Genomic DNA, 132,241 nt, shown 5'->3' with positions numbered 1-132,241 from the left:
GATGAGTCAGGAGTTAAGTGCCCACCAAAGTTCTCAACTTGTCGCTATAACAGTGATGGTAGCGTTGGATCTGACTAAAACGTTTGATACGGTCAGCCATTCTAAGCTGTTCGAGAATGTCGAGAATACTCCCTCCGGCCTTGCTTGAAACGTTGGGTCAACAACTATAAGTGTGGTCACCAGTCATACATGGAATACACAAACAAGGAGTCCAAACCGCAATATTTGCTTGGCAAACCCATCCAAACCTTCACCTAATGGATAAGTACTCCGCCCAGGCATGTCAGGAAAGATCTTCATGATGTCGATAGGGGAGTCCAAAGATACAAAACGGAACTGCTAGATCAACAAGCTTATCAGGCAGGTATGAGAAATATACATTCTGATGCAGTCGCCGACGCTATAAGAGTCTACCGTGTGAATACTGCCTTGAAGATCCATCCGTTGCAGACGAAGAACAACAGCTGCGTAGACAAGCGAGAGTTGTTTTGGCGCAACTGTGATCTGGTTGGTGTAGACGCTTCATTTACTATACCAGAATTGATGGCACAATGCATAACACCTGCCCTGAATATAACACCAGTCCGCATTATACGCAACACCTTTTCAACTGACTAGCAAACCAAAGCACCTAAATTCACCATCACTATGGACCAATCCTATACAGGTGGTGTCTTTTCTGATCTTGGAGTTGGGGGTAGAGCAGAATCAATAAAATAAAGACATACACATATGTACATATAGAAGCTGCTACAACAGCAACTGTTCCTATCCAGTCACAATGTGCCCGAAGTCTGTAAAATGGACAGGGTGCCAGCAAAGGTGAATCGTACAAACCGATTTTGCTTTTGTCGCCCGTCGCTAAGACTACTTGAGGCTTCTAATGACAGCATGGATTCCGTTAACAGTACAGCTCTACAACAGCGAGGACTCAACTAGAACCAGCCGTGCTCCATTACAGTGTCCGATAGAACAGTGTATATTGCGCTCGACTTAAGATCCTTGAATACTGTCCAGCACTCCACGCTGTTCAAGGACATCGTGCAGACTTCCCTCGGATGCCAGTGTGTACCAGTAGTAAGTAGAAATCACGAACAAGAAATCGAAGCCCCGTTGGGTAAAAGAGGGACTCCGCAAGGCGGGGTGAGAACTCCGGAAATGTTTAAGTAGAAACCTTTCCTGTATTCCACCCCCTCTAGAGGGCATTAAGAACGTTACGTATGCGAATGATCTTGGCATCTGGTACCTTCCCTGATGTCATTTGTGAAAGTCTTAAATCGTATTTGATCGATCTTAACACATTTTTCCGCGAGAGGAATATTCCAATAATCCCCATTAAGTCTACGGCCACCCTGTTCACCACATAAACTGGACGATGGTGACAGAATCCCGACCACTAACTACCCCAAGATTGTAGCGGTAACAATCGACTGTATGTTCACGTCGTCCGCGCATCCCACACGTTCTACGAAGACTGAGATGTAGGAACAAGGTATTGATGCCCTTAGTGGGCAGCACTTGAGGTACAGGCCAAGAAACCTTATTGACCACGTGATATGTGGTTCTGTGGTAGGCTATGTGGCGCCAGTGTTGTCCGTGTTCCTGTCAGAACGCCACCATGAGAACTGCAACAGGGTGAATCCACATGTCATTTGCGAACCATCTGCATAAAGAGGCAAAGATTATTCCAGTGCGGCAGCACAGTACCATAAAAGTCATCCGGGCATGTAAATAAGCATATCAAGCTGGATTTAATAGCATTCACACCGATGCAGTCGCAGATGTCATAAACAACGATCGTGTGAATGGGGTCTTCGGAGTACATCCCCCATATATCGCAGCTGTAGAACGTCGGTTGTCGCCACAAACCAGAATAGTTTTGGCCTAACTATTGCCCAGTATGCCGTACAGGCCAACACGTCACACTGCCCATTTTCAACTGCCCTACCAAACCTATTCAACTATTTATGTAGCTTTGTGCTTACAACCCATCAAAGAATCCAAATTTCAAGACCTGCAGATAGAGCCTTAGTCATATTAAGAGGTAGTTTATACTATCTTTCAATGTCATAGGAGCTGAAATGTTCCATTGTTATACAGTCGCTAATGTGTGCAATATTGGGGATGTACAAAAATGCAGTGAAATTGCGTCTCCACATTGCCTGCGTGGGTAGATACATATGTATGTAATGTTTTAATTTCGTATCATATGACAATGATAGATAGAGTAAACTACGTCTAAGAAGGAATACCAACATACAAACAACAGCCATAACCGATACGGATAAATATATGTATGTATGTACATCTCAAACACATCAAGGAATGCGTCATCTGCTTGCGCTAGTGTCCATGTTTCGGGTCAATGGGTGGTGTACCAAATTGATTTGGAAAAGTCCGATCTAAATAATCCCTATCAGAATTGACTTGTTTTAGGTTATCGGAACTATCCTACATACAACTCAATAGTTTCCACAAAGGTTGGAAACGTTTATAATTTATGACATTTTGTAATTAGTTGACATTTTAGAACATTTTATCGCTTGCGATGACTATGGTGAAGAGGAAGGATGTGCTTCAATTATTTGCTATGTCGCTATAAAAGTGTTTTACTGTATCTTCACAGCACGCACACATACCTTAATGGCGCTGACTTCATATCTTGTCTGAAATACAGTCTTGCAGATAATCTGAAGCTTTACATTAAACATTTTACAACAATGTATCACATTACAATGCACATTAAGTAATTTTTCTTCAATTGATTAACAATTTACAATTAAATAAGCTATATAAAATTTCAAGCTGCGAAGAGATTTGAACGACATTTAATTCAAGGATAAAATGTGATTATGTAAAATTTCTATAAACTTTATTTATTTTTTTCTTTTTTAACTCCATAAATATATTATACTAGAAATGTAGGTTTTTGTTGCCAACAGGTCTCTTCTCTCTATTTTCAGCCAATAAAATGCCAATTCGCATTAATCACCACGAACAATCAATACCTACTTGGACAAAAATGTGTTATATTTTACAACAATGAATGATCCGCTAGTAAGTACTTTGCAACGTTCTTAAACTCTTTTAACTATGTTACATCTTTCGATGATAGTCATGGCCAACAATATTATGCCATTTGCGGAATCGCCCAGTAGTCATACTTGTTTTTGTGTCTTTTGTATTCAGGAAATAATTGCCCGCAGACCATGTCTGCACGGGACAAAAACAGAAAATGAGTCCAGTTTAATACATTGTTTCTTAAAATTTGCATTGTTGAAAGTAAACAAGAAGTAAATGCCACTAGAAACGATAGTTCTTGCCTACACGCAACATAAAGAGTTACCATGCTAACGAAATTTGCTTTATTAGGAAATAAAGTGGCAATCTGCAAGAGACTATTATTTTTAAAATTTGGAACAATTTATCCATTATAAATTTCATAAATAGTAAACTGTTGCAGGTTCTGGAACAGAGCACGTATATTATAGCTAGCTATCAGGATGCAGATAAGGCGAATTCAGACTTTGTCTTCTGCAGGCATATTTTCTATTGCCAGAAAAGATGAGACGATCCTCATCGTTAGATTCCTCATAAAAGACACTGCAATATGTGAAATTTGCTGCGCGATCGAATACAAATTGGAATAGACACTCGCCAGAAATAATTGATTGATTCCCAAAAAACAATTGATTGATTTGCATATCGTTAAAGTTTTTTCCACTTGATCTAAAACCGTAAATTTTATGGCGATCGGTTAACTTAACACTTGCTCCCTGGTCGATATTTATTTCCATAGTAATTTATATAGGACAAAGGTGAATTTTCACTTCCGAATTTACTGTCCAATCCATGAAAAAATTACCAGTTCACTGTTGTGGTTAAAGAACGAATCGTACAAAAAGATTTTTTTATATAGCTACTATATTGTTACGGAATTAGGATTTAACTTAATGCCGTGTAGACTTTGTTTTATTCACCGATGCGATTTGTACCAAATAAAACAGGCTTCGTTTTAGATTTCGATTATACAATGCTTTATTGACGTTATTCATTCACTTCAGTTATTCGCGCAAAACTTTATTTCTCTACTAGCACACAGCAAACTCTAGAAACTAGTAAGCACAGAGCTTTACTCTATTTAGGTTACTTATTTACTTTTTCGATTATACTGTCGGTTATAGTTCGCGATATGATTTATAACTAACACCCCCACACGCTACACACACTCGTATTTATACCCGCTTGCGTATGCATAAACTGTTCCAGCACCCTTCATCTTCGAGGTTCTCCAATGTTCATACGAGATCCAGATGTACAGACACACATACTCGTATACAAACAGGCGACTTATTGTAAACAACGAATCAATGCGCCAGCGGTAATAAATGCGAAGAGTAACAATGATGTCACAATGTAGAAGCCTAAAGGTGAGAACACAGTCAACTCTTAGCTTAATTTTCCTGCTTAGCTTATTTCATCACTAGGCCACTTTTTTTTTTTTTTTTTTTTTGTTATCCCACTTCGAAACGTAAAATTCATGGGCGCTATAAACATAATTATTTCAATATATCAAATAAAATTCAATTTTTAATATGAATTGTTCGTACATAATTAGTACCCAACATAAAAATTACAGCCAAATTCTATTTTTCAGATGAACACGTGTTTATATCAAATTGAATGTCGAAACGAAATGTCAAAAATTAAGCCAGGCGAAGAAAGTTGAACAAAAGTTCAACAATTTTCAACTTTGTGGCCTGAAGCCTCGCTTCGTTGTGGTCTGTCCTATTGAAAAGAGTACAATTTCCTTTTGCGCTTCGAAGCGAGGCGGAAAAAATAAGCAACAAAAATCCATAGTGTTCTCACCTTAAGTGAGTAGCAAAATTAATGAGAGAGAGAGTACAAAAACAATTTAGCTAATAACAAGTAAAAAAGCGTTAAGTTCGGCCGGGCCGAACTTTTCATACCCTCCACCATAAAATATTCTGAACTAAAATGGAATAATTACTTTTCATTCCTGTCCCCAACATTAAGTGGGTACGTTAAAATGTCTGATAATGTACATAAAATGTTTCATTCGGTAGGCCCTTTTTTTATGGTGCCTATATCTAACTATGTATGTTGACAATTTTTGGTGGGCTAGAAATTGGGAGGTACCGTTATATAGGGGTTATAATAAAACATGGACCTATGTTAACAGTTTTTGATGGGAGATTTAAATGTCAAATAACTCCTAATTCGGTTAAAAATTGTAGCTAGAATCCTCAAAATACCGAAAATCGGTACATAACGTGTGGGCTATACGAAAATATGAACTTAAATGAACAATTTTTGTTGGCTTTTAAATTTCAAATTACGGTCTGTAAATGTAACTAAAAACGTCAAAATGCCATAAATCGGGGGACCGTTATTTGGGGGCTATACCAAAACGTGGACCTATGTCCACAAGTTTTGTTATATAAGTTTATTGATATTTAAGAACCCTAAATGTCAAATTATAGCTACATCGGTCTGAAAATGTAGCTAAAAACGTCAAAATACCGTAAATCGGGGGTACCGTTATATGGGGGCTATACCAAAACGTGGACCGATATAGCCCATCATCGAACTTGACCTGCCTTCAAACAAATTTCAAACAATTTTGGTGGAGAGGTGTGGTGACCACTAAGAACTTCAAATGTCAAATGTTCAAATTACAGCTAATTCGGTTAAAACTTGTAGGTAAAAATCTCAAAATACCGAAAATCAGGAGGTACCGTTATATGGGGCTATACCAAAACATGTACCTATGTTCATAATTATTTCGAATATAAATTTTTGGGTCACTAAGAGCCCTAAATATCAAATTATAGCTAATTCGGTCTAGAAATGCGACTTAAATCGTCAAAATACCTGAAATCGGGCGGTAACGTTATATAGGGGCTATTCCAAAACATTGATCTATGTCTACTAGTTTTGTTATATAAGTTTATTGACACTTAATAACCCTAAATGTCACATTATAGATAAATCGGTCTGAAAATGTAGCCTAAAACGGCAAAATACCTTAAATCGGGGGGTGCCGTTATATGGGGGCTATACCAAAACGTAGACCTATGTCCACAACTTTTGTTATATAAGTTTATTGACACTTAAGAACCCTAAATGTCAAATTATAGCTAAATCGGTCTGAAAATGTAGCTAAAAACGGCAAAATACCGTAAATCGGAGGGTACCGGTATATGGGGCTATACCAAAACGTGGACCTATGTCCACAACTTTTGTTATATAAGTTTATTGACACTTAAGAACCCTAAATGTCAAATTAGAGCAAAATCGGTCTGAAAATGTGGCTAAAAACGTCAAAATACCGTAAATCGGGGGGTACCGTTATATGGGGGCTATACCAAAACGTGGACCTATGTCAACAAGTTTTGTTATATAAGTTTATTGACACTTAAGAACCCTAAATGCCAAATTATAGCTAAATCGGTCTGAAAATGTAGCTAAAAACGTCAAAATACCGTAAATCGGGGGTACCGTTATATGGGGGCTATACCAAAACGTTGGCCGATATAGCCCATCATCGAACTTGACCTGCCTGCAAACAAAAGACGCATTTTCCCAAAATTTCAGCGTCCTATATCCATTTTTGTGGATGCTAGAGTGATTACCACAGACGGACGGACGGACGGACGGACGAACGGACGTGCACAGATCGACCCTGATCAAGAATATATATACTTTATAGGGTCGCAAATGAGTATTTCAATGCGTTACAAACGGAAAAACAAACTTAATATACCCTCCATACTATGGTGGAGGGTATAAAAAAGTGTAAATTAAGACTAAACAATAATTTCATGATTGTTGTAATAGTTGTTGTTGCAAATCTGATACGAATAAACTAAATGCTTAATAAAAAAATTACATTAAAAATCAAATTCTCAAAGTAAAAGAAATTCATCTGAATTAACTTAAACCAATCAGTTACATTCGTAACAATATGTATCTTTACCCGATTTTAGGTCGTTTGGGCTATTCAAAAATCCGAGCCCCTTTTACACATTTTTGTAGCCAGGAACATTGTATTGCTCGTAAGCCTGGCGTAATTTATATAGTTTGTTTTGTAGCCTGGAACATTGTATTGCTCGTAAGCCTGGCGTAGTGTATATAGTTTGTTTAGCTAACTAAAAATGTAGAGTGTGATGAAATTGAGCATAATTCACTTTAACAGTTCTAAAAACAGAATATATATATGTTTTCTGCTTATATGTTGACTTTAGTAGTCGTAGAATAACTAATTATTTGCTGCGACATGTTGATGATAAAATGATGGGTTAGCAGGTTGGTTTATAAGTAGTTGTGGCTACCTAAAACTACAACACATACCCGGTACTTAGTAATGGACGTTTTTGCTGGGTAAAACCCAATTGATGGAAATGTGGTCTAAACAAGCAGTTCCAACCGATTATAACTCTACATTGGAAAGTCAATGTAAAATGAGATTTAGCTTAGAGACCATAATAAAGTTTTTCCACTTATGGCTAAGTAATAGAAAAAATCGCAACACTATGCGAAATGAAAATACTTAGTTGATTTATGCATGTATAAACTGGAAATATGACCACGAAAATATTTCAATAAAAAAGTGGAAGCACATCTCAGCAAATTACAAATCGACTACTTTTTTAACAAGGACATGCATGTCACCAGAAATCAGTATTTTTGCCAAAAATTGAGTAATAAGTAGTTTCACTTTGGCTACTTCAAGTCGTAATTACTTATGTAACTACTTTTAGTGGCAAAAAAAAATAGCTACTGATTCCTGGTGACATGCGATTTTTGCACCTTTTTTGGTGCGAACAAGTAATAAAGTATCAGTCGGATATGCCAACAGAGATGTAACCTGAGTCTGCATGTATTGAAACGTTCACCAATGCACAGATCGAATACAGGCTACATAACCGAAATCATTATACTCTCAGCGTTTATGCACTTTCATACGGTCAAAATGTGACTCATCGAAATAATGATTTTAAACCCCAAGTATGTTAGGATGAAATCCATTTCAGACAATTCGGAGTTGATTTAGCCATGTCCGCCAGTCTGTCTGGCTGGAGAATCCATTACTCTCGAACGGATCAACCGATTCGGTACAAAATTTGGACTTCGTAATATTTTGCCCAAACTTAATTTAAGTTGGAAGACCATATCGTTCCGCTTCTTCAGTAACGCCCCCCAAAAAAGTTCAAAACTTTTCGCTAAAATGGTGCAGTTTAAGACCTGCTCTCGAATCGCTTTGATTCTTTGTGCAACAATTTATATTCGCTGCCCTCATTACGAAATACAAGTTTTTTTTAGGGGCAAGTCCATATTTTTTATACCCTCCACCATAATATGGAGGTTTTTATTAAATTTATCATTTCGTTTGTAACACATCAAAATATTCATCGGAGACCCTATAAAGTATGTATAATCTTGATCAGGGAAAAATTCTAAGTCGATATAACCATGTCAGTCTGTCTGTCCGTCCGTCCGTCTTTTGAAACCAAGATAAGGCTCGCACTTTTTAAGATAGATCTTTGTTATTTGGTATAGACGTTTTCATTACTCCTAGGATGTTCGGTATTGCAAATGGGCTATATCGGTCCACGATATAAGGCCCCATAGAACGGAACCACCCGATTTTCGGTATTTTTAAGGTTTTAGCTTCATTATCACATCGCAATGGCTGAAATTTCGTACTTAGTCTGCGTTGGGGCTATACAACCTTCCCCTAGAATTTTGTCGGTATAGGTCCACTCCTTCATATAGCCCCCATAGAACGGTACCTTTGGATTTCATCAATATTCCACCGAGATTGTTAAAATTTGGTATTTAGTCTTCATTTGCGGTATAAAACTTTCCATATGAAATTTGTCGATATAGGTCCACGCCTTCATATAGCCCCCATAGAACCATACCTACCGATTTTCGGTATTTTTAAGGCTGTGGCCTCAATATTCATCCGAAATAACTGAAGTTTGCTACTTAGTCTTCGTTGGGGGTATAAAACGTTCCCCCAGAATTTTGTCGATATAGGTCCACGCATTCATATAGCCCCCATAGAACGGTACCTTCCCATTTTTCGATATTTTGAAGATTGTGGCCACAATAATCCGCCGAAATGGCTAAAATTTGGTATTTAGTCTTCGTTGGGGGTATAAAACTTTCCATATGAAATTTATTTAGAACGGTACAACCCAATTTTCGATATTTTGAAGGTTTGGCCTCAATATTTCACCGAAATTTAGTATTTAGTCTTTGTAGGGGGTACAAAACTTTCCATCTTAAATTTTTAGGTATAGGTCCACGCCTTCAAATTACCCTTATAGAACGGTACATCACGATTTTTGGTATTTTAAAGGTCTGTGGCCACAACCCTCAAAATACCGAAAATCAGTCACCGAAATGGCTGAAATTTGGTATTTAGTCTACGTTGGAGGTAAAAACTTTTTCGACTGAAATTCGTCGAGATAGGTCCACATTTCGATATAGCCCCCATAGTACCTTCCGATTTTCGTAATTCTGAGGGCTGTGTCGTCAATATCCCAGAAAAATGACTGAAGTTTGTTATTTAGTCTTCCATGGGGTTATAAAATATTCCAGAAGAGAATTATCAGTATAGGTCCACGTCTTCCTATATCTCCCATAGAAGCGTACCTCTTGATTTTTGGTATTTTTAAGATTTTAGCCACATTATATTATCGAAATATCGGAAGTTTGGTACTTAACTAAAGACTTTCCGCCAGAACGGCACCTCACGAATTTCGGTATTTTTAAATTGCTGAAATTTGGTATTTAGTCTTCTTCATAAACGAAAGGAAACGAATTGTTCCATTTTATTTCAATACAACTTGTTATACAAGTTCGGTCCGGCCCAACTTAACGCCGTTCGTACTTGTTTTTTTTTTTAGAAAATGATCCGAAAGCTCTAAAGAGGCCTACGGCACAATGTTTAGTGGCTGGAGCGCACGATAACTCTCAAACGAATTTACCGATTACCGATATGGGACCTACTTTTTATTGCCGAGTCCGAACGGCGTGTCTTACGACACCACCTGTAGAGAAGTTTTTCATGGCTTAAATACTCAGGAAATGTCGCCAGCATTACTGAGGAGGAATTTTGCCACCGTTGAAAATTTGATATTGCTTGGCCTGTGATTCGAACCGCAGAACTTCTGAGTGTAAGGCGGACGTGCTAACCATTGCACCACAGTGCCCCCCCCCCCCCCCCCCATGTTTTGTTGAAAACAACAATATTTTCAAAAAATTATTTAATGTTGCAAAATGACCTTTTGCCTGTTGTTGGTGCTGAAGCTTTTTTATCGTATCACTTTATAATTAAGATTTTATGTAATCTTAGGTAAAAACTCATCAAATTATCATACAAAAAAGACATAACCCTACCCTCCATATTATGGAGGTTATAAAAAAAGTTGGAAACAATCGAAGAAACTCATCGACAGAGATTGTGGATAGGTATCAGATTTTTTGTATCGCCCCTCTTCTCAACCTAACCTAACGAGTTTGTAGAATTTTATGGCCTTTCTCAGGAATTATGACTTTTTCGAAATATATGGTCCTCAAGAAAAGTTTTATCGAACTATCAAAAATAAACTAACCTAGAGCTTGAAGAATTACTCATTTAAAATAGTAAAACAAAAATTAAACAAAATAAACTATAAATATATGTATATTTATCTACGAGCAGGTCTCAGCTTGTACTTAAGCCAACATTTGTGAAAGGTCTTATTGCACTCTACTCCTGTAAGAACTCCATTGGCAAAAGTTGAAGAATCAGGCCACAAGTTATACATTGGTTATACTAGCGGTTGCATTGCCCATATCAACCTTTGGTGACTGCCACTTCTGAATAAGATCCTACTAACTATGAAGTTTGCAAAGGTCTAAAGTCAAGAACCTAGTGAGTTTTCCTGTTTGGACATGTGATGGGTAGACTTAATTGACGGTAACTTCACAAACGATTTTACGCCCTTCTCTTTCAGTTTTGACTCACCTACAGTAATTATTCCAAGCAGACACATTTGGACTGGACGTTTTGGCAATATATTCAGATGGATACAAGATGGAGGAAGGCCCTATCACCGGTGTCTACTGCGAAAATCCACTAATTATATACTCATAGAAGTTTGACGATAGCGTTTTTCAAGCGGAAATTCTTACTATCAGAAAAGCTGCAAGGTTTATTAGAAGTCTCGGAGCTGGCCTCACAGCTAAAGGCTCTCAATTCATGGACAAGCTAGGTTTCAGGACATGCTAATATAATGGGAAACGAAATAGCAGATGAACTAGCCCGGGATCTAACCAGAAATGGAGCGACGCAAATGGCATATGAAACCTGTACGTAGGATATCCAAAGCAATCTGGTCTGGGATATACCAACTTCGAACCAGTTCCCTTTTCTCACCCGATAAGTTGGAGATGAAGACCACTGTGGGACTAATTATGAATCATTCTCTACTTTTTTAACTTCAAGATATGATGATAGTGGCGTCGACTACTGTATATTAAATGGCCTGGAAAACACACCTACATAACAACTTTCATTTTTCCTTATTCTTCTTCTTTTTCAGTATTGCCAAAGAACAATATTCTTCAATTTCATACGCTTAAAGTCTTCTCATCATCATCATTATCTTCAAATCAGAGGAACAAAGGTCTCCTTGCGAAGTGGTAGCTATGCTATGCTATTCGCATTGTTATCCTTTATTTCTTTATTTGTAGGAACCAATTCTTCTAAACATTGGAAAAGACTATGGCGGTGCTCATGAAGAGAAACAAAATGAACACCAATGTCCAAATAAAAAACCAAGAAAACGGACATTTTACCAACCTATATTAACACTATAAAATTTGTGTATCATATCCAATAGTAACTTTTTTAACCAACAGGTGGATCTACATTAAATGGAGAAGCATGTTCTCTCTAAAATCAGTGGAGTACAGTAATACGATTTTATTCCTTTCAAACTTTATTTATTTTTATTACAAAAATGTTGGATGGAAATGGATAAAAAGATTCCTAAGAACCTATACTCACTTCAAACATTAAATCCTTTGATATTAAATGCAATCACATACAACAACCACCACAATCCCTTCAATCTGTGACTTTACAGAAAAATACTCAAAATTCCCACAAGGAGGATCTATCAACAATTATTTATTACAAATCTAAAACTGAGTTGCGACCATTTATGTTCTCAGTTCCCATTGGACATGATTCGTGTGAATGAATAAAAACGCTGCCTTCTACCTGACCGACCAGTGCAATCTATCCATCCATTATCATTTAAGGAGCTGCTATTGCTGGTGCTGCTAGGACTTTGAGATATGAGAAATATCTTCATTTCCTTTATGACAGGTGTATTTAATTTCTTTTATCCCCTCTCTCTCCCTCTCGTCTAATCTTTCAACTACCAACAAATCAGAGGAAGTTTGTATCATATTTATTGTCCTGTATAAACGTAATTTTGTCCTGTCTATTGTGGCGCTGAGCCCACAAAGCCATTAAAATTCTCATGTGAGTTGAATAAAAAAAGAAGACGAACATTTTTTGATATTGTTCAAATAATAAAATAAATACACACATATCCATTTTTCAACATAACCTGGCCAACTGAAAATCTATCGGAGGACAGGTGTAGTGGTTGGTTGTAAGCATCTTTTTGTGTGTTTTTGTGTAATCTTAAGTAATTCCAGTCGTGTTGGCAATACAGCTCTACACTCTCTCACATAATTATTGCCTAAAAATTACAGCTGATCATGCCAAGCATACGGAACGGAACCGAGGCGATAGTGTTTGCTTTCAACAACAACCAAGTGTTGTGGTGGTGTTGTTGGCCAGCTATTGACAGCATTCATTACCGGCATCATGATGATCATGACGACATGGCGATGGGAAAGAATTGTTTTTGTTGTATTTGCCTCATTTTAGTAGAGTTATTCTGTGGAACGAACAGGTTACACATATCCATTTGTAGGAATGTGTGCACATTTGATGGTCTGTGACGAACGGATAGATGGACGGACGAACGGACGATGTAATACAGACATGCCCTCACTTAACATTGTTGAAATGAATATTCATTTACCAACCAACGAACGAGGGTGGATTGTGAATGCTCACAGATGGTGAAGGTGCTGTTGGATAGAAATAAAATGTGTTAATTAGTAATAGAAAAAATTAACTCCATAATCTTAGAATGAATCTAATTATTGATAGCGTGGAAAGGGTTCTTTTGGCATTTAAGATTCAGGTTTTTTGTTTCTTTTATATATATTCCTCGTAAATCTTGTACAGTGTGGGGGCAAAAAATAGTTACAAATTATTTCCTTCCCGTGCTACGAAATAGAAATTGTGGAAAGGCTATGTGGGACTAGTTCTGCGAAAACAAAGAACATGAATACACGACTATTGACGGGAATGTGCGTTACACAATGATCTTTGGAAAATGTCTGTTATATGCAATCATGACCAAAGGCTTTGGATGATCTAGCGTTCCTTGTGGCACTTGCAACAGCATTTATTGTAACGTGTGGTGTTTCCTTTTCGACAGGAAGAGTACGCTTCTCTTCGCTCTGACACTTCCAGGGTGTTTGAAAAAATTTCGATTGAAATAACTTGCACACCTTTTCGAATCAGTAAATTTTCCTTCTTGTCAGGGTTCGACAGCGTTGCCTTAATCGTTCCCCTAAAAACACTTATTCCGGATCCATTGTTGGAACTCTTGAGATGATCTAGACATAGTTTATTACGCTCTGCTGGGAAATGTATTCTCAGTTCGAATATTCGACCAGTAAGAATATAGCGAGCGGATGCAGCAGTGTTGTCCCGGACCATCCTTACTGCTACCCGAAAATGAGAAGGGCAGTTCTCTTTAGAGAAGAGGTGACTGGTAAACTCTCTAAAACTAAGACAATAGCTTTCCCATGTTTAATGAAATTAAGGCGTTCAGAAGTGGTGAAGTAGGGCGGTATGCTGATGGAGACAATTTGAGGAGATGGTCTGGCCCAAGAGAAACGACGGGTTGCCGTCATTGGTCGGACTAGGTGACACGATGGTTATATCTGCCGAACTAACTAATTGACCGTGAAAAACGTAGAGCTATCAATCTGCTCAGGCTATACTCATCTGTTCATTACTGATGAGTTTATTTTTAAATAATATTAGTTTTTGTTGATTTCTTCGACCTTTCTATCTATATATATAAAATTGAAATTTGTTTGTCTGTCTGTTTGTTTGTTTGTTTGTGCCTTATAGACTCGAAAACCGCTGAACAGATCTTACTGAAATGTTTAGGGTACATTGCTACATGGCCTGGAATGAAAATAGGCTATATCATTTTTTGAAATTTCGCGTTGATCTGGAGATATAGCATCAAAACCGGAGGTACCTCAAAAAAATTAAGATTTTGTATGCAAATATCTTTGGAACTATTACAGATACAATCTCCAAAATTTGTATGCGTGACGGAATTTGATGTAGAAATAAATTTACTAAATTATATTCAAATCGGTTCAGATTTGGGTATAGCTCCCACATACATATATTTTCGGCCGATTTCCTTATTTTATGTACCAAACATGGTATTTATGTCCAATTTCGATGAAATTTGGAATGTATGACAGAACTTGGTTTGGAAGTAAACGTGCCAAATTATATCAAAATCGGTTCAGATTTGGATATAGCTCCCATACACATATATTTTCGGCCGACTTCCTTATTTTATGCACCAAACACGCTATATATGTCCAATTTCGCTGAAATTTTGAATTTCTCACGAAATTTGTTCTAGAAATAAATATGCCAGATTACATTGAGATTGGTTCAGTTTTGGATATAGCTCCCATACACATATATTTTCCGCCGATTTCCTTATTTTATGCACCAAACACGCTATATATGTCCAATTTCGCTGAAATTTGGAGGGTCTGACGGAATTTGTTCTAGAAATAAATGTGCTACATTATATAGAGATCGGTTCAGATTTCAATATAGCTCCCATATATAATTTCGGCCGATTTTCCGCATTTGATGCACCAAAAACGCTATATATGTCCAATTTGGCTGAAATTTGGAATGTGTAACGGAATTTGATCTAGCCATAAATGTGCCGAATTATATCGAAAACGGTTCAGATTTGGATATAGCTCCAATACATATTTTCCCCCGATTTCCCATATTTTATGCACCAAACACGCTGTATATGTTCAATTTCGCTGAAATTTGGAGGGTCTGATGGAATTTGTTCCAGAAATAAATGTGCTAACTTATATAGAGATCGGTTCAGATTTGAATATAGCTCCCATATATATTTTCGGCCGATTTCCTGTATTTTATGCACCAAGCACGCTATATATGTCCAATGTCGCTGAAATTTGGAATGTGTTACAGAACTAGGTCTAGAAATAAATGTGGCGAATTATATCGAAATCGGTTCAGATTTGGATATAGCTCCTGTATATATTTTCAGCCGATTTCCTGTATTTTATGAACCAAACTCGCTATTTATGTCCAATTTCGGTGAAATTTGGAATGCGTAACGGGATTTGGTCTAGACATAAATGTGCCAAATCATATCGAAATCGGTTCAGATTTGGATATTGCTCCTATCTATATTTTAGGCCGATTTTCTGTATTTGATGCTCTAAACACGCTATATGTGTCCAATGTCGCTGAAATTTGGGATGTCTGACGAAATTTGTTCCAAATATAAATGTGCCAAATTATATCGAGACCGGTTCAGATTTGGACACACTACATATGTCCAATTTCACTGAAATTTGGAAAGCGTGACGCAATTCGTTCTAGAAATAAATGGGACAAATTATACCGAAATCGGTTCAGATTAGAATATAGCTCCCATATATATTTTCGGCTGATTTTCTGTATTTTATGCACAAAATGTGAATATGAATCCCGTCTAAATATAAATTTGACAAATTATGTATATCGAGAGCGGTTCATATAGGAATATAGCTACCCATATATATTTTAGGTCGATTTCATGTCTTTGTTACGTATGTTCAATTTCAATGAAATTTTGAAGACTTAGCAGTCAGTAAAAGTCATCATTATTTACAGAAGTACTTATAGTTGGGAAGGAATTGACCAAGGCTGTTAAGTATCATATCTTTGAGAGACTTCTTAAGATTTATGTTTTATTATGTTAGATATATCATAATAAAACATAAATCTTAAGATCATTAGGAATACTTATAGGCGGAAAGGCTTTCGAAGGAGTGTTTCCTCCTGAAACTTAAAAAAATACCATAGTAGCTCCATAACAACCTTGAATAGGTATATAACTCCTTCATATCTCCTATATTTATTCGTTAAAATATTAAAAACGTTAATATAATTATGGCATTCCATTATATTTTATCGTAGTCGGGGCAGCAAAGCGCGCCGGGTTCAGCTAGTTGGCAATAAAAATTTTATTTTAAATAATATTTAAAATGGGAAGTTTTTGCGGGTTCTGAAACTACAATGTATAAAAATCAACAAAACAAAAAAAAATCGACGGAGAAATCTTTAGGGCAAAACCTATAACTTTGCGTGTTACATGTGCGTTAAAAAAAAAACAAAAACAAAATACATGTATTTCAATCTGACCTTAAATAAAATAAATCGAGGTGGAAAGTCATAGTTTTAGGGTTTTTAGATTTTCAGGAATTCGCTTGAAAATGGCAAGTCCTCTCTAAATAGGATTAGAAAAAATGTTGCAGCTACAAGATTGGCCTGTATGATATTTTCTGAAGTTGTGACATTTTTGAGATATAGAAATTCAGGTCATATTTGTAGGGTTTCTTTCACGGTTTCACGGTTTTACTTGAAAACGACAAGTCTTATTTTACAAAGCCGAATGACCTTTGCGGGAATAGCGAATTCAGACATGGTTTGGTATACCTATGAATGAATCAGGATTTCGAAGGCTGCTTTATAATCAACAAAAAGGATGGAATATGTCCATCTGCACCTCTTCGATCTCTTTTCCGCATTGGTATGGTCCAATTATTTCATTGGCCATAGGCTTAAGTCGTTCACACAACAACCCAGACACTATGCAATAGGGAAAAGACGTGAACAGCTAGTCTGATAAGCCTTCGGTTTCTGCTGCCTTATTATTCTTCAGCCGGTTTCTCCTTGTTCTTATTTCATCATTGGATCTGTGGTATCTTCGTCGCCTTCGCTAGTATTGGATGCCAACAGTTTGAAAAAAAGGTCTTTCCATATTCTGAACACACTATCTGTATCTGCATCCAGATTACCTTACTCGTCTCTTCTGGCGGATGCGCCTCTAACAAAGCCATCAGTTTGATGTTTAAGCCTTTGGTAGAATTTTCGGGATTCATTCTGGCTTCTGTACATGTCGACTTTTTTTCAGAATGCCGCTTTTCCATTTCTCTGCTGCGGAAAAGAAGTTTCTCCCATTTTCTTTTCGCCCGATACCTTTCTCGTTGATACTGATTGTAGAGTAACCCTATATGCCAGATTCCTCTCTTCGGCACCAGCGAAACACTCCTGGTCTTTCCATGTACATGTACATGCCGATTTTTTCAGAATCCCGCTATTCCATTTCTCTGCTGCGGAAAAGAAGTTTCTCCAATTTTCTTTTTACCCGATACCTCTCTCGTTGATACTGATTGTAGAGTAACCCCATATGCCACATTCCTCTCTTCGGCACCAGTGAAACACTCCTGGTCTTTCCGGAACTAGGAGTGCTTTCATTAAGCGACTGGGTCAGTTGTAGCTTACTGATGTCCAACTTCCGTGTTGTGTCTGTTCGTATATTATTTGCTGCAACAAGGTAGTGATCCGAATCGATGTTTGCTGCTCGGACCGATCGTACATCCAACACGCTCGATAAATGTCTTTGTTCTATACAGTTTGGTTTCTTGCAATTTGATGAATTTCGAGCTGATTAAATCTGGTATTGTTACCTACCATGTTTTTCCGCAACGAAGCCTATCAGCCTCACTCCTTTATTAGACTTTTCACTGTGGAGACTGACTGTTGGGCCATAGATTTTCTTATTTTCAAATTTGGCATTAAAATCGCTTAGAATAATTTTAATTTCATGGACAGGACAACGGTAATATGTTTCTTACAAGCGATCATAAAATATACCTTTGGTATGTTCGGTCTGCAGCAGCCAAACTATTGGTATTTGAACCAACTAACCTATTGCAAAAATCTTCCACATAATGTGCCACAATATCCAATTTGATATTTAGACCCTCCACCTGAAATTTCCCAGTATTGTTCCATGTTTTTATATAGCCTCCATAGATAGGTCCCTCAATATTTTGAAAGTTTTATCAACATTATTCAACGCGAATAACTGAAATTTGGTATTTAGTCTTCGCAGAAGTTACAAAACTTTCCTCCCGAAATTTATCGGTATAAGTCAACGTTTTATACAGCCTCCATAGAACGGTGTTCCCAATGTTCGTTACCTATTCAAATCCGGAATATCCAGGTTTAGGTCTAGTCGGTATTGCCCAATTCTATGTATTTCGCCCAATTCGGAAAATTGTAAATATTGATCCATGTTTTGGAAGGAACAAAAATGTCGCCCCATATGAAGGAAGTAGTACACAGTGGAACATTTTTAAAGTAATCTTGTACAAACAATTTCAACTGAGGATTTTTAGAATGTACAGACCCAAACTACAAAAACCCTACTTGGGTTTTGTTGTGTCAGATCCAGCATGGATTTTATAGGCCCATCTAAATAAATATGTAAATCTAAATCATTGGTGGGCAAATTGCGAGAGACTCATGTATTTTTTACACTTTTGTGTATGAGGCCGAGCATTTCTGCCCAACAGTGATCTAAATTCTGAATATTGGCATCTTTTGACAGTATGTTAGTAAGGTTGTATGCACGCATGCTGCAAAACAAAAACAAATCAAAACATTTGATCTTGTTTGTGTGCTCTTTCGTTGCTTCGGATCGCGTGTGTGTGAATTGCCGAAAAACTTCGTAACTTCAACAATACCAAAGAACGGCATTGATCTAAACATGGTTAAATATTGACTTTTTAAAGCAGGTCGGGGATGATATATCTCTGAAACCTATGCGAATTTTCTTCCGATCTCTGAAGTAAATTTGTAAATAAGGGAAGGATAAAATATTTGGAGAAATAATGAATGCGAAAAACTACATTAACAAATTTTATAATATATCTTAAAATTGCATATTTTGTATACATTTCGCATCATATCTCCGAAACTGTTACATTTTTATTAATATTTTCTTTTGGAAAAATATTCGTTGGATTGTAAAATGCCTCTATCACGTTGTTTTTAGTATATTTTCTTAACGACAATTTAATAAATATGTCAAATATCCCAAATGCAAGAATAAACTCTTCGTGTGAACAGTACTTTTTGTAAAAGATATAATACAAAATACCGCTGAAATCAATCAATTTTAAATACGTCCCATTTTCAACTTGTTGTTTTTAAATTTGAAAACAACAAATATGAGTTTAAGCTCGACTTACCTACAAATAGTAAGTAAAACACACTCTAGAGATAAAGAAATAAATTTCGTTCGTCTTTTTAAAGAAACTAAATTAGAAGTCTCTAAATTAAAAAAGAAATTCAATCCCCTTTTTAACAATTTGGAAAAAATAGAAAAAATGTTAAATAGTTTTGATTACTCGGTTGATTCTCCGAAAAGGAAAAAATCGTCAGCCAGTAATACCATTTCCACCTCTGAAAATCTGATTGCTTTAAATTCCCCGATTGCTACTTCAGCTCCTCCTATTACTCCAATTGCCCAGTCATCTGAAAACTCATCAGTAGCTAGCACTCTTCCTGAGTCTTCTTCATCCTTGGCTCTTATTCCTACCAATAAAACAAATACCATTATTCCGGTCATCAATAAACCTATAACCAATTTACCTACTCCAGCTGAGAGTCCTTCACCTTCGGTTCTGCAAAGTAATCCACCTATACCTTCTGTTGTTATCCATGAGCCTTCAGCTCCAGAACCTCCATCGTTACCCTTAGATCAACTAATTGTAGTTGCGCCGCGGAAAACTGTTTTTGTATCCCGACTACATCCTAATACTTCAACTGATCATATTCGTAATTATGTCAAATCTAGAATTAATATTTCAAATGATAATGATTTAAAGGTATTTAAATTTAATCCGCCTCAACCAAGAGATATCTCATCTTTAAGGATCGTGGTTCCAAATGATTTATTCCTTACCATAGTTGATAGCGAGTTTTGGCCCGAGGGACTTACAGTGAAAGAATTCATCTACAAGGAAAGACCTACTCCGATAAATCCGGCAACTCCGATATTTCGACAACTATCAAAATAGTTATGTGCATTCTCTGTAATGTGGAGACACATGACAGTGGGAGTAGTTAATTTGGCTTACATATGCGACTACCAGAGTTGTTAGGTGTTTCGGTTGAATTCGCATTTAAACGAATTCATTAGTCACACTTGTTCTTGAGCTCGAGTCGTCATAGAATTGGGGAAGGGTTCTTTTTTCAATTCGAAGAACTAAGAGAACTGATGGGTCCAAGTGGCGTTGGACAAAACTAGTCTTCTCTGCCATCCCCTTAATAATCACTTTAAACTTGTTGTTTTTAAATTTGAAAACAACAAATATGAGATTTACCCCCATTATTATGAGTATGATTTTGTTATATTTTGGATTTACCGAACGGATATATTGCGTTCCGGTTAACATAAAGTTAAAAGTGATGATTGGATTTGAAGGAGGAGCTTCTTTGAATTAACTTTCAATGTAAATATTATATTTTTAATGCCTCCAAATTGGTTTATTTTGCGTTTTCAAATCCATCAGATAGTAAAAGAACACATATAATAATGGCCCTAAGCATGACTTACCTACAAATAGTAAATAATTATTATTAATAAGTCACTAACTTAATTAAATTGTATATAAATAATTATACTTCGCTATTATTTTTAACACTACTGTTTGTTTAACTAGTCAACACGCTCGGGAATTTTCAATTTCAATAAAACATTGTCACTTGCGTGTATAAATTCGCAGATGGGAAGTTTGTTATGCTTGATGGATGGATGGTCACTTCTGTTTTTGTTTTGTTTTCAATTTACGAAGCAATTCTCGTTTGTTACGTTCGTTTTTTCTGTTTTGCGAAAACAAAATAAACCGCTATGCCCTTGTTTGATGGTATGGCAGTGCGTAACATAGCGCAAGCACACACTAACAACAAACAAGTTCTTATCACTCTTACTCTCTTTTGCACCCAATGCAAAGAAGCTCTCTGCCATATTTTTAATGCGATAACTGTGAATTTCAAAATAAAATAAAAAACAAAAACTCTTGCAATTCTCTCAAAACACACACACTCTCTCTAATACACACAAAAACAAGTTAACCAGTTTATTGGCAAAACAGCTGCTTCATTCGATTGCCTAATCGAAAAGAAAACTACAACCGACTTAGCGGTCTAATCGCATTACGCCAAATCAAAAAAGTTAGTTTCATTCAGTCATAAAAATCACTCTAGAACTGCGACGAAAGGTAGGCGGTAACGTTGTAACCAATCGATTAAAATTTAACGATCAATAAACAGAACCATAATGATGTTCGGCAACAACCTGTAAGATCACCGCCGTCCATCAGCAGCGACAGTAAATAAATATTGACTCTCCCAGCTGTTAAACAAAAAAAGTGATGCGGCGCCAAACACCATGCAACACAACACAACTTCTGCTTCAAACCTTTTATTGGACTTGGGAGATGCCAGATTATTGGCTGTGATTTTACCAGTTAGAAGCGACTATAGAATAAATTAAACGAAAAAAGTGGGAGTGGAGTAAATAGTCTTAACCCCACGATAACCTAGACTAAGAAATTGTTTTGAACATACAATGGTTTTTCTACACGAAATCAAATCTTGAATTTTAGAAAATCGATTCTACAAATTTAGTAATAAACACAATAGTTTTGAACCTTATTCATTTAAAACAATTTGGAATTGATTTAGCCAGGTTTATCCGTCTGTCGGTCTATCTGGTTCTCTGGTTTGGTTCAAGGTTTGCACCCCGTAGTGTTTTGTCTAAACTAAGGTCATATTAGAATATTTTCTCGACAAAAATCAAATTTCGAATATGGACTATATTTACTCAAAGAGTTTCGCATCTCAAAAAATTCAGTTTCGAGAAAAACGCGTTTTAAGTTGCCGATTGAAATTTGACTTCCCAAATTAAAAAGATTATTACACAAAAAATTTAATTACTACACTCAGAAAAATATATATATGCTACAAATATGCTTGGATATATATGTATTAACAAAATCAACACCAATCAGGGACTCAAACTAGTAGTAGACAGAAACTTTGATATTAACACCAATACCACGTCAACAAAAAACTATTGGGATATGTGTTCTGCTAACGGTCTTCAGTGTTTTATTACGGGGAAAACAAGAGAAGATGAACGAAGTGGTAGTAAAACATGCATTGACCACTTGTTCATTACCTCATTGAATCTTCACTAGTCGCAACAACTATTTCCGACCATTACACACTATTTGGATGCATCATAACCAATACCTCAGGAGAAAATACCAGCGACCAAACGATGAAAGTAACAAAGGTTAACAATAAAAAAGTCGATAGCTTTATAAGAAGTTCTGATTGGAATAATATCCTTCAGGAAACCAATGATACAAACGAGTTATTCAACAAAATATACACAACTTTTTGTGAAATACATGATAAATCATCCGAAACGAAAATTAAGAAGAAAAACAGAAATGGACATCCCTAGTTGACAGATGAATAATTATGAAGTGATAAATTATATAAAAAATATCGCAAAAGCAAAACCTCGGCTAATGAGAAAATTTACAAAAGTTTTAATAACCAATTAAATAAAAATATTATATTTGCCAAAAAATTCATATTCTTATCGGCAATTCATAAAAAAAAGAAATAATATGAGAGAAACTTGGAAAACGATGAATCAAATAATTGGAAAGAAAAATTCCAGCATAGACGAAACCATAAAAATAACTTTGTGGACAAAAACACTAAACAAACAATTTAAAATTATTATTGAGAAAATATTATTAAATGTGAAAAGACTACAATGCCACATAAACAAAATAATATTTTACAGTCAATATTTCTCGAAAATACAAATGTGATTGAAGTAAAAAATATACTAGTCAATCAAAACACCAAAAAAAGCCCAGGTTGCGATGGCATACGACCAATTGATTTCCAAATAACGCCGAGATCTTCGCACCACTGCTCACAGACCTGATAAACAAAGGCTTGGTCGTATCTATTATCCCTGATATGATCAAAACGTCAATTATACGTCCTATATATAAGAGCGGAACCAAATCACTTTATGAAAACTATAGACCAATATCCATACTTCCAATTGCTGAAAAGTTTGTAGAAGAAATAGTCACAAGAAGGTTAAATAATTTCTTATCTTATTTATTCTTATTTCTTAAAGTACAGCATCCTCAATAAAAATCAGTATGGCTTCCAAAAAGGAAAGAGTATTAATCAACTTTAGGGACACTTCAAAAATGAAATTAACAATAACTTGTCTCAACAAAAACATTGCCTGGCAATGTTCATTGAATAGCAATAGCATAGCCTTTCATACATTGTCCCATGAAAAACTACTATGCATTCTAGAAAGAAATGGAATTAGGGGACCTGGACTAAAGTGGTTTGAAAACTATTTAACAGGTCGTAACTTTAAAGTTAAAATTTATAGCTCCACAAGCAATAAATACACATCAGAATATGGAGTACCGCAAGGATCCAATCTTGGGCCCATTCTGTTTATAATCTATACGGATAACATGGTTAAATCCTTAAATGAAAGCATATCTTTCACGTATGCTGATGATACGGCGCTAATAGTATCCGATAAATGTATAAGATCGGCGGAAGCTACAATGCAAGCAGAAATGAAAATGAAGAAGTAATTCCTTAAAATATCCTAAACTAATACAGCTGAGCTGAAAAAGTAGAACACAGAAAGAATCAAAATTAAATGAATAACATAATTTGTATATACCATAAGTACATTTACAAGTTATTCCTGCAGACAAGCCTAAAGCTTCGCGGGACCCAACAAATGTAACTATTATATATTCAATAAAGATCAAATATTATTCAAAAAAAATTATTTATTACATTATGTAATAATTTTATTCCAGTTACCGACTACAACTAAAGAGGAGCGTTCAACAATGTTTCTATTTTTATAACCAATAGTTATACCCTACACCACTATGTGGAAAGGGTATTATATGTGTTTTTCCGAAAATTCGTGTAACAACTCGAAATATTCGTCGTAGACCCCACATATGTTATGTTATCGTGTATATCAACTCATGTATGTATTGCAGGTTTTGTGAAGATGAGGAAGATATATATATATTATGTTGCTGCCCAAGGCTTATGTCTAGAAGATTGCATATCACTGGTGAACACTCGATACAAACTGTAACAGCCTCCTGCAAAGCAAGCCGACAAGCCTGCTCTTCCTCGCCAAAGGCCTGGGATGCAGAGGTGCCAAGTTGGTGGTTTTCCCGCTACTTGTGGTAATTTTTGACGTACAAAAACTACTGTGTAAGCAGGAATGTCAACTGTTTTAAGGTAAAAATCGCTACAGACCTATGGTGCGTATGTGGCTGTAGCGATCTTTAACTCTGAACAGTTGGCATCCCTGCTGGGATGGCCTGACAAGGCAAATACCCACTCTACGTAAACTTACATACCTTAATAATTCTAATTTAGTTTCTAACATTTATATACATTTACCCGTTTGTCCACTACGACTACCTTTTCCCAAAATTTTTCTCTTTCAGCACACTATCGGGTCTCCGAGTGGAACGGCGGCCTATTATGACAGTCGCACGCCCTTTAATCTAATCTATGTTATGTATGACTTGACCCGCTAAATAATATCAGATCATCATCCAAAATTGTAGGCATCTTCTTCGACCTAAAGTCTTGACTCGTGCAAAATTTCGTGATTATTGAGTTATAATTGCGACCTCTAGCGTGTTTTTTATTACACTACACACAAATAATTGGATATATAAGGCTGTAACTCTGTTATCTTATCATGTACACCAACACAATTGGCATCAATAGAAATGTTTAAAGTTTATTTTCCAAGTATAGCTTTCTTACCCGGAATATGTCTTCCAAGAATAAAGATATAAGCTGTATATTAAAAATTTTCCCAATTTTCACACAAAAGTTGTGGTCCATTTAACCCTCTAAATATTATCTGATCATCATCTCAAATTGCAAGCTTCTTCTTCGTCATATACCCTTACTTTGTTTAAAATTTCGCGTTGATCGGGCTATTATTGCAACCTACAGGGCCCGTAGAAAATAGAATAAATATTATGTTTTTGGTCCATTTCACCCGCTAAATATTTCTCGATCATCACCAATAAGAATAGGGATCTATTCTGGTCTGAACCCGACCTCCATACAAAATTTCGATCGGTCCATAATTGCGGCCTGTAGTTTGATTGCAATTTATAATGGACAGACGGACGGACGGACACACATCTCAAAATCCCTTTATCTCGTCGAGATATTAAGATTGGTATACCACATTGGGGGTCTCCGACGAATATTTCGCGGTGTTACATGAATTTTTACCAAAACAAACTTATAATACCCTTTCCACATAGTGGTGTAGGGTGTATAAAAATGTCTGTTTTTTCCCAGATAGCATTTAGAAGACTGTTTTTTCAAAAATCACATTGAGGAGTCTTTTTAGAGTCCTTTTGGTGATCAAAAATTGATTAAGTCGCTTGTGTGATCAGAAAGGGACTCGAAAGTGACTCCCTGTAATGATTAAAAAGAGTTCAATTTAAAATACAACAACAAATGTGTAGCAATCACAAATAAATCATTGAGGTGTTTAAAATGTGACAATTTTTTGTTATTTATTGTCACATTTTGATCATCTGGATGATTGAAAAGGGTCATACAGGTGTTTGAAAAGTGATTATAATTATGTATATTCTGATCATATTTTGAACAGTTAGGTTATTAAAAACTGATTATTGTTTTATTTTTGTTTGGTTGTAAATAATTCTCATATACACTTTCTACAAAACTTTGATATAAATGTAATGTATAATATTAAGAGTATAGACAAACACAACACATGTTCAGGTTTTGCTAAGTGAAATGAAGAAGCATTATACTCACCGCGCAACATCTCATCTATGAACATTGTAGTTTCAGAATGCGCAAAAACTTCCCATGTGTAAGCACCTTTCATTTAAATTTAGTTCAGGCCCACCGTGATTGGGGACTGTTGCTTTGCCGACAGAGATATACCCTCAGCTTGTATGAACTGAAACACCCTTTTTCCTAAAAAATTATGTATTTAAGGTTTTTCAGAATTTTAGACATATAGGATTTGAACGTATTCCGACAAAAATATGGATCTGCATTAAAGCTCAAAATTTGAGGAGGAGGTATCTAAAAGAATCGACCGAATCATTCCTTTTATTTCAGTTGGTCACCGAATAACTTAGAGCTTTTGAACCATTGTAAACAGCACCACAAGGAGTACCTTCGAAAAAATTAGCACAGGATCCTCGAACATATGTACATTAAACCGCATAAAAAACAAAAATTTTAAATTTGTGTGAGGAAGCTACCCTAATGAGCGGACCTACATTGTCCATTTTCGAACATAAACTAAGTATGGATAAAATATTACGAGATCCAAAATTTAGTCCAAATCGGTTGCTCCGTTTATGAGATATCGCGCGTACCATGTCAGCGTATATTTTGAACTTTAGTGGGGACGGATGGATGGTACTTATTCGAACTTTGTATAAGATTTGCAGAACTTTTACGATATGCAAAGTTTGGAACAATCCAGTATGAGCTCGAAATTAGTCGTGTGTTTTTACAGCTTTCGGGCTATTTTGTCAGGAAGTATGGACTTGCTCCTTAAAAAACATGTACCGTCGTAATGGAGTGGAACGCTATTGCCCATCTTTGAACTTAAACTAAGTCTGGACAATATATTACGAAGACCAAATTCTGGACCGAAGCGGTTCCAGAGCTATCGTGTGTTCCGGCCTGATGGACGGACATTGCTAAATCGAATCCAAATTGCGTGAAACGGATTTCGTCGAAACATACTTGGTGTCCAAACCCATTATTTCGATGTGGCACATTATGATCGTATGGGAGTGTATACTCCCTCGTTAGCCTAAAGGCTGACGGTACACAAATAATATTGAATTATATTCCAAAACCTATAGTTATACAATTTGTTACAAATGTGGCAACACTGAATAAAAACTTAGTTGGGGCTTGTTTAATCAATCGGGGTCTGTTGGTCGGTAGGTTGCTACTGCTTTGATTTGTTTTATTTACTTTTTACATTATTCGCCTTACATTGGCACATTCATTCATTCAACCAAGCCCAGCTAACAGCCAGCCAGCCCAGCCAACTATCCATTCGATTGATCAAACGAACTCCACCATCGGCCGGCGATCAACGCCACTGGCGCAGCAGCAGCAGAAATAATAGCAGAAGAACACACTCTCATTGGATTTGAAGACATTCGTTGTTGTCGTCGCTATTTTGATCTCACAGTGTGTGTTTGATCGTTGATCGCTGAGCTCGTGTGCGCGCTCGCCTTGTAGCCAGTCAGCTAGTTGACGAAAAGCGGATACGGATACAATTTGTACGTGGTGGCGGTGTTATTTGCCAAAACGGTTAAAACTAACGAAAAATTCATTCAAATAATCCATTTAAATGAAAAGCGGCGTTCAAAACGCAACTCCTAACGCGAATAAATAATTCCTGCAATTATTCTCATGGCACAGAAGTTCTCAAGTCGTCAAGTCTGGTGCATTGTATTTTGTGTGTCGAGAGTTTGTGATTTATTGATAATTCTTTAAGAATTACATACAAATATTTGTTTATTTATTTGTTTAACAAATAACAACATAAGAAGAAAATCAACAACAAAAAATTGAATAAAAGCAAGCAGGAATTATAAAGAAAATAATAGAGTAATTAAAAAATATTTATTTGCAAAAAGTGTCCACTGTGTTAAATTGTATTCCAAATCCCAAAACCACAAAACAAAAATAAAAAGAAATTAAAATCAAATTGGATTAGTGCAATCAATAATTTCCTTAGCTACAGTGCTGCTCAAAACATATGCAACTCAGATGCCTATATCACTTTTAACCTATTTTTGGGGTCATTTTGTGTTTTGAAATATATTTATTTTTGCAATTGGATTCTTTATTGACCCTACTTTCAAGATTTAAAAATGAATATTCAGTTTTTAAAACTTACCTTAAAGAAATGTGGGAAATATCGGAGGATCACGTGTTTTGGCCTGCTCAAAACATATGCAACTCCGTGGTTCGAATATCTATTACCTAATTTTTTATGAGTTTTTTGCATTGATTGTTATAAGAAGATTTTTAGTAAGAAAAAGGGGACCAAAAGCTTTCATGAGGGATACATTTTATAACGCCTATGTTTAATTTTGACAGACAAGTATTCCAAAAACAAGACATTTCAAATATTTTAAGAAAAACAAAAGTTATTGTCCGAAATTTGTATCAAAGATATGGAAAAATGTTTATTTCTCAAAACTGTGGTTCAAACGCAGTCCAAAAGTAAACATAAGGACAGTGTGATATTTAAAATTAAGCTGTATACCGCGTAAAAATTACTAAAATCGTCATAAGATGGGAAGGAGGTGAATGTACAACTATATCTACTGCATGGGATAGTCAAATAATGATGCGAATTATTAAGCGGTATTCTCAGAGGTCACCAACAGATGTTAAATAAAGGCTTTACATCGATAAATCTATATAAAACTCTCCGATACATGCCATAGATACCGGTGTACCAATATTGACAAATTTTAGGAAAACAGTAATTTCCAGGAAAATTTCAGTTTTTCATATATATTTTGCAAAAATTGTTTGGAATCGGTTTTAGAGTTGTAAAAACGAGTACTTTTCGTCGACTTAAATTAATATTTGAGTTATATGACTTGAAAAAATTTACTTGATCACCAGGACGAATGATAATCCAATTTGTCCCCCTATACAAAAAAGTTGACCCAAAACGAATATGGTGTTTTATATTGACCTGGAGATATTTTTATGGACAGAGATGACACTGGAGGTATGAGGTCGAGATATTTATTAGATTTAAAAACTAACCGGACATATAATATGTCGAAATCGCACCACGTACATACCACAGATGCCGTATAATAGGGTGTTTTGGCATAATACCTCCACTAAACGTACATATAACCACGTAAAACTTGTAATTTTTGCACATATTTTTTGTGTTCTTATCGTTTGCGTTCAGATTAAGTAATCTAAAATCATATAAAGGGTTTCGGGGCCCTAAAATAGACTCTGGACTGTTGAAAATCGAATAAAATCTAGGAATTTTACAATTATCCTTAGCGACAGGATTTCAAAGGATATATTAATTTATTTAGTATACTGGATACCTTTATGATGTGTCCTGATAATAAATAAAAGGTTTAACTCACAATATATTATCAAAACAAAAATAATATCTTCAGATTTTGAATCAAGTTTTCTCAGTTGCAAATGTTTTGAGCAGGACAAAATGTGAGTCCGAGCTTTGTTTTGTATATTTTGTATAAAATAAGTACAATTATGGTTACTTATTTTTTAAATCTTTAAAAAGCGGTCAATAAACAATCAACCCACAAAAATATTTTCATTTTAAATCCATAAATTACCTCAGAACTATATAAAAAATGAAGTAGTCATTCCAGTTGCAAATGTTTTGAGCAGCACTGTACATTATAAAAAGAGGAAACAAAAATAAAGTAGCAACAGTCAGTTTTTTGTGATTTCAACATTAAATGTTATATTTTGGATTAAAATTTTAAATTATTTTGCTGTTTTTTTTATAGATTTGACAAAAAAGGTAATGATTCATAAATCAAATTATAAAAAGTGGTGTTGGAAAATTGTTTTTAATTTTATGTTTTTTTTTTCTTCTTAATCAATGCAAATTAAAAATGCAAAATCAAATGTTTATTTTTACGCATTTTGTTATGTTTCTTAAGCTGGTTTTAGTTATTAAGTGAATATTATTAAATTTAAAAATTCAAGCTTAGAAAAATAAATTGACAGTGCCGACCAGCTGATACTCTATACACAAAAATTAGAATAATTAGAAGAAACATGTTAATAATGTAGTATTACTTTAAGAAGTTACCCTCAGTAATGTTGGCGACATTTCCTGAGTATTTCAGACATGTAAAACTTTTCTACAAGTAGGACACGCCGTTCGGACTCGGCGATAAACTATAGGCCCCGTATCATTGAGCTAATATGTAACGGAGTGCACTCATTGATATGAGAGAAGTCTCCCTTTTCCCGCCTGGGATGTTTGTGGAACAATTAAATTTTAAGAAGTTTGACAAAAATGTAAATAATGATGAGTGTTGCCAACACCTGCAAAACTTTTATTTTTATTCAAAATGGTTTAAATTAACTCATCAAAACAATTTTCGAAGTTAAATTTTCCATGGTTAGGCGCCAATATTAGAATATTTCCAATAAGGACAACAATCATTTATAATAGTTAGTCGTGGAATATTCAAGTGATTTCCGTACCAAAAGTACAATGAAGTATGATATGTTTGAATTAAATAATTATTTAATTATTAAATGCTTTTCTCTTTAAATTTTATCCCTGAAGATTGTTGACGAGGTCAACTGAAATATTGGAATAAAAATAAAAATTCAAAACTAAAATCAAAACAAATTTTTTTACTATCCTGATTCTTTATTGAGTTGACATCAGTTATGTAGTTTCTGTTTGCCAGGCAGAACTTGAGGTTTATTTCTTGGTGCTGCCACTGCTTCGGATGATGATTGTATATTCATTCCTGAGAATGTAATTGATCGACAAACTTCATCAAAACAAAACCACCAAATGCCACGGTAGGACCTCCCGTGAGGTGATTTCCCAGGAATTCTGCAAATAAAAGATGAATGTCTCTTAAATGATTTCCTTTATATTTCTGACTTGATGTTGGCTTATATTCCTCGACTTGGAAATGTGCTTGATGCCATCCATATGGCTGGCATCATTTTTTTTTTTTTTTGTTCTTAAAGATGCCGCCCACCAAAGTGTCATTTTAACACAATTTGTTTGAAACAAAAAGCAGTTCCACTGAATTTTTGGTCAATAAAAACAAAACACTTGTTTGATTGGGATAAAGAAGAGAGACTAAGAAAAATGACACCTAATACCCAAAAAATTACACTATACAACACTGAAAATGCAAATAACTTCTAGTATGCATTTTTTGAAAGTGCATATTTAGACTACAAAAACCCTAGTAGGGTTTTGTCCTGTCAGACCCAGTTCGGATTTTATGGCCTCATCTAAGCCGGGCTAAATCTACACTTTTTTGCATTAATCAGGCCTTTATCTCAGAAACGAATAGGAATTTGGCCTTGCTGTCTTCGGCAATATTGTAGCCCTAAACTAGTAGAACTTATCTTTTGAACAGACCATATAAGAAAAACTCCACCTAGGTCATCAAAATATATAAAATATAGACAATTTTACATAATTGCTGAAAATCTGGTCAGTATCGGCTAAACTATTGGGAGTTGAACAAAGTAACCTTTTGCAAAAATCTTCTAAATAAAGTTCTCAACAATTCTTTAGAACAATCTGAAACTCTAAAATGCTTACTTCATGTTGTTTCGGCGGTATTTTGCATCATATCTTTTACAACACGTATTTCAAACACAGTTCACACCAACAGTTTAGCACCGCGTTTCGAATTTCATTACATTATTGACATTTTTATTAAATCGTCGTTGAAATATGTACTGAAAACAACGGCATAGAGGCATTTTACAACAATGACATGTTCTGAGGAGTTGTGTATTATATTCCAGGGAATATATATAAAGAAAATATTCAGAAAAATTTAACGGTTTTGGAGATACGGTGCGAAATGTATAAAAATTGTGGAATTTTTGCATATATTTTGAAATTTGAGGCAATAAATGTTGTTTTTCGAGTTCGTTATTTCTCCAAATATTTTATTCTTGTCCTTATCTACAAATTTGCTTCAGGGGTCAGAAGAAGGATTTAAATAACTTGAATTTGTTTGTTAAACCAATAACTTTGAGGCGAATTACTCACCCGAAAAATTCAGTTTAGTTACTTGATTCCAATATATGCAATTTACCATTACTTCACATAAACAAGTAGGAAAAGCGGTAAGTTCGGTCGAACTTTTTATACCCTCCACCACAAATTTCAGCCATTTCGGTGGATTAATGTGGCCACAACCTTCAAAATACCGAAAATCGGAAGGTTCTGTTCTATGGGGGCTATATGATGGCGTGGACCTATACCTACGAATTTCTGGGGGAAAGTTTTATACCCCAAACGAAGACTAAATACCAACTTTCAGCCACCTCGGTGTGATAATGAGGCCAAAACCTTCAAAATACCGAAAATCGGGAGATATCGTCCTATTGGGGCTATATCAAAACGTGGACCTATATAAACATTTTATGGTAGAAATGTTTCTTAGCCTCTGGAAATGCAAAATACAAGGTTACAACCGATTCTGTTGCCAAATGGGACTAATACATTCAAAATATATTAAAATGACGCCTACTTTATATGGGGGTAATACCAAAACGTGGACCTATATATACCAAGTTTGGTAGGAATGTTTTTGGCCTCTGGAGACACAAAATACCAAATTACAACCAATTCGGTGGTACAATAAGACAAATATCTTAAAAATTCCTTAAAACGACGACGCGTCACGCTTTCAATACCAAAAGTCCTACGTACATATAATAGATTTTCCCACAATTTCATCTACCTACGTCAATCCGTTCGGACGCTAGAGTGATTTCCACAGACGGACGGACATGGCTATATCGATGTAGAATTGCACGCTGATCAAGAATATATATAGTTTGTGGGGTCTACAATGATTATTTCGAGTAGTTACAAACGTAGTGACAAACTTAATATACCCCCATCCTATGGTGGAAGGTATAAAAATATTTGTTTCACAGTATTCCATATTTTTGAATAATAATCTCGAAACACGCCTCAGTAGGCATTTCTTTAGAAAGTGGTGTCGTACCATGTTCGCCATCTCATGTTCGAATATGTAATACATGGGTCAATTGTATTTGTCTTATTTTATCCAAAACATAAAAATCCACAAAATTGCGCAAAACAATGACGTCATTGGCTGAATGAGGGAAGACGGGAGAACGATACGATGTTATTAGATTTCAATCATTTCATTCTAAAGATCCAAAGCACTTATAACGAATAAAAAATTTTACTTTTAACGAGTAAAAGAAACAAAAAACACAGTTGTAGGGAGTTAAAATGATGATCCATTAATAAAAATTGCAATGTTTAAAACGAAAACCAATTTTTTCTCAACACCTTTAATGGCTTAAGAAATAACAGAATACAATGGCAAGTACCATACTTATAAAGGAACACTAAGAAGTATGAAAACAAGTAAGAAAGTATCAGTCAGCCGTGCCGACAGAGACATACCCTCAGCCTCGGACCTAATGAAAAGAAACAACCACAATACGTCTATAGGGATTTTTTGAGTTTTTGGATCAATTTCTCAGGAAGTTGCATTTGCCCAAAAAATGTGCCGTCTTAACCAGGGCTGCATACAAAAATTTAAAACAGGCAGAGGTGCCCGATGTAGTCGATATTTGGCAGGCTTCTTGGGCCACTATATCAGGAAATATGGACTTACCGTCGTAACTGGCCCGCTGAAAGAATTTTTTTTGAAACAAACTTCAAAACAATCCGAGACTAGCTGTTAAACTGCACCAAATTTTATGTGGGAAGTTCTCGAAGGACTAGACCGATAATTTCACATTCCAACCTGATACATGTCTAGATGAAATAATACGATGTGGAAAGTTTGGACCAATCAGAATCTCCCTGCGAGAGTAATCCGTCGTAAGGGGGGTCGCAAGGACTATCTGCTGAAACAAATTTCAAAACGATCCAAGACGAGCTCTTTACCTTCACTTTTTCTAATTTCGTGTGGGAGGTAACCGAAAGAGTGGACCGATGTAGCCCATATCCGAACCTGATCTGTATCTGTAAGGAATAATACGTTGTGCAAAGTTTGGACTGAATCGATTGATTTCTTCGAGAGTTATCGTTCACACCAATTTTATAGAAAAATTTTGAACTTTTGTGGGGGAGATACCCGAAGGAGTGGACCGATATAGGCCATCTTTGAATTTTATCTACGTTTGGACAAAATATTGCGAGAAACAAATTATTGGCCAAATCGGTTGATTCATTTGAGATTTATCGTGCGCTCCAGCCAGCCAGATATACAGACAGATGGACGGGACATGGCTAAATCGTCTTGAAATTGTTTGAAATCATTATTTCGAATCACATTTGCATCGTATCAAAGTTTATCTACCCGTAACCAGTATTCGTTTTGTCTACCAATTCACATAGGCTAAGGTTCAAGTGATTTTTGAGAAATCGTCACATTACATTTCGTCTTTATTACATTGCACTGTGGTTCCGCCCGTAGACAAAAACCAAAAATGTTATGGCGACATGCTTGATTGCGATTGAAATAAATATTCTCTAAACACATTAAATTTTTAATATTCAGTATTATTTTTGCCAATTTACAGCGGTAATAAGTCAAGTTAATTCGAAGAAGTTGAGATTTGTATGTGGTGCTTTAAAAACGAAAAATATATCCGCAAAGCATTCGTAGCTTATGAGTGAGATTATAAAAAATTGAAGAGGTGAATGTTCAATTTCCAAAATGAAACTTATAGTTGATGGCATTGACAATATTTTTACGAAAAAACAAATTAATAATTCTTTTTCTAACTTCCTTAAAAATAAATTATTTGTAAATGACTTTTTGTCCTATTTTTAATATCATTACTATAAATTTATGTTGAGTTCTACTAATGTAGGCCACGTAAGGGCAAGTCCATATTTTTTAAAATGCGGGGCCAAATCGGTTGGAGAATTTGGCTAAAATCGTCAAAATACCGAATATCGGGAGGTACGTTTATATGAGAGCTATACCTAAATGTGGACCTATATTGAACATTTTTTGCAAGAAAGTATGTTGTCCTCTCAGAACTCAAAATGCAAAATTTCAGCCAAATCGGTTGGAAAATTAGGCGAAAATCGTCAAAATACCGAATATCGGGAAGTACGTTTATATGAGAGCTATACCTAAATGTGGACCTATATTGAACATTTTTTGCAAGGAAATATGTTATCCCCTCAGAACTCAAAATGCAAAATTTCAGCCAATTCGGTTGGAAAATTTGGCTAAAATCGTCAAAATATAAAAAAAGTCGGGCGGTACCTTTATATGGGGGCTACACCCAAATGTCGACCTACATCCATTAAATTTTTTTTTTATTTTGGGCTCGTTATAAAACTATGTTTAAAATTCCGAAGCGGTAGCTCGATTAGAACTATTTTTGGCACTCCTTTCCATACGAATGGGACCACTGCGCATTGCGGTAAATGATTTCAAAATATAAATTAGCCCACCCCCTTTCTTATAAACAAAAAATCTGATCTGACTTGGTACATAAGAGAGAATCTAGAATGAGGACCCTATTAAATTTTTAAATTAAACCTGTTACAGGCCATGTTCAGTCATTCGGTGAATTAAATGTGCACACAATCATATAATAGTTCAATATTTTATGAAACCCACTCTGAAACTTCAAAATGATAAATTACAGGAAATGAGTCATATGCGATATATCTACATCATACATCATATGTGATATATCTACATTAGGCCGGCCCAATGTTGATCTATTTGATCTAATATCCTTATATATAGAATTTTATAATGATCGGTTGACGTTAACCAGTGTCCCATGACCGACCTGCATCTCCATAGTACTTTTACGGGACCAAAGGCGAATTTCAGGAAATCGCTCTACAGGCCACAATTATTGTATCTAAAAAACGAATTTTACAAAAATTTATGAAAATCGGGCAAATTTTGAAATTGCTCCAATATAATGTAGCTAATATTATTATTAGAGCTGATTTTCACACTGAGAGCTGATTTTTAGCCGCAACAAGGAACTGGTAAAATTTTTCATCGATTAGAGAATAATTGTGGCTTGTAGAGAAATTTCTTGAAAAGTCCCGTACTAAGTACTATGGAAATAAAGATCGCTCATGTGGCACGGGTTAACGTTAACAAATCGCCATAAAATTTCATACAGGTATAAGGTTTTTAGTTTTTGGAAAAAATAGGGGGGTAGGTCTTTATGTCGTTTTGTCATGTTTTGGGCCGCCCTAATCTACATACATATGTCTGAACCAATTAGACGTTTAAGTGTCCTAATGCTGTAATGTGTACGATGTGTAGCCTACATCCCCCTGCCAACATCAATGCAATGTAGAGTCGAGATTTTAAATGTTATATTTAAATAAAATTGGTATCGAGATTTCTACCAGCAAGTCAGTTTTTAGATCCCTACAAAAAGCCACATCATCTTTTCCTTCAAAACCTTCAAAATACATAAAATCTGGAGGTACATTTTTATTGGAAATACACAAAAACATGGGCATATGTATATGATAATTTTCTTCGTGCTGTTTTTCTAACCATATCCATAAATACAAAGTTACAGGCCTTTAAATTAGGCTTATACCTTAAAATTACCGAAAATCGGACTATTTGATACCGAAGAATAAAAACCAACATTCACCCATATCGGTGGGATATTGACGCCACAAACTTCAAAATACCGAAAATCCGGTATTCCGTTCTATGCGGGTTATATGAAGGCATGGGCCTATACCGACAAATTTCAGGTGGAAAATTTTATACCCCAAACGAGGACTACGCACCAAATTTCAACCATTTTGGTAGGTTATTGCGACAATAACCTTCAAAAGTCCGAAAATCGGGAGGTACCGTTCTATAGGGGCTATACGAAGGCATGGACATATACCGACCAATTTCAGTTGGAGTGTGTTTATTGAGGCCACAAACAATAAAATACCGAAAATAGGGAGGTACCGTTCTAAGGGGGGCTATATCAACACGTGGACCTATATAGCCCATTTTCAATACCAAATATCCGAGGAGTAATAGAAACTTCTATACCAAACTACAAGTTCTATTGTAAAAATTACGAGCTGTATCTTGATTTAAACAGAATTTTATGCTGATCAAGAATATATATATATATTTTATAGGGCCTCCGATGAATATTTCGATGTGTTACAAACGGAATGACAAATTTAATAATATGGAGGGTATATTATTGTGGAGGGTATAATTATATCACTAGCCACGGGCACGCAGTACGTAAGTTACACAACATTTTCAGGACTTCAGAATATCAGGCCTTATGCAGGTAATAGGCAAAATTCGTCATAGCCCACAACATCAGCAAATCGTATATACCAAGATAAAGGAAATAATCTAAACATTCAAACTTTTTCTTCTTCTATTTGGCTTTCTTTAGCATTTACTATCAATGTCACATTATTTATAACTTATTAGATTTACATCAGCTTTAATGAATAAATGCTAAAATTAAAAATCAATTTCGTCGTATAATCAAAATAACATAAAAAAATTTTCACAACGAACTTGCTTCCTTACAAAATTTACTACGTAATCAAAATTTACATTCATTTCAAGATTTCTATTCAAGTTCAAGTTTATGAACTAAAAAAAAAACCAACAAAACTACAATTAGTTTGAGGGTTCTAAGAATTTAGTTTTCTTTGTTTAAATATTGTCAATTTTAGATTACAATTAAAGGTCGTACGTAGTAGTAAAACCAAAAACAAAATGCACACAAATAATATTCAATAACAAAGAAATGAACAGCTGATAGAGATGTAATGCGGCGTAAATTTTTTTGGTTGTTCATTGATCAATGAAATATTGTGAAATTTTTGTTATCAGATTTTTTTGCCAATTTTGCACTTTTTGTGTTATCAAAAATTTTGCAAATTGTTTTGTTTTTGTTAAGATTTCTACAGGGAAAAATTCTTGTTGTTATTGTTTTGGTGTGGTTATTGTTTTATTAGCTTTGTACATACAATTAAAACACAAGGTCACCTTATCATATTTTGCTAATGATAAGTTGTGGGAAAGAATTATAAAGTAAAATTAATACATCAAACATTGTTTGATCACAAAAAGTGTATGGATACGGTATAAAAGGAAACTTTCGCCTCTAGGGTACCTACGCCTTCGCCGATTTGCTTGAAAACTGTAACAACTACGTATACAGGAGCGTATTTATGGTTAAAAATCAGTTATTATTTGGCTCACTTGGATGTAGAACATTCTGATTTGATTTGCGTGTTTCTTTTAGCTTATCTTTGAACACCTAGGGTCATATATAATAATTTTTGGTCACTGTTAAAAAATTTAATCTAATTCATTTATTCTCTCATAAAAAACATTAAGTTTTCTTCTGTGAAAATCACACAGTGTGACTCATATATACCTTCGTAATATCCACATCTCAGTTTTTTGTTTCATAGTGTGTTTTGCTTTCAAAAGTTATAAATAAATTTCTGAAAATTCGTACAAAACCCAAAATGATAAGCTCAATTATTTTGTATTAAAAATTATTCCGAGAGGAGCAGAGACAAGCACGATTGTTTTTAAGTTGCAGTTGAAATATGAAATTTCCTAGAATTGGGATTTCATTTAGTAGTTCAGTAATTTAATTTCCGCATTATTGTTATACATTGATTATAATGTCATATTGTTTTGACCGGCTTTTGATATCGGACATTGAGTATTATTAATAAGAAAGAATTGTATTGAACTTCTTACATTTGGAATTTTGGTTTTAGAGTGGAATTAAGAAGGGGAGATCCCGTGGTGCAATGGTTGCACACCCTCCTTGCACGCAGAAGGTCGTGGGTTCGATTCGGTCAGTCAACATCAAAGTTTTCAACGGTGGCAAAATACCCCTCAGTAATGTTGGCGACATTTCCTGAGTATTTTAGCCATGTAAAACTTCTATACAAAGTGGTGTCTTAACACACGCCGTTCGGACTCGGCGATAAACGGTAGGTCCCATATCATTGAGCTAATATGAATCGGCACTCATTGATATGAGGAAAGTCTCCCTTGTCCCGTATGGGATGTTTGTGGAACAGTTAGATTAGATCCATCTCCAATCAATGAGTCCATTCAGATTCTATTTTTATTTTAGCTTTATGATATGAGACCGCTGGAACACCAACAATCGATGGCACTATCGATACTAAATTTTTACACTTTGTATTTATTATTTTTTTCTTTCGATATAATCGGACGAAATTACGAAAATACAACCGAAACGGGACAATAAATCGACATATTTCTACTTTTACAAAACTTTCGAAACTCGATTCAAATGAAATCGATTTTTCGACCGGGAAGAAAATGTGTCAGGGTGGTGTAATGGTTAGCATACCCGCCTTGCACTTGGTCATCTAATCGAAATCTTGGCCATTTCATACTGGTGACATCTTTATTCGGTCTCACGGCATAACCTAACCGATACGAGGGCTGCATGATAACTTTCTGGCCTACACAACACCGCGTGTTGAAATGAAAAAAACTTTTCTCAATAAATAATTTCCTGTTGCACGAATAAATGGCCTTTTGCCTATTAATGACGGAAATAACTTTTATTCCATTTAAATTTTAAAAAAGCTCCCGCACAAACCACTTTTAATTTTTATGATATATGAAATAAAGTTGTATAAAATATAAAAAGATACATATGTAATAATACGATGATAAAATTAGTGAGAAACAAACGGTCATATAATTTTTTTGGTTATGCCGTGTGTCCCTATACCTTGTTTTCAGTGAAATATCTGCTTACAGTGACTTCAAAAAATTTTGAGAATTTTTTAAAAATAAAAACTTTAAAAAGCTTTTTGTGCGGAAGCTTCTTTCATCGAATCACTTTATATTTAAGATTTTTTGGAATCTTAGGTAAAAACTCATCAAAATATCACCATTTTATATCCCGTAACATAGACGCATTCTTCGGCATTTCTTCAACCAAATAACATTTAATATTGTATGAACAGATGGTCGCAAAAATGGATTTTCTCGTTAGATCCAGCAAAATTGGACAATCGCTCAAAAAGAGGCTCTGGTGGATTGGTGCAAAGAAATTGTGAAGAAAAACAATCGCGGTGCTTCAAAGGACATTTATAAGATCGTCAAAGACGAGGAATCTTGAATATAGGCTTATGAGCCCGAAACAAAACATGAATCGTCCGTTTAGGTCTTCGAAAGCGAACCAACTCCAACGAAAGTTGTTCATGTAAGAAGTACTTCGAAGCAAATGGTTGCCCGTTTCTTCGGCAAAACTGACCGTGTTGCGACTATACGGCTTCAGAAATGTAGGACGGTTAATTCTGAGTGGTACACTACAGCCAGAAGTCTCCTGAGAAATTCTAAAAACGAACAAGAAAAGACGAATCATTCTGCATCATTACAATGCGAGCTCTCACACACTGATTCAAACCAGCGCCTGTTTTACCGGACAAAACGTGGAATTGATGGGTCATCCGCCGTACAGCACGGACTGCGGATCCAATGACTTTATGTGATTCCAGCATATCAAGAAAAAGGCGTGGGCAACGATTTTCGTAGCCAGAAGATGCTGTAAAAGCGTTCAAAAACCATGTCTTGGAGGTGTCTAAATCGGAGTGGAAAAAGGTATTCAACAATTGCTTTGGCGCATGAAAAAGCGTATAAATCAAGCTGGAGACTACTTAAGAAAACAGTAAAAATATTTTGGATGGTAAATTTTTGCTAAAATATGTTCGCTAAAATGTTACGAGCGATATCTTTTGAAGGTAGCAACCGATTTAGCCCAATCTTTGGATCTCGTAATATTTTGTTCAAATTTAGTTTAAGTTCGAAAATGAGCTATATCGAGTACCTCCATCATAAAGTTTCAATATTTTTGTTTAAATGCAGTTTAAGGTCTGTTCGAGAATCTTTTGGAAGCTTTTACCGAAATTATTCTTTTGGTTACAGCAATATTATCTATTCGTAGACATGTCCATGCTTCCTTATAACACCCAAAATAAGATCCACTGTCAAAGTAGGTCCCTTCCTTCAGTTACCAACTCTGCTAAACAAAAAAATAAAATAAAAAAAATTCTCTATGAACAAACCCGACACATAATTGTTTCCTTATATCAAAGCAGATACCGAATGCATTCATGCTGATTCCATAAACGTGGTCTTATTGCCAGACCAACATTGCTATTACGGCTCGCTATCTTCAACCTATTATGTCGACGTAATCTGCATAGGTCAGTACCATGATTCTTGGGTGTAAATTGTGTTATTTTTCTTATTAATCGTATACATCTTAGTATATCATGTGATTTAGGATGTTAGATAGTTCACACGAGAGATTGTCGCCATCTTTGAAAAGTTGTTTGGTATTAAAAGTCTCTCCTATTGTAACTGGTGATATTTTTGTCCTGCATCTTATCAAGTTAGCTAGGTCTAAAACCGCGTATTATTTCCTTGACCGTAAGTTTTAGCCTCTTACACAAAACGCCGGACAGCATCTTATATGCGATAGGTAGGAAACTTATGTTTCTGTAGCTATACCCTACTCCACATGGTAAAAAGGGTATTATCAGGTATGTCACAGAAACGAATTCCGATCGAAAGTGGAATTGATTCCGTATTTATCTTCTTCAGAAAACGGTTTTTTCGGAATAAACCACTTTTGATTTTGCAAGTGAAATTGTATTTTTTTGTGGAAAACGTCATTTATATGTATTTCATATTTTTTATAATTTTATTAAAAAATGTATATTATTATTTACACCAAATAATCTGAAGAAGCTAAAACAAAAACGGTCGAAATGAAATTACGGAATTAAAACCATTCCGATTGGAATCTGTGACATGCCTGTATAAGTTCGTTTTTCCGAAAATTTATGTAACACTGCAGACCTCGATTGTTGTATATCATGTTTCATGTCTCGACGAGATAAAGCGATTTAGCGATGTATGTCGCTCCATCCGCAATTAAAAACGATGTCAATTATGTAGATTTGCGTGGTCAGTTAACAGAGTTTCATCTAATATATACCGAGATCCCACAGTTTCCCTATTTTTAAGTTTAACCGCAGTAGTTTTTGGCGGATGAAATCGACCATATCCCTAATTTCAGTCAGAAGTAATGTAATACCCCTTTACGTTTACCGATCCTAATAGGTCTAGAATATTCAGCAATATAGCTTTTTACGTCCGTCGGTGTATACAGTAATGATATTTCAAGACATATTTATGGATCAATCTGATACAATTAATTATTGAAATGTCGCAAATATGAAAAAAAAAACAGAAAGCTAGCAACCAGGTATAGTAGAACAGGGTATCAGATGGTAGGTCATGCCCGACAATAACCCTTTCTATCTATCTTGTGGAAATGGCAGACTGAATTTTTAATCTTTGGCGAATTTTGATAATCAATGTATGCATGCTCTTTATCAGCATCTGCCTACGGGTCTTGAAAAATTCTGCTGGCAGTCTATTATTGATGTACTTTAACTCTACCAAATTACTGTTTCATAGGAATGTGTGGTCTTTTTCGCCCAAGGTTTTATGTTCAATCAAATTTGTTGAGGTGCTTTGAGAGCTCAAAGTTTACCTGTTTTTACTACAATTGGTGTAATGACTCCTAGTCCTGTTATTTCAAGCCATATGTGTATCAACAGTTTTTAGTGTGGCATCATTGCTTCACACATGGTTCCTATACTTTTTTGAATAACCATCCAATTCAGTACGATCTACTGAATCTCCTCTTCTTATAAAATTTATATAATGTATGGTTTTTAGGTGACCGGTTTTGAAAAAATCGCCAATTATGCCTTATAGCAGCAAAGGTAATTTCATATCTTATTTAAATTTCACGCCAAAGAAATCTTGAACATAGTAGTGGCTAATGAGGCGCTCAGCGCCAAAACGGCCTAATCCATATGCTCAAAAAAATCAAACTGACTATAAAGAATTAGACGGAACTTTTTGAAATAAATACTAAAATAGTTATAACATTGCTGTTATGCAATAGAGATCTTTTTTCATATTTATTTCAATTGGTTCCGGATAGATCTTTATAGCCTAAACATGACCATGTGATTTAGGCCGTTCTGGCGCTGAGCGCCTCAAATATATGTTGTGGTCCTTTTGAATATGCCTAAACAAGACGTTAGCTATTCAACAGGCTACATATTCGTATGTTAGAGATTACGGATTCGCTTGTTATTCTATGATAAAAAAAAACAATTTTGAGTCCTTTATCCTTCTACTCCCTTTCCCAGCAAAACCCCTATTACCAAATGAAGAGTTAAAAGGGTTTTTATTTTAACAAGGATATGTCGCACGAACTGTGTAGTTATTCTATGGCTACTATTCGAAAAATATATTCTATTTTTAGAAATATTGTGGTGAACTAATGTTAAATTTCAACACGTCCACAGTTTTATTTTCTTCGCTAGTGGAATTGAACATGCGAATTTCTTTGTATCTCAACGCGCTACCCAGCAAACCATTCGTTCCGAAATATGTAAGAATTTCGGAGGCTACATCCGATTTCGGATCGAAAATCGTAACGAAAGTTTTATGGTGGTTGACCGAATTCAGAACGAAATGGATGAAAAAATCTCTTACGAAAATCGAATAGAAATCGGAACGAAATCAGAACGACAACCTTACGAACATTAGAAACACTAATCTTCGTAATTTTGTTAAAAAACAATTGTTTGCCGACGATGAACGTTGAACTTTCTCGCTTTTGTAGTCGAACACTCACACACATTTTCCACCGTTACTCATTACTTAGTAATGATTAGAGTAAGTGTGTGTGTGCTTTGTAAATTTCAAAGAACTACGCAGTTATTTATCAGCTAACTGGTAATGCAAAAGGTTGCTTGTTTACATAACTTTGTTATGGTTTTTTCGGCTCATATGACTCCCAATTTTGTAGTGAGTTGTATTCCTATTGCTAGCCTAGTTCGGGAAAACTGGTTCGCTAAATTTTATCAGTTTTTTTTCTTTGTTTTGGAAAAATAAATATCCATTAACTTTTGTCTAGTCCAACTAAAAGGTATTGGAGGGCAGGTTGAGCGTTCAAGTGATTTTCCCTGATCTTCTTCTACGATAATTTGGACTTGTGTATTATTGTGGTAACGTCTGTACCAACCAAGGAAGAAAGGAATAATTAAACGATTATCACTAGGTAGGACTGAGGTGTCAGCTAACTAACCTTGCCAGATTTGGCCATAAAAACCTCCTAGCAGGCGAAAAATGGATGAGTTAGGACGATTATACTATACAAATATAGAAGTAAATAAATCCCGCAATGGTTATATCATACCAAACTGGCTTTGATTTGTATGCTTACGTCGTCGTAACGTAAAATCAGTTTCAATACAATGTTGAGCCCAAAAGAGTAGCAAATTTTCGTTGGTCTTTCAGTTTTTCTTTTTTTACATTTCCGTTACAAGATAAAACAGAAAGCATATTATCAAACTTTGGTTGGTTGTTCAGTGACAATGACATTCTTGTTGAATGTCATACGAATTTATAGATTTTAATATAAAAAGGAAGTGTTTTTTAGTAGTTTTATTTTTAAATTCTGAAAGTAAGACACATACAATGTTGAAACATAAATATGTCGAAATTGTAAAGTAAACTTAAATTGAGCTTGTAAAATATACGATAAGAAATTATGCTTTTGCTTCAAAAATATGCAGACATTGGATGACTCATATTACTGATGTCTACAGGATAATACTACGTAACTACCGTCAGTACTGCAAGAGTCATAACACTGCACATATATCTCGGTCTATAATGACGCTGAGATGTCTGCAAAAATACATATTGCACCAAAATGTATGTTTTTACATGTCGATGCTTTCCTCATCCTCGTATCTTAAAAAAATTAAAATTTTTGAGGAGAGATAAAACGACGATAATTTTTTGATACATCGGGGTTTTGGTAAAAGTTTAAATGCAATTCTTAGGGAATTAGATATACGCTATTTACTAATAACTGCATCGATGTATCAAAAAATTAATTATTTTTTGGCCTGTTCCCGTACTTTATAAAGTGGTAAAAGTCGTAAAAGTTGTAAAAGTCGTAAACGATTTTCATATAAATTTTGAGTACGGGAACGCAAAATGTGTAAAAAGTGGTAAAAATTGTAAAAACTTTTTAGTTCTGGAACAGAGCTTTTATTTCCCTTAAAACATTCTATTTTCTAAGGCATCGATATGTATCTGCTTTCACAATAAGTTTCCTGCGACCATATAATCTCTTCTTTTACGCTCCACAATTCCACACTTTTTGGTCGCTTAATAATATACAGATGAAGCAGTCATTAGCTAACAACCACTTGTTTGGCTGCTTCTCAAACGGCTTTAATATTTTCGATTACGTATATCATTTCCATCACAATTTCATCTAAAAAATCAATAATTCGGATGTTGTCTAAGAAAATCAAGTATGTTGCCGTAAAAGCTAAGCGAAGTTTATACCTCGGTAATGGTAACGATCTCCCTTTTACATTTTCCCAACATCTAAAACTTTCCTTATATGTATAAAAAATCATAACTAAACTTAATATCATTTACACTTGTTTTTCCAAATATCGATAACTTGGTATCTAAACACCTGATACCACACGAATAAATTTAACTTAATATGTTCATACATACATACATAATAAATTCCAAGATCTCAAATTTTATAGCCCGCAAAACATGTGTCATGACGACTCTTTTGAATCTGAGATTCCTCACATGGGAATCAGATATTCCATATTATCAAATCATAATAACAAGCGCGTGTCGCAAATTTTCCCATAAAAAAAGAAATACAACAACAAAAACATACCTATTGGTCGGAATATTTGTTTCGCTAGTCAACCGACAACAACAATTGGCGAAAACAATATTTGTTGTATCAAATTTCCGCAAAATGTACTACTCGCTCACACTATACTCTCGACGGGGGTCAATGAATTCTAAATGATTGTTTATTTTACGAATAGCATGTTATTTTGTTGTTCTTGTTGTGGTCTGTGTGTTTACTTTTGTTTATATTCTACGGTCTTATCACTCACTCACTCCTCACCACTACTGACAACTATCCCAAAAAATGAAAAGAAAAAAATCGCAAGTTTTTTTCCTCTAAAATTTGCACAAAATTCACATAAACAAATTGTCTTCCTTTACGGGAGTTGTTATTGTTGCTATGGTTGGAGGCTTTGGGATTTGTTTTTTTATTTCACAATCAGAATCACAAGATTGGGTGACAAAAGTGGTGAAGTGACGCAGACGTTAGGGAAAGAAACAACGTCATCAGCATAATGATTAAATCAAATGACAACAGTTATTCCCCATTGCCGTTAGAAAGTCTACTCAAATATTTGCCATGAGACACTGTGGTTTAGAATGTACATAGTTCGGGTAATGGAGGGATCGTGAGCCAAGCTTTATAACAAAATTATAACTAAAATCTTATTTAGACTTTCTAAATTATTACATTCATACTTAGGTGGCCCTCTACAGAATATTTATCCTATAAGCCGAACTAAGAAAAGATTTCCATTACCCTGTATTTGTCGCTTTTCTTTCCAAATTTTGAATATCGTGTTTCTTTCATATATTCTTCCACTTATTCACTTCCTCGGAGCCTTTGTGTATCACCATGTCTTATTTAGAGTTGTGTAGTTCCGGAACAAATTAGTTCCAAGGAACTAATCCGAAAAATGAACTATTGGATTTTTATCCAGCCTTTTGTTTATATTATTTTTTTAGTTTTAGGGGAAACGAACTAGAAAAATGTATCCGCTCCGGGAACTACATTGTCAATCTCACTTATCTGCTTGCGTAAGAACCTACGCTTCGGAACCACCCATCAGCAGGGGTATCAGTGCTTTATAAAGTCTAAATTTTTGTTTAAATAGATATGGCTTCCTATTTAATCTGCTTACTTAGTCCAAAGAATCATCTGTTGGCAAATACTATTATTCTCATTTCACAACCGCAGCAATTTGTTATATTTATGGCGATGCCGAGGTAGATCACGTCTTTTACTAACTGAAAATTGTATATACCAATTTCAATAGTTGGTCTCAGTGGATGCATTGCGCGTCGAAACCAACTTGGTCTTATCTACGTTGTCTACTTTAGCAGATTCTCTTTTAACTTTTTCGACGGTGTCAGTTACTTCTTCTACAAATCGACGATGATGTTGTTTTGTTAACTTGTGGTTATTTGTGTATATTGTATCGTTTCTTGCACCTCGCACAACTTTTTTGCAGCAGGAGGCTGAAGAGATCACACGATATGCTGCTTCTTTTCCTGAATCCTCTATTGGTACTAAACTCTTCTGAGAAGCGCTTTCCTATTTTAACTGAGGACCTGTTATGAATTAATGTCATATTACAAAGCCGAATGAGATTTGCGAAAATACCAAATTCAAATATGGCTTGGAATTGCTTTGAAAGTATAGAGCTGTCGAAGACTGCTTTATAATCAACAAACAGATGGTAAGTCGATCTGCATCTCTGGAATCTTTTCCATTATTTGCCTTAAGGTAAATATCTGATCAATGGTGGATTTGCTATGGTCCAATTATTTCATTGACCATAGTCTTTGGTCCTTCACACACTATTCCCGACACTACCTTACAGGCAATAGAGAGTAGACTTATTTCTTTCTTGTGGACTGGACATAGGATGCTCTTGCTAGACGGTGGCATCTAGCTGATACATACACTTTATAAGCGTGTCGCCTACAGTCTAGAAAAGCTTGGCTAGCAAACCACAGCCCTATTAATCTTCAGTAGATTTATTGCTGCCTGATGGGGCGGGATTGCATATCATGGTTGACTTGTTTAGTAATGGATACCACCAGTTTGGAAAAATGCTCTTTCCATAACCTGAGCACATTATCTGTATGTGTTACCAGATTACCTTTTCTTCTTCTCTATAGGAGGATACCAAAATATTCAGTTTGATATTTAAATTTTCTGGGGTCATTCTGACCCGCTTTTCCATTTCTCTTTTTACCTTCGCAAACTATATTTTTTCGATAACTCTATTGTGAGCTGCAGTTCGCTACTGATTGCATACCATCTCCCCATAGTTGTCTTCATCAGCAGACCGCGAAAATCCATCACATCTGAACGCCACACTTTCATAAATTATGGGAAAGCTAACTGGGCTAGTTTCAAAAAAGTTCACGAATCACCTCTTCTGAGAACTGCCTTTCTGATGTTCGAGTAGCCTGCTGGTAGAATACTCGAAGTGAGACTAAATTTTCCAGCAGAAGCGTAGATATTAGCAAATGAGCATGAAGAGCTTCGTCAAGCCAATCCTCCCCAGTGTTAGCGAGCTGACACTGGAAATTAACAGGTAGGTCGATGAGCACAAGCATAATAAGGGGATAGATCATGTGAAGAGTTGCAACATTGGAACCGAATTTGGTAATTGTGGGCAACGTTTAAGTCACTCTCCAACACTGGAAGGAAGAAAGGACCACAGTCATGTTTGACTGCGTTTTGTCTGTTTTGATTCGAAAAGGTACGCCAGCACCCCGGGAGTGACAGGGCGAAGATTACTGCGTCGCATTCGATCTCTTCCTTCCCAGGAGGAACCACCACAAATTACAATGCATAATGTTGCAAATACCATCAGCAGCGCTTAATCATCTAAGCGTTAGGTCTTTAAGGTATCTCCATGGTAATGATCGTGCCCGAAGTCTGATGAAAGGTAAGAATACAAGCAATGATGAATGAAACTCTTGAGGCTTTACTGCTTCCCCAACATCAGAAATAGCCAGCATAGCATTATAACTGCACGTCATCTCCACACGTATTAGTCTAGGACTCAACCAGAACTGCAACAGGTTGCCTCCGTATGTCAACAGTGAATCATCTGCATGAGGAGATCCTTCCGGTGCAGCGATGCATGCTTACATTACGATACGTGCTCGGGTGCCCTGCCAAACCTATTCAACAAACTCCAGTAGCTTTGTGGTTATAACCAACCGAAATAGCCCCATTCCTAGACCTAGAGGTAGAACCATAGCTAGGTTAAGCAGTAACACAAAGTTACAAACATATAATATGATTTTACAACAACAATAACCGACTGCAAAGTGGAATTCTTCTCTTCGGTAGCAGTTATACCATGAGTTCCTTGGTTGTTGTTGTGTTTGGGTTCGCAGATGCTAAACGAAACGCATTTGGTTTGGGGTTAATCTAGTACAAAGAACTCGCTGTCGTGGGATTGGCAGTTTGAATGGATTCATTGGTTTGAATGGGTTTCTTTACAGTTGTTTGCATAGAGTACACAGAATACAAAATCCTGGTCGATTGTAGCAGAATACCGATCACTAACTAGCCCAATATCCTAGGGATAAATTCGACAGCCTGTTCACTTCGTCCTCGCATACCACAGCTATCTGCGACAAGCTGAGATGCAATAACAAGGTCCGGAAGCACTTGGAGTGTAGATAAAGAAATCTTGTTGACCACAAATAACCTGATAGGTCGGTGTGAGGTAAGTTATGCCGCACCAGCTTGGTCCGCGAAAATGTATGCAACACGATGGAACAGTAGTCAAACCTGTCACACCACTGCCCTTAGAACTGTAACAGCGTGCCTACTCATATCACCAGTGGACCATCTGCATGAGGAGTCGAAGATTCTTTGGCAACACAATGGCATGCTCTCTTGATTGGATGCCCTGAGAAACAACCAATCGAAACGGCCACATTCCAGGACCTGGAGATAGAGCCAGAACTAAATCAACCAGGAAAACAACAACACTGATTGCAGAGTCGAAATCTTCTCTTGGCCTCTAGTATGGATTTAAAGGAGGTTTGAATGGAGTGGACAATACTTGGCCACTGTGCTGATATGTTTTCGAAGGAGGAATATGCTGTGGATATCTGTTGTGATTGTAGCTTTCCGATGTCCATCTTTCGTATTGTGTCTGTTCGTACTTCATTTGCTACATTTAATCCGTTGCGTAGAGAGTTCACTAATCACCGCGTCTGAGATCTACCAACCTTCTGATTTAATCCGTTGCCTACCTTTGCTGCAACACGGTAGTAATTCGAGTTAATGTTCGCTCCTCGGATCGATTGTACATCCAGCACGTTCGATAATGTCTTCCATCTATCATAACGTGATCAATTTGGTTTCTTTTTTTTTTTTTTTTTTTTTTTGATCTGGTGACATCCACTTGACCTTATGAATATCGAAATGCTTATGCCTTTTATCTAAATTGTAGAAAGTCTTTCATCTACAGGGTGAAACTGGAGACCAGATGTTTCAACTTCAAATCCGTTTCCCAATCTAATCTATGGGAGCAATGCGCTACAAATGTTAGCTCACTACCTTTGTTTCCCAGGTGACACCACGGAGTGGTCAGTGCCCACTTAAGATGAAAGAGGAACCAATATATGTAAGTACTGGGCTTTGCCATGTTAAAGACTGTCAGGACCGTTATTTGGTATATTTCCTCCCTTTTCCATTTCCTCCAGTTAAAACCCACACATTAAACTAAAACACTTTCACATTTAAAGAAAACACTCTAATTGACTTCAAGTTGATCATTTCGTCCATCCTAATTTTCTTACGAACAACCTGAAGCTGTTAATTCCAAAAATAGTTTTTACACATTTCCCCATTGACATAATGTCGGCAACGAAAGAAAACAAAATGCGACCTCAGACAATAAAACAACCCTAACCTACCACAAACCTTGGTTGCTTCTCTTTCATTGTTCTTCTTTTCATTTGAAAATAAAAGCCAACATCAATATCGGTTTTGAAAATTTTGTGAAAATGTTTCTATTTGAAATCACTGTATCACCTTCGTAGATCACAAGTTGTATTTACTTGGTGTTGGGTGTTGTAGTATTGGTATAATGATCATTATTTTTATCCACTCTTCCCATTTAAATTAAGCCGGCGTGCGAACGGTCTTAACATAATAACAACACAACCACCGACCAACAACAAAAACTAAACAATAATTTGTCTCCCCATTGTTTTTGTTCGGTTTCTTCTTTCTTTTCACATAATCAAAATTATCATGACGACGACAGACGGCGTTGGCGGCGGCGGCATCAGCAACGCCGCCGCTGATATTGTTAATGATGATGGTAATGAACTTGAAATTTAAAAAAAAGGTGTATAAATTTGTGCTTTTGTTGTCGTTGTATGAGTTTACTTGACTGCCGTTCATACCAACCAAACATACATACAAACGTTCATACAGAAGTATGTATGTGATGTGATCATTATGTATGTACTTCATTCGTATTGTTTGACATTCGTGCGAACAAAACTTATTCACGAAACTTACACAAACATACACAAGAAACGAGAGATGTTTGCAAACAAACATGAGCAAACATTAAAACACACTCATATATGTATGTTTGGAAAATTAGTACATACATACATTTACGTACATAAATATGTATATTGTACTTAGGGGGTTCACTTGTTACGACATGTTGGTATTCAGCTCTGTCGGTAGTTAAGCATGTGAGTATGTCCAATATGATCTCGTAAAGAATTTGTTGCGTATGCGTATTGGCGGACCGACCCTCCATGAAAATGCCTTATGTTATTGTTGATGTAAATTTAATTGAATTAAAGAATTATTTTAACACTTTCCATTCTAAAAGAGGGCTGTTGTAGTAACTTCCATGCATTCATTACGCTTTCATACAAATGTACATTATACATACATGTTTGTGGTTGCTTATTGATGGGGTGTGGATGTGATCATTGCATTTGATCACGTGAACTCCACATAGCCGGTAAAATAATTAAGTCAAAAGTATGTACTTAGAACTAAATGGATTTACAGACATGGTTAAGAAAAATATAAGCAAGTGTCGGGTACTTTATTTAATTTTCCTACAATAAAGCATTCTTAATATAAGGTGGAAAATGAGTCTGCAGTCGAATGGAGGATGAACGTAAACAAAGATGAAAAAGCTATAATGGTGCAAACATTATGGAGAGCATAAATATACAAAAAAACAGGCTTATCCGGTTTATAATATGGCATATTATTAACAATGGGATATCTTCAAGACAAACATAAGGGATCTTAATGTTAAAATGACAAATTGGAGGGAGCGTTTTAAGACCTGCTTGGATGGCATTAACGTGAACTCTATAACATACGGTTAAGTCAAATGGCGACCTTTCCTTCTGGCAGATTATTAAACGAATTCTGGTATTGAAGTGGCTATCTCGTATAACTCACAGAGGACAGATCACATTACTTTGTGAAGAGAACAGAGACGACTGAGCTCCTTTATCCTTTATCCGATTACTGCTGAGAGTGTTTAATTTTTGGATAAAAAAAAATAATACCTTAGATGATCACCTCAGAAAGTCTTTTAGAGGTGACCCCCACTTGTAAATTTCAGAAAATCTAAAACAAAGGATTGGCCTATTTTAAAGTATAATTAACATAGAATAGGTGATAAAACATTCAATTCGATCGGAGATAAGAGTGTATGAAAGGGAAAAATTGATTGTGTGAAACAGTTCATCTGACTTAAAATGTGTTTTGTGAAAGGGGAAAAAAATTTAAAAGGGAAAAATTGATTGTGTGAATCAGTTCATTCTGACTTAAAATGTGTTTTTCTCGGAATCACATTTGAAAACGGTGCCAACTCTAGCTCAATAAATAATAAACCTATTTTCATATAATTTTGTTAGCTTTTAAGGACATCAAAAACTAGTCTTTCATCGAACGATTTTATTTTTAAATTTTTTTTGCCCGTTTTATGACCAGAAACGTCAGTTTTTTTAAGCAAAAATTTAAATTTGTTATTTTTTGCTTCCACCATCTTCGTAAAACCTAATATTTAGAAAAATCGATCGATGAAGGACTAGATCTTTATGGTGTAAATAAGCATAAACAAATATACTGCCATACAGAAAATGCGATGAATGGGGAGAGGCGTTGCAACAACACCTTATGATGACGCACAGTGGTTCAGAACAATTTTTTCCAGGTCAAAACTCTATAACTTTTGAATGGATAGAAATACTTTCATAATTTTTTTGTTCGACAGATAACACAATCAACCGATATATCAAAAACGATCAAATTACATCTAGTAGTTGCAGAGGAAATCAAGGTAAAAGTTTAAATTTTGAGTTTTTTTCATATTTTGCATCAAAATAGTAGTGTTTTTATAGTTTTTCAATGTAAACAAACCATAAAAATGGAAAAAATTAATTTTTTGTACACTGAAAGAAAAATGTTTCATTGATTTTGAACCAACGTAGAGTTTCATTGAGTTAGAAGATACAATTCTATTATTGCTACGAAACTTTCACATTTATACTATGAAGCAATAATGATATAATATAATGAAGTCTTACGTTGGTTCAAAATCAATGACAAATTTCATTGATACAACCTAATTTTCTTTCAGTGTAGATTTTTTTAATTTGATCAAAAATTGAAAAATACTTTTTCGGTTTTCATAAAACTCTTATAACTCATATATTTGGAAAAATTTAATTTGGGTAATAAAGCTATAATGTATGAAAAAAACACACATTTTTAGCCATGTAACTTCAATAAGTTTAAAAGGTGTTGAACGAACGGAACGGGTGTGGTACAAAAGTAGAGTTGTGTAGTTCCGGAACGAACTAGTTCCAAGGAACTATTCCGAATGAGAAACTATTGGAACTATATCCAGCTCTTTCTTTTATATAGTTCCTTTAGTTCACATAGTTCCTTTTGTTCACCTCATTCCTTTAATGTATCACCTCACCTACGTCGATCTTTTTTCGTTGCGTTAATTTTTCTTATTTTACATTGGCAAATAAATATAAATAACATACACCTAACATCGCTGCAATTCATTTATTATTATGTCAATTCCAACAAACAAAGAAAACAAAAGGTACGATATATTTCGCTCTCGGAACTATTTGGAACGAAGGAAACAGAAAGAACGATGAAAGAGAGAGATTCATTAAACTATATCGCTCTCGGAACTATTTGGAACTATGGAACTATATTAAGGAACTAGTTCCTTTTGGGAAAAGGAACTAGAAAGATCGATCCGTTCCGGGAACTAGATTGCCCAACTCTATACAAAAGTATACATTCTGCGAAAACGAAAAATTGTATTATGATGTTCCCTAAAAGTTCTAGTCCACTGAATTAGGAATTTCACTAAAACTTAGTACCTGAGGAAAAATAAAACAGTTCAATACGTGTAAACGCTACGGTAATTTATTAGAACGGTCCTTAAAGGCAACAATCCTACATACCTAAAAAAAACAATAAACACCAAGAAATAGCTCCAGAAATTTGCAAAAATTACGTATTTTCCAAAATTGGGAAAAAATGTTCTCCTTTAGGAACACACCACACCCACACCTTCCATTATTTTAAAATATTTTTTTGGTTTTCTTAGTTTCAATATATTTACTATCAAATCCCAAATGGAAATTGACAAAAATTGGGATTTTGACCAGGAAAATCGATTCCTGAACCATTGTGCGAGCATGCGTTTGGAGGTTAAAACATCTGGTCTCCAGCTTCACCGCAGTGACTGCAAGACTTGCTACAATTCGGATAAAAGCTAAATTTTTCAACAGCAGTTTTATTTACGCTCATGCTCTCACTGAAGGCAAGGACGAGCAGAACAAAGATATATTTTACGAGCGCTAAGAAGAAACATATACCCGTTGACCTGCCCATAACAATAAAATTATTCTAGGCGATTCTAATTCCAAAGGTAGAAAGGAGAACATCTTTGGCCCAACAGTCGGGAATTTCAGTACCACAATGAAAGATCTCACAAAGGAATACGACTGATAGGCTTCGCAGTAGCAAAACATGGTAGTTAGCAGTAGGAGACAGATAGCCACAGCATATACCACTCAACTGGCCCGATTGCTTAACAAAAGCACTCTTAGTTCCGATAACATATCAACACAGTGGCCAATTATTGACAACAGTGGCAAAGTGTTGGCCAATCCATGCGAACAGCCGCAAAATTCATACTTGGATACCAGGGATCTCCATCAAGGAACCCATGCCATGAAGACACTCGTCTATGCGGCGAATAAGGCCCCATGAAATAGCACCCCAATTTGAAAAATGGCCCCAACAGAAAAATGCCCCAAACTAGGAAATTTGGCCCGAAAAAATATTACATTTATGCCCCAAATTTCATTGGGCTAAAATGCATTTGTATAGGATGCATTTGACAAATGCAATATCACCCCAAACACCGAAAATACAATTAGGCACCAAACTATTCATTTAAGCCCCAAAATATTTATTCACATAAATTTGGGGTGTAAATGGGGCAACAAATTTGGGGTGTATTTTTAAAGATATTCATACAGTAGTTTGTAATAACTAACTAATTGATGGCTATACTTTTTTATAATTTTAACATATTGAAACCACTTCTACTCTCCTTCATTAAAACAGATTTGGAGGAGAAATATATGTATACTAAAAATTTTAGAAAGTACAATGTTTTTGTAAAGATAAAAAAGAAAATATTTTTGGAAAATCGCGCGATTTTGTGCAATTGTATTTTCACAATATTTGGAAAAATCGCGCAATTTCCAAAAAAAATGTCAAAGTTTAACTAAATACAAAGTTTTTCCTAAAAATTGCAAATACTTTTATAAAACCGAAAAGTGCCACTCGCGACAATATTTATGACAAAATTGCGCGATTTTTTACAAAAATATTTTCACAAATTTATAAAATACAATTTTTTCTAAAAAATTGCAAATAATTTTATAACCCCGAAAAGTGTCGTAGGCGAAAATATTCTTGTCAAAATCGCGCCATTTTTTTACAAAAATATTTTCAAAATTTTAGAAAATACAAAGTTTTTCTAAAAAATTGCAAATGATTTTATAAAAAAGAAAAGCGCCCATGCGAAAATATTTTTGAAAAAATCGCGCGATTTTTTTACAAAAATATTTTCATTTTCGCATTTCTGTTTTTGTAGTTATTTGGTTTTTTTTTTGGTTATATCCCTAATATACATGTTTGGGCCTTTTTTTTGGTGTTCAATTTGGGATGTTATTTCATGGCGCCTTATTTCTGTATGCCGTCTATGCTTTATGGAAAAGTCAAACCCCTTTGTAATAAAATGTTATTATAATAATTTACCCAACAACATTAAGAACATTTTTGACATAACTTACTCAAATATGTACGTACCTTGCTACCTATGCTAGAAACATCCAAAACGTCCATTGTCACCTACGAAAATGATATTTTTTAATAAGGGATCAGTTCATAGTCCACCACTTCTGTTATTTTCTAGTCATAAGTTAAGGATATTTAGCTGTCGGAAAATCCGACTGATTTTTTGTTACTTATTTTTATTAAAACATATATATTTATACCGGCCAAGAAGGGTTAAGGTAAGGAAAATTTTGTCGCTCCCGATGGTCATGGTCAAATTTACAATGGTATTATTTGACTGTAAATATGATTTAAACGCTTTAATAAATATTTAACAATGTGATAAAAATATTTCGTTGTTAAAGTCAATCAGACACAATGGAATCACAACGATGTCATAAAAAACTGAAAAGACACTGGACAACGAAATTAAAAATTATATTTCTGTACAACGGAGCTGCTGCGTAATTTTTAAATTTAAATTCATTATAGAGAATTATTGGTTATAGATCATTTCGTCTGTACATACATATGTACATATAGATGTATATATGTACAATACGCGGAGTAAGAGTACTCGAGTTTTGATCAATTTTGTAAAAAATATTCTTTACACAAAATCGGATGGCTGGAGACGTGCCGCGAAGCACTTCTACATATATGTTTCTAGCACCTGATTGTTTTAAGGCTTCATATAAAGTAGTGTTATGTCAGGTTTTGTATTACCACGATATTTTAATTAATGAATTAATGAATTTGTATTCCCCTTCAAATACGTCGACATTCTTCTGGAAATTGAAAGCATCTTTAACAATTTTCAAATCGTTTGCTTAAAGCTTTTTTTTATAGAATACTACACGAATATTTTTGTAGCATTGTGTAATTAATTGCATGGAGCAAATATTAACAACCAAACAATATGGCAGTGGGTCATCACCATTTCATCATTACAATAACGACGACGAGAACAGCACCAGCAACAACAACAATAATAACTAACTATAAAAGTGTTGATGGGGGGAGCTTACATGTTCAAGTTCAAGTGTAGAATAGTATTTTCCCAAATACCTACCTACCCAGTGGCATGTATGCTCCGCTCAGTAAACGATGTTCATACTCGTTATAAAGTCCACACTACGAAACTTATCAATGAAGGGAGGAATACCCATGGTGGTTGGAGGTGATAATTATTAATGAAACGTGTAAGTCCAAGTAAATACACACTGATAATAATATTAAACAATTGAGATTACAGTTGTAGTGATGGACAATGTAACAATCGTAACTTCACACCTCCTTCAACCGATAACCAGTTTGTACAATTAACTGGCTACTACACTACTGTCTGCCTTGATTTATTACCCGATATGATGATATGGGCATTTGTTAGGAAGTCCGAATAAATGTCAATATCATGCAAAAAATAAATCTATAAATATAATTTACAATAGTAATAACTAATAATGGGCAATAACAACAGAAGCACGTCCGCATGTTATTATTAAACATTATTGTATTATTATTGTTGTTGCTATATCAAGAAACCCACAATGAAATACAAAGCAGTTTTTTGTTGTTGTTGGTTTGGGTATTAACATCCCAACCGAAACCGGCAAAACGTACCAAAAAAAAAAAAGACCAAAAAGCGGCAACAAAACAAGTTGAACATTAACAAAATTACACACGATCTTATCCAACGATCGATCCAATGAACAAACGCTCATTACAAAAGTCAAAATACTCGTTAAGTTCGTTGTAAATGTTAGTGCATTCGTTCAATGAAGCTAAATATGATGGCTTACCCCCTGTAGCACCGCATGTATCACTTCTCCCCAGAGGGAGGTAACAATGCAGATCGTAAAATTCGATAAGGCCATATCAATTCAATTCCACTTCATCGATCAATTCTGGTAGCTTATGATTGTGACCATACGAATTGTAAAAATGTTGTAATGACGATGTTCAATGAAAGTGCATTTACCGCTATCGTGATAATCGTGGTTCGTCATCACCACACCAACCTGTCTTTAACAATTTACAGTGATGAATATTTGCATAGGAAAGTTACAATTCTTAGTAATAAAATTTCTACTAATTATTAATATATAATATTATATAATACAATTTGTGCATATTTATATGCAAATTTAGCATTTTTGTTATGACTTTAAAGATCCCACATCATTATTTTATTTATTAATTATTATAATATTGACACTGTAGTAGTACACTGTTAATAACAGATGAAATAGCATTGGCTAAAATGACCATCAGCTAACCACATCATTTAATTTTAATAATTTTTCACTTGTATACACGGAAGAAAACAAGTCCTCTCTAAAATATGTCCTAACATATTTTGCAGCAAACATACATATATATGTTTTCAACAGTCCCTAACATAACATATGTTTGGGTCCTGCAAACAAATATTTGTTTGGATGACATATAAATACAAACGCAAAAGCCACAAATACCAGAAATACCAAACACAAAAGCAACAACAGACGCATAGGTACACACAAAATTCCAAATACAAGAAATGCATAACAGACTTTAATGAAAGAAAAACGGAATAGAATCATTTATAAAAAAGTAAATAACACTGTGCAACACGAAAATTATTAACCATATTCTGACACCGCAGCATGATAGAAGACCAAAAAAGAGAGGACACGTGTCTCGCGGTTATAGGCCTCCAAAGGTTTGAGGCTGTGATGTAAAAAGGATCATTTAGTCAGGACTATATCGTCCAAACCGTTAGGAAATTTGAGTTTATTTCAGAGGCAAAGTTGTAGCTCTTGTCTTAAAGAACAAAAATTGTGAACACATATAATCCATTAAACTTCATCTGCAAGGTCAAAATCACCATGATCAAATTTCTTTTAAAATTTTTTCTCAAGTTTTGTTATACAGCTATCAAACCGATCAAATTTGAAGCAAAAAACCAACTACAAATGTACCTCAGATCTTAATAAACATCTTTCTAGAATATACGAACTCTGTACAGACGGTTCTTAAAGGTCAAAATAGCAAAGCAAATGTGATTTGTATCCTGTTTTGTCTGGTTCTGGTCCACAGATACTAAACCGTTCAATATTCAAGAAAACAACCAACTACAATAATGTAGCAAAGGCATCAATAAACAGCTTTCTGGAACATGCGAAATGTCTATGAACGGTTCTTAATGGAAAAAATAGCAAAACACTTTTGAAAATATTCAATTTTTACAATTTTTTCTCCGATTTTGGTCCAACTGAAAATTTGTTCCCCTTAAAATGTTTGAGACTCCGTACAAATTTTGGGCGTAATTTGCAATGCGCACGACTGATGACTTTTCATTTGAAAATCTCCTGCTTTCCGATTTATAGTTCTTTGCAATGCATTTCCGAATAATACTTCTATCAAAAACTTCAATTTCTTTCATAACGATTGGTGAAATGGTGGACCAAATCGGAAAAGCATAGATAAGGTCTTATACTTACCTAGTATAGGAGTAATTTAATTTCAGCAATGTGGCAAACGATCCCTTCATTCTTTCTCTTTAGCGTGATTATAAAATTTTAACAATTTATTGAAGTTAACACCAAGATATTTAAATGAGTTTTCAAAGCGAATTTCGTTTCCCTGAAGAAATAATTTTAAATTTTTTTTTTCGATTGCTTGAGTGGAGTATTCCCCCATTGGCTCAACTTCATTTATTACCCTCTATTACAGAGAGTAATGTTTTTCAAAACGAACTGACAGTGTTGCAAAATTTTACTGATCGCTACCAATATCATGATTTCATCCCGGCGAAGGGAATTATCAATTATCAATCATGATATTGGTAGCGATCAGTAAAATTTTTCAACACTGCCAGTTCGTTTTGAAAAACATTACTCTCTGTAATAGGGGGTAATAAATGAAGTTGAGCCAATGGGGGAATACTCCACTCAAGCAATCGAAATGAGATTGAATCTTCAATAATAAACAAAACAAACAAAAAACAGCCGAGGCACGGGCAAATGGAGATTTGTTAAAAACAAAATTCCAATAACAACATCACAGGCAACTGTGGTGATGTTATTTTCAACTCACAGAATTCGACGAATTCTTAGTTGATACGTGCTGACATGTTGCAGAATATTTTGATTTTGGTGTTTCTTTGGAAAAGCCGAAAAGTGAGTGTGATTCTCATTCATTTGGGAATACTAGACACTTAAAGAGTTCGGGTTTTCACTAAAAAGGCATCATTTCAAAAACTGAGAAGCCAATTGATAATTCCCTTCGCCGGGATGAAATCATGATATTGGTAGCGATCAGTAAAATTTTGCAACACTGTCAGTTCGTTTTGAAAAAACATTACTCTCTGTAATAGAGGGTAATAAATGAAGTTGAGCCAATGGGGGAATACTCCACTTCAGCAATCGAAATGAGATTGAATCTTCAACAATAAACAAAACAAACATTTTAAATTTTTGCTTTGTAGAACCACGAACCGTTTGCATTCTCCGGATGCGTTTCGTAAGCATAATGCTTTACTTTTCGCGACATTGATTTTAATTCCCAAATCCAAATAAAAATTATTCACTTGCTCAAGGTGAGATAATCCAGAACGAGAGCTTCGACGGGAGATTCGTGGTGCGTAGAGGATGAAGTATCGGTCTTCTTCGGCACTTAAAGGAGGAGAGTATGATTAAGTGGACAGGATTTGGTAGTCGGTCAGATAGTCAGGATTTGTTTCGGCTCGTTGACAAGTGATGGTTTTCAACTAGGTGAAGATCATCTGGGTGATGGTGATCGGCTGGGTGGCGATCAAGTAATTCTTCTCTGAAAAGAAAAGAGTCGAATATGATTAGGCAGCAGAGCGAACGTATCTTCAGGAGGGGAGGACTCGATTAGAGTGAACGAATCGGCAAGAAGAAACGAATCGCAAAAGAGAACGAATCGCAGCGGAAGAACCATCGGTATTTTTCGGCACTGAATGGAGACGATTATGATAAAGTAGTAGTCGAATCGGGTTGAATCGGCTCGTTGAGGAGTGATGGTGTTCGACTCGGTGACGACCATCTGTATAAAAATTACCATAATTGCGGCCTTTATAGAATTTTTGTGAAAATTTGCCTTAGATTCGGTTGGCACGGATTAACGTTAAGCGATCGCCATAAAATTTCATATATAAGGTTTATTATTATATATAAGGTATTAGATTATCTTACTTTCCAAGACGAAATATTCACTTGTACTTCATGCCACTATACCGCTTGCTTTGGACTATGGTGGAGGCTATGATACCTTTTTTATCGTCACGTTCTCAAGTTAGTGCTCTGGATTAAAAGAAAGAGAATTAATTAAACAACATTTCTAACGCGATACACAATTAATTAATTTGTACTCATTTTAAAGATTTTGCAAGTTGAAAACAAAAATAAATAAAATAAATTGAAGTTTGTAAATATGTATGTATGTATAAATGATTGCTCTGATTGCCAGAACCTGTAGTGGAATTCTGTAACTCATTTTTGAGTTACAGACAAAAATCGGTAATAATAACGCGCAAAATTGTGAATGAAAAGTATAAATAAAAATTGACAGCACTGTTGCTAACGGTAGGATTTGGCAACAGCTTTATTTTGGTAGTTAACTTACCGAAAATTTTCGTTAATTAACGAAATTGTTAGCATTTCACTACGATAAAAATTTTTCCTTTATGTTATCGGAATAAATAGTAAAAATTAATAGATTCTTGCAGTTCTGGAACAGACCAGATTTTAACAGAAAGCTGGTTTTGTTTTTAATGTGAATGGTTTTCGTCGACCTAGTGCACACCAACAACTTTATAAAATAAAATAATTTATCATTAATAAATGTTAGTCTCTTTAATCAAAGCCCAACTTTTGTCTTCTTTGCATAAGTAACTAAACTACCTACGTGATTTGGCAAATGTTTGCCAAATTTTAAATATTTTTAATACAAAAGTTATTTTTAAATTCTTAGATTTTATTCGCATATTTTGTTTTAATAGCTTCATACCTTGTTGAAGCATTACTATTTAAGCCGGGTACGCTAACAGAAGATTAAGAACTTGCCAAAAGTTCAAAATCTTTAAAATGACCCTATAGCAGGCACAACTGGTTTTGGCATATTTTAACATGGAACACACTTAGCACACACACCCTCATCAATAATCTCACTTTGTGGTTTTTTGTCATTAACCGGTTAATAAAATTGAAGCAAATGCTATTTGCAAATAGCCAGTTATGTTAATTAATTTATATTTTAAAACAATACTAAAATTTAATTGTAGGCATATTTATGATTGTGACAATTTGTGGCTTCCGTTATTGTGGGATCAAATAGCCGGTCCAGTGCGGCATTAACTTCCGGCAAATGCAAAATTTATGTTTAGAAACGATTTCTGAAATTAAAACACATTCCCTGAAATTCAGGTTTTTGCAATACTCATAGAAGATTGTTCTACATATATCGTATTCTCGTTCTCTCTCTTGCGATTCGATTAGTTCTTATTATTAAACATTTTCAAATGTGAATTAAGAAGTTAAAATATATTAACTGAAAACTGGTTAATATACGACAAGATAAATGTTTCAAAAAAAAAAGAGCAACAAACAACATTACTTTAATATTTATTAAGTACCCTTATGGCCAAAGCAACGCTTCTCCTCAGTTTCCCCATTTATGACAGGTTCTTCTTCTGCTGTTCATCGTTGTGACGATAACCTTGAACGATAATTAGGAAGTAAGTAAAGCCGGTATGTGATTATTTTTTTGTTGCTGCAATACAGTTAATGTTTAAAGAACTGCTGATTGCTTTGCCGACCGACCGCATACCCGACTGACACACTACCCTTTTGTGTGCGATTTTTATCATCATAACATTGTGATAACCTGAAATATGTGTGTTTATAATAAAAAAATAACCACCACGAAATATTTTTTAATTCATTCATTTTTAATTAACTTATTATATAAATAATTTTTTGTTCTAAACCCAATATATTAAAAATTAAAAAAAAACAGTTTATTAAATATAAAAATATTTTTTTTTTCTGTTTACAGGTAAGCGATCGATCAATCACATGTAACATTTAAATGTGTATCCACGGTAAGCAATCAATCAAATAATAGTGCACGCACGATTTGTTTCGGAAAACGTTTTTGCCTTTTGTGCTAGCCTAGTGCCAAATGTATTTAAATCATGGTTTAAAAAGATAGCGCCATATTAGCAAAGCATCGAAAATTTGCAGCTTTTTCTGCTAAATTTCTTCAAAATATGTATAGCAACAATGAACAACGGCAACACGTAGAAACACATTATACAAAAATGTTGCTAGCGAAGCTAATGCTATTTAATATTGTTGCTATAACAAAACAGCTCCGTACAAGCATACTCATATTTTGCAGCACATACGATCAACACATATTATAAAGTCCCGGTCCACACTGTCGTGAATTTCATTAAAAATATTCACGAAATGGTGCGTTTCTATATCGAGTTCCATAGTCCCGGTCCACACTAACGTGCATTTCATTAAAAAGTTTCATGAAATTAGGTGTTCTTAAATCGAATTCCCCACTACAGCAATTTTATGATTATGTGTCTCTAGATCGACTTCCATAGTAGAGTAATATGGAAGTCGATCTAGAGACACATAATTTCATGAAATTTTTCCATGAAATCACTCTAGTGTGGACCTGGACATAGTATTGTAAAATCATGAAATTGCTGTAGTGGGAAATTCGATATAAGAACGCATAATTTCAAGAAATTTTTTAATGAAATTCACGCAGGTTTGGACCGAGACAAAAGAGAATAAGCAACATAGTTTCAACGGCTTAGGAAGGTTTTCAGCAAACAATAGTTTTTGCGATCAGTGTTACCAATTGTAAGGCATAAAAAATTACGATATTATTAATTCCACTTTTTCGTCCAAAAGCCATGTGAATGGCTTTGTGAATGTGGAAATAAATCCGATATTGCTAATTATCGTGGAATTGCAAAATTAAGTGTGATTCCAAAGCTCTTTGAGAAAATCATCACGGATAACATTTACCACCATGTTAGTTCTCTCATGTCTCCCTATCAGCACGGTTTTCAGAAAAAGTGCTCTACAGCAACTAACCTACTTCACTTTTCCACAACAATCAATCGGGGTTTTCTTCAAGGAAAGCAAACTGATGCTGTTTACACGGACTTCAGCAAAGCATTCGATAAAGTAAATCACAAGCTTTTACGAATAAAACTTGAGTGCTTAGGATTTACTAACAGGAGTGTCAACTGGATTTATTCATACCTAAAACATAGAACACAAAATGTAAATTTTAACAATACCATATCGAGAAGTATTGTAGTTTCCTCTGGAGTACCACAAGGTAGCCATCTAGGACCACTCCAGTTTTCCTTATTTATAAACGACTTGCCTCAAACAATAAAGTTTTCAAATATCTTGATGTACGCAGACGATGTGAAAATATTTCTCAGTTTTACAGATATATCATTTAATCATCAGCTGCAAGATGATCTGAATTCTTTTGCTAATTGGTGTAATATTAACCTTATGGAAATAAATTACTCAAAATGCAAACTCATGAGATTTACGAGAAAGAGGTTAATGGATACTGGTTATATTCTCAACGACTACTCTCTGGAGAAAGTTAACACGTTTGTGGATCTCGGAGGTCTTTTGGATCGTAAACTGAATTTTAAGTCACACATTTCGGTAACAATAAACAAAGCCAAGTCAGTGCTCGGATTTGTTAAACGGTGGAGTAAGGAGTTCATGGATCCTTATGTCACAAAAAATTTATACACAACGCTTGTTCGCCCTATACTAGAATATTCATCGATCATATGGGATCCTATATATAATACCCACAGCGATAGCATCGAGTCCGTTCAAAAGCAATTCTTACTTTTCTGTTTACGGAGCTTAAACTTTTCGTTCCATAATCTTCTATCATACGAGGATAGACTTTCCCTCATCAAATGTATCATTCCTTTTTAATGTGATAATGGGTGACGTTAATGCTGGATTTCTAATCAACAATATTCGCTTTAATATTCCCCAAAGAGCTACTCGCAATTATGTACCACTAGCTATTCAATTTTCTAGAATGAATTATACAAATGCTGATCCCTTAACAAGAATGTCTAAAGATTTTAATGAATTATATAATCTTATTGATTTTTCTATGAATCCTAATACTCTGAAAAGTAAAATTGTAATATATTTAAATTCAGAAAATTAAGTACAACATTTTTAATTTTTATAGTCTGTAAGGAAAATATCCATAGACTAATAAAGAAAATTAAAGAATTATTGGTGATATTTTTTTTATTTTTAAACAATAAAAATTTGTATTTTTTTCTACCATTTTTCGGAGGGTAAATTTGTAACACCGTTTGCAACACATCGAAATATTAAATTTTTAATTAACTAGTATCCTTCCTATCCTTTGAAATAATGTTTGTACTTTTGGGAGTAAGAGAATTTTTGGACGAGAAGAAAACGGTAGAAAACATTCTTGCAAATAACTGTTTCTGTTTCTCCTTTTAAAATATTTAAACGAATATCTTGCCGCAATTTGAACTTAGTTATGGATGATGTTATTGAAAAACATCCTCTTCCCTAATTAAAAATGCTGGTTGATTGTTCAAAAAAGCTTATCAGATATTTTAAACATTCGGAGCTTATCAACAAAAACGTTACAAAAAAATATAAAAACACGTTTGAGTTCTATTTGATGGCTGAGAGCACATATAAAGTTCATAATGAAATTAAAAGTATTTTGCTAGAAATAACGAATTAAATCGTATAGCTGACTTAAATTTCTCATTGTTAGAATCTCGACTGAGATTTCTCAATATTATGAAAGAATGTTCCGTAAATTTGAGCTCGGAAAAATATCCAACTATGCACATTTTTTTCATTTGGTCTGAAAAACGATTGACATTTTGATCAAGTGATACTATTAACTCTCAATTTGTACCACTAAAATAATATTAAGGCCGTTGCACCGCCGCTGTTCTCCTTCATAATTTGCTTTCAAAAAGCGGTAATGATTGATTTTGTTTTTTTTTTTGCCTTTATAGGACCGTTTCTAAATCCAACGTTCAAGGAGAAGAATTTTTTAATAGAAGGTTAAACAGATAAGCTAGTAGCTAATGTAGCGGTTCACACTGTAATCGAAATTAATATGCTAATGTCGATCAGCGTCGCTTGAACAAATCGGCCTCTGCCTTTTTTATCCGGTTTATTGCTGTATTTACCACATCTTGGCAGGCCGGTATACAATCTATGGATCTTTCGCATCTTCGTCGCCTTCATTATTAAAAATACTCTATCTGTATCTTAAGCAAACTATATGTATCTATTACCAGATATCCTTGCGCATCTCTATAGGAGGATGTTGTTGTACCATTCTTTAGTAGAAATTTCGGACCTCATTTTATCATTCCCGGGAAACGGGAATCACAAAATCGTCATTCCCGGAAATCAGGAAATCTTTTAAAATACGATAGTGTACAACACTATTTCCGTCTTGTACCATTTGTTAAAGGTCCATAGCCAAATTTTGAGAGCTCCACTCCGAAAAATATCGTAAAATAAAAAAATCTTAATTGGGTTACGTATTGGTACCTCATTCACCATGTTGTCTGGATTTAGCCCAGAATAGAAAATAAAGATATTGATCAGAAATTCCTATTTTATGTGCTTCGAAAACCCTATGTTTTGGATGGGAACTTAATGACGGAATCCCATGAAAAATTAACTCTTTATAGACGGTACAAAGTGGAACCACCGATGTTATAATTCGTAAATATAAACTTCAATAAAATTAAAAGTGTTTTTACTCAGAATATAACGAAAATCAGACATTCGCAATATAGGCTTTAATACACAAATTTCATTGTTTTATTTAAAATGTTAATGTGTTAAAGATTTCGTATGCTTAAAATTGCTTAAAAAAATGGGACCTTAAAATAGAAAATATTCTTTTTCATTTATATGAAGCAGGATAACAATAGGTTGTTTCCATTGCATAAAAACACTAAATCCTAAGAAAAGTGCGGGAATAGACGATATAAGAGCAGTGGATTTGAAAAACAATGCTAACATATTAACACCGATCATAACGAAATTGATAAACAACAGTATCTATGTATACAGTATATAAGGCCCATTTATAAAAGTGGCGACAGATCGGACTATAATAATTACCGGCCAATAGCATTACTTCCAGTCATCGAAAAAGTATTAGAAGAAATCATTGTTCGAAGACTAAACAGCTTTTTAAGGACGTACAAAATCATAAGCAAACAACAATTTGGCTTTTAAAAAAGGAAAAAACATTAACGAACTCCTGGGCCACTTCTCTAATCACATTAATGAATCCCTGAACCAGAACAAGCCCTGTCTAGCACTGTTCATAGATTTCAGTAAGGCCTTTGACACTCTGCCCCATTCGAAACTAGTAGACGCACTTGCAAAGATCGGTATCAGAGGACAAGCATTAAAATGGTTCGCAGATTATCTTTCATCTAGAAGCTTTTGCGTTAAAGTGGACGAAACTACAAGTGAAATGATGAAAGATCCTTTCGGTGTAACACAGGGTTCAATACTGGGTCCCATACTCTAGATTATATATTCGAACGAAATGGTACATCAGCTAAAAAACAGCACAACGTTCACATACGCTGACGACACGGCCATTGTAGTAAGTCACAAGTCATTAAACAACGTTATATCAACACTCCAAAATGAATTAAATATAATCAATTGATGGTCTCATGACAACGGTTTAATAATAAACTCTTCAAAAACCAAAGTAATGTTTATCAGACCAAGAACAACACCGAAACAAAACATCAAAATCATATACCATGATATAGACTGCCTACATACACTACAGCCATAACCAAATTAATCAACCTTTCAATGACAACTGTAGCACAGAATTAGAACTGGTGGAAACATACAAGTACCTTGGAGTATACCTAGATGAAAATTTCAAATGGAAAACTCATACACAAAAACTCCAAAAAAAGCTACAACAATCATCGTACGCACTGTATCATCTCGGGAATTGTGCACCCTTTCATGTACTCAAACAAGCCTACTTCTCACTGGTTACATCACATCTGGGGCATGGGATTACAGCCTGGGGAAATTCAAGATGTTGTAGGCACCTCCAAACTGCACAAAATCGAATTGTGAAAATTATGCACAAAAAATGGAACATAAAACACAACAAGAAAATCTACGCATCATTACAGGCACAAATTCAGCAATTAAAAAACTCAAAGATCTTGAAATACTAAATATTAAAGAACTTCACGCTACTACAATAGTAAGCGAATTCATCGACGACGAAAGTATGGCGAAGAAACTAGATCACAACCAAAACACGAGAAGAAGAGCAGAGGGTAAATACTTCGTCCCTAATTTCAAAAATGATTATGGGAAATATTCGCTTTCTGTTACACTACCCAATACTTTAAATGAATTGCCAAAAGAAGTAGTTAAAGAAAGAAATAAACATATTAGAAATAAGCTAATGAAAAATCACTATATAAATAGCTAAAAAATAATGAAGTCTACAATAATTTGTTTATTCAATTAATACATAAACATTATAGATCTTGTACCCACATACAAGCTAACTAAAGCTTCGTGGGACTAAATAATGAAATGTAAAATTGTTTTTTACTTTTGAAATAAAATAAATAAATAAATGGAATAAATGAAAAAAAAATATTTCCCGATATCTCGGAAAATACGATTTTGTTTCCCGGGAAAATCCCGTAGCCACAATGCCGAGAAATCTCGGGAATTCCCAGCGCGGGAACCTCATCCGGTTTATCAAAGGGGTATTTAGGTTCTTTTTCGAAAATCGTTCAAAAACTCCTTTAAAAGGTGATCACATCAAATCCAAATATTCAACAAAATTATTCTATCAAATTTAAACTATACGTCTCAGAATACCCCAAATCTCTAAATCTTATCTAATCGCCAGGAATCTCTAAATATGAAAAAAAATTAGGGTTAAAGTCGGACTTCAATTTTTTATAGGTGGCATCAATGACAAAAATATTATTCGTTAAATTTCACTATGGTTCATAAAAAATGAAATCTATTTACTTGTTTTGCCTTATTAAGGCGAAGGTCATTTTTAGAGTGATATTTGAATTAATTCTCTTTCGAGTTGAGCTATTTAGACCTAATAGGTACATTGAAAAATTAGGAATCCACCGAAGTCCCACACATTCAACCACTATGCTACTAGTGGTTGAATGTGTGGGACTTCGGTGGATTCCTAATTTTTCAATGTACCTATTAGGTCTAAATAGCTCAACTCGAAAGAGAATTAATTCGAAATCTATTTACATTATATATCATGAAAACATCAGCATAACCCTGCAGTTACACATGGCAGTAAATCGGTGCCAGTTGAGTACATGTATTACGGGTTCGACTGGCATGTAGTTTTCCTGTGTTTACACATGTCAGTGCGAGTTCAATTTCAAAATTATTTTAAGCCGCATTCAACACACACAATTGCAATATATTTCAGATTTAAAAAACAATTTTATTATTTTTATTTTATTTCGTTTAAAAAATAATGTTTTAAATCATAAACATAATGAATTTGGTATTGTCGTCTTTTCAATTTATATATACATATGGGGAATTCCAAGTGAAATCGGACAGTTCGGAGAAAAGTAATTTTTGATTTCAATTGTTTTTGGTTCAATTTATGCTCCTAGCCAACAGAACATTTTAGTATATTTTAAAATTATTTTTTGACAAACGGTACAGAGATATCGCCTATTGAAATTATCGCATTTTTAAAGAACTATGTTCAAAAAAATACTCATTGGTCCAAATGGGACCATATTTCTTTTGATTTGTTTGTTTTTTTATCAGCTATCGAAAGAAATATTTAAAAGAAAAATGTACAGTGGGCTTCAAAGCAATTTTCGGGATATAATATTTAAAATCAATTTTTAAACATGATTGCACCCTTCGATTTTTTCAAAAAAAAAAATATGTTAAACTACGTTCAATTACAAAAATTTTAAGCCCTATGTGGTAATGGGATTCGGACGATTACTATTTTTTCTGAATTTTTTAAAAATTGTCAATACAATTTTTCCTTAATACGTTTGTCCAAAATTTGTATTTCCTGTATTTTTGAAGCTAAGAGTACATATTTATCATTATATATTTATCATAAAAAATAGAAAAAAATCCACAGTGGACTTTAATGGAATTTTCGCTGATGCATTTTCAAAATCGAAAAATAACGCAGTTTTTAAGATGTTTGAGATAAATTCATAAATATAAAATCGAAACAAATATTTATAAATGAAACTTTTAATTTTTTTAATAAAATAATAAATTTTGGACAAAGGTACAAAGGAAAAATTGTATTGACAAATTTTAAAAAATTCAGAAAAAATAGTAATCGTCCGAATCCCATTACCACATAGGGCTTAAAATTTTTGTAATTGAACGTAGTTTGACACAAAATTTTTTTGAAAAAATCGAAGGGTGCAGTCATGTTTAAAAATTGATTTTAAATATTAAATACCGGAAATTGCATTGAAGCCTACTGTGCATTTTTCTTTTAAATATTTCTTTCGATAGCTGATAAAAAAAAAACAAACAAATAAAAAAAAGATGGTCCCATTTGGACCAATATTAAAGAAGTTATGAGTATTTCTTTGCATGTAGCTTTTAAAGAATTTGACTTTTTCAAGGCGCGATATCTCTGGAACCGTTAGTCAAAAAAATTTGAAAATATACTAAAATGTTTTGCTAATCAGCAGCATCGCCACAGCAAAAAATAAAGGAAATCAAAAAACTCATCTTGAAAAAGTGTCCGATTTCACTCAGAAATCCCCATATGTATATAAAATAGAAAAATGTTTGTACGTTTGTTTGTTATTTATGGACTAGAAAACCGCTGAGCCGATATTCCTGAAAATTTGAGGGTATATTGCAATATCGCCTGAAAGTGAAATAGGCTATGTAAATTTTTGAAATACCGCGTCGATCTGGAGATATAGCCCCAGGATCGGAGGTACCTCCAAAAAATTTAGATTTTGTGCGCTGATATCTAACGAACGGTTACATATACAGTCTCCATATTTGGAATAAGTAACGGAATGGTATCCACACCCACGTCGTTGGTTCGCTTCACCGGCCAGGCAACGTCAAATTTTCAACGGAGATAAACTGTGGGTCCCATATCATTGAGCTAATATGAATCGGGTTGCACTCATTAATATGAAAGATGTCTCCCTTGTCCCGCCTGGGATGTTTGCGGAACAATTATTATTAACGGAATTTGGTCTAGAAGTAAATTTGAAACTATATTGACATCGGTTCAGATTTGGACATAGCTTCCATATATATTTTCGGCCGATTTCGTGTATTTTATGCACCAAACACGCTATGAATGTCTAATATCCATGAAATTTGGAATGTGTGACGGAATTTGGTCTAGAAAAAAGTATGCCAAATTATATTGAAATCGGTACAGATTTAAATATAGCTCCCATATATATTTTCGGCCTATTTCATGTACCGTACACAACACTGAACGGATAGAGGACGCTTTCTTAGCTCCTTTATTTGTTCATTAATGTATTAAAATGGTCTAATTATAGTTATTCCTTTATATATTGTCTTAGTTGGGGTAGCGAAGTCAACGGGTTCAGCTAGTATTGTATAATTCCAGGGGGAAAATTATTTGTCAACATATATTTTCATCAAAAACATCAAAATTATGTCTTTATTTTCCACTAATATATGACTGTAAAATTTTATGACGAACAATTTTTTTGTTGAATATTTCGATTTAATATTATCACATTTTATAGGTGTTTTTGAACGGGACGTGGGGTTAAATATTCCCCACATCCTCATCAGTAAAGTTGTCAAAAACACTATACACCTAAAATGCAAGGATTCCAAGATATCTCGAAAAAACTAGAAATGGGCGGAACTTGTCCCGACTACTTTGGTTACATTCCGATGTAAACTTTAAAAACGCCGATACACGTGTCCCATAATCTACTCAGTTTTCCTTGACATTTTTTTGTAACACGTCGCTTTCTCGAACATACCATATCTGATTGTTATGAGAAACGTCGACCTTGTTTCTTTGTGGATGTACATGAGAAGTATCGTATTTCTGGTCCTCACAAAACTATTGGATATCATAATAACATAATGTGATCGAATAGCGAAAAACACACTACATTTTCTTATTAATGAAGTCACTAAAAACTTCCTATGAAATACCAATAAAAATCAGCATCAACTAACGCATTCTAAAAAAATCGCTTTAAAATTCTGACAACATGGACTGTGTGAAGGTTCATTTACTTTCAATATTCCATATTAAAATCACGTTTATGTTATATATTCGTTCCTGATTATTGGAATGTTTAAAATAAAATAAAAAAACATTAGAAGTAATCGCTTTGATAAACAGAATTTGCCAGAAGACACGATTGAAATAACTAATTTTTTTATATGTATTCAGCAAACGGTTATACTGGGCCTCTAAGGTAATTTTCTATTCTATTACCGGCGCCACTTTATTATTTGCACATGAATTTGTAATCACTTTGTTTTGCCAATTTTTTCTATTTTTGGATTCAAAAAATAATCAAAATTTTGAATATGATTGGCATTGCTAGAATGACATTGCAAAATGCTATACTTATATTTTTATATCAGGCATTGAGGATTTATTTAATGGCAGCGTTTGATAACACAATGTCATAGGCTTTTTTAAATGTTTTATTTTTTTTTTTTTTTGGTTTATTGTACGCATGGAGTTACGTGTGGTGGTGGTCTTCCCTGGCGAATAATTATTAATGCAAATGCCAAAATTCCAGTATATGGTACGTGAGATGTTCATTTCAGCAAGGGGCGGAGGTAGTTGGCTTTCCAGTTGACGTATCTAGGCATAGTTTGTGTGATATTGCAACATTTTTATTTTTCGTCCGACCAAACTTAAAGGCAGCACGTGAAATGGAAATTTCCTCTCAATGTTTGCTTGAAATCGAAAATTCAGCGTAATAAAGAATTTGCACATTCTGGCTTTGGCAGTAATCCATAGATTTCGACATTTAAATTTAATCATAACACTTTTGATCAAACATAATTTTTTTTTTTTTTTTTTGATTAGCATATTTTTTTATTTTGAACGCAGCACGTATTTTATTGTTGTTGTTGTTATATGCAAATCTCACAATATCTTTTATTTGAATTTTTTATTCAAAACCACAAAAGGGGAAACCACTTAATTTTAAATGCCAATTTTGGCGTTTTATTTGAATGGTTTGTGGTCGTTGCTGTGGGAAGTATGAATAGCTTTAAGCGCCGCCGCCACATGACCACACACAATGCGTACGTACGTCGCTACGTATCGGTAGCTTTTGTTGAGATATTTATCTTGTCATCTACAAATTCACCTGATCGCTTTTTCGCCAATTATAAACAAAAGACAGTAGCAACAACAGCAACAATAAACACTTTGTCACAGACTTGATGTCATTAACCCGTGACTACTGACTGACTGAATGAATCATGACTTTTATATGTTTTTAATATTTTTGTTTGTTTTTGTGAATATTAAATATTGTTTATCTATTTTAAATCATCTAAATGCAAATAAGTAGACACTTTCATATTGACATGTTCAAGTGGAAAAGACACTTCCACTGTTTATATATTACGAAGAAAAGAAAAAACAGGCTTATTTTACGTACTAGAAAAATAATGGGTTCTATCATTCTTAAATTTGGGGTGACCATATCACAAAATTTTTACTTCCACTAAAATATGAAGGGTATAATTAACTTTGTCACTCCGTTCGTAGAACATCGAAATATTCGTCGGAGAACCTATAAAGTATATACATACATATATTCCTGATCAGAATACAATTCTAAGTCGAAATAACGATGTCCGTCGCACCCCCACGAAAGTTCAAAAATCTTCGGAAAAATTGTTCGCACGATAACTCTTGTAGGGAGTTACCGATTTGGTCCATACTTTACACATCCAAATATATCTATCAGATATAGATCAGGTTCGAATATGGACTATGTTTGTCCACTCCTTTGGGTACCTGTCACACAAAATTACGGATAAGTTCACTTTAAGACCTGCTCTCAAATCACTTTAATTTTTTTGAAGCAACTTGCATTCGCTGCATCTATTACGACGTAAACATTTTTTCAGGGCAAGTCCATACTTCTTGAGGAAAGGTGTAAAGGTAGAATTAGACGTGACATAACCATAAAGCCATAAGGCCATATCAATTAGCTGATTCAACCAAACCTATGGAAATCTATGTATTCGATTAGTAGTAACATAACATACTCGTAATGCCATAGCCATAACCATAAGAAACCTATTGGGTTTTGGTTTTCTATGGTTATGGCTATGTCACGTCTAATTCTACCTTAAGAAAACCCCTATGGCACCATATGTAGTGGATGGAGAGCACGATAACTCTCGAACTAACCGATTTGGTAAAAAAATTTGGCCTTTGTCATATTTTGTCCAAACTTACTTTCTGTGCGAAGATGGGCAATGCCGGTCTAAAAATTCCAGTATTTCCCCCCAATATTAAAAAATTCACTAAAATGGTATGCACGATATCTCTTGAACGGGGAAACCAATTTGGTCCAAACTATGAATCTCCTAATATCTTGTCAAAAGTTAGTTTAACTTCCAAAATGGTCCTATTCTTAGGGTACCTCCCTCAAAAAAAATCAACATTTGTAACGAAGTGCAGTTTAGGGTCTGAATGTATACCGAGGCCGTTCGTTGTGGTCCTGTTTACAGCTGTATTATGTTTTCCGCGGACAAATTCCTGCTTCCTGGCATACTGGTCTCAAAGTTGTACTATGACCTATTGAAATGACAAGTGGGTCGAAAAGATATTACTCTCAAAATAAAATGCACTTCCATAATGGACTATGTCGGCCCATAACCTTAAGTTCCTCCTCTGCAACACTTTTGAACTTTAATCCTAATCCATATTTTCGTCGGCAAGTTCAAATGTCCAAAAAAGGCCACAAAATAATGAAAAGGCCATAAATATATTCGATCTGACCGTAGATGAAAGTTTCAATTCACATAGGCTGAGGGTATATCTCTTGCGGCAAAGCCGACTGATCCTTTTTTACTTGTTTCATATTTTTTTTGGTTCGACCACAAAAATACAAAATATTATTATAAATTTTTTCAATAAAAAATATACATAAGCTGATAGAGGACACTCTCCACTAAAGTTGGAATTTCACTGAAATTTAGTACCTGAGGAAAAATAAGTCCCGGTCCACACTAGAGCGATTTCATTGTAAAAATATCATGAAATTATGCGTCTCTAGGTCGAGTTCCATAGTAAAGTAATATCATGAAATTGCCGTAGTGGGGAACTCGATCTATGAAAACCTAATTTCATGGAATATTTTCAGTGAAATTACTCTAGTATGGACCGGGACTAAAATAGCTCACCATGTGTAAAGGCTCCGGTAATTTATTAAAATATTTCTTAAAGGCAAAAAGTCTATCTAATTAACAAAAACAACGAACACAATATCTGTTATAGTTTCCATGTAATTAATATTTCTTTCTATAAAAAATCTCAAAAATTACGCATTTTTTAAAAAGGGGTTGAACTGACCGTCTTTAGGAGCACGTCACACCCATTATATTTGGACCTAATTTTTTGGTTTCCATAGTTACGATATGATTACTATACAAATCGCATAAGGAAGTTAGCAATCGCTGACGACAAAAATTTGGAATTTAGGCCAGCAAAATCGATTTCTGAACCACCGCAATATTTAAGATATCGGCCTTTTTGTAGAAAATTTACTTCTGTTGAAACTGAGGTATGGGGTATTGTAACTCGCGAATTGTTGTAATATACCATAACTTTTGAACGCATTTAGGTAAAATAAATTGTTTTAGAACGATTCACCGATGGATTTCTTAAAATTATAACTTAAGCGGAAGCTGTGGTCATATTAATGTAAAAAAATAGGAAAAAAATCGTTGAAGAAAACGAGTTTTTTAAGTCAATTTTCAATTAGTGGCTGTACAAACAATGTAGAGTATAATGTTCAAAGAAGAAGTTAAAGAATACACTTCAGATATGAAGTTTCTAATGTATGACTTTTTAATATAACCACTGCATCAATCTCAAACGGATGCTAACATTTTGAAGACTGAAAAATTGGTTTTTTTGAATTTTTGCTCTAATCGGGACGCGCAACTGTACTCTTTTTAAAACTGATTATGAGATTGTAGCACTCGCTATTACGCAGTTTTTGATGTATAACTCGGTCGTGTAGCTTTCAAAGGTTTACAACAATCTCAGCTTAAAGTCGAAATTTTTGTGCGTAAATTTTTATAAAAAAACCAGTTTTTTGTAAATTTGCAACTGCCATTAAATTGTCGGTGAAACCCGCGTGAACTTAGTTTTTTACGTTCTGAATCTAATAAGCCTAATAAAATGCGTCCAAATCCGTCCTCTAGATCGGCGGATATGATACCCCTCAAATTTCGAAAATCTGCAAAAAATGTTTTTGAAAATTGCGTGCATTAAAACGCGTTTTGGAAGTGTAATTTTTACTGAAATAAATAGAGCTATAAATGTGCGAAAAAATATATTTCAAAGCTATCGCTAATCCGGAGATACAATTGATTTTTCTAAAAATTGGAAATTATTAGAAATTTGGACGAAAATGACGAAGAACTCAAAAATTTTTTCTTCAACCTTTCCTATAGAACCATAAAAAAATAAAATTAGAATAACATGATTTTTATTTTTTTCGTCATATTTTCTTTGTATTTTTGCAAATAACACGAATACTATAGCTCCAATCTTCATGACTTAGGTTTCATTTTATTCCTCACAATGTCTGGATGGTGCTATATTTTTTTATATATGTATATTTTTTGTAAGTATGAGCGCGATTGTTTCAAAAATATGTTTGTAAATACGTAAAATTATTTAACAAATTTGATTTTTCGCGAATCCATTGAGACTTTGCGATTATTTTTGGCATCATCGCAAAGGTTACGAATTCAGTTAACGATAATAGGATATAACAACTATCTATATTAAGCCGCGATTTTTTTAGAATTTTTTCTAATTATCATAATTAAAACGGTCATATCTTTTGCGCGCAACGATCAAAGTTAGTAACGAAAACAGATGTGGATTTTTTTCTTAATCTATGTACCAAAAATCATTGATGTAGTATCAAACATTTTTTTTTTTGATTTTTTTGAAATGGAAAAGACAATTTTAGAAATTTTTCCTGATATATGTAATGATATGATGATAAGTTGTGAGAAACAAAAGCTTATAACATTTTAGTTATGTCGTGTGCCTCAAAGCTTATTTACAATTATATATTGCCCAAAGCGACTTCAACAGCTTGTCAAAAAAAGCTCATAAAGAACAATTTTCAAATGACTTTGTGCGAGAGCTTTTTTAATCGAATCACCATATAATTAAAATTTTATGTGATCTTAGGTAAAAACTCATCAAAATATGATACAGAGATACGAGGTTGTAAAAAAGTCATAACCCTAATGTATATATATTAAGGGCTGCCCAACAAACCACAAAGTATTTTTTTCTTTGAATGTTTCCTTTTGATCCAAAAACCTTATATAACGTTAACCCGAGGAATCTTTGTTTCCATAGTAATTTGTATGGGGCTGAAGGTGCATTTTCACGAAAATTCTGTCAAATCCGCATTTATGGACCAATTAAATTATAAAATTTTCATCGATTGGACCATAAATGCGGATTTGAGAGAATTTTCGTAAAAATGCACCTTTGGCCCCAAACAAATTGCTATGGAAAAAATTCCTCTGGTGGCACGGGTTAACGTTGACCGGTCGCCATATAATTCCATATATAAAGTTTTTGATTCGAACCTCAAAAAACTTATTCTTTTGCGCCGCCATAGTTACATATATGTCACGATGAAGTCCCCTAGCATCAGACGGTTATTGCCCTTCATAAACGAATTAATATGAGGCATATAACGCAGAGTACAACTATTCATCGGCGGTATATACACATTGGGCAAATCTACCTCGGCAATCCCACCTTTTACATTCCATAAATGGGTATCTAAATTTAAGCTCAAGTGTGATAGGTCACTACTGGAAAGAATGGTGTATTAGGAATGAAAGTGGTGAATGCGGGTCTGGAACACGAAACAGATGCACTGGCCGGGGTTCTTCTTATCCCGGTGTCGACATGTGGTGAATACGGATTTAGTACGGGGTTCTTCTCTATCCCACCATGGGCCAAAAGAGCTTGGAGCTGACATTCGGGGGTATATGGTGAAAAATATACCAACACAAAGACATAATTTACGGTGACGATCCTTTGTCGAAGTTGATGTTTCACTCTTTTATACAGTTTTCGGGCTTCATTTTGGCTCCCATACATATCTTTTTCACACTAATGCTTTTCCATTTCTATATTTTTCTTGCCGAAAAGTCGTTATCCTCTTTCCTCCTGATTGCAGAGTAATCTTATATGCTGCATTCTTCCCTCAGAGGTAGTTTACTTGCTATTTATGCCATATGACCCGAAATAAAAACATTCCATATCTTCATTGCACCTTTGATGGTGTGGACGCAAAAAGTAAATGGCGCAAGGAAAATCTCCAATATTGCACACATTAGCGACAGATATTGTAAACTACCTTTTAGGTAGCAAAACGACCCTCTTGGTCATACGATGGGTTCTTTAGTGGAGGTATCTGGTATTCAAGTATGGATTTTTGGATGAAAATCCAAATATGGATTTTGTTTGCGTGGAGTGGGTCATACTTTGCAACTGAGTTTATATGTTATATGGAAAAAGGAGTGTAATATATGTTTTGATTGCAACTTTCCGATGTCTAAATTCCGCGTTGTATCTTTTCGTATTTTATTTGCTACATTTCATCGTACGAAACTAAAACCAAAACCAAAAAGGAAAATAACCAAAGAGATAGCGAATTCGTGTCTCGGATCGATCGTACATCCAGCACGCTCCATGAATTTCTTCGGTCGTCAACTTTGGAGGTTTTTGTTTTTTTTTTTTTTTTTGTTGATAGTAGTATGTGATCTACTACCCTGACACCTAACCCAAGTCTTGTGCTTAGCCGTGTTAATGCCGGTCAGGACCGTTGTTAGACTGTCGATGATCCACGGTCTGAATGTTCAGTCTTCATTAGAAAACATCAAGTAATGGTAAGATAAAGCCAAAATGTAATAGACCGAGGCCACTGTGTTGGACACTTTATGTAAAGTAAAAATTGCGAACCAACACAGATCGCCCAATGGATAGCACGAGAAAACACTTAACGTCCATTTATAGTGTTTGTCCGCAAAAGCAAATTAATTGGATTTCCAAAATTAAACTGATTTCTTTTTTTTTACTTTGCCTTATTAAGGCGAAGGTCATTTATAGTGATATTTAATTAATTCTCTTTCGAGTTGAGCTGTTAGACCTTCGATATACATTGAAAAATTAGGAGTCTACCTAAGTCCCACGCATCCAACCATTACGCTACGTTTCACGGGTGGTTAAGCCGATCTTCAGGCCTATTAGATGTTGTTTTTGTGGCAGACAAAGGCAAAGCTTGGCAACTAGTATATATCGGACTTCATTAGATAAATGCATATGCGAAATTATGTCAGTTAATTGAAACTCCAAATTTTTCCTATAGCCCTGCTTGGTAATCCCATTTTTCAATGTTCACAAATACTATGGTAAGTTTTATTCCTACGTCATTAGTAATTGATCCTCTATATCAGAAGATTTGTTTTTGATCATCAATTATTGTCTACCAAAGTTTTGACAAGTTTATGGTGACTCAGAACGCTAAGACGCCGGCAACCTTGACACTCAGTTGTCGGAGACCCAGGTTCGAGTCCAATTTCTGTTCAAAAGTTTGCCATTGTTAGAACGCAACAAGCTTCTAAGCTTTAGAATCATCTTATGATTATGTCACATATTTTATTAACTATTCCTTTTTTATTTGTTATTCTGAAATTTCTGAAATTTATTTTTTTTTCAAATTTTAACCTTTTTAATCTCTAATTTCCACTGCGTCCTTACCAACAACTCGAATTTATGATGGCCAAAATGTTAAGCCACAGTGCTAACAAGCTTATGCAGTGTCGGCTACGGTCGTTAGTTCATTGTACGATTCTTAAGAATATGTATTTCTATCTTCTGTTCTGCAATAAGCCTAAGTTAGACATGAGATAACTCTTCCGCCTTCTCCAAGACTACTTCCAAAGAAAGAGATTTTCCTAAGTCGTAAAGCAGAAAACCAGGAAAAGCTAAACAACAAATGTTAGAAAAATATTAGAAATTTATTTTTTTCTTTTCTATTTTCCAGTCAAGATAGCAAAGAGAAGGTGATCATAGCTAATGAATGGCAACAACATAAGCGAAGCAAAAACTTTATAGAACTCGTCGATTCATACATTCTGTTGGACATTCTCGAATATGTTGTTGTCTAGAATCATTTCTGGTGGTTTTTATCACGTATGATGATGATGTGGATGATGATGGTGGTGGCTATGCCTATTGCTGTTAGTTGGCCGTCTTAAAACGAGTCATTAATAATTCATACTTTTTCTTCTGCGTCTTACCGCCGACCGACAATAGCCAAAACAACATTGAATAGTAGCAGCCACAGCCATAAAACAACAACAAGTTGTTGTGTAACTTTTACTGTAAACATTGTTAGAAAATGATAGTTAGAAAAGTGAAAGAATTCTCTGCTTTAATGTCCGCAAATATTCCAGCCAATATGCATGGATGATGGTTTTGGTATGGCATAGGAATGGTTTGGATTGGATATGATGGTGCATGAGGTGCTAGGAAACTGCCATGGTTGACTGGGTATTGTTAGCATGGCAAGTATATTTCATTTATAAATAAAAAAGCATTACTTTAATACTCAATGGAACGGTGTAAAACACGTAATCGGTCATTAGAAGCAGAGCTTAAGAGGTGCAATATAGGCAAGTCTCATTAAACGCTTTAACAAATTTGAATTTATAATTATTTTGTTAATCTCAGGAAAGTTATAATATTTTATAGTTTATGATAGAATATTTTTTTATTCCAATAGAAGTAATCTTCGAAGTCATCGTTCCTTGAAAACAATAAATTGTTTTACATAATACGCCAAAAATCCCCTCGGCTTTCAAGCCCAAACCATTATCTATCGGAAAATGTTAGCGACATCCTTCTTTTGGTCTAACTTGCCTAACATATTCAATAATAATAAAAGGTGCCGTCACTCATTGTCGTTAATGTTGTCATTAAGAAGTTATAGCATCGGACTGCAAGGGTGTAAAAATTTCGGTCAAACACAAATAGGGGGATATACCCCATTCAAATGTAGGTCAACAGATGAGTAAGAGAGGCCTATATTTGTGTCACTATACCATGTATACCTCTTGGTCCACCAAATTGTACAATTTTCAATATTTACCTTTGATGATACATTTTATACAAATAAAAATTAAATGTCGTTCGTTGGTAATGGCATCAGTTGAGAACGGCTAGGCCGATTTGGAAGTTTTTTTGAAAGTTCGTCTTAAGCCAACTTAGGGTTTTATGCATAAAAATTTGACCACGCCCACTTTTTTATTTTAATTTTTTCCACAAAAACTACTGAACTGATTTTCCTGAAATTGTCATGGATTGGCACCGGTGAAAATAGGCTAACTATTTTGTTGAATTTCGGAAGAGGCGGGTACTTCCGCTATACCCTATTTCTATATAAAAATTCTATATTTACAATAATAACGAATGTATCAGTTTCGAAATTAATTCGCGAGACAATTGTGGTTGTGTCTCCGACCTTACCTACTTTTTTAGGACCCAAAGACTAGACCACGCCCACTTTTTAAAATATGTTACATCTGCAAAACTACTGCACCGATTTTCCTTAAATTTTCAGAGAATGTACAGGGACGGCCCCCGGTGAAAATATGATTTAAATTTATTTAATTTCGAAGGGGTACCCCGCCCCCTTTGCCGTATAACCCAACCTAGGTTTTTATGGAAAGAATATTTTACCACACCCACTTTTTCAATTTTCAATTTAAATTTTTTCTGCAAAAACTACTCAACCGATTTTCTTTAAATTACCAGAAAAAAACAGGGATGGCCCCGAAAACAGGCTACATATTTTATTGAAATCCAGAGGGGCGGGGTACATCCCTTATGCGATATTTTTAAAAAACGCTTTATTTGCAAAAATTGCCCATGTATCGGTTTAAAAATTTACGGAAGAATCTACAATCTAGGTAATTCTTTGGGGCCAAAGACCCGAACACGCCTGTTTGTTTTAAATGTGTTATATCTCCAATACTACTGAACCGATTTCCATCAAATTTGCTGCAAAAGCTCAATGTTTGCCGTTGTTATGTATATTTTATAAATTTCGGAGGAGGTGGGGTACCTTCCCCACGCCTTTCTTTTAAACGCTATATGACTAAGTCTAACTTATGATTACATCGGTTTCAGCATAAATTTTGGGAGGCAAAGGGGTTGTGTGTTCCCTAGGTACATACTTGGAGCCAAAATACCGGACCACGCCCACTTTTTTAAATATGTTATATCTTGAAAACTGATGACCACGCTCACTCTTTTCAATACATTATTTTTCCAAAACCAGTGTACTTAATTTCATGCAATATTCAGAAATTGTTCAGGAATGTCCCGTGATCCAAGATGCTATATATTTGTAGTCGAATTAGCGGGGGCCTATCGTTTTATAATCGCTATATTTGCTATATTCGCTAACTTTACTTATGAGTGCTTCGGAATTTTTCTTTCACCGAGCTATCCCTGCTTGATACGATGGATACATTATTATGGTGTCGTATCAGATTGTCGTTATGATTTTACAGATATCCACATTTAAAAAAGTTTTATGTATACAAAAATTACTGAATGAAATCCCAGTCATATTTCCATTCACATATACTACTGAAACGAATGACGATAACCAATACTGACAAACACTAGCCCTTGATGTTGAATTAAATAATAGCGGAAAAGTTTCGCTGTTTATTTTTTGTATTATTTACCCTACAAAAACCTGCAATGGCATATTATATAGTGCAATAAATTTGTGTTTCAATATGAGACCTTTGGTAAAAGGCTGTTCCAATTGAAAAAATACGCATAAACAGGAAAACAGATCGATTGATTATATTTGTATGGGGAATTCCCTGACATTTACATTTTCGCATAAACATTTGTTAGGGTCGCTTTATGGCATATCCTTCGTAAATTTACTTTTTTACTCCGATTATTATAATTTTAATTACACATGAGACTGGTTTAGGATCCATACGATTTTAAGAATAATTAAGAAAACGCCCCCATGATTTGGAATATAATTTTTTTCATTGCTGATTTCTTAAATATATATAAAATTCATCAGTTAGATTCAAAGAGGCCAAGTCTAGTTATGTCTATCTTTAAGCCTGTTTAACACTTTTTTTAATTTTAATGAGATTAATAGAGAGCAATATGGTGTACCTTTTATTATTATATTTTTGCAAAATAAATCACTATATTTTGCACAAAAGACGACTTGCCAAAAAAACCGGGCTTGTCAATACTTAAGATGTTATTGTTTTAAACAGAACTGAATAAAATATCTAAATTAGGGTGATGACATTTCGACCTATTTTCTCCAAAAACCCGTAGCAGTAATGAAAAAATATTGCTTATTAACAGCTAAAAGAACGTTGGACCATTTAAACATTAAAAAATTGTATATAGACTATATACGTGGAATTGTAAGTGAAACCAAACCCTTTTGAAAACCTCGATTTTGATCACCTTTATTTTTTGCTGTGTACACAAAATTTCAAGAAAATCGAAGAGTATAATCGTTAAAAAAAATTGATTTTAAAAATTTAATCTCGAAATTTGCCCACTATCTATTTTTTATTAGTTAGCAGATAAAAAACAAAAAATACAAAAAAAAAAGATTTCAATTTGGACCAATATTAAAGAAGTTATGAGTATTTCTTTGCATATAGTTTTTATAGATTTCGACTTTTTCAAAGTACGATACCTCCGCAACCATTAGCAAAAAAACTGAAAATGCACTGAAATGTTTTGCTGAGGACCAGCAACAACACAGCAACAAATAAAGGAAATCAAAAACCATATTTTCCAGTGTGTCTTATTTTTCTCACAAATTGCCATATATTGTTGATCAGCAGAACATTCAAAGTTGAAATAACAAAAATAAAAAATACTATGAAATGAAAAAAAAAATCTTAAAAAAAATATTTTCTTTTGCACGAATTAATGACTTTTTGCCTATTAATGATTAAAATAACTTTTATTCCATTTAAATCTTGAAAAAGGTCCCGCACAAACCAATTTTAATTTTTATGATATATGAAATAAAATTATATATTATAAAATTATATATATGTAATAATACGATGATAAAATTAGTGAGAAACAAACGGTTATGTTATTTTGGTTATCTCGTGTGCTCCTATACCTAGTTTTCAGTTAAATATCTGCTTACAATGGCTTCAAAAAATTATCAGACGTTTTGAAAATGAAAACTTTAAGACCTTTTTACGCGGAAGCTTTTTTTCGAATCACTTTATAATTAAGGTTTTATGTAATCTTAGATAAAAACTCATCAAAGCATCATACAGGGATACGAGGTTGTAAAAGAGTCATAACCCTAGTGTCCATACGTCCATCTGTCTGTTGAAATAGCAGCCACAGAACTATACCGAACTGGCTTGAATTTCGTCTTCAGTCTTCTTTGGGAGCATTAAACTTTCCCCCGAAATTTGTTTCTATATACCCACGTTTTGATATAGCAATCTTCTATATCTCAAAAATGATAAAACCTACGAAAAAATCATAAAGGTCACCTTGTTGAGAATTTTCACAGCTACAGCATTTTCTCTAATCCCATTTCGGTATGACTTGCATTTTCATAAAAATGCGATTTATTTAAAAATCACTCCGGTGATATTTTTATTTGATTTGTCTCATCTATGAACATTGTAGTTTCAGAATCCGCAAAAACTTCACTGGTGTAAGTACCTTCCATTTAAAGTTAGTTCAGGGGCAGGAGTTTTTAAAAAAAAAAAAATTAAGTTGAAATAACTATCCTACTCGGTTTATCTGTTGAAATTAAGATACAGATTTATAATTTGTTGTAGAAGTTTCTACAATTACGAGTTTATAGGATGTTTAGTATTGAAAATGGGATAAATCAGTCCACGTTTTGATATAGCCCTGCATAAAACAGTATCACCCGATGTTAAGTAGTTTTAAGGTTTTAGCCTCATTACTACACCGAAGTAGCAGTAATTTTATATTTAGTCTTCGTTATAGCATCCTTATTACACTTGATTTTGGAATTTAGTCTTACTTGGGAACATTAAAGTACACCCCCCCCCCCCCCCCCACAGAAATTGGTCCTATAGTTCAACGTTCTGATATAGCCCCAAAGATCGGTACCTTCCGATTTTCGGTATTTTCAATATCTTAGCCTCATTATCACACCAAAATGGCTGAAATTTTGCTGTATTTAGTCTTCGCTAGGGGTATAAAACATGCATAAAAAGAATTTTCGGTATAGATCAGGGAAGCTCTTCTTTGCAAAGACAGTATATTCAGCTATCACATGCTTTGTTTTTACATTTTCTTCTCTCCCTCACGTACATTGTATGTGAATAAAAACAAGCGATAAACATTATTTGGTTGTTGCTTTTTTCACACATGTACTTGTGTTGGTCGCCACTGGGAGAGATTTAATATAGGCCCCATGTAACGGTACCTCCCTATTTTTGTATTTTGTGACTTTTTTGTCACATTTTTTGCCGAAATGTGGATTCAACAGTTTAATTCAGAAAATTTTAAATATCGCGCAATGCTTTGCTAGGACACCGTATAGCGATACCGCCGTTGTATGTTTGAAGAATGGTTTTGCTAAATTTTCCTGCTGAAGTGTGTGTAACTTTGTATTTAGTATTCCCAATGGATAGAATAGATGTTTCGGTATTTTGTAGGTTTTGCACTGGAATCACTGTATTTTGTTATTTAAGATTCTCACCAAGTAAGAATACGAGTACAATACGAATAAGCCTTGGTGTGGCGGGGGAGGTTAGTACTTTATAAACGAAAGGAAACTAACTATTCCATTTTGCTTCAATGCATCTCTTAGTAGAGGGTATAAAACGTTCAGCCGAACTTAACACCTTTCTTACTTGTTTTGCCAAGCTTACTCCAAAAAATTTTGAAAATATTTAATTTTGTTTTTCAAAATAGTCAGGCTTAATCCCATAGTCGTTGTTTAAATATTTTATTAAAACAACTTAAATTTATTAGTGGGAAAAAATTGGTGATGTTTACCAAGGGGTAAGGCAGGGAAGACTATAGTTTCAGATCTCGCCACAGTGTCAATTGTCCGCTCAAATAGATACGTGTGCAAAGAAACACTCTGATCGAGAACTTCTTTGGCACTACCTAAACTCGAGCAACTTCACTTGCAAACAAAACCAAATCTTTCCCACTGCTATGCGTTTGTTGATTCTCAGCGAAAAACACATAACTAATTTGTTGGTATTGCATACTACAGCAATAAACAACATTTCGACGGTGCCCGGTCTCACAATTAGGAGGGTTGGCGTTTTTTATTTGGGATGACGACCTCTATTTTGTTTTTCAAAACAGTCAGGCTTAATCCCATAGTCGTTGTTTCAATATTTTATTAAAACAACTTTAATTATTAGTGGGAAAAATTGGCGATGTTTACCAAAGGGTAAGGCCAAAGAAATTCTCGATCAGAGCGTTTCTTTGCACACGAATCTATTTGAGCGGGCAATTGACACTTGGGTATAAAAAGTTTCTTGTTGAAAAACAAGAAACAAGGGAACTGATGAAGATCTGTGGCGAGATCTGAAACTATAGTCTTCCCTGCCTTACCCCTTGGTAAACATCGCCAATTTTTTCCCACTAATAAATTAAAGTTGTTTTAATAAAACAGGGATTAAGCCTGACTATTTTGAAAAACAAAATAGAAGTCGTCATCCCAAATAAAAAACGCCAACCCTCCTAATATTTATTTTTTTTTTAATACTTTGATTTTTCGAGACTTCATTGAGACATACTTCAGGAGTATATTTGCATCAACTGAAAGTATACCAATTCTTGGTCTATTCCTTTACTTTTAAAAATGGCAGATGTAGCAAAAGTTGTGAACAGCTCTCATATGAATTGTAAAGTATCTGAAGTAAGGGATCACTTTTCCAGTATAAAGTTGTAAAACTAGAAGACTTTTGTACGTAAAGGAACAAAGCATCTGTTGGTGATAGTCGGATATTACTGCTTATTATATACACCCGCTATTTTTTAGGATATTTCTAGTAATTAGAATTAAGCCCGCCATCGTTCAAAGTTGGTAACAGGTTTTTGTCTAAAACTAAATGGCGCCTCAACTAGAACGCAATTTTTAAATTTTAAATAAAACACATATATTTAAAAAAATCGCGAAACTTTATTATTTCGTAAGGTAGACAGAATGTGGTTATAACCACATATATACATATATGTATGGAACAATATATCATGCAGATTGCCGCCGTGGCTTATCTGGCACACACGCGATCTTTTAATGAAATTTTCAATGACCGTTATGCATAAATGCTGCGGTATTTCATTAATGCAGCGTCCAATTTCTTGAGTCGTAATCGGCTTATTCGCGTAAACCGTCGACTTCACAAAACTCCAAAGAAAAAATCTAAAGTTGATAAATCGCGCGATCTATGCGGCCAATTCTGGTCTCCAAAACGCGTAATAACACGACCGGGAAATTACTGATGCATCAATTGAATTGTTTCTCTGGCTGTATGACATATGGCGGTCGTCATGTTGAAACCACATGCCCTCCACATTTATTTCTTCAATTCTAGGCAAAAAAAATTGGTTATCATTTCACGATACCGAACACCATTGACTGTTTGCGCTTGACCTGCCCCATTTTCATAGATAAAGGTCCAATGATCCCTCCAACCCAAAAACCACACCACACAGTGACACGTTGAGGATGCATTTGCTTCTCGTGAATCACTCGAGGATTTTCCTCGCCCCAAATGCGACAATTCTGCCTATTGATGAAGTCATCAGGAAGGCAATGGGCCTCGTCACTGAAAATGATTCTATCGGAAAAATCAGCATTTTCATGTTGTCTCTCCAATACCAATGAGAAATCGTTGTTCATTCGTGTAGCGCTTCATTTTTACTAACCTCGTACCTTCTACTAGCAAAAAATAACAATTGTTCAAATGTCAAACAATAACACTTCGAATGGCGCCAAATTTAAAAATTGCGTTATAGTTGGGGCACCCATTATATATCAAAAATCGTTGATGGATAAATGGAAAACTTAGTTTAATTTTTTCAGATATAAACTTTGATACGATTTAATATGTGCAGTAGGCTTATGACTTTTTAACAACCTCGTATCCCTGTATGATATTTTGATGAGTTTTTACCTAAGATTGCATAAAACCTTAAATATAAAGTGATTCCATGAAAAAAGCTTCCGCACAAAAATAAAAGATTTTTTATTTTTCAACACTTTTCACAATTTTTTGAAGTCACTGTAAGCAGATATTTAACTGAGAACAAGGTATAGGGGCACACAGCATAACCAAAATTACATGACCGTGTGTTTCTTTTTGAAGGAAGGGGTTCTATGCGATGACGTGATTTCATGGCATATTTTGCATTGGTTCAAAGCAAGTCGTGAAAGATCCGATCTTTTCACCAGCATTTGAATCATTTGTACAGATCACTGCAGATTCCAGAATTTATATGAATATGACTTAAGCTTTTGACCCAAAATCGAAATTAAAAAAAAAACGATTTTTAAATTGCTTACGTTTCAGATCAAATGCGTGGTAAAACATACGCAAAATTTTTAAGGGTGAAAGATAACAGACAATACAATAAGAAACGAAAAATATGTAAAAACCCGATTTTAACGTCAATTTTTGAAAGCATTTTTGTATCTTCACAAAGGACTGTGCCAATAAGTGAGTTAAGCGATTTGAAGACAACTCAATGAAATTGTTAGTCCTGATGTCAAACACAGACACTTTTTTGAAATCTTAATTATGTAAACAAGTTTTTACGTCATTTGGAATACATGTTGTAGTCGAACTGCATACAATCGCGGTTTATGCTTGCCGCAAAGAAAAGAAAACCACGTAATCGATACAGACACGTGCCCATACGGATTACAATTATACTCGTATACATATACTTACATACATATACTATGTAGTATGTAAACTACATGATTATTTTCATAAAAAATATAAACAAATCAAAATCTTGGCACGCGTATTCAGAAAAAGAGAATTACCGACGATCAAACATGAATAAATAGGGCAATGTAGAATTCGTTTTGGTCTGACATAATACAGTGTTGGCGGGAGTTTCTTTGTTATTATATTTCTGCATTGTTGTTGTTGTTTCACTTGTTGATATAATACATTTACAATGTTCTGACTGACCTACCCTAATGTTAATAATACAGATTTATGTGTGTGTGTCAATGAGTATAATAAATATTTATAAACTATAAAGAATAACAACTGTCACACTCAACTGCACTTTACTACATGATCAAAATCAGGGATGGAAAATTTGATACATTCGTACTTTCTGGAGTAATTTTTCCAATTGTTGCAGACCCCTATTACTCGAGCTAGAAATATAGAACTGTGGTGGTCGTTATCCACATAAAGGAAAAGAATATAGTCACTTAAATTCTATTCAAAAACATAATTTTTATATAACCTTTTATAATTAAATATAACCTTTTGTAATTAAAAATTATTCAACAAAATAAATTCTTTAATTCTTCTTCTGAAAATCAAGAGGAGGTTGATGAAATAACTTATATAAGTGGTGTACTACAAAACGAAATATCATTGTTAGTATCAATATTCGTTTCAGTAAAACGCAGTTCTGTTTTTGTAGGTAAAATTATAAGGTGAACATATCCTAATGAAGTACATTAAAATTTATATTTTTATCCACTTCTATCTATGGAAAAGTCTATAAAATTTTTGCCAGTAGTAGTACTTTTTATAGGTCTGTTTAAAAATGTATTTCCCATCACTGATTTCAACGGGAGTAATATTGAATGAGATCCCGAGTCAAAAGGGAGACTTAATTGACACTCAACTGCGTAAACGAATAAAACACAACAAAAACTTGTAAAAAACTACCTTGAGGTTCGACTTGATTAATATGTGTAAATATTTAATGAAATAATATATGTAAATAATAAAACTAAGAAGGGAAAGAGAACCAACACTGGAAAATTATGGCAAATACCGATAGAGATTTTACATTACAGTGCGAAACATAATCGTATAATATCCGTTCAATGTAATGATGCAATGTTTTACATAAACAAAGTATGTCTGTGTACGAGTAAGAAACATGAATGAAATACATTTCTAATACAACGTCAGTCAATAAATGATTACAATTTTATAGTATTTACGATTTCAATTTTATTGCTGCTCTCTTACTGTGCAAACTCTCATGGTGTAGTTCTTGTGTTATCGGCAAATTAATACAATTAATTTTTGAAAATGCGTTCTTTTGTTATTCTTTTTATTCGTAATATTTGACTTTGTATGTGTGTCTTTTGTATTAATTAACGACTGAATAAAATGCTCCGGTAATATCTAATAAATTAAACAAAAAAAAAATCATCAAAAGTAATTATATTAAAATATTATATAATATGATGGTATGATTGGAGAGGGGAAATGGGTAAATACCGAAATGGTAAATACCCATTAGTTGGGTATATCGTGAATAAATTGGTAAGTACACAGAAATTTACCCAATATGTGGCTATAAACTACATAAAATACAATCGGAAGATTTCCGATGAACAATCGCAATTTTATAGCAAATTTTAACTGACTACAATAATTTGGATATGGCTATGATTAATCCATATTTTAGTTAACCTCTCATATTCCAAAACGACCGAACCCACATGTTAAAAAAACTCAAACTGACTATACTGATTTAACCGGTTCCTTTTGCATTTTACAACACTAGGTTGTACTACCTGCTAAAACAATACAATATGGAGTTTCTTAGCATTTATTTCAAACGATTCCGATTGGATCAGTATAGTCAGTTTGGTTTACGAACATGTCGGTTATATGCTGTTTATATTAGAACTTTTTGCGGGGTTAACCTTCTTTATGAGGATTTGTTTGACGTATATGTAATGGAATTGACATTTAAAACCCAGTGGGTTTGTTAAATCCGGTTATATATAAACGTACTAGTAGGCCGGTTTGCCGCTAAGCACCTCATATATAGTAATAACATAATTTTTTGTATGTAAAAGCCTGTAGAGCAATTGATAATTTTGAGATTTGCGTCCTCTTCGACAAAGCTCGATTTGGCATATAGAATGTTCAGTCCGTGTGATTAAACCGATTTTCTTTTATTCTTTTTGATCCTGTCTGACAAAAGAACAAGTATGAAAGTATCGGTCAGCTGTGCTGACGGATAAATACCCTCAGCATCTGTAGGTACCGTAATGTGGGGCTATACCAAATCATTGATATAAAAGATGTTCAATAAGTAAACTTCTGATTCAAACAGAATTCAAAATATTAAATTACGTTAAACTAAGTTTGGAAGATTTTTTTGAAAAAGTTTGAGAGTTATTTTGCGTTCTAGACCTTGCCGGCAGGGTTTTTGGGTCAGTATATCAGGAAGTACGGACTTACTCCGAAAACACTTTTACCGTTTTAAAGAGAGCAGCTAGGACAAGCTATTGAAAAAAAATCAAAACGATCCGAGAGGAGCTGTTAAACTTCACTTTTCCGGATTATGTGTGGTAGCTACCCGAAGAAGTGGACCGATGTAGTCCATATTCAACCCGATGTATATTTGGAAGGAATAATACGACATACAAAGTTAGGACCAAATCGATTGCTCACTTCGGAGTTATCGTTCACACAATTCGACAGAAAAATTTGAACTTTTGTGGGGGAGGTACTAGAAGGAGTGGACCGATATATTCCATATTCCAACCTGATACATGACTGGATGAAATAATACGATGTGAAAAGTTTGGACAAATCAGAAAGCCATTTTAGTTGGTGCCGCCAGGGTTTCTTGGAGCTTTTGGGCCATTATTTCAAGGAAGTAGCTACTTGCTCCCTAAAAATAATTGAACCATCGTAAAGGGACCGCATGCACAACCTGTTGAAAAACTTTCGAAACGATCCGAGAGGAGCTATTAAATTTCACTTATTCCGAGTTTTGGTGGTAGGTACCCGAAGAAGTGGACCGATATAATCCATATTCGAACCCGATTTATATATGTAAGAAATAATACGATGTGCTACGTTTTGGACCAAATCGATTGATCTGTTCGAGAATTTTCGGAACATTTTTTAACTTTTGTGGGGGAGGTACCCGAAAGAGTAGACCAATATGGCCTACCTTCGAACTTAAACTAAGTTTGGGCAAAATATTACGAAGTGCATGAAAGTATACACGGCAAAAACCAAAAATGTTTTACAATCGATGAATCCGAAATTCACACATTCAGAATTCGCGAACTGTTAACATATTCTATATAGTATGACTGAAATTCTTTAAAATGAAGTGTTTTAGTAGGAATCCCATAAGGTCGATCATTAAAATTTACGTGGATGATGTGTTGGCATTAATGAAGAAAAATAGGTAAAAATGGGTTGAAGCCAACAAGTTTTTATGCTCCCTTCCGATTTCTGGCTTAACCCTTCATTTTATAGACCTATGCCCAAAGAAAGACTCAAAGAATACTCCATGGGCAATATGATACTAGTGTATCATTTTCCGATATATCCACTGCATCCACCTAAAATTTTTGCTAACATTTTGAACCCGGAATTTCGGGGTTTTTGAGGAATTTAGGTTTTTACCATATACCCTCGTTAGCCTAAAGGCTGCGGGTATAAAAACTAAATGTAATTTAACCAAAATATGTGTGACTTAAATACTGGGACATTTCGGGGCCAATATGTCGGGAAATATTGGCTTCCACTAGCAAAATAATATAAAGTTGTAGTTATGATCACAAGAAACGGCCCCAAGAAACGTCCCGCTATTAAACATTTAATATCGTCTTTGACTGGATTTTAGCACGAAAGTATTGAAATTTTGGGGGAGGAGGTAATTTTAAACTGTCCATTTAAAAACTATTCCATAACTCCCATATATGGGTTTGTTTTAATAATAACAACTATTGTGTTATTTTGGAGGATAAATATACGGTAGACACCAGAGCGTAAATTTTATTTTATAATCATCTAAATATTCGGTTTCGCTGGAAATGTAGCTTAAATGGTCCAACAAGAAGTAATTTTTTCATCGTATTGTAACTGATGATGAATAATGGATAACCTTATGTGTGAAAAGTCGTAAAAGCCTGGTCAACTAGTCAAGTCGAACCTGAAGCCAAATATGTATGGGGTCAAGGCCATTTTCTGAATTTGGCATTTTTATGAGCTGGGAACAATGAATCAGATGATTTCATAGGGCCTAAGCGAACACAACATATTCGTTTGAGTACAGCAATCTACAATCAAGTAAGAGAGGATTATAATCGGGCGGGGCCGACCATTTAATACCCTACACCACTATGTGTAATGTAAATACGAGATGTAAAGTCGTACCGTTTAATTCTGCGCCAGTCTGATACAATGACCATACGATGACCTCCTTTGTAAAGAAGCTTACTAGGAAATCTGAATTGGTGTTGTTTCAAAATATGATAAAATGAGTTCAGCCATCACCGTACAGCAAAGGCCCTGTGAAAATGCAACGCTTCGAGAAAACTTTTCTCAATTCTGTGTTGAAATTTCTCATAGAAATTACTATAAAAAATTAGCGTCAGTTCTAACGAACGCGGTGGCTACCAATAAGATACCCATATCATTTCAAAATTTATGGCTTCTCTAATAAGGTCAATCAAAACGACGATAACATTCCTGAGTTAGCCATGTCTTAGCTGTTTCACGATGTATATCGTGAAAAAAACGACTTATATTGTTATTCTCATTTCAAAATAGTATAAATTGAAAGACAATATCTACCTTTCCACATAAAACAAAATACATATAAAAATATATGGGTCCGAAGATCTATTGAAACATAATTCATACTCTTAAAGCAGAAAATCTCCTCTTTCAAACGCTTCCTTTGCATTCCATTTGATATTCCATCAGGTTAAGAAAATATAACCAGATGATTTCAACCATAGGTGAAAATGTGTTGAAGTAAATAACTTTTTTGTGTTCTATCTTGATTTCTGGCTAAACCACGCAACATTCAGACCTGTGCTCAAAGAAAGAATTAAAGAATACCCCCTGAATTTTTCTTATAATTAGAGGTGCCTTCATCTGAAGAAAAAAATAGAAAATAGTAAAAAATATTATTGTAGAACTCGTGATTCCATGCCGTTTGATGTATATCTCATGAGTCTGCTCCGTAAAGCTTCCTAGTAATAGGAGTCCAAAGGCGAAAATTTTTTTTGATTATTTTCACATACATGTAATCCTTTATACACGATTATAATATTTGTGGCATAAATTACAGAATTTCTGGAGATCCCTTGATTCAGAGATCTCGTATTTAACCCAAAATAAAATATGTTATATTGACGCATTTTTAGTAGACGGTTACTGTAATCAGATGCACATCGCGCAATTTTTGCCCACTTGAAGATTTTTTGAACAAAAAGATGCAACTGATGGCAGACTTTGGCCGCTGAATGATACACACATGTGAAAATCTATACATATTGATATATACAACTTGTAGGTTTTTTTCTTTGGTTGTAATTTCAACATTACTCTAGATTTCATACTGCTATTCCTTGTCACGATGACAAACTATTTTCCTTAAAGAAGTTTTAGCAAATTACTTCAGTTTTTGTATCGAAATTTAGCGAAATAATAGAAGAACTCCCAATTTTTTTATTCTCAAATTTTTTGCATTAAAATATTTAATTTGAAATTATATTCCAACAATGAGCTTTTCATTTTGTTATTGCTGTAATATGCAAGTTATAGGCAAAATCTATACAATTTTGGTCTCACATTTTTCTAAGCGTTGTCTAGACTCTGTACGTACTTTTAAATTATTTTTGGATATTTATTTTCTACGAAAATAAAAACAAATTTAAGAAATATTTAGGCATCTGCATATAGATATCAAATTCTGTTTACGATATACCCACCATACCACTGCTATCGAAAACGATATCCTTTTCAAATGTTTCTCGATAGTTTTGCGGATATTTTGTTCGAAAACGACACACGAGAATGAATTGAAAACGATTCATTCGTCGCTCAGTTTGAGGCAGGAAATCCTTCGATTTCGAATATCGTTAATAATATTATTAGCGAATGCTTGAAGATAGTTTTTACAATAGTGACGAAAAACATTTTTGGTGGAGTTTGTTTGATGTTTCTGTTATGTGCCTTTTCGTCTTTATTTGTTTGTTATGTTTGCGCTTTGATGAGTAACTGTTGATAAACATTGTTGTCTTGTATTTTGTAACATAGCCATATGTTGTGTTTCTCAACACTTATTGTTTATATTATTCCTAGCATTTATATCAACATTTTTTGAAAAAAGCAAATGGGAATTTTTTTGAAATTACCAAAAATTATTTTTGAATACAAAACAAATCCAAAGTAAAAATGTTTCTCGAAACATTTTTGCCTGTTAAGAAAAACATTTGCTAAATGTTCGAAAATAATATCGTTTTCGAACTTTTGGCGAATAAAAGAAAAACACAAAAAAAAACATTTGCTAAATGTTCGAAATTGATATTGTTTCCGAACATTTGTGGCGAACAATCGAATAATATCAGCAACTGGTATGGGGGGTATACATATATTTTCTTAAAATAATATTCCAATAATGAACTTTCCTTTTTGTTGTTGCTGTAATATGCAAGTTATAGGCCCAATCTTTAAAATATTGGTCTCACATTTTTCGAAGCGTTGTCTAGACTCTGTACGTATTTTTAATTAATTTTTGGGGATTTATATGGACCCAGAGTGCATAATAAATTAATTTAATCCTTTTTTTTCCATGAAAATAAAAACAAATTTATGAAATATTTATGCATCTGTGGGTAGATATCAAATTCTGTTAACGATTTATACATATATTTTCTTATTACAATCCAAAGTAGATTTTTAATATTTTTTTCTTTATAAGGGAATAAAACTCCTAATAACATTTGGGCATCCATTTTGTGAACGCGAAAAGATTTGAAACCACAATTTTTTCTTAACCCATGTCCAAAATTTCGGGGGTGTATGTAAAATGACAATTTTGTTGTACATATGAGTTTACATGTGAATATACAAATAAAAATAAAATACGTATAAAACAGATGGTCTGATGGCAACTTAAGAAAGAAAACCAAAAAGTCATATAACATGGCACAGTGGTGGCACTTACATGGAAAGGTGTGAAACAAATACTTCTAAATGCTATATCGAACTGAAATTTATCAATGGATCATAGTGGCCTAAAAACACTCGACGTAAAATATTGGGGTCCTCGGTCCAAAATTTCGCGTGGTTCCCATGAAACGAATCCATGAAACCCACGAAAAATTGTCAGTATTGGCATATGATTTGGTTTACTCCCCTATGATTTATATATCGATTTATTTGGGCAGATGTCAACCAAATATTCTAAGCGACTATGTTCTTATAATGATCTCAGACTTCAGAACACCATCTTATAATGAAATGTCATATCGGTCCACTTTTGACCACAGCCTGCATATAGGGTTACCGTCATTTTTTGGTACTTCATAAGATTTAACCACATTTGTCTGCAGAATTACTTGTAATAATGTATTTTTGGTTCTCAATGCGAGGAAAAATCTACACTTTTTAGCGTGGTTAGGGTGTCCCAAAAATAAAATAAGTTATTTGTTAAAGTGAATACCCCCAAATCTTTTTTTTCGCGAGTTTTCAATACAGCTCTAAGTTACCATGGCCATAGAAATCGCTAATTGTACAAAAAACATTATATTGAAACCAAATTTAAGAAGGGATAATAAAATTACTTAAAAATACTCCTAAAAATACTAATTCAGCAACTAAAAAAGGGTGTTAAACTTTTGGTCATAACTGCCAAAACCGCAAATTTCCGCACAAAGTCTATACAGTTTTGAAATCTACAGGCGCTAGGCTTCAATTTGGTACTAGTGGCAATTTGTGCGAATTTTTGGATAGTAACTTAAACTTTAAGGAAGTCCATACATCTATATTAAATATTTTCATTTTGACCGATATTATAACCAAAATATATGGCAACCTTGCAATTTAAAGGAATTTTCATAACTAGAAAAATGAAGCTAAGGCAACTTAATAAATAATTCAACTTAAGTTAAGGCATTAAAAATGGTCCTTTGTTTCATAAATTCTTAAAATATAACCATTTTTTTCTCATTTTTAAATACAATTTTTTCTTCAAAATTAGTCATACTTGTGCGGCTTTTTCTCCTTAAGAACCGCGAAAAATGGAAAGAATAAGTTGAGTTTCGAAAAATTTGGAATGTTTTGAAGCGATTTGCATTTTTAAATTTTTAAGACGATGTCATGAATTTTTTTATTTTTGTCGTTGGGCAAATCCACTGTGCATGGGTCGTATACTCCTTGAAAACTCATGTGACGTATACGTTAAAGAGTATTAAAAAAACATGTGAGTAAAGGAGTCGCACAGTAGAAAAAGGTGCAGATTTAGCGCGCCAAAAACAGATGTCGATGTTTTATTGTATGTTTGACCATATTTTGGTAAAGAACACCTCTTGATTGACAACTTGACTTAATTTGGTAAATTTGTATTTTTACCCAGAGTACGGTACCTCGCGGTACGGTAGGTACTCGTTTTCATATAGCCCCCCATAGGATATAACATTTTTCGTTGCAGATTATTGCAGCTACAATTTTCACAAATTTGTTAAGAGCTATGTTTACTAAAAATAAAATTTTAACTGCAAAATCCGAATTACAATAAATAATTTCTTGTAAGAAATATTTTTTAACTTGCCTGCTGTCACCAAATGTGCAATACGAAAACCCTTATAAATTGCTTCGCAGGAAATCTGCATGCGACAATCGCAAATTTAGCATTAAAATATACTACCGAAACCTCTCTAAAAATTGTCATTAAAAATGAACCGTTATTCCACTCTGGCTGATGCAAAACAAATTATTTTAAATGCAGTTAGATTTTGGGGACTCTTAAGACACTACAATACTGTAGTAATATATTTTAAATTGGCGTATATGATTTGTTTCACTTTTTTCGCCACTGTTGGTCGCTACTTGGGACGTGAAAGGGGACAGGTTTTCAAATATCCCGGGATTCGGTATTTCGAAAAATTTTAACCCTCGTTTCCGGGATTTTCGGAGCAATTTCGGGACAGCAGGATTTGTCGAGACTAACCACTATATGAGTAATCTGTAAAGTAAAAAATTAAAATTTTCTACAGATTGTTTTTTATTTTGTATGATTGCGACATATTCGTCCGGTCATACATATATAAATTGATAAACAAGGTAATATAATATAGCACATACATACATACGTCATCATTACTGGAAACGTAAGGTTCCATTTGCCTTAATTTCTAATAGACAATCGGACCTGTTTGTCTATATATTATTAAAAAAACAATACTAAAAGACTTTTAGAAATAGCTTTCGCTGATTTTTACCGAATCGACCAATGGAAAAATTATCAAGAGTTTGAGTTGTTTCATAACTAAAGACTTCAAGACCCTGTACATTATTGTAATTTGCATGTATTTAAAAACTGGGAGTTAATTGATTTGACAAATTCTCTATTATCCTTGCGACATTTTGTGTGGCATGGAAGGTAAATGTGGTTCTATACAAACAAAACAACGAAGGAACCTATTTATATGTTGGAGAGTAGTTTAGTTATCTAACCACTACATTGATGTAATTTTAATCAAGGGAAAGGTCAAGAGGTGGTTCTCTTGTTTAGTTTTCGTAATTTGCCGGAATATGTCCATAGAAATTAAAATATGAGCCAAAAATTATTTTTCCCAAATATAACTCACGTGAGCAGGATGTGTCTACAAGGAATAAAGATATAAGTTATATATTAAAAATTTTCACACAATAGTTTCGATCCATTTTACCCGCTAAATACTATCTGATCATCATATTAAATTGCAAGCTTATTCTCTGTCATAAACTCAAACCTTATTTAAAATTAGAGCTGATCAGACTATTATTGCGGCCTACAGACACGAATCGCTAAATATCTTTATCTCGTCGAGATATGAAAAATTGTATACCAAATTGGGGCGTATACGAAGAATATTTTGCGGAGTTGCACGAATTTTTAGCAAAACAAAATTATAATACCCTTCCCACATTGTGGAGTAATAATAAGGTAATAACATCAGAAATAAACCTTTATAATTTGTGTTATTTTCGAAAAAACGTCGTTCTATCTATTTTCGCTGTACGTTGTTAGATTTTTTATGTTTCTTTTTTTAGGTTCTAATAAATGGTGATTGGCGCTATCGTGATCAAAAAATAGACATCTATAAAGAATTAAAATTAACCCAAAAACATACTAATCAGTCAGCGATTAATTTAAATTTTGTTTTATTTATTTTTAATTTTTGTATGTGTATAGTAAAATTTAATTTCTGATATTTAAATGTTAATTCTTTCTTTTTTCAAAAATAAATAAAATTTTCTTAACCCTGGAATCCATCATCTAACTTTAACTTAAACTTAATTCACTTTGCGTCGTTTCACCTTGAGTTAAACTTTGTTGGAACTTACATATTAACGACGCGAGTTGGCTATAACTCGAATAGCTTTCGAATAGATGTGAACAATTTTTCCTTGAAGTACAAAGTCGTTTATTTCCTTTTCTTTCTTTTCAACATTTGTTTGAAAATGCAATTGTCTTTCCAACGTAAAGCCTCCGTACATAAGAGGCATAGAATTCTTGCTCAATTTATTTTAGGCAAAAGAATAAAGAACGGCCGAGACAAATTCGAACTAGGTTGTCCCTTTCCTTTTAGTCTTGTACCCAAATTAACGTAAGCAAGAAAGCCCCCAGCTTATATGCGTAGGCCTTTAAGGTACTTGTTTTGAGATATATTTCTAAAGTAACTTCATGTTCTAAAGTAACTTCAAAAATCCTGGGATCCTGAAGAAATAAATCCCGAAAATCCGAGTTTTTGGATTCGGGATTGCCATCCCTAGTTAGGAGGCATTCGACCTCAAACTAGACATAAAGACATTGAACGAACGATTCCAAATGCAGAGATTTTTTTTATTTTCAATTTATAATTTCATCTTTATTTACAGTTGTTTTTTACGTACATATATACATGTTTTCGAGATTTTATTTACATATACTACATCGATTAAAATATATTATTTTTATTATTAAAATAATTTGTACTTATGTGTTAATAAATGTAAAGGTAAAATAGGAAAACCCTTTATTTGAAAAAATTTACAATTAAAATTTATTGAAAATGTTGTGCATATAGTGTAATGTTACTAATACAAGTAACTTACATATATACACTATTTTCTATTTGGTGAATTACTATTACATTGATAAATATGCTGTTTCTCTACATTCTCTTATTATTTCATAAGAAGAATTTTCAATTCTGAACAAAAAGTTATCATTAAACCTTTGGATAAATTCATGGATTTTTTCGTATTTAGTCTCATTATGAAGACGGTCTGTTGGATATCGCCAATTTTTTTTGTGTATTATTTTGAGGCATTTATTTTGAAGTACTTGTAATTTTTTAATATGGGTTTTAGCTGCCTTATGCCAAACTGGACATCCATATATAAGAGTAGGTCGAATGACACTTTTATAAATAAGATTTTTGTTTTTTATTGATAGTGATGATCTTTTATTAAGTAAGGGCCATAATGATCTTATTGTTGTCAAACATTTTTTGCGAACTTCATCGATGTGGTTTCTGAATAACACTTTTTTATCCAACGTTATCCCCAGATATTTAACATGATCTTTGATCTGCACTGTTTCGTTGTCACATTGTACATGACGAGAAGGGCATCGTTTTGGCGAATTATTGTACGGGAAAATTATGGCTTGGGTTTTTGTTGTGTTTATTTTTATTTTCCACTTGTAGAAATACTTTTTATAAGATGCCAATCCTTTTTCCATTTTCTTAAGGAGTGCCTTGGTTATCTTACTTGATGTAATGAGAGCTGTGTCGTCAGCATAATACGCAGTTTTTATGAATGGTGGAGGAGAGAAATCTGAAGTATATAATGAGTACAGCAAAGGAGATAAAACGGATCCTTGAGGGAGGCCCGAATAGACAATTTTTGTAGAGGAGCTGGTTCCATTTACTTGCACTAGGAAAGATCTGTCATTAAGGAATTCATCCACGAGTTTACATAAATATTTTGGAATCCCAGATTTAAGTAGCTTAAAAATTAGGCCATTATGCCAGACAGTGTCAAAGGCCTTTTCAATATCTGAAAGAATCATTCCGGTGGAAAGTTTTTTCTTTTATTAGACAAGATAATGTTTTTGATCCTGGTAACTTGATGAACACTACTATGTTCTTTTCTAAAACCGAATTGCTTTTTTGCTATAAGGGAATGTTCTGTAGCAAAATCATACAGTCTCTTATGAACTATTTTCTCGAACAGTTTTCCAATGTTACTTAGCAAGCTAATTGGTCTGTAGCTTTTGGGATCGCACTTTGGCTTGTTTGGCTTCTGAATGGGTATGACTTTTGCTAGTTTGAATTGTTTGGGGAAATAATTCAACTTAATACAACCGTTGAATATTACAACCAATAGCTTTATGGCTCTTATTGGAAGATGTTTTAGTAGTATGTTGGATATGTTGTCCAGTCCAGGAGATTTTGACATTTTCAAGTTTTTAATAATGTCGAATAACTCAACAAACGATGTAAATATTGCTTCCAAATGCAGAGAAGGCAGGTTACCATGTATGTAGTCCCTCAGGTAGGTGCTTGCTCATAAAATGAACCAACAATTTGCTCCGTCATTGTTTCTTTATTTAAAACTCCTTTCTACAGGTTACAGGCAGGTTACCATGTATGTAGTCCCTCAGGTAGGTGCTTGCTCATAAAATGAACCAACAATTTGCTCCGTCATTGTTTCTTTATTTAAAACTCCTTTCTACAGGTTACAGGCAGGTTACCATGTATGTAGTCCCTCAGGTAGGTGCTTGCTCATAAAATGAACCAACAATTTGCTCCGTCATTGATTTCTTTATTTAAAACTCCTTTCTACAAGGTTTTGAAGTTTCAACACTAACGAACGCTGTATATTTTCCATCTTCACGATATCCGTGGGACTCAAAGATATGGTAATCATAACAGTCAATTTATTCGTTCGATCGATTTGCTTCCCCTAGACATAGGCTTGAGTTTCAATTGGATCGTCCTCTTTGTATGTCCTTTTGTTGTTTTTCCCCAGTCTTTTAATTTTGCCTGTCAGTGGTGGGTGAAAAATTTCGTGATGACTGCTAGATGCACATGTCTCCAGAAACATTACATTTCCGATTACTTTCATAAGTTATACTAATTGATAAACTCCACTTTGCCAAATCTCAGCACTCCCGAATTTCTACTCCTTTCTTTTTTCTGCAAAAAAGGTGCTGCTCTGCTCCCCTTTTCTCCCGTACTAGTTGCTACGACACGTTGGTCATAACGTGGCTGGAACCTATTCAATAAAATTAATTTGATTAATTTGATTTTTTGGTCGAGGTGCTTAAATCTGGTACTTCCACTTTTTAGTCGCTGCGAAGTCTATCAGCCTCATTCCACTGTCAATTATTTCACTGTGGAGACTGAATTTCCCAGCAGTTAGACCAAGATATTCTCCTTTCCAATTTTGGCATTAAAATGGCTTAGAATAATTTTAATGTCATTGACAAGACACCAGTCACATGTGTTTACTAGGCGCTTCTGGCCGCAGATAAGACTAATGTTGAAGTATATAGCTTTTATCTGAACTGTAGCAAGACTTTCTTCCACCGATGTGAAACTGGAGACCAAATGTTTTTATCTGCGACTCACTACAAATCCACAACCAAACTCGTTGCAGTTGTAACGCAGTGGGTCACCCTTAGGTGTTGTTGTGACACCTTTCATGTGTGATAATATAAGTCTTGTAGTAATATAGGCCTTGCAAGTAGATCTGCCAATGCGAAAATTCTCTGTAAAGAGTCCGAACTTTTCATGTGCAGATTCACAGATCATGTCATTAAAAACGTTTGTTTTTATAGGTGTGGGTACTAACCCAAGTTTTTATTGTTTTTATCGATGAGTGCCCGGTCCGTGTTAGTTTACTACCTTTAACGAATGTTATGAAAATTAAATGTAAAACTTAGATAAAATCAATAAAGGACGTAGTCAGAAATGCATCTCGATTCCATTTCGAACGAACAAAATTTGATGTTTTGTTAGTAAAATATACAAAAAATGTCTAAAATTACCATTTACTACATCGGTGAATTCAGTTCAATAATCTTAAAATTCGGCACTGAGTTCACTATATTTAAACATATTATAATTTACATGACAGACAGATATATCTGATGTCTGCCATTAATCGACGTAAGAAACTAAGAAATATAAATTCAATTAATTTTCCTCCCAGTCTAATTAAGTGTCATCTAGCTAAATTCCCTATTTTGCCGTTCAATAATATTCGCAACAATAAATTAAATCAGTTCTACTATTGCCACCTGTTTAACTTGTGCATATATAGGTCACATTAATACAATTCTCACATGTAATCGCTTAAAGTATTTGCCTCAAGTCATACTATTTGATAATCTTGTAATCAGTTCAAAGTCATTAGAAACACGAGCCAAATATTTGCGTACTGAATTTGAAATGTTGTAATATTCAGTTTGTACACATTCGATTTCTATTAGGAAAAAATACAAACAAATTAAATCAAACAAATTCTTAGTTGCTATGTAAAAACGTTGCAAATGCATATTTGCATAGCCGCTTGCCTATATAAATTCAACAATAAATGATTTCGGTGTGCGGTGACAAAAAAATCGTAAGCATCGAATTATGCGAATTCGACGAATTAAATTCAATTTTAAACAAGATTTTGTCCCAAGATAAGACACTTTACAAAAAGTCTATGACAGTTACCAATACGTTTTGAATACGAAACACATTTCCAAAAATCTGGAAAACATTTTGTTAGACTAAAGGTAAGGTCACATTAGGCAAATATTTGCTCCAGCGACCCGCATTGTGCGCTTATTGAGATCAAGTTAGTGTTAATAATACATTGAATTTATGTTCACTTTCTCTCAGTAAGCGCACACTGCCGGTCGCTGGAGCAAATATTTGCCTAATGTAACTCTACCTTAAGTCAATGGCGATAACTTTTTGTCGTTCTTTTTAAAAATTCCAAACATTTTCTTAATGTCTTCATACACTATGAAAAATACATTTGATTCATTTCAATACTATTAATACAAGACAATATCAACCCTATTAACAACTATCCCAATTGGCATCCCTATAACCTCACACTCCACATTTTCTGAGCAAAAAATTAATGCATTTTTAAAAATGCATTTAAACTCAGTGACTATTTTAAATGAATTCTTATTTAACACATTTGAAATGCGAATATGACAACTGGCTACTTTGTAAAATCAAATCGCCAACACACCTCTACTTAGTCACAATTCTTATGCATGTTGTTGTTGTTGTTGTTGTTTTTTTTTTTTTTTTTTTTTTTTTGCTACTGGTTCATATCAAATTCACAGATATGCAACGATTAGCCACCATAAGCGTGACCAGATAAATTCATTTAAATACCGGTTAGACACTTGCTAGACAGACAAGTGTATGTCTGTCAATCTATCTGACTAATTGGACCAATATGTTTAAAAAAATTGATAAAGTTTCGTGGGCACCAAAAAAATAATCGCATAACCACAAAAGTAAGATATACATAAGACAATAAATATTGGCTACCAAAACTTTTTCTGACAAGCAATTCAGAAAGTAAAGTATGTACTCGTATTATGTGACTTACGAATAAGAATTCAAAATTATTACCCACCACATAATCAGCTGAAAACTATGAAAAGCTCTGTAACCGAATTAATTTTAACCCTCGTATATTTTTGTTGAATTCAAGATAATGGCCACAAAGCTTCAATATAGAGCTTTGAAACTTAGCTTTAGGATGAGGCACACTTTTATTGTACCTCCTGGATCTCCTGGATGTGAAGTATTGCAAGTAATCTATGTGCGAACGAAACCAGACAATTTGAAGTCACTTAAGCCAGATTTGAAATGTCTGTATTGTTGTGTCTGTTTTCCTATTTGTATCATAGCAAAATTGCAATATCAAATAAAATAATTCTAAATCCCCATATGAGGGAGGCCAAGACAACGTAGTGAGCATCTGCATTGGGCCACGTGTTCTTAACCCTGCCGGTTTCTGTGAGAATATGCGGTACGACCTTGTCGATCTTGGAGACCGTTGAACTAGCGTTGGCAGGTGTACAGAGTACAGCATGACCTAGCCGGGAACGACTGGATAGAGTACAGCATGACCGTAGCCGGGAACGACTGGACCGGACTTGAGGGTCTTCCAGATGTAGTCCTTGAATTGTTCCTCTGAGATATTGATAAGCCAGTAATCTCTGCAATTTGTGCCACCTGAAATTCTTAACCTGTTCTTGTTTAGCTGGAATTTTTTGGGGCTAAAACCATATTATAAACATGAGGTCCACTCCCCCACAAAAGTTTAAAATTTTTCGCTAAAATAGTTCTCAAATGGAGTAACCGATTTGGTCCAAACTTTGCATTCCAGATATAAATTAGGTTCAAATATGAACTATATCGGTTTACTCCTTGAAGTGAGTACTCCTTGGGGCGGGCATAAAATTTCAAAAAGTATTTTTTAAAGACTTGCAATGGATGGTTTTGTTACAAATTTTTGGAGGACAATTTCATTCTTCCTTAGAAAAGCTCAAAAAATCCTCCCCAACACCAACTGATGAGCACGACAACTTACGTATTTATACCCTACACCACTATGTTTGTTTTGGTAAAAATTCATGTAGTACCGCGAAATATTCGTCGGAGACCCCTATGTGGTATACCAATCTTCATATCTCGACGAGATAAAGCTGATTGAGATGTGTGTCCGTCTGTCCATTATAAATTGTTATCAAACTCCAGGCCGAAAATTTGTATGGAGATCGGGTTCAGACCAGAATAGATCCCTATTTTTATTGGTGATGATCCTTAAATATTTAGCGAGTGAAATGGACCAAAAACATAATTTTTATCAGATTTTGTAGCTGCTCTGTAGGTCGCAATAATAGTCCGATCGCCTCGAAATTTTAAATATGGTAAGAATATATGACCACGCAGAAGCTTGCAATTTGAGATAGCGATCAGATAATATTTAGAGAGTTAAATGGACCACAACTTTTGTGTGAAAATTGTAAAAATTTTTAATATACTGCTTATATCTTTATTCTGGAAGTGACATTCCGGGCGTGTAAGCTATACTTGGAAGAGGAACGCTTGACCTTTCTATTGATATTAATTGTGTTGGTGCACATGACAAGATAACAGAGCTACAGCCTAATACACTCACTAGAGATTGCAATTATAGATCAATAATCACGAAATTTTAGACGAGGTAAGAGTTTAGGTCGAAGATGAAGCCTACAATTTTTGATGATGACCTGATATTATTTAGCGGGTGCAATGACCCATTGCTTTTGTATGAAAAACAAAAAAATATTTTTGGTCTATATTTTATTTCCTGAAGGGCATATACCGGCAAAGTAGACTACGTATAGAAAACTAACTACTGACCTTCCCCCTGATGCAAATTGCAAAAACGTATCTACTACATAACTGGCCCACTGTCTAATATATAATGGATTTTGTGTGGAGAACCACATTTTCCCATTCAAAGTTTTTGTATTATTGCAAATTACATGGTGTCCAATTGTATTTTTATACATACATTGCAGCATGGGTAGCTTTGCCAGCTTTTTTGAAAATTCCCCAGCCAGGCAACATCAAGTTTTCAACCGTGGAAAAATACCCTTCATTAATGTTGGCGACATTTTCTAAGTATTTCAGCTATGTAAAGTTCTCTACAACTGGTGTCTTAGGACACGCCGTTCGGACTCGGAGTTAAGCTGTGGGGTCCCTTATTATTGTGAATATGAATCGGGGTACACTCACTCAATGATATAAGAGAAGTCTCCCTTTTCGACTATAGCCTTGGCTTACTTGTTTTTTTATTTATTATTTATTTATTGTTGGCGTTTTTTATTGTTGGACTGCAGAATTTTACATCTTTGTGTTTATTTCAGCTTTAGTCCATATTTTGTTGTATTCAAGTATTTGAATAACAACAAAATGTTTTACAGTGGATATGAAATTGATTAGTTGCGGACGGAGGGTCGGGAATACTATAGTTTCAGTTGTCACCAAACAACTTCATCAGTTCCCTTTTCCGCCGACTCTGTATCGATAAACAGGTCAATAAGCCCATCCAGCAAATTAAACAAAATAAGAAATTTGCTATATGGCCCTAAAACTGATTACCCTACAATTTGAGTCGAACTAAAGAATTTTATATCCACCACTGTTTTTATGTCGTCTTTGCTTTGCAAAGAATACGAACATAGTGTGTTGCTTCAATAAGCGGGGGTAAAACAACGAGAAAGTAGTTGTTTTTGCATTACGCATTGATCAACAAGGCCGTGCTGATGCCTATTATTGTTGTTGGCGTTTTTTATTGTTGGACTGCAGAATTTTACATCTTTGTGTTTATTTCAGCTTTAGTCCATATTTTGTTGTATTCAAGTATTTATTTATTTATTTATTTATTTATTTATTTATTTATTTATTTATTTATTTATTTATTTATTTATTTATTTATTTATTTATTTATTTATTTATTTATTTATTTATTTATTTATTTATTTATTTATTTATTTATTTATTTATTTATTTATTTATTTATTTATTTATTTATTTATTTATTTATTTATTTATTTATTTATTTATTTATTTATTTATTTATTTATTTATTTATTTATTTATTTATTTATTTATTTATTTATTTATTTATTTATTTATTTATTTATTTATTTATTTATTTATTTATTTATTTATTTATTTATTTATTTATTTATTTATTTATTTATTTATTTATTTATTTATTTATTTATTTATTTATTTATTTATTTATTTATTTATTTATTTATTTATTTATTTATTTATTTATTTATTTATTTATTTATTTATTTATTTATTTATTATTATTATTATTTTTTTTTTTTTGATCAGGACTAAACTTTAAACACCATAAAGTTTCTTCAAAACGTAAATACGAGTAAAGCTCCAAGAACGTATATATTGCAAAAGTGCAAACTTTTCGCTTAAGCCCAGTTTGAGGGATGTTCAAGGACCGTTAAATACTTTTTTATTGAATGTAGCTCCAAAAAATCCTGTGTTGATCAACTGAAATGACTAATGAACGCAATAAGTTGATTATCCGCATTAACCGAAATTCGTAACCTTTCATTTAAAGGTACATCAAGTTCCTAGAAGTTCTATATAGGACAACACCTTCGAGTATTTCCCTCATTTTTACCGAAGATAGTCCCTGTGGTCCTGATTACAACGATAAATTGTTTTTTCGTGGAAAAGTGCATACCTCTAAATGTAATGGTCCAAAAGCTAAAAAAGTTATGCAATGACCAAATAAAATCATTGGACGCGAAATGTAGCACAAGGAATGCTTGATATTGGTCGAACTTTTGTCGTATCGTTATATTACACGCAAATTTAAATCAAGTTCGAAGGTGGCCTATATCTGACAACATCATCCTGTACATTTCCCAATTTCGAGGATTGTTTTGAAATTTTCATGGAAGCTAGTTTTTGTGATTCTAATTACAACATCACATTTTTGTCGTGGACAAGTCGTTGCTTCCTGATATGACCAAAAACTCGAAAATTCCTACGGTGACCAACAGAAATGTATGTTTGGCACGATTACTCTCGAAAGGAATGACTCTCATATATATCACAAATGCCTTCGACGTAGAAGCCGACGGCATGATCGTACAATCATCCGCATACGTTACGATCTCTATGCGTCTGGAGGGTGTGGAATTTCAGAAAGGTTTGTTTAAGTTATCAGTTCGGCGGATATCACCCCGCCTTGGAAAACTCCCTGTTTCACTCTACGGGGTTTGAACTTCTTGTTTCTGAATTCTACAAACGACTGGCGTCAGCACATAAAGTTGTTTATCCAAACGTTTCAAACACTACTAGAGAGTGGTCATCTTCCATAGGTCAAGTGCCAGCATGACTGTTCGATCGTACGGCCTGTTCTGGTTTAGTAATCTACTGATATGTATGGATATGGCTTGTAATGCCAAACAATCGCACGAGGACTTCTTCTGATGCGTTCAATATGTAGGGATCAATTGTCTGGTCGTTGCCGATGCAAAAAAATGTTAATACCAGCTAAATGACAGGCGTTGTAGTTCGACTATAGCAAATGTTTGAATAGAAAGGTCACTCCACACCCAATTTCAACATTATGTGATGGCCGGATTGAGTTCTTCGAAAAAATGTTAAGTCGTTTTCCGCAATTGATGATGATGTTGGGCAACTGGAAAACTGCTTCTCATCATGGGGAGGAGTAGTGGCTCTAGAATATTTGCTACTAGCGACATGAGTGTAATCGGCCTGTACGATTCACCTCTGCCTCCTTGCAAGGCTTCTGTAGCGGAACCACCCTGCAAACTTTCCAGGCTTCTGGTACAATATGGATGGCTAATGATAGTTTTCGGACACTTGTTAAATACCCAACTCCAGATTCATTCAGTTGCTTAAACATTACTATTGATATTCCGTGTGGGCTCAACGGTTTGGATGATTTCGCGTTTCGGATGGCATTGCAACATCGCTCATCGTAAATTGTTCTGGTACCTCCTCGGCTGGGAAGGCTCTTCTTATTCGGCGTAGCAACCTCCTCTACTCCTTTTCATCCTACTACTGTCGGGGTGCTCTATAAACTGACTCATAAAATAACGCGCGCACCTCTTTGCGGCAGTTACTAGCATGCCATTGAAAGTAACAGAAAGTTCTATCATCCTTCATTCCAGGATTCGAGAGCGATTTAACCATTGCCTACAATTTACCTTATCCTGTACCAATGTTGGATTGCTTTAGGTGGTCTAGCCACGTTTTCGTCTTTTGTTCGCCTACTAGCATGTTGCCAGCAAGAGTAAGTTCTCTAACTTTTCAGTCTTTAGTCCCGTCGCCTCTGCTGAGAAATTCGGTCTGATTTCGGGTATTCGATCAACAAGTATGTAGCGAGCGGCTACTGCACAGATGATGTCCAGGAAAATTCTTTAAGCTACCTGAGGATCTGACGGAATGTGCAACTCTCGGAAGCGATGATTGGCAAACCCTTGTCAATCAGCTTCCCCATCGCCCTGAAAAGTACTTTCAAACTCAAGTGAGATAGGTCTGTACTGGATAGACTGGTGTATGACGTAGGCAAGACCTTCCACAAAACGTTTAACCATCGTAATGTTGCCAACTACAGGTGGCGGTGACTTTTGTTTCCTGGATAGCGACGATCATTACGTTTTTCCGACTCATAAAGTCTACAAATACGCTGACCCTCCCTCCTCAGCTTCGATAGATGGGGGATATTCCCGTGGACCGCATTCACACTATAGTTGTTTATGGCATCTGTGACTGCACCGTGTGAAGCCTGCTTAATGGGCCTGCTGATCTAGGGGTTCTCTGTTTTAACGTCAGACCTCTCTTTCTAGATCATGAAGATCCCTTCTGACATGCTTGAATGGGGGAGTCCTATGCACCTTATGGTGATTAGGATGGCTCTCACCGTAAAACCAGAGCAAGTATTGCAACTACTGAAGTATGCCATTGTGGTGCATGCTGATGTGGAGGCAGTTTTGAATATTTTTCTATGGCGTTGCACTCATATTCGGAGACCATACTGACGCCGCATAGCTAATCACAGACCGACCTATCGCGTTATACGTTGGCAACAAGGTTTCTTTATCTGCACCCAAAGTGCAGCTGGCTATGGAATTTGTGGCCTTGTCCCTATATCTCAGCTTGTCGCAGATAGCATGTGCTGACGACATGAACATGCTGTCGAATGTTACCCCTAGAATTTTTGGGTAGTTTGTGGTCGGAATTCTGCTACCTTCGATCATGACATTCTTTTCGTAGATTTAGTGGCGGATATTTGAATGTTCCTCGGGTGGAAAATGTGGTAAGATCAGTTTAATAGGATTTCGGCCTTTCACAAATGACATCTGGGAAGGTATCCAACGCCAAGATCGTACAATCCTCCGCATACTTTGCGATCTCAATACCACGGGGCGGGTCCTTCGATACCGGATTAAAGGACCAAACAACTACCGTATTCCGGCCAGCGGCTGCCACTTCAGTGTACACATGTTGTATTTGTACAAGTGCACGCAAGAAACAAGGCCTCTCTAACATATGTCCCAAATATATTTTGCACCAAACATATATATGTTTGCAACAGTCCCAAACATAACGTATGCTTGGGTCCTGCAAACAAATATATGTTTGGGTGCAAAAAAAATATTTGTTGAGAACATACCCAAAATCCACAAAAACTCACATTTACAAATACACACTTTCATAAATGGTGATGTTCTTACTTCTATTGAAAAGCATAGAAATACCAAACACAAAAGCAACAACAGACGCATATATACATACAAATATAATAAACTTTTAGAGAGGAAAACAAATAACAACTATTAATTATTAAATATAGAAACATTGTTGAACTCTTCTCGTTAGTTGTAAAATAAAACAAATACTTCTTAAAATTTAAATAATCAACGGGAAATCGGCATCTGAAATCAAATGATTATATAATGTAATAAATAGGTATATATAATTGTTCCACAAACATCCCTAATGGGACAAGGGACTTCTCTCATATCAATGAGTGCAGCCCGATTCATATTAGCTCAATGATATTTATCGCCGAGTCCGAACGGCGTGCCTTAAGACACCACTTTGTAGAGAAGTTTTACATGGCTGAAATACTCAGGAAATGTCGCCAACATTACTGAGGGGCACTTTACCACCGCTGAAAAATGTTTGATGTTGCCTGGCTGGCGTGCATACCACTGCACCACGGTGGCACCCATAGGTTCTACGTCTTCTATTGCACCATACATACAGCTCTTTATTATGAAATAAGCGAGAGCCCTGTTTTTACGCTCTTTCATAAAAGTCCTCTCCACACAAAAAAAAAATATGTTCTAACATAAAAAAATGTTGGTACCCAAACAAATAAAATTAATATATGTTACAAAATACTGCAAACGTATATTTGTTTGCAACCAGCCCCATACATATATTTGATTGGATCCAAATATATTTCCAACATACATTTTTCTGAGTGCGCGGTCTTAATACACGCCGTTGGTTGGTTCCATATCATTGAGCTAACATGAAGCGGGGTGCACTCATTTATATGAGAGAAGTCTCCCTTGTCCCTTCTGCGATGTTTGTGGAACAATTATAAATTATTATTGGAAACATAGATCCCATAGGGAAACTTAGATGTCGTTGAACAAATTGGTCGAATATATGACGAATTTTGCAATACAACTTTTCGAACCAAACTAATTGGAATTTAATAGTTTTTTATATTTTTATTCTCTTTGCAGATTTTTAATGGTTATGGCCCTGATATTATTAATGGCAATTGCCATCCTACTCGCCTTCTATTGTAACTTGGATTTGCGTAAATTTTCCGAATGTTATATAAAACCACTACTGCTTAACAAGGATCAATTGAATAAATATGCCAATGATTCGGAGGCTTCGATAACGACAGAGACAGATTATTATCATGCAAAAGAAATACGACCAAAAGGAGTTTTCGATATACCCGGACCAAAGCCGTTACCACTACTCGGTACAAAATGGATTTTTCTGTTATTTTTTCGAAAATACAAAATGTCCAAACTGCATGAGGTATATGCGGGTAAGTATACACAAAGTTTGGATATTTCTTCAAGTTCTAATATCCATCCCATTCTCGTTGCAGATCTAAATCGTAAATATGGTGATATTGTTTTAGAAGTTATGCCTTCTGGTCTACCCATTGTCCATCTGTTCAACCGCGCTGATTTGGAAAAGGTCCTAAAGTATCCCAGCAAATATCCCTTTAGACCACCCACAGAAATTGTGGTAACCTATCGTCGCTCTCGTCCCGAACGCTATGCCAGTGTTGGCATTGTTAATGAGTAAGTTTGCGGTTCTCCTTTAATGTCTTGTCTTCTCTTCTTCGGGGTGTCATCCTTGATTAAATCACTCTTCTGTTTAGACAGGGTCCAACCTGGCAAAAACTCCGTTCCTCGCTGACATCGTTCATAACATCGCCCAGAATATTACAAAACTTTTTGCCAGCCCTTAACTTGGTATGTGATGATTTTATTGATCTTTTAAAAGCAAATAGAGATCCTCATACGTTTGAGGTTACCAATTTTGAAGATATTGCAAATCTGATGGGTCTAGAGGCTGTATGCACCCTAATGCTGGGACGTCGCATGGGTTTTCTTTCCACCAATACCGAACAGCCGGAGAAGATTAAACAATTGGCGGCCGCTGTCAAGCAACTATTTATATCCCAAAGAGATTCCTACTATGGCTTCGGCATGTGGAAATATTTTCCCACGCAAACCTATAGGAAATTTGCCCACGCCGAGGAAACCATTTACGAGTAAGTACAGCCGATCGTAAACGTTTTTAGCGATTATACACCCAGCTCCTAAGAAATCTAGAAAGTAACTTCTCAGTTCATGCATAGTGTGATTTCGGAAATGGTCGACCAGGCTCTGGAAGAGAACAATGCTAATTTTATGCACCACGATGATGATGTGCGCAGTGTTTTTCAACATATTTTGGATCTGAAGGATTTGGATATCAGGGACAAAAAATCAGCTATTATTGATTTCATTGCGGCGGGCATAGAGACGGTAAGATTGGGCGAAGTAAAAAATCAAGGAACTGCACTTTAAGAAATTCCCTCTTCACTTAATTTTTCAGTTAGCCAACACCTTGTTGTTTGTTCTAAGTTCGGTAACGGGCAATGAAGAGGTGATTTCGAAAATTCTTCAAGAATTTCAGGAACATCGTCAAACTATTATACTTCAGGATGCCTTCACCAATGCCCAATTCACCAAAGCCTGTATACAGGAATCGTATCGCATCAGACCGACAGCGTTTTGTTTGGCGCGAATATTAGAAGAAGATATGCAACTATCGGGTTATGATCTAAAAGCAGGGGTAAGTATTGCATGTAGTTTTATAGATGTCGACAGGGTGATGTATAAAGTTACTGTCTAAAAAACAAAATTAATGTTTCTATTTAATGGTAATTAACAAATCAGAGCGCCAACTAATGAAAGATAAGATCTCAAAAGCGGAGTATGACTTTAAAAGCAGCAGCTCCGACAAGTGAAAGAGGCGTTCATAGGGTGTTAGAATATCTAAGAAGAGTCTAAAGGAAAATGTCATACTAATACCCTAGACAGACGGCAGCGTTAATTTGCATTAACTGCCTTAATTCAAATTAATTCGTGCATTATCCACATTCTTAATGCACAAAATTAAACTGAATTTAAAAGGCATTTAGATATTTCAATATGGCAATACCGTAAAAGAGAGCATATATTCATATGAGGGAGAGGGCATACAAGGAAAACTAAAAATTACAGTGCAAACAAAAACAAAACAGCATTCAGCTGTTTCGTAAATGCAGAAACTGTCGTCTGTCAGGGTGAAATTAAATACAGTTCTTAATGCAAATTAACGATGTCGTCTGTCTAGGGTATAATGCTGCCTACTACAGGGGTGATTTATAACAGACTCGACTACTACAGCAGAAACTCATAAAAATACAGACTATAATAAGAGAGACTCCAAAGACTCCGATATTTTTCATAGGGTGTCCGAATAGCACATAAATAACATAAACAACATAAACATAAGTTCGATTAGTACTGACATAACTCACATATGTCCATTAGGGTTATGACTTTTTGACATTTTTCCTCAAAAATGATTTCCTGTAGAAGGGATGAATGAACTTTTGCCTATTAATCACTATGCTATCGTTTACTCCATTGAAATATAAAAAAAGTTCACGCACAAATCGATTTTAAAAAATAATTTTTTGAAAAAATATATGAAATGAAAAAAAAATTTTTTTCAAAAAATTATTTTTTGTTGCACGAATGAATAAATATAAGCCTACTAATAACTATAATAACGTTTATTTCATTCAAATATTAAAAAGTCGCGAAAAAAGTCACTTTGAAAAAATTTCAAATTTTTTGTTTTTTGTTAAAAAATTATATTTTTGAATAAAAGCGTTTACGACATTTTTAAGATTCTCAGAATTGAAGAAAAATAGTGAGAAGTTATTTCATGTGGCTCTAAAGTTTATTTTCAATTATATATCTGTTTTCATTGACTTCAAAAAAATGTCCATAATTTTGATAAATTCACATTTTAAAATCATTTTGTGCGTGAGGTTTTTTCACCGAATCACCTTTTAATTAAGATTTTATGTAATCTTATGGCAAATCTCATCACGCTATGATACAGGGATACGAGGTTGTAAAAAAGTCATAACCCTAATGTCCATATTTATATTAGGCGATTTTCTTTGCGGCAATTGTCAGTTTGAAGGCGAGAGAGGCTAACCCTTTGCCTCTCAACACCCTCTCTCACCAACAAACTGATAAATGAAAAACATGATAAAGAAACTCTTGCAGAAGAACCTCTACAGGATCAACTTGTAGAAAGTCCGACTTGTATATAAGGCCGACTTTCATAGGAGCTCATAGTATATCCGACTACTAAAGAAGAGGTTTATAACAGTTTCCACCACAACAGCAGGAGCTCATACAAAGTAGTAGTAATAGTTCCGACAAGTAGAGCAGAAGTTTATAGGGTGTCCGAATAGCACAGAAGATTTACTACGGTGGGTAATGAACTCCTGCTAAAAAACCTATCAGGATTATGTTATAGAACGAGGCTCACCGATAGTATACTGAAAGAAAATATGGTGCCGGTCTCGGTATGAGGCTATAAAAAGCACTTATAGGAGGTCGGACTAATACAGGAGTATAGAAGGGCGTCAGAAGACTTCGATATTTCAGGATAAGTTAATAAGAGGTCTGACCAACTGTAGAATCAATATTTTAATATTGGAGGAACTCTTAAGCACCCGGACAAGAATAAGCGATATTGATTATTCGATAGGAAAAATTCTTAAGGTGTACCACTAGCACGAAAGGAATTCATAAGTGGTCTAACAATCCAAATAGTCCAGTAAAAGTTATCGACTAATTTGACTACTATACTCGTAGAAGTAGTTCTTTAAAGGTTCGATTAGCGCAGGAAAATCTCTAAGGAGGTCAGTGTAGCGCAAAAGGAGCCCATAAGAGATTCGATAAATACGGAAGAAGCTCATAGGGCAGCGTCAGGCACCATACCTTTCTATTGCATACTTTACGGGGTGTCATTGTGTGAGTGCGTGCTTTTTCAAAGGGTAGAATTGTGTGTATGGAGAGAGCAACGGTAAATGAGCGCACACGGGCGCCTAATTGCCTGACCTGTTCATAGGGTACCCCACTACATCGGTAGGAAAATATAAGAAGATCGAAAAGTACAGGAGGTTCGATTTAGAATAATACTAAGAAGTACTGCAGGAACACACAATAGATTAGGTTTCAAATCTGACTTGGACAGTAATAACACGTTAGAGATACGACATGTATGGCCAAAGTTCAATAGACTTCCGACTACTGCAGGAGGATCGAAAATGACAAATACCGATGAAGTTGTACAGATTTGTGTACACTGAGGTGGCAGCCGCTGGCCAGAACAAGGGTGTTGTGTGGTTCCAGGTCAATCCGGTATCGATTAACCCGCCGCCGAGGAAGGAACAAGAAACCCAAGCCCCATAGAGTGAAACGGGTAGTTCACCAAGGTGAGGTGATATCACCGGAACTATTTAACCGCAACTTCGCCTATATTCCGACCCCTCCCGGCGTATGTGGATGATTGCACGATTTTGGCGTCAGGTACCTTACCCGATGAAATTTGTGAAAGGTTTAACACCTTGATCGAATTAACCACAATTTTTCGCGTGAGGAATATTCTAATATCAGCCACTAAATCAACGGCCACTCTTTTCACCACATGAATGACAGAGGCGAGAACAGAGTTGAATATCATGGTCGACCCCGACCAAAAACTACACTAAAATTCTACGGGGTAGCATTCGACATGCCACAGCTATCTGCGACAAGCTGAGATGTAGGAACAAGGTCCTCAAGCCTCTAGCAGGCAGCACTTGAGGTGCAGATAAAGAAACCTTGTTGACAATATATAACGCGATAGGTCGGTCAATTTGGTCCGCGAATATAAATGCAAACATATTCAAACTTGTCAGAATACCGCCTCAGAACTGCCACAGGGTACCTCCTCATGTCTTCAATGGACAATCTACATGAGGAGACAAAGATTCTTCCAGTACAGCTCGGGTGTTACCTTGAGAGCCATCCTTATCAACATATGGCGGATAGAATTCATATAGGGCAAGGATTGATGATACCTTACAATACCTTACAAGTTTCCAGTCATTCCTAGAACTGGAAATAGACCCAGAGCTATATTGTTACGACAACAACAACAATCGATGAAAGTGCCCACACTTCCGGATGTAATCGAATGTTTTGTTCAAACTTTTCACATAGTAATATTTATTTCTAATGTATCTACAGTTCGATGATGGAGTATGTGGGTCACCTCTTCTTATAATTTAATTTAAAACCAGTAAGGAAAGGATCAAAGTCGGGCGGGGCCGACTATATGATACCCTACACCACTGTGAATATGTAAAATATAAATCGGAGCTATATCCAGATCTAAACCGATTTTGATATAATTTGGCACATTTATTTCCAGACCGAATTCAGTCACACATTCCAAATTTCATCGAAATCGGAAATATATAGCGTGTTTGGTACAGAAAATACGTGAAATCGGCCGAAAATGTATATGGGAGCTATATCCAAATCTGAACCGATTTCGATATAATTTGGCACATTTATTTCTAGACTGAATTCAGTCACACATTCCAAATTTCATCGAAATCGGAAATATATAGCGTGTTTGGTACAGAAAATACGTGAAATCGGCCGAAAATATATATGGGAGCTATATCCAAATCTGAACCGATTTCTATATAATTTGGCACACTTATTTCTATATTAAATTCAGTCAAACATTCCAAATTTCATTAAAATCGGACGTATATAGCGTGATTGTACATCGCATACGTGTAATCGGGCGAACATATATATGGGAGCTTAATCCAAATCTGAACCGATTTCGATATAATTTGGCACATTTATTTTTAGACCAAATTCAGTCACACATTCCAAATTTCATCGAAATCGGACATATATAGCGTGTGTGTTACAGAAAATACGTGAAATCGGCCGAAAATATATATGGGGGCTATACCAAAACTAGGACCGATATAGCCCATCTTCGAACTTGATCTTCCGACGGCTAAAAAAATGGTACTCCCCAATTTTCAGCGAAATCGGTCAACAAATGCGACCTGTATGTTGCGAACGGACGGACGGACGGACGGACGGACGGACATGCATAAATCGACTCAGAAAGTGATTCTATGTATATCCCTAGAAGGAACTATGGGTCTATCTCGCTTCCTTTTGTATGTTACATACAAATGCACTAACACATAATACCCCTTACCACATAGTGGTGTAGGGTATAAAAATATGTCTTACGGCAAGTTGAAATTTTTACCACTGTAAAAGCTTATACGTGTAAAAGCTCATAATGACAACTAACTTCACACATCGCATTAGTTACTCCAAAATCGAGATTATATACATACATATGTCCCCACAACATCCCCGAAATGTCAATGAGTGCACGTTGTTTCATATTGGCTCAATGTTATAAACCTACTTTTATCGCGAACGGCGTGTCTTACGACTTTTTCATGTATGAAATATTCAGGAAATGTAATCCGGCATTACATGAGAGAATTCGCCACCGCCAAAAATTATAATGTTCTGGTCAGGGATTTAACCGATCTTTTGAGTACAAAGTGGACGTGCTTACCACTGCATCATGGTGGCTCCCGCATCGCGATTAAAACGGTATATTTTTGAGTAGTAAAGAATACTTCTAGAATAAGGAAGCCGAATATTCCGAAACACACCGTACTGATATATTTTATTTAAAGACTTTTCAGGGAAAGAGAATTTTGTTCTTGGCTTTTGTTCATTAGAAGAAGTCCGAAATTTGCAATAAAATGCGACTCTTAAAATACTGGGATCTTAAGTTGTAATCTGTACTCCAAATTAAAAAAATGTAGAAACTTGGCAAATGTCATTAGTTGAAGAATTACTTCGTTTCAGATCAATAATCGACGAACCAAATAATAGAAAACATTAAAACTGATTTTATTTGAAAGTAACAAAAGATTCGCAAAACCCTTCTATTTAATTTTTACCCTAATAACATAATTTCTCTTACTTACAGTCAATCCATACTTCTAAATTTTCATCCAAACTCTTGATTTCTGTATAATCACTACTCGTTAAGTTTATTGAGAACCAATCATTTCGTATATAATATCTTCCTCCAACTTCTAGAGCAAATCCCTACCTCAAAATCTACCCATTTACTAATAAACTAACGAATTTGTCCTTACAGACGGTAGTGCTCTGCCAAAACATGATCGCCTGTCACAAGGATAATAACTTTCCAGAGGCCAAGACATTCCATCCTGAGCGATGGATAGACAAGGAGGGCAATTTCGGTGTTAACATTGAAAGTTCAACAATTGTGGTGCCCTTTGGCATTGGAAAGAGGACCTGTCCGGGTAAACGATTTGTGGAAATGGAAATTGTGCTGTTGTTGGCCAAGGTTCGTACGGTTTAATAACAGTTGTTTAAAAAAATCACGTATAATAATTTTCTTCTTTCATTTCAGCTTCTGCTTGCCTTTGATATTAAATTCACAAAGCCGTTGGAAACGGAATTTGAGTTTTTATTAGCGCCTAAAACTCCACTAAGTTTAATACTTCGTGATCGTGTGTTTTAGTCTGCCGCCGTAGGAAAACACACACACAATACCACCACCATACACAACGCGCGTACGGGCAAACAACTAAAAGTATTCTTCTCTATTTTATTCTACTGAGGATTTATTTATTTCTTTTTTAAGAGTTACCAGATTGTTTTTTTTATTTTTAATTTAAGTCAACCGAAAACTAAAAAAAATCGCCACAACAAACGCACAAACTTTAAGTTTAACCTAAAATTGTAGTATAGCATAATTTTGTGATTGTAAATTGTGATGATGTTGTGGCGATTTTTTTGCTGTTTAAAATTATTCATTCCACGTCGAGTGCAATCATATTTTTATTTTATAATTTTTTGGTCAATTCTTAGTTTGTAAGTAGCAGCATTTTTGTGTGAGAGTAACGAAAGACTGTATAACGATATGCAATTAAATGTTATTTATTAAAAAAAAACAAAAACGAAAAGTAAATATTATTTTAAACATTATAAAATAAAACAAAGACAAGAAAGAACATTTAGCTGTAATAACTTCATAATAAAAGAAGAAACTATATAAACGAAAGTGTTTTTGTATTATAGCAACTCGTAAAGACATTCGTTCTGATAGACAATAATTATCATGCAAAATTGTGTTTCTGTTTTTAGCTTTTGAACTTGGTTTTCATCGAAACGGTGTTAATAGTCAGTCTATTTAGACTATGCTGGATTTAACAAATCCAGTCGATTTAAGTTGTAATTTTCATACCATATCTGTCAAATAAATCGAGATAATGCACTTAACAGGCTTTTAAGATTTTCAGTTTTAAATGGGCATAACATCTTATTTTAAATTAATATTTTTTTTAAAGGGGCGACTAATATCTTTCGAACTAACGATATTTTTTAAAAGCTGTTAACAAATACAGGTATGTCACAGAAACCAATTCCGATCGAAAGTGGAATTGATTCCGTATTTAGCTTCTTCAGAAAACGAAAAACGAAGAATTTTTCGGAATGAAACCACTTTTGATTTTGCAAACGGAATTGTGTTTTTATTTTGTTTAAATCTGCCTCTTTAAAACACTCTAAAAACACTTAGAAATAATTGAAATGTTGTTTTATTAACAAATTTACATTTAATTTCGCATTTAAAATAAATAATTAAGTTTTTTGACTTCACAAAATCGATCGGAATCTAAAGAAGCTAAGACAAAAACGATCGAAATGAAATTTCGGAATTGCAAAAATTCCGATCGGAATCTGTGACATGCCTGATAGTTAAGTTATAGTGGTTGAAGTGCAAAAAAAGCATTCAAAACGGGAAAATGCTTTTCCTCGTGCTCTAGGCTTCGTAGAAGATATCAAAGAGAATAACTTATTTCTTATTTATTAATATTTATTTGCAATCAATATGTTTTTCAATCAATTTGGTTAATGATGGTGACAGGAACAATGTACAGGAAATATCTTCTTCTAATACCGTAGTCGGGTAAAACTTTTCCGTGCTGCTGCTCTCACACATGCCAAATTCTAACATAAATGTTTCGTTTTTGAATAGTTTCATGTAATCTTGGGGATTTTGTGGAGACTTCGGCATTGTTTCGCACTTAAGCCTTCGTAGATGACGTTACATTTTATTAAAAGTTACCAATTGAGCTGAATCTTTATTGTTTTGGCACTCTGAATTAAACACCGTCCAAACCCTGTTTGCCTGAAGCGTTGGCTTTGCAACTTCATTTCTAATTTTTCGTTTTAGATCCAACTCCTCTTTTACCTGCTCCTGGGTTCCTTGATTATTGTGATCATTATCTTCTTTGCGCCGCATACAAATATTTTTTTCTACAGTCACTTGCACTGATGCCTTGCAATTTTTCTGATAGCAAACGTATCTTTTAATATTTTCTTTAGTGGTTTTATTAAAGCATTGACTTTTTCCAACAAAAAGTTGGTTTTCTTCGGTTAAATACAATAGAACACATCCCTTTGGGCACCTTCAATATACACGAAATCTAATGAACTCGACATCTTTTCACTTTAAGCACTAAATCACTAATGACGATTTTTTTACAACTCAGCTTCAATTCTAATTTCTTCTTTAAAAAATCGTTTTGGGAGTTATGTCCGGGCACCTTCTACGCCGTTGTTGCTCCACCAGCATCGCCAAATAGTCTAACAACAAATCGGCAACAACCAGCATCGTCCAATAATAGTGATACTTGCTTTGATCCACCAGCATCGCCAAATAGTCTAACAAATCGGAAACAACCAGCAACGACCACAGTATCGTCAAATGATAGTGATACTGGCTTTGCTCCACCAGCATCACCAAATAGTCTAACAACAAATCGGCAACAAATTCCAACAAAAAAGTATGTATTGTTATGTATATCTACCTTATATATAGGTATCTATAGATATCATATATCTTTAAAATAATTTTATTTACACAAATTACAAATAAATTATTAAATTTATTATTTATTAAAAAAATCTTCTTTATGATTTCAATTCATTGGCTCTGAGATTATTTTGAAATAAAATATATAAAAGTTTAATGATCATGTTCAAGCATGTATCACTTACCAGTAAATATTATCTTGGGAACCGATTTTTCACCCAAAATTGATCATTCGCCTGTTCATTGGTTTCTACAATTTCGACGCAAGCATCAAATCGACGTTCTAACCAGGCCATTACTCTAGTACTTGGTGTACGAATACACCTTCTTCGTAAAAGGTAGAAAAATCTTTCAATTTTGTAATGTCTGGTCAACTGCCTTAGCACGATGTCTCCATGCATTTCAAGCATTATTTTCAACGACTGTATTATTGTATTAATACACTTTTCATTATCATCAAATTTTGTGGGAAATAGCATTTCCAAATTTAACCATTTGAACTCTCCCTGATAGGTAAGATTTTATCCACTTCACAAACATATTGGAAAATCCCATTAGATGTATCTTTTGGAGTAATAAATTGTGGTTAACTTTATCGAATGCCTTACTAAAGTCAGTATATATGCAATCTGTCTGATAGCGACATCTGAAAGCTTCGTTAACAGTGGTAGTAAGTTCCAAAAGGTTTGTGACAGTAGATCGATTCTTTCGGAACCCGTGCTGATAATTTGACAAAATAGATGAAACCTGAAAAGATAGTGAATCTGTTACTATTTTTTCAAACAATTTTGGAATCGCATTCAACTTGGCTATGCCTCTGTAATTAGATACTTCTGATCTATTTCCTGATTTGAATAATGGAACAATAAAAGATTCCTTCCACATTGGAGGGAAGTATCCTGTTGACATAGATTTATTAAATAGTATGTATAATGGAAAAGCAAGATTATCTGCACAGTATTTTAGAATACATGCAGGGACTCCATCCGGTCCAGGGGTAGTATTATTTTTCAAACTTTTTATGTTTTTTAGTATTGTTGTGACGTTTAATAAAGGAAGGCTTATTGAAGAAGACTCAGGTATTGTACATGGGTATTGGAAATCATAAATGTGCGACTTATCAGAATAAGTTGATTTAAAAAATGATGCAAATGCGTTTGATATACCAATATCATCATCGGCAGAAACCGAACCGTATTTTACAATCTTGGGGAACACTTTAGACCGACGCTTGTCGTTAATGAAACTATAAAATGATTTGGGATTAGATACCAATTGATTTTTTATTTTATTTATATGCATATTATATAGCTGTCTGTTTAAGGTAGTGTATTTTGATCTTGCAATGGAGTAATTTGCAAAATCTGAAAGATTACCACTTCTTTTGAACTTTTTATATAGTTTGTTCTTTTTGTTTTTTGCTTTTGACAATGAAGCAGAATTCCATGGGGGTCCAGTATTTATTACTATTTTTCTTTTGGGAACAGATTGTGGTAAACCACTTTCTAAGATAGAATAAAACTTTTTTAACATTTCGTCTAAGGAATTTAATGATTGTAGTGAAGTCCAGTCGACAGAGCTCAGATATGAATTTAGCTTATTGTAATCTGTACGGGAGAAGCAGTAGATATTATTTTTTGTATTAACGGATGTGGATTTATTACAGTCAAACGGCAAGGGAAATTGTAAAGTTAATGTGGGATGATATTTATCTTCGGGGCAGACAAGAGGATTACATGGGAAGAGTAAGATGTCGGAGGGATGGCTCATAAATACTAGATCAAGCAATTTACCGTAGTTATTGTAAACATTATTAATTTGTGATAGACCAATGCTGAGTAAAAGGTTAATGCTTTGGTTTATACGTTCGCAAGTTGTATGTGGAAGAAGTTCATTACTATCAGAACTTTGAGACCACTTTATTTCAGGCAAATTAAAATCTCCAAGAGTTACAAGAACATCATTCGGTTTGGCTGTTTGAAATGCATGAATAATAGATGAAGTATGCTTCAAATATACATCAACACTTGAAAAAGGCGGTATATACGAGCACGTGATATACATTGATAACATTCCCAAGCGGATTTTTACTGCAATAATTTCAATATCTAATGATAAAGGAAAGTCTATCTCTTCTGTCGGGAATTTCGAAGCTACAGCTATTAAAACACCGCCACCTCTATTTTTACCACAATCTTTTCGATCACGTCTGAATATTTGAAATTGATTACAAAAAAGTTCAGTATCATATACACCGTTATGAAGCCATGTTTCTGTGAATGCAATAACATCATAACTAAAATCAAAGCTATCTATAAATAAGGATGATAATTTAGTGTTTAATCCTCTTACATTTTGGTATGCGATGTTTATATTGTTAGCAGAATTTAAAGATAATTTGTTTGTAGAAGGTAACATATCTAGTTTTTTGATGGATTTTTTGGTAGACGTACAATGTCTGTTTTAGGTTCATCTTTGTAAATGTATTCGGTTATGATTGCTTTATGATTGCCTTTTCAGGCCAAAATGATAGATTAATAATTGTTTCATATACATCCTCAGGAACTATAATTTGGAATGAAGTCTTGCGTCTCCTTTGAGCGTATTTAAATTTAACGACATTAATTTCAATGTTAGCTTTAAGTTTGGCCATAATATAAGCACTTATATCATCAGTAGTCGTTTCAGCAGCAAATCGAGCAGCGAAAACAATTTAATGAATTTGGTCATAATGCCAACAAATTCGATTGTCGGCGACAAATTGTCTCTCGTTTATAATCCATCATACGAAAAGAATCGTATGCATCACCTTTTGTTGGTGCAGTATGAACGAACATATTCAAAATCTATGTTGCGTATATTGCAATTATGGAAGTTAATTGATAACTGTACGTCAAATCCACAAAGCTTTCTTCGCCTGGTTCCTTGTACTCCAGGTAGGTTAACATCACCCCTTACACCATCTTCAAGAGATGCCGTAAATTTCGATAGCTGTCTTCGCCATCACTTTCTGATGCTGTGTATATGGTGCCAAGCATGTAATTCAATTCAAATTCAATTCAAATATTGTCCAATCAGCGAACAACCCGTTTAAAAGTGATGCATACTGCATTACTTTTGTGTCAAGCATGTAATTAAATTCAAATATTGCCCAATCCGCGAACAACTCGGTTAAAATGGATGCATACTGCATTGATTTTGTGTCACGGAATGTTACACGCAACGCGGCGAAATTTAGCACACACATTTTATTTATTTCACTATGCCTCTCAAAAAATCTGCAGAGAGCAGCTGTAGTGGATGGTGAAAACCCCATTGGACACACTGGGTGCCACCTTTCCACCGTCGCAATTGCAGGTATAGTTGCGCAATCCTGTACGCTCCCCTCCCAGATAGAGCCTTGATTATCAAGACATTTTCTCCTTTTCTGAACAGTTTGGGCCATGTCCCATCCTATACAATATCTCCTGCGCCATTTTTGTTTGATGTTGTTCGTGATGTGTTTAGAAACTAAAAGAAATTGTCATGAATTCATTTACGAATTCACCAAAAGAACTTTGGAATTTCATTGACTTAAAGGACCTGAAGGACACACTATCAGTTTTGAATGACAGTCAACGAAATAAATAAAAAAACCAAAACGTTAAAACTAAGAAAATATTACTTTTTTACTTTCAGGAAAAACCGAGAATATTTTCGTCTCGAACCTTTGATAATCCGCGATTGGGTCATGGAAGGCGAAATGAAAATTCCAAGTCCACCAATGTATTCATTGCCATAAATTCATTCGGAATTTGATGGTCATGTTTGTGGATACATCCGCATTAGCGATGTCGTAATTCACGAAGAAAGCATAAAAAAGCACAAATTATGAAAAACCCTACACGAAAACGGATTTCCAAATACGAATCAAGCGAGTCCGGGCGATGTTTGCGACATGTATAATATTCCTTACTCGCCTATGTTGTACCACTTACACCGAACGGAAGGAGGGCCTTATTGTAAGCCGCATAAAATCGCAAGGATGACAAGAAGGTGTACTAAACACTCGCTAGAATTAAGAAATACACCAACTAAAGCACAGATAAATAAAAGCAAAATAAAATTGAAAAATAAAAAAAGAACAGACCGAGGAAGAATCTTTAACATTCTTATTATGAATCGGGAAGCTGTTAATGAGTACTTTCATAATATTAAAAAAAAACGATAAAATTTGTAAATTTAGCGTAATATAATCAATGTTTTTATATATATTAAAAATTATTTTTTACAAATATTTTCTAAATATACTTAAACTTTTAAAAAAATTTCCAAATATGTCCACATCCAAATCAAATTTGAAAGATAGCAGGGGGTCTGTACTAATAAATTCAGAATGCAAATCGTGTTCAAAATTGCCACAGTTAAAATAAAGTGGATTTTAATTTTGTTCTTCAAAATAGTCAGGCTTAATCCCATAGTCGTTGTTTTAATATTTTATTAAAACAACTTTAATTTATTAGTGGGAAAAAAATTGGCGATGTTTACCAAGGGGTAAGGCAGGTCTCGCCACAGATCTTCATCAGTTCCCTTATTTCTTGTTTTTCAACAAGAAACTTTTTATACCCAAGTGTCAATTGCTAGCTCAAATAGATACGTGCGCAAAGAAACACTCTGATCGAGAATTTGCTGTAGTATGCAATACCAACAAATTAGTTATGTGCTTTTTCGTCGAGAATCGACGAACGCATAGCAGTGGGAAAAATTTGGATTTGTTTGCAAGTGAAGTTGCTAGAGTTTAGGTAGTGTCAAAGAAATTCTCGATCAGAGTGTTTCTTTGCGCACGTATCTATTTGAGCTAGCAATTGACACTTGGGTATAAAAAGTTTCTTGTTGAAAAACAAGAAATAAGGGAACTGATGAAGATCTGTGGCGAGATCTGAAACTATAGTATTCCCTGCCTTACCCCTTGGTAAACATCGCCAATTTTTTTTCCCACTAATAAATTAAAGTTGTTTTAATAAAATATTGAAACAACGACTATGGGATTAAGCCTGACTATTTTGAAAAACAAAATAGAAGTCGTCATCCCAAACAAAAAACGCCAACCCTCCTAAAGTGGATTTTTCTATTTTAAGATGGGAGAATTTTTGGTAAATACCTGTTGTGACTGCACGTAGTATCCAATTGAAATAGAACGGTAATACCCACATCTATCAACCGATTTTCCTTAAAATTCACATTTAAGGGTTTCAGAGTGTAGAAAACAAGTATGTATATTTTTTTGAAAATACTAGTTCAATTTTTTGTCATAGCCCCCACATAAAAGCACCGTCCGATTTAAGATATTTTGTGGATTTTAGCGACACTTTATGATCGATTCGGCTGAAATTTGGTATTTTGACCTCTTGGATGATATGAATCCTTCGTACCAAAAATTATTAACATAGGTCAATGTTTAAATTTAGACCCCACACAACGGGACCAGTTTTTGGTCAATTTGGTCGATAAAACGTAAGAATTGCTGTTTGTACACATTTATTATAAATAATAATTAATCTCAATACAAAATGGAAGTTGAAACAGTTTTGGCTAGAAAATTTGGATTTGGGACCATTGTGGGATGGTCCGACGTATTTAAAGAACTTCTCAAAAAGATATGAGATCTTCAAAACATACAGTTTAATATTAAAAACTATCAGTTTTGTTTGTTTGTCGTTTGGTTGTTGGTGCTTTACTAGGCCGGGGGATTTGAAAACCTTAATGGGCCCTTCGGGCTTCCGATTCCTGGGATTGAACTGAGCAAAAAAGTCTACTGGACCATATGTCTACGATGAAAATCGAGCCTCCTGACTTTAAGTTTTTTATCTACGTTTTTTTGACATCTTGGCATATATATACCAGCCAAACCATTGAGATTTTCGAGCCTACACAAGTACAAAATTGTTGCCAAGGCAGTAATTAAGAACTCTCTAATATATCGCAAAAGCATTGGAACGCTTTTTCAGGCAGTTTTGGTCTTGATAAGTTGCAAACTTTTTGGAAAATGTCGATAAATGGCACTGTGCGACAAAAGTTGACCAGAAAAATATTCAAACGTTCTGATGCAAACTTCCATCGTGTTGGGATCGATGGAGAATGATAATGTCTTTAGTTCGTTTGGGTCACTTCGTTTTATTTTTTATAACGGTAAAAGTAGTGAAAATCTGGGTTTCTTATATTTTCAAATTTAAACGGGCATATCTTATTTTTTCCACAACTGATTTCTTTTGATCCTTCTTCCTTTTAAAGGGGTGAATAATATATTTTGAATAAGCTATTATTGTTTTAAATCGCTTAACAAATCGCTATGTTATTGTGGTTTAAGTCTGAAAAAGCCCACAAGAAACCTATAATTGAATTTCTCATAATTTTCAAAAATATAATGTTTTTTTGTTTTGTTCAATATCACTGTGTGTAATTTTTTGAGTCATGTTTTATTAACCATTTTTGTAGTTGGTTGTTTGCTTCAAATTTGATCGGTTTGATAGCTGCAGACCAAAACCCGAGAAAAATTTTTAAAAGAAATTTAACATTGATGTTGTATTTGTTTCGGCTGAAGGTCATTAAAAATCAGTGTTTTTTATTTTAAATTTTGTTCTCTTTATTCATCCAATATTTCGATTGTCGTCGACAATCATCTTCAGGGATCTGTTGCAAAAACACAATATATTATAAAAAGATAAACATACTAGTATAACACAAACATTACATTATTTTAGGAGAAAAAACGTCTATCCGAATTTAACGTCAAAGCTAAACTAAGTTTTCTTTCGGCTGTGCTTATGAACTAGATTCCTGTAAATGTGTGCACAGTGGTCCGTATCACTTTTGTAATTCATTCTTTTGTCGTTGGGTGTATTTATGATATGTAGCATCTCTAGTGTGTAACGTCTCTTGTAGTTATTTTCTTGAGCTAAAATGTCGACTTCTTTAAAATTGGGCTTGTGTCCTGTCAGTGTGCAATGTGCTGCTAATGCCGTCTTTTGTTCAAGGGGTTTGTCTGATTTTTGATCCGACTTATGTCCGGAAAGTCTAGTTTTAAGTTTTGTTTTTGTCGTACCAACATATACCTTTTGGCATACGTTGGTTTCGTCACCGTTACAAGCTATCTTATAAACTACATTGCACTTATCTTCTTTTTTTATCTTAGATTTTGTTTTGCTAAACATCTTGTTAACATTATAATTGGTTCTTAAAGCTAGTTGATATTTGTCTTTATTATAAATGTCCGAACAACAATATCTTTCCGAAAAACCGGGGATATACGTTATAGATTTGTATGACTTTTTGTTTTCTTCTCTTATTGCTGATTTACGATTATTTTTAGCGTGTTTTAGTAACTCTTCTACAGTTTTTTGTGGGAATTCATTTTTCGCTAAAATCGTTTTTATCTTTAATTCGTTATTTAAGTGAAATTGCTCGTCACTTATACTGAAAATCCTGTTGATGAAATTCATAGCTGTATTCACCTTCACTCTTCTGGGATGCTTTGAATAAAAGTTTATCAATCGTCCGGACGCTGCTGGTTTTTGGTACCAATCTAACTTAAGTTCACTGCCTTGTCGTATTATAATTGCATCTAGGTATGGTAGCTTATTATGTTGTTCTATTTCATGTGTAAACTGGATGTTCTTGTCGAATGAGTTCAAAATCTGCAATGTGTTTTCGATTTCAGTTTTCTTAATTATGCAAAATATATCGTCCACGTACTTAGTTAATAGCCTCGGCTTCGTCGTCATCTTTTCAATAGAAGCGTCCAATAATTCTTCCATTACTACGTCAGCAATAATCGGTGACGCTGGCGATCCCATTGGAAGTCCTTTTCGCTGCTCGTACACTTTGTCTTCAAATATGAAATATCTAGAATCTTTAATGCAAAGACCCAGTATTTCTATAAATAAGTCTTTAGGTATTCTTGTGTGGTCCTTAAGTATATTCCATTTTTCCGTGATGGTCTTTAATGCTAAATTTATTGGTACGCTTGGAAATAACGACACTACGTCAAAGGAAATTAATATTTCGTCTTCGTTGATATTCATATTGTTAATTTTTGCCTTAAAATCCACTGCATCTTTGATATTATATATTGAGTCCTTCGTCAAGTGACGAGCAATTTCACTTAAATAACGAATTAAAGATAAAAACGATTTTAGCGAAAAATGACTTCCCACAAAAAACTATAGAAGAGTTACTAAAACACGCTAAAAATAATCGTAAATCAGCAATAAGAGAAGAAAACAAAAAGTCATACAAATCTATAACGTATATCCCCGGTTTTTCGGAAAGATATTGTTGTTCGGACATTTATAATAAAGACAAATATCAACTAGCTTTAAGAACCAATTATAATGTTAACAAGATGTTTAGCAAAACAAAATCTAAGATAAAAAAAGAAGATAAGTGCAATGTAGTTTATAAGATAGCTTGTAACGGTGACGAAACCAACGTATGCCAAAAGTTATATGTTGGTACGACAAAAACAAAACTTAAAACTAGACTTTCCGGACATAAGTCGGATCAAAAATCAGACAAACCCCTTGAACAAAAGACGGCATTAGCAGCACATTGCACACTGACAGGACACAAGCCCAATTTTAAAGAAGTCGACATTTTAGCTCAAGAAAATAACTACAAGAGACGTTACACACTAGAGATGCTACATATCATAAATACACCCAACGACAAAAGAATGAATTACAAAAGTGATACGGACCACTGTGCACACATTTACAGGAATCTAGTTCATAAGCACAGCCGAAAGAAAACTTAGTTTAGCTTTGACGTTAAATTCGGATAGACGTTTTTTCTCCTAAAATAATGTAATGTTTGTGTTATACTAGTATGTTTATCTTTTTATAATATATTGTGTTTTTGCAACAGATCCCTGA

At 34.5% G+C, this 132,241-nt stretch overlaps 1 protein-coding gene across 5 annotated transcripts; it reads left to right on the top strand.

Annotated features, from left to right (window-relative positions):
- The first annotated feature begins 27,550 nt into the window (after positions 1–27,550).
- shd (cytochrome P450 family 24 subfamily A member shade) lies at positions 27,551–121,512 on the top strand. Of its 5 annotated transcripts, none has more exons than XM_073981841.1 (9): positions 27,551–27,792; positions 63,500–63,545; positions 113,477–113,796; positions 113,860–114,058; positions 114,139–114,534; positions 114,622–114,790; positions 114,861–115,100; positions 120,585–120,797; positions 120,864–121,512. In XM_073981841.1, the coding sequence occupies exons 3-9, from the start codon at positions 113,484–113,486 to the stop codon at positions 120,972–120,974; spliced, it is 1,641 nt and encodes a 546-aa protein (XP_073837942.1). In that variant the 5' UTR covers positions 27,551–27,792; positions 63,500–63,545; positions 113,477–113,483; the 3' UTR covers positions 120,975–121,512. The 5 variants fall into 5 exon arrangements, with proteins under 5 accessions (XP_073837942.1, XP_073837941.1, XP_073837940.1 ...); XM_073981840.1 differs by lacking the exon at positions 63,500–63,545 and adding an exon at positions 29,957–30,053 and having other exon boundaries at positions 27,551–28,123; XM_073981837.1 differs by lacking the exon at positions 63,500–63,545 and adding an exon at positions 29,918–30,053 and having other exon boundaries at positions 27,552–28,123.
- The last annotated feature ends 10,729 nt before the right edge of the window (positions 121,513–132,241 follow it).

The sequence above is a fragment of the Musca autumnalis genome, unplaced genomic scaffold (assembly GCF_047663935.1).
Source record: "Musca autumnalis isolate F117 unplaced genomic scaffold, ASM4766393v1 scaffold_4, whole genome shotgun sequence".
In the NCBI taxonomy this organism is placed as follows: Eukaryota; Metazoa; Arthropoda; class Insecta; order Diptera; family Muscidae; genus Musca; species Musca autumnalis.
The sequence above is the reverse complement of the archived record's forward strand: the minus strand, read 5'-3'. Positions and strand labels throughout refer to the sequence as shown.

Excerpts from the sequence above, each read along its gene's own strand:
- shd (XM_073981841.1), top strand. The coding sequence starts at position 113,484 with ATGGTTATGGCCCTGATATTATTAATGGCAATTGCCATCCTACTCGCC. Across the intron at positions 113,797-113,859 it reads ACTGCATGAGGTATATGCGG|ATCTAAATCGTAAATATGGT; the intron begins GTAAGTATACAC and ends TTCTCGTTGCAG. Across the intron at positions 114,535-114,621 it reads GCCGAGGAAACCATTTACGA|TGTGATTTCGGAAATGGTCG; the intron begins GTAAGTACAGCC and ends GTTCATGCATAG.